Raw genomic sequence first — 144,179 nt, forward strand, 5'->3', positions numbered from 1 at the left:
CCAGCTTTAACCAAGCTGCCCAAGCTAAAACCAGGCTGGAAAAGGCTGGAAACCAGCCTGGAAGTGGCCAAAACCCCTCTAAAAGCAGACTGGTCAACCAGCTCAAACCATCCAACCAGCTTAGGCTGGTTTAAGCTGTTTTTTTTCAGTAGGGATACGTTAATAAAATACAATTTAACGGGTGATTTAATAAATAATATGAATAATACTCTGTATAATTACTGTTTTTACATTACTGTGAGGGTTAGGCTTCGGGTAGACATAATAAAACACAATTTCTCGTTAACTTCCGTTCCCTGCTGTATCCCTTCTTGTAACAACCGTATTAACAGCATCGTGAAGAGTCAATTTGTAAAAGAATCGATTCTTGTAAACTGCTCTTTGAATCAGAATCATATATTGGTCTCTATCCTTTACTGTAAACCAACACACACCTTTTATACTTTGTAGTGTAATACTAATGTAACTTAATATAAATGTAAGATGTTTTTGGTTTTAATTTAGCTAAAGCCTGTTCATAATCGCTAACAGTGAATATAAACAAGCTAATAAGTGGATGTTATTGAGTGTATTTCTGTATCTAATTGTTATTTGTACTCTTTAACATTGTTTGAGCAGCTTTTTAAGACAATTAAAACCTGTTTAACATCATCAACTTTTATTCCTCACTCTGTTTTGATATAAATGAAGCCAAAGAGTCGAATCAATCGAAATGAGTCGACTCCTAAAAATGCAGAATGTAATTTATATTGGGAGGCAAACCCGCATTAACAGTCTAGCTACACAACATAACGTATTTCTGAAGAAAAATCAAAGAATTCTCTTTAGTTTAGTGGTCTATAAACTACAATTAACTTGCCTTAAGCTGATGCTGAATTATATTTTCCTAGCATTGCTCTACTTAATAGTCTTGAACATAAATAAAGTATTTCTGTGATTCGGCCCTGGAGATGTGTCTAATAGTATGGTTTCTATGCTAATTATGCTAAACTCAATTGATGTTTATTGTCTTTTGCATCGAGGGAGAACTGCACATCTCAATTATTAACCAAACTCTCCTGCTTTCTTCCAATCCGACAAGTGAGTTCCCGTAAGCACAACCAGTGATTTTGAGTTCTGTTGATGGGAAAGCAGTGGATGGTCAGGCCGCTGCGTGTGTGCGGTCGACACAAAAGCTCCAGCCACGTCCCAATGACAGATTCTGACCAAAAATAAATAAATTGAGCCAAAATGGGTGAGAACTTTTGAGCAGAACAAAAACTAAAGCTGGGTTAAAACAAACAAATAGCTCAGTCAAATTTGTTAGCAAAATTAGAAAGTTGTATCCTAAATGTAAGGGTGTGATTTGCATGAAAATGTAATAAATTAATAGGAAACTGCTCATTTTTTAATCTCAAATTAGACTTCTAAATTGCCTGAACTATTTCTGAAAAAGTCTGACTAATGAATAAAACTGCAATGATGGTTTGAATTATGTGTTGGACACACACACACACACACACACACACACACACACACACACAATTTCAAGATGTAGTCTGAATTATAAGGGTGGAAATAGTCAATATTGTGAGATATAATGTCAGAGGGGTGGCATGGTGGTTCAGTGGCTATCACTGTGGCCTCACAGGAAGAAAGTCGCTGGTTCGAGTCCCAGCTGGGTCAGTTGGCATTTCTGTGTGGAGTTTGCATGTTCTCCCCGTGTTGGCGTGGGTTTCCTCTGGGTGCCCTGGTTTCCCCCACAGTCCAAACACATGCGCTATAGGGGAATTGCATCAACTAAATTGGCCTTAGTGTATGAGTGTGTGTGTGTGTAAATGAGTGTGTATGGGTGTTTCCCAGTACTGGGTTGCAGCTGGAAGGGCATCGGCTGCGTAAAACATTTGCTGGAATAGTTGGCAGTTCATTTCGCTGTAGCGAATAAGGAACTAAGCCGAAGGAAAATGAATGAATGAATAATTAATTCCGAGGGAAAAAGTAAACTGTGAAATATAATTTCAGAATTCAAAGAAACAAAATCGATTAGAGATTTAATTTTAGAAGTATGGAGGAAAAGTCAATATTGTGAGATATAATTTCATAATTCTGAGGGAAAAATGAATTCATTTATTCATTTTCTTTTCAGCTTAGTCCCCTTATTAATAAGGGGTTGCCACAGCGGAATGAACCGCAAACTTATCCAGCATATGTTTTAAGCAGCGGATGCCCTTCCAGCTGCAACCCATCACTGGGAAACATCCCTTCACACTCATACACTACGGACAATTTAGCTTACCCAATTCACCTGTACCATGTTTGGACTGTGGGAGAAACCAGAGCACCTGGAGGAAACCAACACCAACACAGTGAGAACATGCAAACTCCACACAGAAATGCCAACTGACCCAGCCGAGGCTCGAACCAGTGACTTTCTTGCTGTGAGGCGATCTTGCTACCCTCTGCGCTACCGTGACACACGGGAAAAAGTCAATATTGTGATAAATAATTATAGAATTTTAAGGAAAATGTCAATATTGTGAGATATGTCAGATTTATAAGAAAAATATCAATAATTTGAGATATAATGTCAAAATTATGAGAAAAAAAAAAATATTGAAAAATACAATTTCAGAATAAATTAAATTAGAAAAAAATAAATAAAAAAAGTCCAAATGTTGTTGTAAACTGGGAATATATATATATATATATATATATATATATATATATATATATATATATATATATATATATATATATAAACTGGGAATATATATATATATATAAAAACTGGGATATATATATATATATATATATATATATATATATATATATATATATATATATATATATATATATATATATATATATATATATATATATATATATATATATATAAACTGGGAATATATATATATATATATATATATATATATATATATATATATATATATATATATATATATATATATATATATATATATATATAAACTGGGAATATATATATATATATATAAACTGGGAATATATATATATATAAACTGGGAATATATATATAAACTGGGAATATATATATATATAAACTGGGAATATATATATATATATATATATATATATATATATATATATATATATATATATATATATATATATAAACTGGGAATATATATATATAAACTGGGAATATATATATATATATATATATATATATAAACTGGGAATATATATATATATATATATATATATATATATATAAACTGGGAATATATATATATATAAACTGGGAATATATATATATATAAACTGGGAATATATATATATAAACTGGAAATATATATATATATATATATATATATATATATATATATATATATATATATATATATATATATATATATATATATATATATATAAAGAAAAAAAGACAAAAATTTGAATTTGTAAATGCAGAATTCAGAAAAAAACATCAATATTGTCAGATATAATGTTAGAATTCAGAAGAAAAGGTCAATGATGTGAGATATAATTTCAGAAACCAAAGAAAAAAGTAATTATTAAAGTCTTTTTAAGAAAAAAAGTCCAAATTTAGTTCTGTGGAATTTCAGAATTCCAAGGAAAAAAGACAAAAATTTGGAATTGCAAACCCAGAATTCAGAGACAAAAGGTCAAAACTGAGATGAAACCGTAGAATTCAGAGATTTATTTATTTATTTTTTGTAATTGTAAACTGAAGAAATCCAATGACAAAAAGTCAGAACTGTGTCAATTGTTTTCCATGTTGTGCACAAGCTTTCCTACCAATCATTGCCCTGATGTCCTTTTCTCTTTAAAGAGTCATTAGTCACATGATTTTTCCTCTCAGGTGATTGGCTCAGAATGTTTTCTGGTCAAAGATGGAACTTTTGAAATCCATACCACTTCTCCAGGTATTACAGACCTCCTTGATTACACACATTACAACAGATTGAACACATTTTAGTGATTCATTCAATCACAGTGACACGACTAAACCTTCCTCAGACAGAGCCACGTACCCACAGTTTAATAGCTTTACTCAATGCGAATTTCAGTTTCTACACCAGCTTTTCCAGACCCATAACAGTCATCTGTCACTCATCAACCCAGAAAACGGCACCTAATGGCTTTCGCAAGTCAACATGGAGTAATTGTTTATAATCCGTCCGCCAGCCCTGTTCGGCTTCAGATCGAGAGCTGAGCTCATTTTGCTTACGGCGAATTTAAAACCAGCCTATAATGTGGAAAACGAAAAACACTGGTTTATTAACAGGTCTGAGAATGCCATTGACATCCATGCTGACGATGAGCTCATGTTTACACAGCGTCTGCTTGAAGATGAGTCCCAGAATGCGCACACACACATTTACAGTGCTAAGGGTTGTCTTTCGATCTGACAGCCATTAAACTGCAGACTGAAGCTCACAGACGATGAACCTGTGAGTTGATAATTGCAACACAGGCTCATTGTGGATATGTACCCCTGTGTACCTTTCTGGAGAGCGCGAATTATGTAGCCAGAGCTACATATGGCTGCATTTTGTCTTTAAAACGAAAGCTACAGGGCAGTATGATGCTTTTCGAGCTACCAGCTGACTGCTTACATCCGTGTGGATAGCTTACCCAATTCTACGGTGGCCGAGAAAGTTTAATGCGCTGCAGTTTAAGAAAGCACATGCAATTACAAAAAACACCAGCAAATAAAGAAATGATCTTCATCAATTTGACAGCACACGTGTTGCAGATTCTCACAACACAAACAACTGAAGAAACGCGCAGCAAATTGGTCACAACACAAACATTTCCGTTGTGTTGCGTGGATATTTGCAAGTGTTGTGACCACTTTGCTGCATGTTTCTTCAGTTGTTTGTGTTGTGAAAATCTGCAACACGTGTGCTGTCAAATTGATGAAGATCATTGCTTTATTTGCTGGTGTTTTTTGTAATTGCATGTGCTTTCTTAAATTGCAGCGCATTAAACTTTCTCGGCCACCGTACAATTCGTCTATAGTGCGTGTGTTTGGACTTGTGGGGGAAACCAGAGCACCCGTACTCCACACAGAAATGCCAACAGACCCAGCCAGGACTCGAACCAGTGTCCTTCTTGCTGTGAAGCCACAACCACTGAGCCATCATGGTGCCCCTAGTTTAGTTTGTCCACACAAACCAAAAAACTAATTTTTGACAAGAAAGAAACATAATCTGACTTGATTTAGCATTATACTAACCCTGCTGAAAAATCCAGCTGAAACCAACCTAGGCTGGTTGGCTGGCTTTAGCTGGTCGTCCAGCCTGGTTTTAGAGGGGTTTTGGCCATTTCCAGCCTGGTCTTAGTTGGTCAGGCTGGAAAATGACCAGTTAAATCCAGCTAAAACCAGCTTGACCAGCCTGGTTTAAGCTGGACACAACTGGTTTTGGCTGGGCTCCCAGTCTGGCTAGGCTGGTCAAGCTGGTTTTAGCTGGATTTAACTGGTCATTTTCCAGCCTGACCAGCTAAGACCAGGCTGGAAATGGCTGGAAACCAGCCTGGAAATGGCCAAAACCCCTCTAAAACCAGGCTGGACGACCAGCTAAAGCCAGCCAACCAGCCTAGGCTGGTTTAAGCTGTTTTTTTCAGTAGGGAACATCAAACTCTTTTGATTTCTGTGTGCTTCATGTGGTGTATTTAGGAATCTAGTAGTAGTCCAGTCACTTCTGAGGTTTTGTAACATTCAAAATGCTGCCTAAGAAGGTAGCCGCCTAGGTAGGGTCCCAAAGTAGCAGGCTAATGTGTTTTTAGAAGTCAGCTCTGCATTAAAAACAGACTGACTTTACATGAGTAAAACTGGTCTCCTTTAGCTTTTGGCCAATTTTGGCTGGCTGGTTTTCCATGACGAGAGCCACATAACCACTTTAAAACCATCAAAACAGACTAGTGATCCTGCTTTGAAAAGTTAAGAAAGCAAGAAAGCAAACTTTCCAAGCAGATTAACTGCAAATGCACCAACTCTATTAAATAAACAAAAACGACACTTCTTCTCATGACAAGAAGCTAACAGGCTAAGCTAACTGGCCAGGTAAGCTGTCATTATCTAAACAGAGATCGTGTTATTAAGATGTCAAGGGGTAGCCAGTTTAATGTGTGCGCAGCGTGATTGATTGCGTGAGTGCTTTACGTGATAATGGAAAAGTCACAAGTGATTATGTTTTCTTTGACGTGAAGCACTAGCTTGAATTTCAAGCCTCACACCACGCTAACCCAAACCCGCGGGTGCGAATAATCCCACAAGGCCGCCGAAAAACGTTCTGTTCTAAACCAGCTTTACTCTGTATTGATAAACGACCCGAGGTGACCGATGAAGTTTAGGTTTCTTCACAGCATATCAATCTTGCCACATGGCGTTCGCTGCCAGGCCCAAGGCTGACCAACAGTTGTACCATGTTTTGATTTCGTGTGAAGGAAATACGTGTGATCGCCAAGAACGAAAAGCCACAGTTTAATACACACATCTACGTTTACAGCAGATCAGAATCGAATATTGTATAAACAGTCGTGAATAATGAAGTGTGTGTGTTGAAAGATGGATTTCAGTAACGTCGATCGACATCCGAGAAGACAATTGCATTGGTGAAAGCAGCTCTTTGATAAGTGTATATGCTATTATTTCTGTGTCTTGCGTTCTAGTTTAATGTTAGATAAAGCTATATGGTCACTCTTTATATTAAGCTACAATTCATGCTATTAATATGAATTTTGCCTCAATAAACACTTAATTTACTGCGTATTATCAGTTATTGAGGTTATTAGCAAATTAGCAAATCCCTAATTATGAACTGAAATATCTAACACAGGCTCATTGTGAAAACGTACCCCCGTATACACCTCTGGACAGAGCGAATTATGTAGCCAGAGGTACGTATAGCTGCATTTTGTCTTTAAAACGAACGCTATGGGACGGCTTCTGTTTTTTTCGCACCACCACTGACCACTTCCATGTGAACGGTTTTTCAGCTATTACCAGATTGCCCAGTGGCTTGCCATGTGTGTCGGTGGACTTGAGACGCAGAGAGGAGTTGACCGCGACGATGGGGTTCAAATTAGGTGAAGAACAGTTCCAGAAAGCAGGTAAAACAAAAGGCAAAAAATAAAATAAAGTAAATAACAGGGTGAGAGCGTGGTACGATCTGAAAACGTGGCAAAAATCAGGCGGCTGAGAGGGCTTTCCTTTTTCTGGATTGCTTTTGAAAACCCTATCGGTTGGGTTTAGGGAAGGGGGTGTGCGAGGTCAGTCAGTCAGTAAGTCAGTCAGCAGGCGTGAATGGCACTAGCGAGAGAAATTTGAAATCTGAAGAAGCGAACACAGCCGCTTCTGGTGGATTTAAGCGGGAACAGCAGGCGTGAATGGCACTCGCGAGAGAAATCTGAGATCTGAAGGACCGTACACAGCGGCCTCTGGTGGATTTACGCGAGAACAGCAGGCGTGAATGGCAATCGCGAGAGAAATTTGAGATATGATGAAGCGTGCACAGCGGCCTCTGGTGGATTCGCGAAAACAAAAACTACTAAAAAAGTAGCTCCTGTGACGTATTTCACGCTGCCCAGAAATGCATACAGGGGTACGTATCAATAATGAGCCTGAGTTGGAAACATCATAACAACTATTTAGGACTTTCTTAGCAGCCATGAATGGGCGAGACTGATAAAATAAAGATAGAGAAATGTCAAAAATAAGATTACTCTGGAATATCTTTATGAAACGAAGTTTTTAAAGAGCTTTTGTCTTTCTAATAATAAAAATGATCAATTTTAAGCACGCAGATGTCTGACTGTACATCTAGCGCCCCCTTGAGAAATTTATTTTGTACTGCATGAACAATGCAACAACTCAAAATTTAGTGTATTTATATTTGCAGTTCCTATATCTCAGATCTGCTCGTGTTTTGGTGTAAAGTAAAATCACAGATTAGACTTCTATATTATAACGGTTATCAGGAAATAAAATATCCTGATTATGCACTGCACTGAAAAAAATGATTCAAAGATGATTCCTTGGATTTACTCATTTTTTTACGTTAAGTAGTTGTAAACAATTTATTTGGGCTGAATTTAAACAAACAAATTAAGTTGAACATTGCTCAATTTAATTTGTTTGTTTGAATTCAACACCAATAAATAGTTTGCAACAGGTTTGCATGCAACACTTTTTTCAGTGTGTATTTCTTTTATTGTGTGCAGAAATACCTTAATTGCAGGAGGAAAAAAATCACTTTATCAATAAGATAAACAGCATGCATATAGAAAAGAGGGTGAATTTTATTTATGCCAATTTCAACTTCAGCTCACATAAATACACAAAACCTAAACTTGTCCAACTTCTCAAGAAGAAGAAGTATGTGTCTGCGTACATATTCACATCACACACCACTTTTATTAAATCCGCTGTCTTATTAAACATCTGTTTATGGTAGACAGCATGCATAAAACATAAAAAAAAGGGGGAATTTTGTTTTTGCCTGATGTGATTCAGCTATGCATTACATATTCATGCAGATTTAACCGGCTCTCATATTTTCAGTTTAGTTCTTATTTTAATATATCATATTGAAGATGTCTTATATACTTATTTTTCAGCCTATTCTCACTTTGAAGTTAGCAAAACTTGAATCTGTAAAAGAAACTAGCGCTCATGGTTTAGTGCTTAGGAAATCTAGATGTTATTTCATGTTTGCTAGCTATCTTTAGTAAAACACAATCTTAAATAATGTCTTTGGTTATTATTTATATATTTTTTCACACAAGCATGTAACCAATTCTTTGGAGAAAACTAAATTGTTTTTAATTCATATTGTTCAAACAAAATGTGTATGTTTTTATGAAGTATGAGCATGAACATGATTACGTATGTCCCAAATACAATCATCATTTGTTGAAATATGATATATCAGTGCTTAAGTATTAAAAATTATTTTTATTATTAGGTTTATTCATTCATTTAATCATTTTCCTTTGGCTTTTCCACAGCGGAATGAACCGCCAACTTATCCAGCATATGTTTTACACAGCGGATGCCCTTTCAGCTGCAACCCAGTACTGGGAAACACCCACATACTCTCACATTCACACACACACACACTATTTAGTTTCTCCAATTCACTTATAGTGCATGTCTTTGGACCAAGACCAACTGGTCCAACCGGGACTCGAACCAGCGACCTTCTTGCTGTGAGGCGATATTGGTTAGGTTTATGTTTCAAGTAATTATTACAACCAATATATTGTTGATTATATGATGAATTCATGTTTAAATATAACATTTAAATGAAAACTAACATTTTAATTCGGGTCAATATGCGTTCTCGTATTGATATATTATCATGTCAGGATATTGATTATGATCAGTGACGGTTGTGCTTTGTGAAGACAATATATCAATTCGCATCAGCGTTTACTATGAAATATTTGATTTTACGAGGCGAACAAATTCTTTCTTGTTTTTTTTTCCAGTATAAATATTCAGTTTTAATTCAAGATGAATTGACATGAGATATTAGGTCTAATTTTCTGCAATCAAAAAGTAATCAGAATTGATCTTATGGTTAAATGTGTGCCAGAAAAAAATGAACTCAAGTTTAGTCCAATTACAAGCAATTATATTTGTCTTGTTTTAATCATAAACTCACTCAACGTTTTAATTATTTGTCATAAAACAGGACTTAATCTCTCACGTCATTTAGCATCTAAAGTAAATGTATCATGATTTAAGAATGTTTTGATGTTTGTACTGGAAAACAAGAGCAAAAATATCATTTACTGTAGTTAATTTGATCCGACAGCGTTAACTACGCTTTTCCAGAAATCTACCAAGACAAATGATTTTATAAACAGGTGCGAGACACCACACGGTAATTATACACTAGATAATGGGGAATTAAGGCTGAGGCGATTAATCAATATTCTCTTACGCTGACAGCGGCAGTATGTAAAACTACTCTAGACTCCACATCATATTTCAAGCAGGAGTTCAAACCGCATTCCCGTTATGCCCCGTTTGACAGCTGCATTGTTGGGTCTGTGTGCATGCGATGTGTAATTGAGAATTTGCAGGAATCGTTCCTCTCAGAGCTCACATGTGGATGGCGTGCGGAGCTGCACTGTGTCACACTGCAAAAATGCCTTCTTATTTGGTCTTTTATGTCTAGGCATTGCTAAATCACAACGTGTTTACATGAAAAGCTCAATTAATAAGTCTAAAATTGGTGGAAATTAAGGCATGATTACAACATGAAGAAGTGTCTGCCAGTGGGGGTATGAAAATACACATCAGAGATTATTATTCTGACCCTATTCGCATGTATTTTCTTGTTTTCAGCATCAATTGGTTTGACTTGCAGGTTTTTGGCAATCACTTAGAAAGCCATCTTGCAAAACCCTAGCAACCAAGCTAATCCTTAACAACCATCTAGCAAGTTTTTGGATACTCGCACCCTAGTAACTGTTTAAAACTCTTCTAGCTCTACCGGGAACAGACAAAGTAGCAACCATAGCAATCATCTAGCAATACCCTAGCAACCACCTAGCTAATCCTTAACAACCATCTAGCAAGTTTTTGGATACTCGCACCCTAGCAACTACCTAAAACTCTTCTAGCTGTACCTGGAACTGGAACCTGGAATAGCAACCATAGTGATCCTCTAGCAATACCTTAGCAACCACCTAACTAATTCGTAACCATCTAGCCAGTTCTTAGAAACTACCTAGAGCACCCAAACAACTGTCTAAAACTCTTCTAGCTATACCTGGAACAGCCAAATTAGCAACCATAGCGATTATCTAGCAATACCCTAGCAACCACCTAGCTAAATCATAACAACCATTTAGCAAGTTCTTGGATCCTACATAGAGCACCCTAGCAACTGTCTAAATCTATTTTAGCTATATCTGAAATACCCAAAATAGCAACCATAGCAATCATCTAACAATACCCTAGCAACCACCTAGCTAATCCTTACCAACAATCTAGCAAATTCTTGGAAACTACCTAGAGCACCCTAGCAACGGTTTAAAACTGTTTCAGCTATACCTGGAACAGCCAAAGTTGCAACCATAGTGATTATCTAGCAATACCCTAGCAACCACCTAGCTAATTCTTAACAACCATCTTGCAAGTTCTTGGATACTCGCACCCTAGCAACTGTCTAAAACCCTTTTAGCTATATCTGGAACACCCAAAATAGCAACCATAGTGATCATCTAGCACTATCCTAGCAACCACCTAGCTACTTCTCAACAACCATCTAACAAGTTCTTGGATACTACCTAAAGCACCCTAGCAACTGTCTAAATCTCTTTTAGCTATATCTGGAACAGCCAAAATAGCAACCATAATGATCATCTAGCAATACCCTAGCAACCACCTAGCTAAACCATAACAACCATTTAGCAAGTTCTTGGATACTACCTAGAGCATCCTAGCAATTGTCTAAAACTCTTTTAGCTATATCTGGAACTGCCAAAATAGCAACTACAGTGATCATCTAGCAATACCCTAGCAACCACCTAGCTAATCCTCAACAATCGTCTAGCAAGTTCTTGAAAACTACCTAGTGCACCCTAGCAACTGCCTAAAAATTCTCAAGTTATTCCTGAACCACCAAACAACTTCAGCAACTATAGCGAGCATCTATTTCAACAGAACTATCTAGTTCTCCTTAGAAACAACCTAGAAGACCCTAGCAACTATCTAGAAATGGTCTTTCTTTCATCATTTTTACACTGAGGTACATTTGAGGAGCAAAATGAAAAAAGATGCTAAGGTAATAGGGATGGCTCGTTACCGTATTTTTAGATTTGGTACGACACCATTATGTAATATCTCGGTATTGCTACTAAACCAATACCATAAGAGACAAATAACCAGCCTTAAACGTTATAAAAATAATACTGATAAATTATTTTTTCCCCAAATATTAATACCCGTGCATCAATATCTAACATATCCTTATCATATCTAACATATAGACTCTATTGTGAAGAAAGCCCAGCAGAGACTGTACTTCCTTCGTCAGCTGAGGAAGTTCAACCTGCCACAGGAGCTGCTCGTACAGTTCTACTCAGCTGTCATCCAATCCATCCTCTGCACTTCAATCACCGTCTGGTTCGGCTCAGCTGCCAAAACCGACCTCCGTAGACTACAGCGAATAGTCCGGACTGCTGAACGAATCACTGGCACAACCCTTCCTACACTTCAAGAACTGTACTCTTCCAGAGTGAGTAAAAGGGCTCGCAAAATCACTCTGGACGCCTCACACCCAGCACACTACCTGTTCGAACTGTTACCGTCTGGTCGGCGCTTCAGAGCACCAAGCACAAAAACAGCCAGACACAGGAAAAGTTTCTTTCCTCAGGCTGTCTACCTTATGAACAGTTAAATATTCCCCTACTGTGCAATAAATATGTGCAATACTTTCTCATACGCACTTGTACACAGCACCTTATATCAATATACAATGCAATACTCTCTACATTCGCACTTGTACACAGCACCTTATAACCTGTATATTTATAACAATCTGTACATACAACTCAACATCCAGGTTTCTTCACTAACCGCATCTGTTTAATGTTCATCATTTTTTATTATTATTTTTTTTAATTTTTTTGTTTTGTTATTATTTTGTGTTGTCACTTGTCACTTTATGTACACTGGAAGCTTCTGTAGCCAAAACAAATTCCTTGTGTGTGTGAAGCACACTTGGCAATAAAACTGATTCTGATTCTGATTCTGATCCCATACAATACACTGTACAGAAGGCGCTCAGGGAACAATGTTTCTTTATTAGTTTGGAGTGTGCCCAATCATCATGTAGCAGTGCATATATAGGGTATATGCGGGAGTATGCAGAAGGACTTTTAGTTTGTCAGTAACCTGGGTCAAGCGCTTCCAGTGAACTGTATGCTATTTAAGGTCTGTTTTCTTTAAAAGTCAGCGATCTCCACTGGCTGAGTGATATCCGATATAAAGTCTCAGCATGTACAAGACGCACTGCATTAAATTATATTTTCCCCCACCATGTCTTTATTATATGAGTGTTTATTTTACCCCAGTATATTCAATGGAGTTTCTGTGCTAGCCTGCTAATGCTGACGGGTGCGTGCGTGTAATCGGCTTTTCATCTCGTTTTACGCTTCAGTGACTAAATGAATGCCAAAGTCTCTTTAACTGATTGTATTTTAATTACATTACAACATCCATGCTGTAAAAGGAATCCTATAAAATGGGAAAAAGTCGCATTAACCGTTTACCAGAAGTTTATCAGTATGGGAAGAAACACTAGCTCTGCATATACCCTATTGATTGATTCGAAGGTTGCATAAAAACGGCAAAAGACTTTAAGTAAAAGGACAGGAATGCAGCCAAATTTAAAATCAATTCAAAGTGTTTTCAAGCCAAAATTACATTTAAAAAAGCATAATTCTCTTAAACAGATTTTTTGAGAGCAAGGGCGCCCCCTGGTGGTTAGGCAGAACTATTCATATAGGGAGGATCAGCTCTGTGTAGATTTTACTGCCAAAATATGCGAGAAATATGAGAAAATATATGATAGTGAGATAGAATATTAAATTACTGGAGATTTCTGGGAAAAACAGGAGGGTTGACAGGTTTGATGCAAAGTGAACCTCATCTGCAAACAGAAAAATAACTTCTGAAGGCCTCTACATCAGGGGAAACACAGACGTCTTTCGAATCCTTGTCCAAGCGCTTAAAATGTGGCATTCAGGTTTCTGGCGAACAGCAGCGCAACCTCAAAAAAGTCCCGCTTTTCCACTAAAGACATGTTGCAGCATTCAGACCTGAGGTAATCATGCAGAGAACAGAAGCCAGACTGCGGATTCGGCCTGTTGTATCTGCATACGCTGCTCCTGGACTCAAAACGAACATGACTCGGCATTCATTATCCACACAAGCTGTGGCTCAGTGGGATTTATGTCGGTCCAGGTTGCTGGTTTTATGTTGTGTAAATCAGCCGCTATAGTAAAGGTCGTCTGGATGGTCCAATTTGGGGTTTCCATTACAGTAGCCTTCATTGTCAAAGGTGGCCGATGGCGCAACCAGCTGACGTAAACCATGCTTTGTTTGCAACTAGACAGTAGCTGCGTTTCCATCCATTTTTATGCACATTTTGGAATATCGCATTAAAAAACCTGAATGAAAACGCCAAGATGCGCATACATTTCTAAAATGAAAACTGAGTTTTGAAAACTGAGCAGGATAAACTTTCTGTCTGTCTGAAAAAATTTGCATAAACTACGATGAAAACGCATTTACCGAATAAATTCCAACATGAGCTTCAAAAAACTCATATGAATTCACTTCAACAGATCATGTGATAACAAATTCCCTAACAAATTCTAGCTATACCTGAAACACACAAAAAAGCAACCATATCGATCATCTAGCAATACCCTAGCAACCACCGAGCTAATCCTTAACAACCATCTAGCATGTTCTTGGATACTACCTAGAGCACCCTAGCAATAAAAATGATCTAGTTATACCTGGAACATCGAAAGTTGCAACCCTAGTGATTATCTATAGCAATACCATAGCAACCATTTACTTTACAACCTAGAAGACCCTAGCAACTATCTAGAAATCTTCTTTTCAACAAGCTGACGCAAACCATGCTTTGTTTGCAACTAGACAGTAGCTGCGTTTCCATCCACCTATTTTTACGTGCATTTTGGATTATCGCATTAAAAAAAAACCTGAATGGAAACGCCAAGATGCGCATACATTTTGAAAATGCGCATAAAACAAAATTATGCACACAACTGAGTACGATAAACTTTTTATCTGATAAGGAAAAATGTGCATAAACTACAATAGAAACGCATTTACCCAATAAATTCCAGCATGCGCATCAAAAAAGTCATGTGATTCACTTCAACAGATCATGTGATAACAGAAATTCTAGCTATACCGGAAACACACAAAATAGCAACCATAGCGATCATCTAGCAATACCCTAGCAACCACCTAGCTAATCCTTAACAACCATCTAGCATGTTCTTGGATACTACCTAGAGCAGTGTTTCGCAACCCTGTTCCTGAAGGCACACCAACAGTCCACATTTTCAACCTCTCCCTAATCAAACACACCTGAATCAACTCATCATAACATCAGAAGAGACTCCAACACCTGAAGTTAATGAGTCAGAAAAGGGAGACATCCAAAATATGCACTGTTGGTGTGCCTCCAGGAACAGGATTGGGAAACACTGACCTAGAGCACCCAATAAAAATGATCTACTTATACCTGGAACACCCAAAGTAGCAACCATAGTGATCATCTATAGCAATACCATAGCAACCATTTAGTTTACAACCTAGGAGACCCTAGCAACTAGGCAGTAGCTACATTTCCATGCACTTTGATGTGCATTCTGCAATATTGCACAAAAAAACCCTGGAAGAAAATGCCAAGATGCACGTCAATTTTGAAAATGCGCATGAAACTGTGTAGGATAAACGTTTTATCCGATAATAAAAAACGTGCATAAATTATGATGGAAATTTACCGAATAAATTCCAGCATGCACATCAGTCATGTGATTTTACTTCGACAGATCATGTGATCACAAAAATAGTGGAAAGTGAGAGGTGTGTTTGGGTGACGACCATCCCCCTAAACATTAGACGTCTGACGGACATGCATATCATATCTATTATTGCATCTGTCAGTGTAATAGATTTCGTTTGGACGTGTCTTGCACAGTGGGATCCTTGATGGAAAACATCAGCGGAGCACACAAATCTTCCAAGAAGTGCGAGCGGAGATGATTCTAAAAGGATATGACACATGGACTATTTTGCGTAACATTGCATCTCGTCTGTGTTCAAAGATGCAAGTAAGATATTATATTTATTGTATTTTGATATTTGGCTCCTTGTGTATGGATGTTTCCCAGTACTGGATTGCAGCTGGAAGGGCATCCGTAAAACATATGCTTAAATAGTTGGTGGGTTATTCCACTGTGGCGACCCCTGATGAATAAAGGGACTATGGAAAATGAATGAATGAATATTTGGCACCAGCTTATCAGGAAGTGAGAGTTTTGTTCTCTTGGACTTGTTGGATGGAAATGGTGCTTAATTCACAAATGTTTTATGCGACATACCAGTTTTGCGCATTAATTTAATTGGCATGTTTGGATGGAAACATGGCTAGTGTCACGACTATTGGGACGTCAATGCAACAACGGTGTGAACAACAGAATGTTTTTCACTTATGTTATTGGTGTGCAGATGTCAACGTTGTCAAATTGATCTCCATTCATGCGAAGGTATGATAATTAGATATTTGGAGATATTCAATAATTCAAAATATCATGATATGCAAATGCTGGAAAACTTAATAGGCTGTTTATTGATTTATTTTGCAAAAAGGTTTACACTTTCACATGTTCATTTGGCTTTAAGTCATTTTGGTCGTTAACTCTACACAGTTGTTCTTAGATGGTTGCTAGATGCTAAAATCAGGTTCTGCCTATAGTGGTTGCTAGTGTGTTATAGATGGTTCTCAGTAATTGTTAGAAAATTTCAAGATTATTTCTAGGATGTTGTAGTTGGGTGCTAGGGAATTGTTTGATGGTTAGGGTCTTCCAAGCAAAAGATATTGGGCCCTATCATACACTCGGCGCAATAAGGCGACAGACGTGTTTCCACGACATGTTGCTATTTTCAGACCAATGCAACCCTAATTTTCCCGTTTTCTGCCATGTTGTTTAAATAGCAAATACATTGGACTCATGGGTGTTTCGGTCTAGAAAAGAGGTGTGTTAAGGTGCATTGTTAGAACGTTGCTATTTTGAGGAACTAAAATAGACAGTGCAGTAGATCAGCTGAAAGCAGATCTAAAGTCCAGAGCAGAGCACGTTAGTTGTGCGCCTATTGCTTAAAACACACAGGATGTACAGAAATACACAAATATCTTTACAAATGAAAAAAGAATGAAAGGATTAAAACATTAAAAAAATTATGACTTTCTACATGAATATAAAAACCACTGCCTTTATGACTTCATCATCTTGGGGGGGCTTTTTTTTAGTTTATTCATGACAATTTGGTATAATGGTATTATTATTAGTAGTATTATTTATTATCTGCATTTTTATATTTGTTTTATAAAAAATTAAAAACAAGCTTAGATTTGTCCACCTGTCAGGTTTTGGACCATATGGAGCATGGCATGTGTGTTTGGATATAACCCAGTTTTTTGACCACACTTCATTATTATTGTTTATTTATTCCTTTGCTGGAAATTAGAACTGAATTTAGAAATAGTTTTGAAACAAATCTCTGCGCTTAACTAACGAAGATAATTATGTAGGCCCATCAATGTCTGTGCTAAGCCTACAACACTGTTTCCTTATCCATGAAAGAGAAAAAGTGAAAGTAAAGGCAGATTGGAGGAGGCTCATTCTTTATCTTCAAGCTGTAGATGCTCTGTTTAACTGTTTTCTCGCTAGTGAAGCGTTCAGTTTTTATAACTACAAAGTCCGCCATGTAAATAGCAAATGCGCCATGGTGTGACGCAACTGACTCTTAAAGGGAATGGGAGATGAGACTCTGATTGGTTTATTCTCAAAACACACCCGAACTCATTAAGAGAATAAGCTCAACCCTGTTAGACCATGCGCAGAGCGTATTTTTCCATCCTTAAAATAGCAAAAGTGGATTCGGACACACGCTTAATGCTTTTGCGCCTTTAGAATTCGCACCTAGATCGTTAAAAGAGATGGGCACTAAATGGGCAAAATAATCTTGTTTTTGATTTGAAATAAACTACTAGTCACTTCGTTTTGACGTGTCATTTCTGAAAACAAGACTTTATTTTACTTGTCACGAAAATGCTTCTTGATTTTAGAATTTGTAGATATTTGGACTAGAAACAAGACAAAAACTCCAAGTAAAGAAATCATTTTTTTGCAGTGTAGAAAGCAAGAAATTGTAGTTTCTAGTAAAATGTACTCAAGTAATCTTTACAGCTTTGGAAATTCCTTTTTTTACAGTGTAGGAGGTCTGTAGAAGCTCAAGCCGTGGACATCCAGTGAATGCAGATGTGGCAAACCCAGACGCCTCTTTCTCGGGTTTGGCATGACGGATAAATCTATTTCCCTGGCTGGGAAAGGGGCTTCCAGCTGAACCAGCTCCTACACAAACACAACCTTGCCCACTGGCTGATTTTATTTAGCTATTGGTCAAGAGTACTTAATAATATTTAAAGAGACAGAAAGACATCGTTCGCCAAAACAGAAAAAAACCCTAGTTTATTTCCCCATCCATAGAGAATGAGTGAAATGCAAGGAAACAGACTCTATTGGATGCGTTCAGATGATTACGACAAACTAAAGAAGGACTCAAATTACGTCCGGTTAACATAGATGGTCATCTAATGGTTAAAAAAAGAAACTTTAGTTACCGGCAATGACAGGATTAAATAGCCAGAACGCCAATATATGCATAATATCTTTCAGGACTGTATTTTGTTGACATTATAGCCTCAAATAACTGACCTATTTGAGACTGTAATTTAAATGAATTCACTTTCCTTGCATCACACGTTGGCGATATTATAATGTAACCCTACAGGGGGAAAACTGATAATGTAAGTTTTATGTAATGTAAGTACCTGCGGATCATTTTTGATAGTAAGTTACGTTTCAAGCTACATACTGATCAATTAATCTCAAAAGATAGGCTCAGATTGGGGTTTTACTTCAGAAATAGATCCTTATTTTCTTTTAGTGCATGAAAATATTTGGTATCTGGTACCTTCTTACTACTTTTGGGCTATGGTGATCTGTTGTATATGAAAGCCTCAGGCCATTATTTAAAAAAAAACTTGACTGTTTTTTATAGTGCTTTATGTATCCAGCATGATATCACGAAGAAACGTGACCATTTCATGTTTGGTCAGTTTAGTGGCTAATTTGTACAAACTCATACAATATACGCTAAATATCTCGTCAAATATTTCCCCTTTTACAGAGAACATGATCAGAATATCAAAAGTAAATTAAAAACATGAACGTCATTTAAATGCGATTACATACAGAGCATATTAATAGCATCTCCCTGACGAGCGACAAAATATAAACAACGTTAAATTTCATAAGAGTGGACTATAGATCGGGATTCAGTAAACAGTTCCTCGTAATTCTACCATCCATATCAAACAATCTGATGCATGACAAGGGCCCGCAAAACCAACAGGGGGCGATAATGATAGCTTTATGCACAAGTAAATTGCATGCAAATCAATGCAAATGTGAGAACAGTGGTGGATTACTGTCCCGCAGGCAAACGACAATAAATGCAAACTTTGCCACATTTGCGTCATCCGCATTTGGTGTGAACCCTGCTGTGTTGGCCAATCAGAAAGGAGAAAACAGCACACATGCTGACGTCATGAGGTGAAAACTCCGACTGTAGTTTCCACACGACCACACTGTACCCGGAGTTTCTGAAAATCTGGAGATTTCAGAAAGTTTCGGTTTCAGTCACCTGACACTGCGTTTTTGTGCGGACAAACAGCCAAACTGCGTAGATAAAAGGTACGGTATTGAAAATAGAGGAACAACATTATCCAGAAACGCAGCCCTGAACATTATAAGCAACATTTTGTTAGCATTCCCATTCATCCTAATGTCTGTTGTTGTGTCACTGGTGAGGCATCTGTGTAATTGCACAACAACCGCTTTTGGACCACACATACACGCTGAGGCTAACGGGAACATGCTAACCAGCCAAAACCCTGACCAGATGACAGTCTGGGGTAAATCATCATCTGCACTCCTCTGCTTTGTCCAATTGAGTTGTGTCATCTGCTAGCAAAGCGCTAGATACACAAGTAAATTAACTCAAACAAATGAAAGGAGTCAAAATGTGGTTTTCCACAGGACTCAGCGATTAGCATTTACTGTAAACTGACTCGTACCGGTTGGTATTCAGGACAGATTTTGTCCACCTTGTCATTTACTAGTGCTGCTTATAAAGTAAAGCTTAGTAGACTGCAAAAAATATGGAAAGTTGCTAATGAAAAATGCAATTTTGGTTATTCTACTTGAATTACTACAGCATGAATACATGTTCATGCTTAATACAATGCATTACTTGCATTGATTTGCACATTTACTTGCAGTTTCTCATTGTTTTTATCATCAGTGTATCAAACGTTAATCAACAATCTGCTACATGCAAACATTATTAAACTATAAATGCTACTAATTTTATAAAGCGTTGAAGCTCTTACTGCAATATTTTTGTATGTTAGCAAAAAAAAAACTTCAAAAAAGATCTAAGCCATTGTTTTTTCATGCAATTACTGTTACCAAGTTTTGGTGACTGGCCCTTTAAATTCAAATGAGATTGCACTCGTTTCAAAAAGGCAGAGGGGTGGCTACAAATGCCTGTGTGTCAGCATAGTGGCAGATTTAAAACACAATTAACTTTATCTCTGTGTAAAACCGAAAATATGTATTGAAGTGGCTACAAAAAAGTAATAAATGGAGACTACATTGTACATGTGTGCTTCTAAAACTCCACAGTTATCATCCTCTTAGTCTCTGACATTGGGCCCTATCATACACCCAGCACCATAAGGTGCAAGATGTGTATGGCACGATTTGTTGCTATTTTCAGACCAGCGCAACTCTAATTTTCACGTTTTGTGCCACGTTGTTTAAATAGCAAATCCGTTTGCACCACTTTGTGGACTCATGGGTGTGCTGGTCTGAAAAGGTGTGTTAAAGGAGTGGTCCACTACGATATCATATGTTAAACTTTAATTGATGTGTAATGTAGCTGAGTGAACATTAACAACATCTCTGAATGTGAGACGCTCAAAGTTCAAAGCAAAAGGAGACATTGGCTTTTACAGAGTTGGCTTAGCAAAGCCTACAGCGAACGAAGTTTGGGGACTACAAAAAAATATCTGGGCTAGCGAGATCACAAATGCTTCAGGTTATGCGCATTCACCATGTGCAGTGAAGGGGTGTGGCCAGAGGCGCTGTTATAGCAGAGAAAGCTAAAATGGCGTCCCGCTGCTATTTCCACAGACCTCATTCTGTTTCTGTATTTTGGCTTCTAAAGGACACGACGCAGAGAGAAGTGCTTACAGTTTAATTTAGTTATGTTTCAGAGAATTATATAACATATATAGCTCTAGCATTTGACAAAGGACAGCTTTCAGAATCTCTCCCAGTTCAGTGCTGGATTCGGCTGAAAACTCCTCAAAGGAGCAGCTCCAACGAGCAGAAGCTGTGGATTATGAGCCACAACCTGTAAGTGTTTTTATTTGTTAAAATTGATCTATTACATGCACAGTTTCTAGCATTAACGGTATGTTGTAGCGAGGACGTAAACAAGGATGTAAACAACGGGAAATGCTGTTTGGCACTGCTAACAATTTAGCTACAAGTTCATATTTATTCGTCAAATCGCTGTAAACACCCACAATCCTCAGCGGCGCTGCAGTGTCTCTCTATGCGGACGCCTATGTGGGTCCAAATCCTTACACATTGCTTAATACACACCGGATGTTCAGCAATACACAAATATCTTTTCATATGAAAAAAATAATTAAAGGATTAAAACATTACAAAAATAATTATTTTCTACATAAATATAAAAACCACTGCCTCCATGCCTTCTTCATGTCAGGAGGCCTCTTTTCAGTTTATTCATTTGTATAATGTTATTATTAGTTATTAGTATAATGCAGTATTATTTATTATATGCATATTAATATTTGTTTTAATAAAAATAAGTTTAGATTTGTCCACCTTTTGGGTTTTGGAGACGTCTGCATCACCATATGGGGTATAAGAACGAGATCATAGATCATCATCATAGTTAATTTATTTGTTTGCTTAAAATTAGAACTGAATTTAGAAATAGTTTTGAAACAAATCTTTGTGCTTAACAAAAAAAATAATATGTAGGCTAATGGATGTGTTCAGTGGAGAGAGTGTCCACCGTTTCCTTATCCACGAAAGTAAAGGAGTAAAGTAAAAGAGTAAAGTAAAGAGAAAGTAAAGAGGCTGAATGGAGGAGTCTCGTTCTTTATCCTCGCACTGCAGATGCTCTGCATAACTGTTTTCTCACTAGTGAAGTGTTCAGTTTTTACACTTACAAAGTCCACCATGTAAATAGAAAATGCGCCAACTGACACTTAAAGGGAATGGGAGACGAGACTCTGATTGGTTTAATGCACGTTATGCTCAACACACCCATAACTCATTAAGAGAATAAGCTCAACCCTGTTAGACCATGTACTGGGGTGCAGAGCGTATTTTTCCGTCCTTAAAATAGCAAAAGTAGATTCAGACACGCCCTTAATGCTTTTGCGCCCTGCGCTTTAGACTTTGTGCCTAGATCGTTAAAGTAGAGCCCTTTATCTTCACTCTAAAAACTCTAATAGTGGACGGCTGCTTCTCACTCAGGGCTGTTTATGCTAATGTGGAAATATGGTCACTAGTGGGCGGGGCTTTCCCCCTCTGATGACATGTACAAAGGGAGAATGTCCACCAAAATGTTTCTGCAGACTGTTTTCATCAAGTCTGATTATAAAAAAATAGATTTTATTCATTTATGCGGATAGAAGCTGCTTATATTCACACACTGCTGACACACAACTGTGTTTAAATCCCTTATAACAGTGATATTTGCATCTCTTTTGGTCCTTTTTAATGCTAAGCTAAGCTAGCCATTGTTTTCATACCTTCTGGAGAAACAATCAACCTGTTTGTCTTCACATGACTTCATTGTTTGTCCTCTTGAAAACACATTTTAATTAGAATCAAGCGCAAAAAGCGTCTGCACGCACACAAATATGCAATGTGCCTTTCTTCATGTGGCATGCATTGACACTGACAATTGGGACTCCATAAAAGCAGCAGATTGGTAGTCCTTTAAACATTTTAATGAAGCTAAATCCCTAAAAAAATAATAAATTACGGCCATGGTGACAAATAAGAGCAGAGTTTTATGCGGACGTTTCAAACACCGCAACAATCGGCCCCCGAGCGACTTTATATTGAGGCTGAATCTGTCAAGCGGACATCTGGAGCGACAGTGAGCTTGTTTTTGAAGTGCGCTCTTAAAAACCGTAAAAGAAGCGATGTCAAGGAACAAAGCATTTCTGTGGTTTGTTGGGTTTCTCCGTCAACAAGAACGAACCGTCTGAGCAGATGAGTGACATACTAGTGCCATTAACAGGAAGTGCTGAAGAGTCATTACTTCATAAGTCCATCTGTGAGACGCCACGTTTACAATACAGGCCTCGCTTTCTGTCGCGGTGGAAAGAAAAATCACTCAAAGTGAGCTCTAATATCTCTGTTGTTTCTTCTATAGGCAGGTTAAAAGGAGACTTGATTTGTTTCTCCTCATTTAAAATCATCAGGAGAGTTTTGCTTCGGATTGATTTGTGTTTAAGGACAGAGTTGAAGTCAGAATTATTAGCTCCACTGTTTATTTTTTCTCAATTTCTGTTTAACGGAGAGCAGATTTCTTCAACACATTTCTAATCATAATAGTTTTAATAACTCATCTCTAATAACTGATTTATTTTATCTCTACCATGATGACAGCACATAATATTAGACTAGATATTCTTTAAGACACTAGTATTCAGCTTAAAGTGACATTTAAAGGCTTAACTAGGTTAATTAGGGTAAAGTTAGGGTAATTAGAAAAGTCATTTTATAACAGTGGTTTGCTCTGGAGACAATCCAAAACTAATATTGCTTAAGGTAGCTAATAATATTGACCTTAAAATGGATTTAAAAAAAATTAAAATCTGCTTTTATTCTAGCTGAAATAAACCAAATAAGACTTTCTCCAGAAGAAATAATATTATAGGAAATACTGTGAAAATTTCCTGAATCTGTTAAACACCATTTGAAAAAAAATAAAGTCAAATTAACAGGAAGCGAATCATTTTGACTTCTGTATAGAGATATACACATACTATTTATGTCCAAAGATGCCTTAGAGTTTTGTATATATCTGTTGTATGTATAGTCTTTGAATTAACATTATATCAATTATTTAATATAGAAAATGTATTGCAGTTATTAATAAATAATATTTTGTATTAAATGTAATTTACTTTCTATTTTTTTGTTCATTGTATTACCTTATTTATGTCATTTACACATTAATGCATGTGGAATAATATTTAAGAGTTTTTAAGTTTACAATCGCATTTTCAAGTTTATTTTATTTTAATTTGGAGTGATTACTTATAGACACTTGAATTTGACTGGAATTTAATAATTTCCTTACTTTGTATGAAATTTTCTCTCTATTTTCACAATGACTCATGTTTTCCATTTAAATTGATTTACATTTCATCAAATGCAAATGTATTTTTACAATGATTCCATATTCCTATAAGTGCTTTTATATGGACAATTACTTTCCATATTAGCTTGATTCATTCACATATTCACAATTCATTTTACACAATTTCTTCATGTTGCCTTAACACAAATCGATTATCAATCATTCATTTTCTTTTTTAGCTTAGTCTCTTTATTAATCAGGGGTTGCCACAGCAGAATGAACTACCAACCATCCAGCATATGTTTAACGCAGCGGATGCCCTTCCAGCTGCAACTGCATCACTGGGAAACATCCATTAACACTCATTCACACACATACACTACGGACAATTTAGCTAACTCAATTCCCCTATTAGCGCATGTGTTTGGACTGTGGGGGAAACCGGAGTACCAGGAGGAAACCCTGGTAATGCCAACTGGCAACTGGCCCAGTCAGGGCTTGAACCAGTGACCCTCTTGCTGTAAGGCAACAGTGCTAACCACAGAGCCACCATTCCGCCGTTATATTTTTAATAATTATTTAATAATAATAATCATTTGTTTTTGCACACTACTGGTCTTGTTTTTAAATAGCCATTACTTATTTATTTTTAATAGCAATCATTTAGTTATTTTATACAAATTATTTACATCTAATTTGTTTTTTGTCTAATACAACACACACACTATGCCTGTGAATGACCTCTTATAGCTATTTTTATGCATGAAACTGCAATACATTCATTCATTCATTCATTTTATTTTTGGCTTAGTCTCTTTATTAATGTGGGGTCGCCACAGCGGAATGAACCGCCAACTTATCCAGCACATGTTTCACGCAGCGGATGCCTTTCCAGCTGCAACCCATCTCTGGGAAACATCCACTCATTCACACTCATACACTACGAACAATTTAGCCTTCCCAATTCACCTGTACCACATGTCTTTGGACTTGTGGGGGACACCGGAGCACCCGGAGGAAACCCACGCGAACGCAGGGAGAACATGCAAACTCCACACAGAAACGCCAACTGACCCAGCCGAGGCTCGAACCAGCGACCTTCTTGCTGTGAGGCGACAGCACTACCTACTGCGCCACTGCGTCGCCTGCAATACATTGTTGTTCATTTATTTATTTTTTTAACTTGCGATATCAAAGAAATTGTTGCATGGCTAAAAAATCCATGCATTGCTTAGATTAGCGCATTACCACTAGTCCCTGAATCCCATTATAAATCTAAAAACTGCTAGTAATGTGAAGTTGTTTTGATGCCAGCTGCTATTAACCAAAGACATGCACTGTTATACCACACACACACACACACACACACACACATACAGTCCCACCCAAAACAAGTTTGCACGCACGCACAATAGTATATTTCTTGAGTTTCCACAGCAACGTTTTTCTACTAAGAATGCCGAGCATTAATTCTAAGCTTTAAAGTATTAGCTTCTCTGAATATGCTTATTAAATGCACTCCATATAATCCAGAGAAATCATATGGGTAATCCTGGGCGGTTTGCTTTTGACCACAAGGGGGAGTGCTGCTTTCTCATTGGTCAGAATCTGAAACTGCACTGATGACAATGCTGTGTGTGTTCAGTCTATTCGGGCTTCAGATGTGCATATATGCACTTTTATATCAGTAGATATAATCTGCTTGATTTGTCTCCTAAATCTCTTAAGAGTGCATAAAAACAGACACAAATCAATAGGTTCAAATTGCCTCCTGAAAAATAGAGCTATAAAATCTGTCTGTGGAAGATTGAACTCGCATAATTGCATTTTAATGATAAATGTTGCAGGAAAAATTGAGATATCTGCCTTATCAAGCTTGAAAAATCAGAGAATACTGTTGAAATTTCTTCATAATACTCTGAGTAAACATGTAAGAAGGAATAGATTCAAGTCTCCCTATTTAACCTGCAATTGAGATCCTAGACATCATTTAGAAATGCATCCTAAAAATCAAACTGATGAACAAAAGTTGTTTTATGGAGCTAAATCACATCATAATCTGCTGTAAAAACCAAACACGGATTCAAATGTATTGATAATATAATGTTTGCAGCACAAAACATGCTTTTTTAATTTAAAGGACATCATAATTTATCATCAAACCCCAAACTAATGCAAATGCATTGATAATATTGTGTTTGCACAAACCAAAAACATGTTTTTTTGGTGCAAAACTGCTGTTATAACCTTGTTTTATGAAGGTAAATTATATCATGCTCTATTATAAAAACAAATGTTATTAAAATGCATTGATTAATGCTTTAAAACATGCTTTATAGTGCTAAATTGCATCCCAATCAGTTAAAATCCAGCTGTTACTTCATTGCATTGCATTATATAAAATTTGCACCCAAAAACTTGTTAGAAAACCAAAAACACATTATTTTATGGAGGTAAAGTATATCCCAATCTATTATTAAAACCAAAACTAATTAAAATGCAATCATTTTGTTTTTGTACAAAAAAAAAACATGTTTTATCCTGCCAAATTGCATCCCAACCTTTAAAGACATGTTTTATGGAGATAAATTACAGCATAATCTATTATAAACTCCCTAAAGTACATTGATAATATAATGTTTGTATCACAAAACATGTTTTATTGTGCCAAATTGCATTCCAGCCTGTTAAAAAACAAAAACTGTTCCTTCAAATGAATGGATTCAAATGAAAACAGTTGTATTCTTCTAGATTACTTTCTAATTTGTTATAAAAACCAAATACTGATTAAATTGCAAAGCTTAATATAAAGTCTGCACCACAAAACAATTATATTGTTTCAATTATATTGTTTGTATTCATTTATTCAAAAAAAGTTTAATCATTATCTATTATAAAACCAAAAAACTGATTCAAATGCATTGGTAACACAATGTTAACACCACAAAACACGTTTTATCCTGCCAAATTGCATCCCAACCTGTTAAAAACATGCTTTCATGGAGGTAAATTACATTATAATCTATTATAAAAACAAAAAAACTGAATCAAATGCATTGGTAATACAATGTTTGTACCCAAAAAAAGCATTGTACCACGTGTTTTATGGTGCCAAACTGCATCCCTACCTGAAAAAAACATGTTTTGTAACAGGTTGGGATGCAGTTTGGTACTATCAGACATGTTTTTTGGTACAAACATACTATCAATTCATCTGAATTAGTTTGTGGTTTTTATAATAGATTATGATATAATTTACCTCCAGAACATTCCACTACAACCATTACATTATCAATGCATTCAAATCAGTTTTGGTTTTGATAACAGATAATAATACACTTCACCTGCATAAACCAGCTGTTACTTCAAATGCACTGCATTATATACACTCAAAAATGACTTGCTGCTTGTTCAGACTACTTATTTAGAATGAGCTGAAGTTTTTTAGACAACTTAATTGTTTTATGTTCGAGTCACTTAAATTTGTAAAAACAATTAAGATAACTTAATCAATTTGTGTTAGGACAACATGAAGGAATTGTGTGAAACCCAGCATTTTTACATGCTTTTACATGAACCCTGCATTTTTTAATGTTTGCACCCAAAAAACTGATTTATAGTGGTAGATTGCTTTTTTAATTTAGAAAGCCAAAAACGGATTCAAATGCAATGCTTAATATAAAGTCTGCACCACAAAACATGCTTTAATAGAGGTAAAGTCCATCATAGTCTATTATAAAAACCAAAAACAGATTCAAATGCAATGCTTAATATAAAGTCTGCACCGCAAAACATGCTTTAATAGAGGTAAAGTCCATCATAGTCTATTATAAAAACCAAAAACAGATTCAAATGCAATGCTTAATATAAAGTCTGCACCGCAAAACATGCTTTAATAGAAGTAAAGTCCATCATAATCTATTATAAAAACCAAAAACTGATTCAAATGCAATGCTTAATATAAAGTCTGCACCGCAAAACATGCTTTTATTGAGGTAAATTAGATCATAATCTATTATAAAAACCAAAAACTGATTAAAATGCATTGATAATACAATGTTTGTACCCAATAAAAGCATTGTACCACGTGTTTTATGGTGCCAAACTGCATCTCTACCTGTAAAAAACATGTTTTGTAACAGGTTGGGATGCAGTTTGGTACTATCAGACATGTTTTTTGGTACAAACATACTATCAACTCATCTGAATTAGTGAATTTTTTTTATAATAGATTATGATATAATTTACCTCCAGAACATTCTACTACAAACATTACATTATCAATGCATTCGAATCAATTTTTGGTTTTGATAACAGATAATAATACACTTCACCTGCATAAACCAGCTGTTACTTCAAATGCACTGCATTATATACACTCAAAAATGACTTGCTGCTTGTTCAAACTACTTATTTAGAATGAGCTGAAGTTTTTTAGACAACTTTATTGTTTTATGTTCGAGTCACTTAAATTTGTAAAAACAATTAAGTTAACTTAATCAATTTGTGTTAGGACAACATGAAGGAATTGTGTGAAACCCAGCATTTTTACATGCTTTTACATGAACCCTGCATTTTTTTAATGTCTGCACCCAAAAAACTGATTTATAGTGGTAGATTGCTTTTTTAATTTAGAAAGCCAAAAACGGATTCAAATGCAATGCTTAATATAAAGTCTGCACCACAAAACATGCTTTAATAGAAGAAAAGTCCATCATAATCTATTATAAAAACCAAAAACTGATTCAAATGCTTTGATTATATGCTCAAAAAATGATTGTGTTGCTTGTTCAAGCTACTAATTTAAAATGAGCTGAAACAACACAATTATTGAGTTTATTAGACAACTTAATTGTTTTATGTTCAAATCACTTCAATTTGTACAAACAATTAAGTTAACCTAATCAATTTGTGTTGGGATAACATAAAGGATAATCTGATATATGGTGGTAGATTACTTTCTAATTTAGAAACCCAAAAAGTGATTCAAATGCAAAGCTTAATATTAAGTCTGCACCACAAAACGTGCTTTTATTGAGGTAAATTAGATCATAATCTATTATAAAAACCAAAAACTGATTCAAATGCATTGATAATACAATGTTTGTACCCAAAAAAAGCATTGTACCACGTGTTTTATGGTGCCAAACTGCATCCCTACCTGTAAAAAACATGTTTGTAACAGGTTGGGATGCAGTTTGGTACTATCAGACATGTTTTTTGGTACAAACATACTATCAATTCATCTGAATTAGTTTGTGGTTTTTATAATAGATTATGATATAATTTACCTCCAGAACATTCCACTACAAACATTACATTATCAATGCATTCGAATCAATTTTTGGTTTTGATAACAGATAATAATACACTTTACCTGCATAAAACCAGCTGTTACTTCAAATGCACTGCATTATATACACTCAAAAATGACTTGCTGCTTGTTCAAACTACTTATTTATAATGAGCTGACGTTTTTTAGACAACTTAATTGTTTTATGTTCAAGTCACTTAAATTTGTAAAAACAATTAAGTTAACTTAATCAATTTATGTTAGGACAACATGAAGGAATTGTGTGAAACCCAGCATTTTTACATGCTTTTACATGAACCCTGCATTTTTTAATGTTTGCACCCAAAAAACTGATTTATGGTGGTTGATTGCTTTTTTAATTTAGAAAGCTAAAAATTGATTCAAATGCAATGCTTAATATAAAGTCTGCACCGCAAAACATGCTTTAATAGAAGTAAAGTCCATCATAATCTATTATAAAAACCAAAAACTGATTCAAATGCTTTGATTATATGCTCAAAAACGATTGTGTTGCTTGTTCAAGCTACTAATTTAAAATGAGCTGAAACAACACAATTCTTGAGTTTTTTAGACAACGTAATTGTTTTATGTTCAAATCACTTCAATTTGTACAAACAATTAAGTTAACCTAATCGATTTGTGTTGGGATAACATAAAGGATAATCTGATATATGGTGGTAGATTACTTTCTAATTTAGAAACCCAATTTAGAAGCTTAATATTAAGTCTGCACCACAAAACGTGCTTTTATTAAGGTAAATTAGATCATAATCTATTATAAAAACCAAAAACTGATTAAAATGCATTGATAATACGCTTCAAAAATGATTTCGCTGCTTCTTCAAACTACTTATTTAAATTAAATGAGCTGAAACAACACAATTCTTGAGATGTTTTTGGGACAACTTAAGAATTCACTCAAATTTGCGAAGATAACTTTATCAATTTGTGTTGAGATGAATGAAGTGTGTCGAACCCAGAATTTTTACAGCGCAGTTACACCAAAACATCACTTGCTTGTTTTTATGCTGCTAAATAGCATCCTAATCCTTTAGAAAACCAGCTCTCTTCAAACGCATTGCTCAATGCATTGTATTCTCCCCCCGAGTGTGCAAAAAAACCCTCTCTCTCTCTCTCTCTCTCTCGTCCCTCCTTCATGAAATATCAACCATGAGACATGTATGCATGGAATGATCACTTTGTTGCGTGATTGTGCAATAGACTTACAGCCAATTTCATTATGAAAAGGGAGGGTTGAGCCTCGATGCCTTTCATTTGCGGTCTGTGCAGCCGGAGCACGTGTTTCATGCGCTGTAAAGAGGAAAAAAAAGCTCTCATCTGCGAGCGTAAAGCCGAAGGGGCGTGGATAGAGGCTTGGGTTACCTGCCCTAGACTTTCACCTGCGGAGAAATGGAAAGAATTCAACACAGCAGCAGCAGCGGCAGTCGATGAGAACATAAAACCGTCGGCATTCCAACACATAAAGAGCGAGGGAAAAAAGAGAGAGAAAGAGGAGGAGGAAGTCGACAGGTTCACCTGAAAACATTGGACTCGCTCCTCCTTCAAAACCCAGTGTTTGTAAGCATAGATCTGCTTTTTGGATGGCAGGACGAGACGGTGAAGCATCCTGACTATGGCTCTCGGGTTTCTGACTGCAGCGGGAATCAGAAAGACACGTCGGAGAGACAGAAAGAGCGTGTTTACCTGCGCAGGTGGAATGATGTGAGCTGGATTTCTGCACTGATCGGACATCATGGTCAGACCCCTACGCTTGTGGATCTTTAACGTGCTGCTGTGTTTCGGCATCATTTATTCCAGACTCGGGTGAGTGGGTGATGTATGCTATACTACTTGCTACTTGCTATACACTTTTATACACATATACACTTATTTAACAACACACTTTATATGCCAATTTGCACATAACAGCTGCACATATAACGTTGTATATAGTAATAAACATGTACATACACTTGTCAATCTGTATATTTGCACTCACTACTTACTTCTATTTTAAAAAAATATATTTATTATCTGTTTTTTGTCCTGTCTCTGTAATCCTGTTGCACTGTAGAAGCTCTGTCACGAAAACAAATTCCTCGTATGTGTGAACATACCTGGCAATAAAGCTCTTTCTGATTCTGATTCTGATTCTGATTCTATATTTTAAGCATGTATTTTTAGATATAGAGTTGAGGGCAAAATGATTAGTGCGATATTAATTTCAAATATTTCTCAAGTGATATTTAGTGGAGTTTTTCACAGTATTTCTGATAATATTTTTTCTTCTGGAGAAAGTCTTATTTGTTTTATTTCGACTGGAATAAAAGCAGTTTTTAATTTTTTAAAACACATTTAAAGTCAATATTATTATAAGACTTGCCTAATTACCCTAACTTTAACCTAATTAAGCCTTTAAATGTCACTTTAAGCTAAATACTAGTGTCTTGAAGAATATCTAGTCTAATATTATGTGCTGTCATCATGGCAAAGATAAAATAAATCAGTTATTAGAGATGAGTTATTAAAACTATTATGATTAGAAATGTGTTGAAAAAATCTTTCTACTTTAAATTAAGGAAATATAAAAGAATTAAAATTTAATAGCTAATAATTGTGACTTCAACTTAATATGGAAGTTTGTGCAGTTGACTCATAGCCTCACATTTTTATGTATCTCTTAAAAATTACGCTTTATTTAATGTTTAACAGTGCAAATATTTCATGCAATCTTTCAATTTATTTGAGATGTATACATGCATATTAAAATTGTAGAAAATTGTAGAAATTGTCAATCTCCTACTGTTATGTTACCTGTTTTCCACCTATCAGGGAATATTAACAGGAGGTTTTGGCAATGTTTTCTCACAGTTATGAGCAAACGTTGTGTTTTAGTAAAGTAAGTTGAATAATAATTCAGAATTATGTGGCCTTTGATGGTGTTCTCAAAATTTGAGCACAAGAATGCTGTTTCTGCATTAAAAATGTTATTAATACATAGTTTGTTGCTCTAATGTTTACGGCAAATGTTTCCATAATGTTTGCAAAATTATAACATTTTAAGTAGGTTAAATGGTTTTCAATCTTCAAAACAATAAAAACTTTAATACGTCTTCATTTTTTCATATGTGTTCTGCAAAAATATCATATTTTTAATCATGATTTTCATAAGACATTGTAAAAACTCTTTTTTATTATAATAAACTACATTTATAACGAGTCATTTGATGACATTTGAAAGGAAAAAGAAATTAACTATCATGTTTTAGGGGCGGCATTGTGGCTTAGTGGTTAGCACTGTCGCCTCACAGCAAGAAGTTCGCTGGTTCCAGTCTCGGCTGGGCCAGTTGGCATTTCTGTGTGGAGTTTGCATGTTCTCCCTGTGTTCTTGTGGGTTTTCTCCGAGTGCTCCGGTTTCCCCCACAGTCCAAACACATGTGCTATCGGGGAATTGAATAAATGAAAATGTCTGTTGTGTATGTGTGTGAATGTGAGTGTGTATAGGTGTTTCCCAGTACTGGGTTGCATATGGAAGGGCATGCGCTGTGTAAAACACATGCTGAATAAGTTGGCAGTTCATTCTGCTGTGGCGACCCCTGATGAATAAAGCAACCAAGCCGATGGAAAAGTGAATGAATGAATGTCATGTTTTACTGGTAAAGCTGCTTATTTTACCAATTTGTCAGCAATAATTGTTTAATCATGTAAAACATTGATGTATTTTTTTATTTACAGTTTGATGAATTATTATTTCATCTATCTTTAAAAGTATGGGTCAGAATGAATATGTTGTTTATTTAGACATAAATACGATACGCCAAATGATGATGGTGACATTATTTCACCAATATTTGATGTTTTTTAAACAACACATACTTTGCTTGTACTGTACTTAATATGCTTTTAAAATATAGCATAGTATAGTAAAATATAGGACATTTTATTTAATGTAAACACCAAAAATATGTCATTTTCAACACAATCTTACGACAATTCGTAACTTTTTGATTTAGTGGCTAATTCGTATGAATTCGTACGATCTAATTCGTACAATTTAGTACGATTTGCTCATCCGCCAATGACGTTTGGGTTTAGGGGTGGGGTTAGGTGCCACGCCTTTTAAAATCGTACAATTTCGTACGACTGAACTCGTACGAATTCGTACGAATTAGCCACTAAACTGTCAAAACGTAAAATACTTACGTTTTCTCATGAGATCAGGCTGGTCATTTTAAACTTTCAAAATGTTTGAAAAACTGGAAAACATTCAGTAATAGCAAAAAAGTTAAATATAAAATATTTTTAGGACATATTTGTTTTTTAATTTAAATATCTGCAATCTGAAGTGATCACTCCAAAACTTAGCCCAAATATATATTTTAATAAGCCCTAATATGTCTTGTTTGTTGAATAAAATCAATTTTGTTGCATTATCCTCCACTTGTATTATCCTCCACTTACTTTCTATTATCTGTTGCATTTATTTTTCATGCATGTGTCAAAGTATGTACTCAGAGCTCTGCGCATTACACCTGCTCACTGATCCCAGCACAGCAGTTGTAGATTGTTTAGAGCGGCGAATTTGATCTTTTCAGTTTTTCTTAGTAAACTAGTTTACAGGAAGATCCATGCTATGTGATTTACTCTTTCTCTAGCGTTCACCTCTCTATACCCTCACTCGGTAATAACAGCATGCCGAGTTGTATTTCCACATTCCTTTACCCTTCAGTTTTGCAAGACCTCACCTGAATTCTTTAGGGATTTGTTCGTATTGCAAGAGAGGGTCGCCTGTCATCTTGTCTATTCATGATTTACTTGTTATAGTTAACTCTTTCTCGTTCATCGCTTGTTTTTACGCTGTACACATTGCTTACTCTCAACCATTCAAAAATAGGTTAACTATATCATATCTCGATCTGCATTTGCCTTTCTGCATGCACAAACAGATTGAGGATCATATTTTTTTATCCGTCTTTTGAAGTGGAAATCCATTCATGCCGCTGTTATTTACCCAAAACAGGTGATTATTTTCAGCTTACGAGGACTTATAAACTCTAAAACCACCACATGAGTCACTTCGGTCTGATTTTCAGGCTTTTCGCGAGCACGTTTGTCATGAAGATTAATCAGGAGATGCCTCACAAGACCTCATATGACTGAAAGCATGCATCGAGATGTTCAGATAATGTGGGGTCTCGTCAGGTCAAACCTGTTTTGTCACCCCTGAGGCTTGAGATCTGTCACTATACCCCCTTCGCTCTCTTTCTCCATGATGACATACAGCACATGCAGGTACAAGCACTGCATTTCACTCAGCGCATTAATAAAGCTGGCCTACAGATTTATGGGTTACGTTTTGGAGAGCAGCGTACGTTAACTTGTTTTTATCTTCTAAAAGGTTCCTTAATGGTTCAGTTTAGAAACTGAAAACAAAAGCTTTTAAGGCTATTTAGTAGGTACCAAGAAGTCTAGTGAAACACTAGATCTAGTGAAACCTGGTATTTATGTTTCGTCAAGTCAAAGATTCAAATAGAACACTTTTAGGTTTCTACTGTTGCTATGGCAACATCGGTGGCAATGCCATGGTGATGTACAAATCTTTACAAATCTTTTGACATCATATTTGAACAGTTTTAGGGTGGTTATACAGCAATCAGTCCAACCCAGGCTCATTCTGAAAACGTACCCCTATATACATTTCTGGAGAGCGCCAAATCCGTCCCAGGAGGTATATTATTTTGCAGTTTTTGCAAATCCACTAGAGGCCGCTGTGTATGTTTTTTGAGATCTCAAATTTGTCTTGCGAGTGCCATTCTTGCCTGCTTTCTCGCGTAAATCTACCAGAGACCGCTGTCCACTGACTGACTGACTGATCAACCAATCGATAACCCCACACACCCCCTTCCCTAAACCCAACCAATAGTGTTTTAAAAAAGTAGATTGACCAGCACTCACCCACTTCCCTAAACTAGCGTGAAAAGGAACGGCGCCAACGCCCGTAGCATTCCTTTTAAAGACGAAATGCAGCCACGCGTACTTCTGGCTACATAATTCGGGATCTCCAGAAATGTAAACAGGGATACGTTATCAGAATGAGCCTGTGTTGAATTAATTAAAGATCATATTTACAACAGGCAGTGCATTTAGAGAAATAAGTTATTTATTACACTGGCAAAAATATCCATAAGTTAGCAGTTTTCTGTATTTTTTGATTCATGTTTTTATTTTTTCTCTTGTTTATTTTTGCTTTTTAATTGAATTATGGAAGATCTTGATCTTTATTCCAATAACTTTTATCCTCGAAAACTTTGAAAAAGTTCCTTTTTTTTTTTTTTTTTTTTACATTTTTAATAGTTTAAAGTGCTATATTGTCTGGGTTGGTGATGTATATTAAGCTACAAAAACCTTGTAATAAACTGCCAGTACATTTTCTGTTATTTTACAGACTTATTTTATACATTAATTTTCTTTCAGCTTAGTCCCTTTATTCATCAGGGGTTGCTACAGCGGAATGAACCGCCAACTTATCCAGCACATGTTTTGCACAGCGGATGCCCTTCCAGCCACAACCAATGAAAACTGTTCATTAACAGATATATTTTACACAATATTTTATACTATCTTCAGACAGAAATAAGGCCTGTAGCCTACTCATACAAACATGTAAAAAAAATCTTATCATTAAAGACATTTTAAGCTTCGATGATTAAGCAATAATAATAAAAATACTTAGCAAGTGTATTTTCGATTAATTTTCCCTTCGCTAAATAGGCTAAAACATAATAGGAATATTAGCTACTGGCCAGGATACTGACAAAACATTCATACTGTAGTTACTTATGATATTAATATCGATGTAAACACGTATACATCATTTGGAAGTGTTTTAAATTTAGTTTTTACAGTCTGAGGGGCTTTATATCATTTATTTTTGCGCAGGACAAGCCGATTTTCGCGCTGAAAGCGAGTTCCCTTAGAAAACGGCTTCATTAAAATGCAGCCCGCAGATTCACAAGTTAACAATATTTATGCCTGCAGTGACGCTGTTCTTACATTAAGTAGCTATTGCTCAATTCAAAACCCACTACATAAGTCACTTCATTCTGATTTTCGGGCTTTGCGAGCGAGTATTGTCATGATGTCAAAGATATCATTCATGCGATCTTCTGAAAGAAAATAATGCCTGTAGTCTACATATACAAAATAATATACATATAATATAATATATATATATATATATATATATATATATATATATATATATATATATATATATATATATATATATATATATATATATATATATATATATATACACACTTCTACAAACTTTTGGAATTACGTTAAACTACGTTTGTACAGTCTGAGGGGCGCGCTACAATACATTTATTTTTGCGCGGGACGAGTCTCAACGGATTTTCGCGCCGAAAATGAGTTACCCTCAACGGCTTGATTAAAATGCTGTCCACATAAACAAGAGTTAACAAAGCAAGTACTTTCTTTCAATTATATTAATGCAGGACGGCTACAACTACATTAAACTCTTAAATAACCCTGTCATCGCATTAGGGATTCTCGGTTACCTCTCCTGCGGGCATGGACGCGGTGTCAGTGTGGCCCCTAGTGGCCCCTTTATCCAAAAGTGGGCGGATGGTGGTGTGATGGTGCCGTCCTCTGCCCAATGGCAGCCCGGAGTCTCCGGAGAGGAGAGAGCCACTTCTGTTTCCATCCTCAAATCCCCCCCAAAAAAACATCAGCCCGGTCCGACGGAACGAAGCGCGCGATGACACAGCGCGTCCGGGAGTTTTTACGCGCAGCCTAGAAAAAAGCTCCGTTCCCGCGCACCACGGACGCGCAACTGGAACTAAACGCGTTTCTTTCTCTCAGTCCGTCAGAAAAAGCGTCGGATCGCTCCATATGTCACCATGATCCTCTTCTCGTCGCGCAGTGTGCTGCTGTCTGTCTATTATCCGCAGATCTTCCTCATCCTCACCAGCGGGAGTTACCTGTAAGTGTTTCAATCTGTTTTAAAATCTGTTTAAAGTTTGGACAAAGTTGACTACACGTTTAATTCTCACGATGGATCTGTGGGCTTTAAATGAAACGTGTAGACGCGAGCTTATGAATGGATTTTCTGTACAAAAGTCGCATTTAAAAGCCTGTTTTGAAATTGATAGTCGGACAGGTGATGGACAAACCATCCAACAAGTGTTTAGCATGCATGGGAATTCCTTCATAGTGTTTAAAACATCGTACATCTATCAGATAGTCTCCAACGGATGGGATTTCTATCATAACTCAATGGAAACTAATTTTTTGAGGGATTTATTTGATTTGCATTATTGGAATCGTGGACACTGTGGGATTTGTGTTGTAAATTATCATAAATCTTTAGCAATTTGTGCATTTTACAAGTTTATGTTTGAAACAAACTTCAAAAACATTGATATTATGATCTTTTAGGATTGCTTAATAATTGTGACAGAAATGCCAATTTATTTATTTATTTGATGGAAAGTCTAAAGCTCGAATCTAGAAATAAAATAGTTTTGATTTTCTTGATATATATTGGTCACTACATCATTACCAGACCTTCATCATAGCTGTCAAACTGTAGTTCATTAGAGTTTTCATCACTTTTAAAAATGCTAGTTATAATAAAGAGCGAGTTGTCCAAACGCTTGAAAGATCGGATGTATTAATCAAACATTAACGTTTAGCATTGATCCAGGGAGATTTCTGCATCTGGAGGGTTTTTCTGAATGAACTCCTGACGCACTGAGTAAATATGGTGGTTAATATTTGATTCAGCCAAGCTTAATGAATGATGCCATGATGGTATTAATGAAACACTTTCTGTAGGGACACCTAATGGAACAATCAGTTCAGTTTGTATTTTGCTTGATTATAATTGTCTCATTAAAAAGATGTATATATAAGAAATGCTCAGTCGTGTTAACACAACGTTGGGTCAAATTTTTATACTCGACTGTAGGGTTTGTGCATATTTGACCTATTGTTAGGTTACAACAAGCCAGCAAGTTTTGTGCATTGATCTACTGTAAAGAATAGTTGTTTAGTCAGGTGACCTGGAAATATGTCATGTGGTTACATCCGGTTTGAATTAAATAAAAATTTAATACCCATTACTCAAGTCATTTTTAGTTCAGAATATGTAAAAATACATTCCTAATGTAACAAAGTGAAGATTGCAAAGTGTTACGATGTAGGAGAGGGTGAATGTAAGTGTTCACGGTTGAAGCTGAATGGAGAAGAATTTCATTTGGCCACTGAGTGGCAGAGAAGTTCAGTAAGAGTCATATATAAAGTGTATCTGCGTTCTCTTATGAGTTACTCTGCTTTTATAGACAGACGGTTTCTCATTTCACCTGCTCTAAACACCAGTGTTACATGCTTTGGATTCCAAATCCAATAATACTACTGAAAGAGTATGGAAAGTTATATCAGTATCAATCATTTCTATGTAGACACTAAGTTGAAAGAGCTCATCCTCCACTTGTTCCAAACCTGTTTGACTTTCTTTCTTCTGGTATGGATGTCAATAGCTGCTTTTTTACAACGTTCTTCAGAACATGTTGTTTTTTCTTTAACAGAAGAAAGAAATTCATAAAAGATTGGAAACACTTGAGTGAAAGTACACTGAAAAAAGTGTTGCATGCAAAACTGTTGCTAACAATTTATTTGTGTTGAATTTAAACAAACAAATTAATTGAGCCATGTTCAACTTAATTTGTTTGTTTAAATTCAGCCCAAATAAATTGTTTACAACCACTTAACGTAAAAAAATTGAGTAAATCCAAGGAATCATCTTTGGATAATTACTTTCAGTGTATTGTTAATTTTAATTCGTTACTTCAAACAAGCAACTTCAACATTGCTCAGAAAAAGTTATTGTAACTGATTTAACTGATTTAATGTGCATTGATTGCTATAGCGGTGCAACAGAAGCCGTCACATTATCCATTGATAATACTAGAGATTTTCAGTATAATGTACAATAATGGACAAAATGATCAGAAACATCATGAAACAGCAAAAGCATGCATGCATCTAGTCAACAACCTGGATCAAATCTATGACAACTTACCCTGGCTTTGCTTTTCTTTGTGTCAAAAATATGAATTAAATGCACATTGCAAACGGTTGATCAGACATCTCTGCATCTGAAGAAGATAAAACACTTTATTTTAAGGGACAATTCTCGCTAGTAACAAGACTTTTACTCCATAAACTACGAACTTACTGCTGATTAATAGGTATTACAGTTGTAGTTAGGTATTGGGTTTAGGGATGTAGAATAAAATCATGCTTTATAAATGCTAATAAACAGCAGATATCTTATCAATAGGCAGGTAATAAGACAGTAGTTAATAGTGGGAATTAGTAATTCAAGTCTTTCCTATACATTATGTACGGTTGTGGTTAGGTATTGGGTTTAGGGATGTAGAATAAAATCATGCTTTATAAATGCTAATAAACAGCCAATATCTTATTAAAAGGCAGGTACTAACACAGTAGTAATTAAAGTCTTTCCTATTCATTATGAAATTTACACAAATGCCACAATATACACAATAAAGACCATGTTGTTAAAAGTAACTTGAACATTTAGTTTATCTTTGCATCTTATTCAAGTAAAACACACTTGACGGGCAGTCTAAACGCTGTCAAATAATAATTCCTAATAATTTCTTCCAAAAACCCTGTTGTGTCTCTCGGTTAAATGACCTCCAGACCAAGGTTTTTCAAGGTCTGAGTTTAGCAGCTGGAGACCCCGAACTCAATCTTTAAAATAGATGTGGCTTCTTGTTGCCGTTTAAGTGGGTACGTCTATGTATAGCATTGGAGCGACACCATTGTTTGCTTTTACATTTTAAACCATCTCTATTCGGCACATTGCAAATTTGATACATTTTGTGGAATTAATGGCTTTTAAAGAGAGGTTTAAAAAGGAAGTGCGTGGTCTGTGCTTTTTTTCTCTCGCTAATATTTATACGAATGCTTGAGTTTTTTTAGGAAGTCAGAGGGTACAAATGCATCTCAAAGGGTGAATCTACAGTACTTCATCTCAATGCTTTTCAAATACACTCTTGTCTAATTTAAACAAGCTTTATGTGGAAAATTTGGTTAAACTTTGATATTTTGTAAAGTGGTTTATTACCAGTGTGAAGTTTTACATTTGATCCCTTTATATCTATCTATATATTCCTTAATCAAGCATATACTGTGAGTTATTAAACCTTATTATCTGGAAAAATATGTTTTAATTATGTTTGCTTCTCAAGTAAATATACCTTGATTTATTCATTCATTTTCCTTCAGCTTAATCCCTTTATTTATCAGGGGTCGCCACAGTGGAATGAATCGCCAACTTATCCATCATATGTTTTACGCAGCAGATGCCCTTCCAGCTGCAACCCAGTACTGGGAAACACCCATTCACACACACACACACACACACACTTATACACTACGGACAATTTAGTTCATCAATTCCCCTATAGCGCATGTGTTTGGACTGTGGGGGAAACCGGAGCTCCCGGAGGAAACCCACGCCAACTCGAGGAGAACATCCGGTGGCGCTGCTCTGCTGGCGACCCGGGATCTAGCATGTGCTTCAGCTGTTCTGATACTGATTTTAATCAAATTTTTAAGTTATAGTATATTTTAGATGATAATCTGTACCTTAATTCGTGAAGGAATCTAACAATGGCAATACAGAAATTAGCTCAGAGACTGTTGCTCACTTGGTTCTTAATATTAGTCTGGTTCTTAATATTATCAGAACTGCTACGAGACTAATAGGATCTGAAACTTCCCATTTTAAGATCTTTCATCTTCTGGTAAAAGATACAGAACCTTGCGCTGGAAGCGGAGCAGACTTAAGAACTCTTTTATCCCAGTGTCAATCAGACTGTTGAACATCGAAAGTGTGCTTGTGTTTCTTCCTGTATGTAATTCTTTTGCATGTTTGCTTATTATATCATTTTAGTGTGTCAGAACTTGAACCATAAACCATTTCATTTTATGGTTGTCATGGTGTTGCTATGGTATTTGGCATGTTTTGTTGCTCATTATGTGGTTGTCAAGGTGTTGCTACGGTATTTGGCATGTTTTGTTGCTCATTATGTGGTTGCCAATGTGTTTCTATGGTATTTGGCATGTTTTGCTGCTCATTATGGGGTTGTCAAGGTGTTGCTTTGGTATTTTAAATGCTTTGTCGCTCATTTTATGGTTGTCAAGGTGTTGCTATGGTATTTGGCATGTTTTGTTGCTCATTATGTGGTTGTCAAGGTGTTGCTATGGTATTTTAATTGACTTGTTACTCATTATGTGGTTGTCATGGTGTTGCTATGGTATTTGGCATGTTTTGTTGCTCATTATGTGGTTGTCAAGGTGTTGCTATAATATTTTAAATATTTTGTAGCTTATAATGTGGTTGTCCTTTATATTCTTGTTATGTAGTTGCCAGGTTTTTCCTCTGATATTGTGAATATTTTATTATTATTGTTAAAGTTTTTCCAGATTTTTTTGAAAAATGTTATGAGTTTTCGTTTAAAATAAGAATAAAAATCTGCAGTACTCTGTAAAAGTCTTACTGCCTTAAATGATTTAGTTGAATCGAATGAAATTTTCTAGTCATCTCAACTTAGATTACAAGTTAAACTGACTAGAAATATTAAGTTAAACCGTATATAACTAACTATAAACATAGTTGAAACCTGATTAACTTAATATCTGTTTTGTCATTTCATTTTTTGGAAAAGATTAAAATCTTTTTAATGTTTCTTTTCCTTTTTAATTTAAAGTTTTTTCTTATTTGTAAGCATAAACTTATTTAATTGTTATATATTAATTTTAAAAGACAATAAAAAGATGAAATGACAAAAGATCATAACAACAGATGTTTTTTATGTTACTTTAACCCATTTTAATCAGTTAATTCGATTTCAACTAAATATTTTTAGTTAAATTTTCAAAATTTTACTTATTTTTATTTTGTCAGTGTGACTGATGTTGAGTTGAGATGACTAGAAAAGTTCATTTGAGCCAACTAAAGTATTTTAGATATGTTTTACAGTGAATGTTGAATATATACATATAGAATAGGCAGATATTATATGTACAAATAATATAGATTATATATTTGTACTCAGGGTGGCATGGTGGCTCAGTGGTTAGCACTGTAGCCTCACAGCAAAAAGGTTTCTGGTTCGAGTCCTGACTGGGCCAGTTGGCATTTCTGTGTGGAGTTTGCATGTTCTCCCCGTATTGTTTTGGGTTTCCTCCGGGTGCTCCGGTTTCCCCACAGTCCAAACACATGCGCTATAGGGGAATTGGATGATCTAAATTAGCCATAGTGTATGAGTGTGTGTGTATGTGAATGTATGGGTGTTTCCCAGTACTGGATTGCAGCTGGAAGGGCATTCGCTGTGTAAAACATATGCTGGATAAGTTAGTGGTTTATTTCTCTGTGGCGACCCCTGATGAATAAAGGAACTAAGCCGAAGGAAACGTTTTCCAAAATTCAGACACAGTATCGTCTAATAAAATATATTCCAGCGAATTTCCAAAACAACACTTGTAACCTGACATCCTAAAACCACCCACCATCATAGCAGCATAACTATTTCATCACAGATAATAAAAAAACGACTTCTTTAGTGAAAAATATCAGTCCCATTAGTATGAAAAATGCTTTGCTATTACCAAACACACATAGTCTTAATAAATTGCAGTTTTAGACATATAAATAGGCCCATAAAAGTCACTTTTGCTCTTTTTGTGAATGCGTAGAGATGTACAGTCTGAGGTTTGAGAGTTTTCTGGTGCCAGTTCATCCATGTTGGTAGTTTAGAGTTTGTTTTAGCAGGATTTGTTTTAAGTAGAATGGACTGGGTGATAGCTGGAGCCAAGCGCACAGGGAACATTTATTTTCTTGTGTTTAAAAGTAGAGTGCATTTACTCATCCTGTGGATTATTTATTCGCTCATTTACCAGGAAATCCTACTCATGTTTGAAATCTTCCTCGTGAGACAGAACTGATTTATTTTGTCATATTTTATATGGACCACAATTAAACTTACATTCGGGGCTATTTAAGTGTAGGGTCGCTTGGCTATTTTCAGATGGGAAAATACTGTGTGGTGTTACTTGATGGAGGATAAAACCTCTTGCATTACCTGTGTGGTCAGAAAACATGAGGACTAGTTAAAAAGCCATTAAACATGCAGCTAGCAGGTTGAAATGTGTATTTTATTTCAGTAATACTGAAGTCATCATAGACCCATGTTTTTTTTTTCGATTTCAGACATGTAGTAGCCCTTATAGCAGTGTTTCCCAACCCTGTTCCTGGAGGCACACCAACAGTACATATTTTGGATGTCTCCCTTTTCTGACCCATTAACTTCAGGTGTTGGAGTCTCTTCTGATGTTATGATGAGTTGATTCAGGTGTGTTTGATTAGGGTGAGGTTGAAAATGTGGACTGTTGGTGTGCCTTCAGGAACAGGGTTGGGAAACACTGCCTTATAGAAATCTGATGCAATGCAATATATGCATATTACATAACTGACACAAGTTTGGATTTCACATATGTAACAATGTCATATATGAAACATATATTTGAAAATATAGCAAAAATAGCTTATATATATATACATATATATTAAAGCATTAAAATTATGTACATATACGTTTAAATATATAAGCTATAATTTAATGTTTTTATATATGTTTAAAAAGGGCATCATGGTGGCGCAGTGGGTAGCACAATCGCCTCACAGCAAGATGGTCACTGGTTCGAGCCTCGGCCGGCTCAGTTGGCATTTCTGTGTGGATTTTGCATGTTCAAGTGGGTTTCCTCCGGGTGCTCCGGTTTCCCCCATAAGTCCAATGACATGCAATTCAGGTGAATTGGGTAAGCTAAAATTGTCTGTAGTGTACACACTCATGTGTGTATGGATGTTTCCCAGTGATGGGTTGCAGCTGGAAGGGCATCTGCATTGTAAAACATATGACCCCAGATTAATAAAGGGATTAAGCTGAAAAGAAAATGAATGAATATGTTTAAAAATATTAGCTATAATTTTATATATGCATTCACACACACACACACACACACACACATATATATATATATATATATATATATATATATATATATATATATATATATATATATTGACGTTATACCCCAATGTCGTGGGGACGTTACATTTTGTTTGGAAATGATAATTGGGTTGACATTAGAACCCAATGGCCGACATCAATGTCCAACCTAAAATCAACCAAATATCAATATCTAATGATGTTACAGCTTGACGTTGGATTCAGACATTCAGACATTGGATTTTGGTTTCTATACCTGATGAATAAATGTCAGTATTTGATGCTAATATGACGTTGGTTTGGGCGACGCAGTGGCGCAGTAGGTAGTGCTGTCACCTCACAGCAAGAAGGTCACTGGTTCAAGCCTCAGCTGGGTCAGTTGGCGTTACTGTATAGAGTTTGCATGTTCTCCCTGCGTTTGCGTGGGTTTCCTCCGGGTGCTCCGGTTTCCCCCACAGTCCAAAGACATGCGATGCAGGTGAATTGGCTAGGCTAAATGATCCGTAGTGTATGTGTGTATGGATGTTTCCCAGAGATTGGTTGCAGCTGGAAGGGCATCCGCTGTGTAAAACATATGCTGGATAAGTTGGCGGTTTATTCCGCTGTGGCGACCCCAGATTAATAAAGGGACTAAGCCGAAAGGAAATGAATGAATGACGTTGGTTTAAGATGTTGGATTTTGGTCACTTTTCAATACAACCTAAAATCAACGTCTTTTAATGTTGTTATTGGACGTCAAAATAATGTTGTCCTTAGTCGCTGGCTAGACATTCAATTTTTGTCACCTTTTGTCACGACCTAAATCTAATATTAACAGCTTATGATGTTGTGTGCCTGCTGGATTATATGTGCATATCTGTAATTCCAGTGGTTGAAAAAATATATATGTAAGTGTCAATATTTTGAAATATATGTTGCGTGTGACATATTTTAAATGTGTAAAATCCAAATATGTAGTTGTATGTGATATACAGTGTGTAATTTGCTTATATTTCCATGTATCAGATATCTATATGGAGTCAGACTTGGCGAAGTTCTCATAAACGCATATTTCTCATATGAATAATCTGAGAAAAAGAAAACTCTTACTGATGTCCTGGTGGATTAAAGGAAGTTATTAAATCTCACTGTGTGACTTTCCTTTCCCATCATTGCTTTGCGCTTTACATCACAATAACCTGCTCTGAAGGATATGATCTATATTGAACTTGTTTAACCAAAGACATCACTTGTTTAACCAGAAACAACGTCAGTCGGTGCTTTATGACTGGATGAGCAGGACAGCCGTAATAAGAGGTTTTAAATGAAAGCCAAATAAATAAGAAGAAAAAAAAGGGTGGAGCGTTTCATTTGTTTCAAGAGCAGCATGTTCTGCAGCCCACAATCTGATTTATGGAGCTATGAGAAAAAAAAAACATTAGTAGATGAAACTATGTGATGACTATATCATACGAGTGGTTTCGCCAACCCTGTAGTCTCGCCATTCAAAAAAAAACATGGGAATAAATACATTGCCCTTTGCCACTGGGTTGTTGTGCAGTGGCTAAGGTGTTTTTAATGTTTTGTAGTCTGTTATGTGGTCGCTAAGGTGTTTTTAATGTTTTGTAGTCTGTCATGTGGTTGCTAAGGTGTTTTTAATGTTTTGTAGTTTGTTATGTGGTTGCTAAGGTGTTTTTAATGTTTTGTAGTCTGTTATGTGGTTGCTAAGGTGTTTTTAATGTTTTGTAGTCTGTTATGTGGTTGCTAAGGTGTTTTTAATGTTTTGTAGTTTGTTATGTGGTTGCTAAGGTGTTTTAATGTTTTGTAGTCTGTTATGTGGTTGCTAAGGTGTTTTTAATGTTTTGTAGTCTGTTATGTGGTTGCTAAGGTGTTTTTAATGTTTTGTAGTCTGTTATGTGGTTGCTAAGGTGTTTTTAATGTTTTGTAGTTTGTTATGTGGTTGCTAAGGTGTTTTTAATGTTTTGTAGTCTGTTATGTGGTTTTTAATGTTTTGTAGTCTGTTATGTGGTTGCTAAGGTGTTTTTAATGTTTTGTAGTCTGTTATGTGGTTGCTAAGGTGTTTTAAATGTTTTGTAGTCTGTTATGTGGTTGCTAAGGTGTTTTTAATGTTTTGTAGTCTGTTATGTGGTTGCTAAGGTGTTTTTAATGTTTTGTAGTCTGTTATGTGGTTGCTAAGGTGTTTTTAATGTTTTGTAGTTTGTCATGTGGTTGCTAAGGTGTTTTTAATGTTTTGTAGTCTGTTATGTGGTTGCTAAGGTGTTTTTAATGTTTTGTAGTCTGTTATGTGGTTGCTAAGGTGTTTTTAATGTTTTGTAGTTTGTCATGTGGTTGCTAAGGTGTTTTTAATGTTTTGTAGTTTGTTATGTGGTTGCTAAGGTGTTTTTAATGTTTTGTAGTCTGTTATGTGGTTGCTAAGGTGTTTTAAATGTTTTGTAGTCTGTTATGTGGTTGCTAAGGTGTTTTAAATGTTTTGTAGTCTGTTATGTGGTTGCTAAGGTGTTTTTAATGTTTTGTAGTCTGTTATGTGGTTGCTAAGGTGTTTTTAATGTTTTGTAGTCTGTTATGTGGTTGCTAAGGTGTTTTTAATGTTTTGTAGTCTGTTGTGCAGTGGCTAAGGTGTTTTAAATGTTTTGTAGTCTGTTATGTGGTTGCTAAGGTGTTTTTAATGTTTTGTAGTCTGTTATGTGGTTGCTAAGGTGTTTTTAATGTTTTGTAGTCTGTTATGTGGTTGCTAAGGTGTTTTTAATGTTTTGTAGTTTTTTATGTGGTTGCTAAGGTGTTTTTAATGTTTTGTAGTCTGTTATGTGGTTTCTAAGGTGTTTTTAATGTTTTGTAGTTTGTTATGTGGTTGCTAAGGTGTTTTTAATGTTTTGTAGTCTGTTATGTGGTTGCTAAGGTGTTTTTAATGTTTTGTAGTCTGTTATGTGGTTGCTAAGGTGTTTTAATGTTTTGTAGTTTGTTATGTGGTTGCTAAGGTGTTTTTAATGTTTTGTAGTCTGTTATGTGGTTGCTAAGGTGTTTTTAATGTTTTGTAGTTTGTTATGTGGTTGCTAAGGTGTTTTAAATGTTTTGAATGCTATCATGTGGTTGCCATGGTGTTGCTTTGCAGTTACTAAGTTGTCCTGAATATTTTAGTGCTAATTATACGGTTGCCAGGGTGATACTATGCCGTTTCTAGGGTATTTTCAATTTGAAAAGATAATTAGTGCTCACCAAGTTGTGCTGCTTTACAGGTGCTGAAGTATTTTTAATATTTTGTTTTTGGTTGCCATGGAATTTAGAACTTTTTGTTGCTCATTTTGTGGTTGCCAGGGTGTTGCTATGACATTTTGTGAAGTTTATTTATAAACTAATTTGGAGAGGAGCACGTGATTATGATTGAACACGGCTGGTCCCGCATTAACTAATGTTTCACCAGCATGGACCACGCCACACTTTGAGCTGGACTTCATTGTAGGGATGAAGGGGATGGTAGGAGAACAGTGGAATGAAGGGGAAGGGAAGTAAGAGGATAAACAGTGAGCAGGTAGGCAGGTTGGTCGGGCGTCCTATGAGGATGCCCAGAGACTCAGAGTGGGGGTACCGTCTATGTGAAATGTTTGTACAGTGATTGGACCCCCGATTCAACCTAGGAGTGAAGAGAGGATTGTGAATGGGAAGCGAGGAAATATAGGCATGGAGGGTGGGTTCGAAAGAACAAGAAGAACAGTGCTAGAAGGCTGGTCTGCCTTAAATAAGGTTTAGGAAGTAGGTGATTGGTTAAGGAGACAAAGTGAGGCGTGGTTCCACCGCCGAACCTTTGGTAACAAGTTAACTCCATATGATTCACCAATCAGATGATTCCTAACTCACTATAAATAACCAGTTTCTTACTACAGCCATCTTCGCCTTGAAGAATCCCCCCATCCACCCCTACTCCTCCACCTTTCCCTCTATAGGGTGGCACGGTGACCCATTGGTTAACACTATTGCCTGTTCAAATCCTTAACAGGCCAGCTGTCGTTATGTACATGAGCCCATACTCCCCTCTCACCCTGAAAACGGGAGGAAGCCCCGGGTTTGAGGATCTTATGAGCTCAGGGCTCTCTCCCAGGACAGCAAGCCAAACTCGCTTTATAATCAATCATCAGCTTATTTATATGGTTGCCAATGTGTTGCTATGGTATTTGGAACATTATGTATCTGGTTATGTGGTTGCAAGTGGGTTGCTATAGTATTTGGAATTTTTGTTGCTCATTATGTGGTTGCCAGGGTGTGGCTATAGTAATTTGAACATTTTATAGCAGTATATGTCATTGTGTTGCTATGGTATTTGGAATGTTATGTATCTGGTTATGTGGTTGCCAGGGGGTTGCTATAGTAGTTGAAATGTTTTGTTGCTCACTATGTAGTTGCCAGGGAGTGGCTATATTTTGAACTTTTTATAGCAGTTTATGTGGTTGCCATTGTGTTGCTATGGTATACAGAATGTTCCTTATCTGGTTATGTGGTTGCCAGGGTGTGGCTACTGTATTTGGAAGCAGTTTTTGCAGTTGCCATTGTGTTGCTATGGTACTTGGAATGTTATGTGTTGGAATGTCTTGTGATATGGTTGCCAGGGTGTTTCTATAGTATTTGTGATGACTTGTTGCTCATTGTGTGGTTTTCAGGGTGTTACTATGGTATTTTGAATGGTTTGTTGCTCATTATGTGGTTGCCGAGGTGTTTCTATGGGTATAAGAAAAGTTTTGTTGCTAATTATATGGCTACCAAGATGTTGTTATGATATTTGGAAAGTCTTGTTGCTTATTTTGTGGTTTCCAGGGTGTTGCTATGGTATTTTAAACATTTTATAGCAGTCTATGTGATTGTTATTGTGTTGCTATGGTATTTGGAATGTTATGTATCTTGTTATGTGGTTGCCAGGGTGTTGCTATGGTATTTGGAATGTTTTGTATCTACTGTAGATATACGGTTGCCAGGGTGTTGCTATGGTATTTTGAATGTTCTGTTCAGTATACAGTATACTGCTCAGTATACAGTTGTGATTGTGATACTACAGTATTTGGAATGTTATGTATGAATGTTATGCCAAGGTGTTGCTATGGTATTAGAAATGTTTTTGTTGCTAGTTTTATGGTTGCCAGGGTGTTGTTATGGTATTTGGAATGTTTTGTATCTACTGTAGATATGTGGTTGCCAGGGTGTTGATATGGTATTTTGAATGTTCTGTTCAGTATACAGTATACTGCTCAGTATACAGTTGTTATACTACAGTATTTTGAATGTTATGTATGAATGTTATGCCAAGGTGTTGCTATGGTATTAGAAATGTTTTTGTTGCTAGTTTTATGGTTGCCAGGGTGTTGTTATGGTATTTGGAAAATTTTGTTGCTCATTATGTGGTGGCTTGTGTGTTGCTATGGTATTTTAAATTTTTGTTGCTCATTATGGGGTTGCTAGGTTGTTGAGATGGTATTTTGAATTTGTATCTTATAATGAGTTAATGTGGTAACTTTCATAATTTCGTTATGTAGCCAGGTTTTTGCTTATATTATGAACATTTGATTTCTATTTAGCTTGTTTTGTGGTTGCCAGTGTGTTGTTATGGTATTCTAAAACATTATAGCTCATTATCTGGTTGGCAGGGAGATGCTATATTTGAAATGTGCTAAAATGTTATGTGAATTCTATAAGCATGTTTATAATACATTTTAATCTCAATTTGTCCGCCACTTACAAGCATTTTGCATTGCATTAAGAAGGATACATGTGATGCTGGCTAGAGTATGAATGTACTTTTTAAACATCTCTATATGATTGCTAGGTTTAGAACAGAGCTATGGTTTTGGCAGTGAAACTTCATAGTGTTCACCTAATGGCCAAACGCACGGTTTTGGATGGCTTTGCATTGTGCCGCCATATTAACGTGTGGTCAAGTGTTAGTTTGTGTTCGCTGAAGGGTTTAAATAAACATACACTTTTAGCTGCTCGCGACTCGAATATATGCAGAAACAGGAGATGTTTCTTAAACACAGGGGTCCCTCGACTACATCACACATGTGGTTTTGTATTTAAGAGTAATTCTTAAGCCATTGTGGACATGGAAACACAACCAGTAAAGAATCAAACCAGCCATATCCGATTTCCAATGAACATTCCCCGTCTTTGTTTCACGCTGTTTGATCTATTTTGACGGGGAATACATAAGTCTATCTTTTGCTGACACACAATTTACTTGTTGCAACTTGCCCCTCTTGCGGTGGATCCTCGCTGACGTCATTCTTTAAAGTTGGCATGAGTCTTGTTGAGTTTTTTTACAGCCCTCGTCTCTGACATGTTTGAAAGGCACATATCTGAACGGGTTCAATGCTCGTAAATATTGAAGCCCGCTTGTTTAGCCGCCTGGGTTTCTGCAAACACACACACAGAGTGCCGAAAATACTCAGTGTGCATATTAAGAGCGCTGTCGAGGGCTGTATCAACACGAAAAGCTGTATGATGACAGAGATGTGTGCGTTTGGAACATGACCCACTTTGTGTGGTCACAGTTGCATGAAAATATGAGATGAATTTTAAAAAAATGGGCATAAAAATCTGATCTTTATAACCAGTAACACATTGTTCTCTTCTGCTCTGTATAAAGCACTAAGTTCTGTTCCTTTGTGTGCTGTTGTTTACTTCAGTGGTTGTGTTCTGTTCTATTCTCCTTTATTATATTCAGTTGTTCTGTTGTTTTATTTTGCTCTTTTCTATCATGGTTAACTCTATAAAACTGTTTAGTGGTTGTGTTTTATTCTTTCATTTGCAGTATTCTGTTTTATTCTGTTGTATTGTACCATATTCAGTTCTATTATAATACGTTCAGTGGTTGTGTTCTATTCTATTTAATTCTGTCATTTACAATGCTAGACCCCTATCGTACACCTGGTGCAATAAGGTGCAAAGCGTGTATGGTGCGATTTGTTGCTATTTTCTGACCAGTGCAACAGTAATTTTTACGTTTTGCACCACATTGTTTAAATAGCCAATCCATTTGCGCCACTTTGTGGACTCATGGTGTGCTGGTCTGAAAGGGAGGTGTGTTAAGGCGCATTGTTGGCACGTTACTATTTTGAAGAAGTGAAATAGACCACGCCATTGACCAACTAAATGCTGGTCTAAATTCCAGTGCAGAGCATGTTAGTTATGCAGGCTTACACATGGCTTTATACACGCAGGATGTACAGCAATACACAAATATCTTTACATATGAAAACAATTAAAGGATTAAAACGTTACAAAAATGATTATTATCTACATGCCTCCATGCCTTCTTCATCTCGGGGGCTTTTGTCAGTTTATTCATGACAATCTGCATCTGTATGTTATCATTATTAGCAGTATTAGTTAATATATGCATATTTATATTGGTTTTTAATAAAAACTACTTTAGATTTGTCCACCTGTGGGGTTTTAGAGACGTCTGCATCCCCATATGAGGCATAAGAACCGGACGTTTGTTTGGATATAAGTTTTTTGACCACACTTCATTATTATTGTTTATTTATTTGTTTCCTGGAAATTAGAACTGAATTTAGAAATAGTTTTGAAACAAAGCTTTGCGTTTAACAAATATGTGGGCCAATAGATGTCTTCAGTGGAGTGAGTTTCCACCGTTTCCTTATCCACGAAAGTAAAGGAGTAAAGTAAAGGAGTTAAGTAAAGAGAAAGTAAAGAGGCTGAATGGAGGAGGCTCGTTCTTTATCCTCGCGCTGCAGATGCTCTGTCTTCTCGTTAGTGAAGCGTTCAGTTTTACACTTACATATAGCAATTGCACCATGGCATAACCCAACTGACTCTTAAAGGGAATGTGAGATGAGACTCTGATTGGTTTAAACACACCCATAACTCAGTAAGAGAATAAGCACAACGTTGTTAGACCATGCACCGTGGCACAGAGCGTATCTTTCTGTCCTTAAAATAGCAAAATTGTGTCGCCGCCAATAGCCTAGTGGTAAAGTGCGCCGACATATAGCACTGAGGTGCTTACAGCGACCTGAGTTTGATTCCCGGCATGAGGTCCTTTGCCAATCCTTCCCCCCTCTGACTGCTTCCAATGTATTCCTGTCTCAACTTCACTGTCCTGTCTAATAAAGGTAAAAAAAACTTAAAATATAATAAAATAAAATAGCAAAACTGGATTCAGACATGCCCTTAATGCTTTTGCTCCATGAGCTTTAGACTTTGTGCCTACACCATTAAAATAGAGCCCCTAGTGTTATATTTTCTTCAGTTCTATTGTATCATATTTAGTTCTATTATAACGTGTTCAGTGGTTATGTTCGATTCTATACACTGCAGATCTCGATAGTCAATTCCGATTTTGTGACTGTATCAGTTTGTTTTTTTTGATGACCCGCTTACATCATCTTTTTAAAGTATCCGATTGTTTGCATTTACACTGCACACGGCAAAAGGCCCAACAAGCAGGAAAAAAAGAGCAGGCGCTGACTGACAGCTGATAATAAAGAGCGCTCTTTTCTCCATTCCTGTATTTAATCTGTTCACAGGGTTTCATTGTTTTATTTTCTTTTTTACAAGTTGTTTGCTATAGTTTATGACAGAAAAGTTCTCATTTAGTCATATTCTTTTAATTGAGGCTTTTTTTTTAACAAGTAGGGATTTTAATGTCATGTCCATATGTTATGCCCATTTTGTATGCAATAGTTTTATATTAGTTTATATTGTTTACATGGTGGAAGTTGTGCTCGCGCTCTCTCGTTAACATGCTTAAATACTTGACAAGATAAAAGTTTTTTTTTTTTCTAGTATATGAGATTTAAGGTTTGGGACTCTGCTAAAGTCTGTTGTGAAATGAAAGCATCAGAGTTGAAGTCTTTCTCTACAGTTTTTAATGACGTGCGACTCGCATTGAAAGGTGAAAATCCGATCTACCTGTTTACACTGCAGACACGAGGGCACGGATCCGATTCATATCAGAATCTGACTTGAGTAAATCAGAATCCATGTGATTTTTTTACTCCTTACACGCACATTGGACCATATCCGATCTGTGCCTCATAGGAGGAAAAAATCGGAATTGGGTTACTTGAACCATGCAGTCTAAATGCAGCCATACAGTGCTAGTGTTTTATTTTATTCAGTTCAATTGTATCATATTCATTTCTATTATAACATGTTCAGCGGTGGCGTTCAATTCTATTCTTTACATTGCTAGTGTTCTGTTTTTTCAGTTCTATTCTACTTTATCATCTACAGAGTTTGTGTTCTATTACTGTATATCATATTCATGTCTATTATAAAATCATCAGTGGTTGTGTTCTACTTTATTCAGATTCAGTTCCATTTTAACATGTTCAGTGGTTGTGTTTTGTTTAGTGAGGTTTTATAAACAAATTTCAAGAGGATCATGTGCTATGATTGACCACGGCTGGTCTCGTATCATCAATCACTAACCAACCAATCAGACGTATTCAAATGCATATAAATAGTCCGCCTTCCTTACCTTTGTCATCCTTGTTTTTTCAACAAAACCCCCCTTCCACTCTGACTTATCCTAATCCAATAACAGAGGAGTTCTCGAGACCTACCTGAGCTCAGACTCCCCTCTCTCCCTCCCTTCCAAACGGAGGGAGCCCTGGGCTTGTGGATCCTTAGAGCTCAGGGCTCTCTCCCAGGACAGCATGCCGAATTGGCTTTTACTTATTTAAGCATTAGCTAAGTGTGAACTCTTGAAATTCTATTTGGTTGTACCAATGGTTGTGCTGTTCTATTCGATCATGTTAAGTCCTGATATTCTGTCATGTTTAGTATTTGTTTTGTTTTATTCTACTCTATTATGTTTAGTTCCACTCTGTCCTGTTCAGTGGTGATATCACCCCTGGCTTGCATGATTTAGGACTCGTGGAGCTGCGCAGCGATGGATTAGCTCTTCAGTTTGGACTTTCAGCAGTGAAAATTAAACCGAACTGAACCTCAACTCTGAAAACTGCACTGACACAGCTTCAATTTACTAGAACTTCTACGTTAAGCTGCTTTGACACAACCTACATTGTAAAAGTGCTAAAGAAATAAAGATGAATTCAAATGAATTGAATATTCTGTTTGATGTACCTGTTTGATCATTTAGTCGTGTTTTGTTCATATTCTACTCATGCTTTATCATATTTAGTGATGGTATTCTATTCTATTTTGTCATGTTTAGTGTTACAGTTCTCTGATGTCCTGTTTTATTCCGTCATGTTTAGGGATGTGATTCTGTAATTCTATTCTGTGACGCTCTGTTTTATTGGTAAAGTCTAGATCGCATATGCGGCCGGCCGGAAGTGCAATATGCACATTAATAAAGCAACATTTTTTAATGACACTGTATAACAATAATTAATATTTTTACAGTACTGTGGCGGTTGGGTTTAGCGTTGGGGTGGGAGTAGGTGTTAAAAATACAAATTATTGGGTAATTTAATAGATAACTTAAATAATACTCTGTACAACAACTGTTTTTACCTTACTGTGATGGCTGGCTTTAGGGTTGGGGTGGGGGTAAAATACAATAAATGGGAAATTTAATAAACAATAGAAATAATTCTCATTAACTTCCAGCCGCAAACCTATCCGATCTAGCAACAACCTGTTTTATTCTCTCCTGCTTACTTGTGGCGTTCCATTCTATTATGTCCTGTTGAATTCTATCAGGTTCCGTGTTCTATTCAACTCTTTCATGTATTGTGGTGGCATTCTGTTTTCATCCTACTCTATTCTAATTAACTGCTGTCATGGTTAGTGGTGGTGTTCTGTTTGCGTAATATTCCTTATACTCTGTTCTGTTTAATTCTTTTAAATTCTGTTTTATGGTTATTGGTTGTCATTTTAAGTTCTATTCAGCTCTGTAAACTTTTGTGATTTACATTTATTCATTTTTGTTCTTTCACTGTATGTTCAGTCATGTTGTGTTGGATTGTTCACATCTATACCAATTTGTTTATACTGTTATTTTAGTTTTTGACCTATTCTGATGTGCAATTTTGCAACCCAGGCTCATTCTGAAAATGTACCCCTATATACATTTCTGGAGAGCGCCAAACACATCCCAGGAGCTACGTTTTTTGCAGTTAATGTTTTTGCGAATCCACCAGAGGCCACTGTGTATGCTTTTTCAGATCTCAAATTTCTCTTGCGAGTTCCATTCATGCTTGCTGTTCTTGTGTATATCCACCAGAGGCCGCTGACTTAGTAATCGGCTGACCCACCCTCCTCCTTCTCTAAACCCAACCAATAGTTTTCAAAAGCACCGATTGACCAGCGCTCACCCCTTCCCTAAACTCAACCGACAGTTTTAAAAAGCAATCCAGAAATAGAAAAACCATCACCTGATTTTTACCACATTTTCATATTTTACCACATTCTCACTCTGTTATTTACTTGTTTATTTTATTTTTTGGCTTCTGTTTCTGTAACTGTTCTTCACCAGACTTAAACCCCATCATCGTGGTCATCTCCTCTCTGCATCTCAAGTCTGCTGAAGTACATGGTGAGCTACTGGACAAACTGGTTACAGTGGGAAAGCAGTCCATACGGAGGTAGGCGGTCAGCTGTTAACCGTGAAAAGGAACAGCATCATACCGCCTCGTAGCGTTCATTTTAAAGACGAAATGCAGCCGTACGTACTTCTGGCTACATAATTCGCGATCTCCAGAAATGTATATAGGGGTACGTTTTCTAAAATGAGCCCTTTTATTTTAGTCCTGTTACCTCTATAGAGTTCGAGCTTGGTCTATTTTATTGTACTGTATATTACAGAAAGGCCTGGCCTTTTGGCTTACGTTCAATTCTGTTATATTTTATTCAGTTTTACTTTTATGTTCATTCATGCTGTTGTGGTCTTATTAACTGTTGTATTCATCTTTGGTCATGTTTTTATTTTGTTTTTGTCTTGTTTTTCTCGATAGTTTATCTTGTTCTATTCTATATTACAGAACTGGCTTGTGGTTATGTTCAATTCTATTCTGTTTTATTTAATTATACTTCTGTGTCATCTTAATTTATGCTGTTGTGGTCTAATAAACAATTTTTATTCATATTTGTTTATGTTTTTCTTTTTTACTCTGTTTTTGTCCAGGCCTAAGCAAAATAATCTTGATTTTCCTTTTGATATAAGATTATTTTCCTTACCCCATTGGCAGATTATTTTGCTTGTTTTAGGGAAAACTCACTTAATTTTGATTTATCATTTCTTAAAACAAGACAATAGGTTTTGCTTGTCTAGAAAATGCTTTTTCATTAAAAAATGTTTAGATGTTTAGACTAGAAACAAGACAAAAAAAATCTAAGTTCAAGAGTTCACACTTAGATATTGCTTGACGCTATTAGCAGGTTTGACATGCTGTCCCTGGAGAGAACCCTGAGTTAGGAGATAATTGAACCCAGGGCTCCAGCCTGGTCAATAAGCAAGTAAGGGTGCTCGAGATCAGGTAGGTCTCTAGAGCTCCCCCTGGAAAAGGAGGAGATGGCTCGGAAGAGGGATTCTTCTAAAATGAAGATAAAGCTGCGGTCACACCAGAGGTTAGCTGCGGTCACACCAGAGTTTGTGTGCGAAATTCTGTCGTGCGGCGCTGTGAAAATGGGCGGGATTAAACAAGATGATCAAAAATTTTTAAAAAGCCAGTGATTGCTCCATATTTTACATTTCTGTCCAGAGAGGTCATGTTTTGATCCTCAATTGGTCTCACGCACTCAAGTGATGCGATTTCACAGGTCAGAGTTCACCAAGCTTGAACTTTGCACCACAGCAACATGCGAAACTTGACGCATGACCTTGCGTTTCCGGTCTGACGCATTCGCGTGCGTATGAATGGAAGTCTATGGGAGGAAAAGCCCAGTGTGACCGCAGCTTAATGCAGTAGGGTGAAATCAGCCTATTTATTGTAGGCTTGGATTAATCTGATTGGATTGTTACTGATTACAGATGAGGGACCAGCTACGATCAATCATATCATGTGCTCCTCTTGAAATTAGTTTGTAAAACTTCACTAAAACTTTTTTGCAGTGTAGTTTTAACTTGTTGTGAATCTCTAATTTTATTTCAGCTAGTTTTTCAGTGACTGTTGTTACTTGTATTTTTTTTATTGTGAATTGTTTTATTTAATTTCACTTAACGAGAATGTTTTTTAACCAATTATTTTAGTCTTAATTTTCATTAACTAAAATAACCTTGGTTTGCATGTCTTCTGTCCTAGGGCTCTTTCCTCAGTGGTGGCTCTTGGTGCGAATATAATCTGCAATAAGATCCCGGGTCTTGCCCCCCGTCAGCGCGCCATCTGCCAGAGCCGGCCGGACGCCATCATCGTGATCGGAGAAGGAGCGCAGCTGGGCATCAACGAATGCCAGTACCAGTTCAGATACGGCCGCTGGAACTGCTCGGCGTTGGGCGAACGCACCGTCTTCGGCCAGGAGCTGCGAGTAGGTCAGTGCTTGCTTTGTGTTTGGGAATCTGGATTATTGATCGATGGACATCATTAGCATTTCTGTTAGTCTCAGTGGCAGCCGCTTTAACCTCTGGTTGTTCAGGTGGACTTGTAATGATGTCAGTCTATGAAAAACACACAAAAAAGTTTTTATTTATTTATCTAGTATTCTAGTTCAAATTTCTAACCATTCATATATTAAAGTCTTAGAGAAACAGAAATGAGAAAACAGTGGGTGTGGCTTTTTCTACTGCGAGCTGATTGGATGTAGTAAAGTAGGCATTTCTTTCAGAAAGATGGTAAAAGGGTTTGGGGAGAGTTATTACAACCTAACAGACTCCTCCTCCTCACTGTTTCTGTTTGTTGGCAAAACTGACAGCTGGAGGGGCGTGGTTAAGTATGTTAGCCACGCCAAATTCCTAAGTAACTAACTGAAAAAAAAAACAGGAAGTGCGTTTTCATATTTTAAATAAAGATTACAAGAGAAAACAATAGTTTTTTTTTCTTAATGACATGCACAGATGAATTGTTCACCACAAAACTAGCAATGTGAGCTACCAAAATCATATGGTTAGTTTTGATTTCACTAATCCAGATAAATCTAAAAACACTCCACACGATTTCAATTCATTTGAAAAAAAAAGTCATCCACACTAAAATGACTGAAACCACTTTCGTTCATGTACTGCGCATGTGCACAGACGTAAGATGCGTTTATCTGCATCATATCTGCCTGTTGTTTATTTACTTTCCATGAAACATCACAGCAAAATGTCACAACTGTCTGCCGCTGAACTATAACTCCCAGTAAACATTCCATTGAAGAGAGTTACAGTAATATGGAGCATGTAGAAACTGACATTAAACTTTAATAAAGCTGTCAAAACGACAGCATCCAAAACATCTGCTTTACAATGCTGTCCACAATGTTAGCTGAATCGATCACATGGCTAAAACGCATAATCGTTTTCCAAAGCCTTTGTTTTCCAACACAGGCTCATTGTGGATACGTACCCCTGTCTACATTTCTGGAGAGCGCGAATTATGTTGCCAGAGGTACGTCTGGTTACATTTCATCTTTAAAATAAACATTACGGGATGGTATTCTGTTCATGCGGCTCGCCACATACGTCGTTGAACTTGAGACGTGGAGCAGAGTTGACCGCGACGACGAGGTTCCATAAACCAGGAAACAACAAAAACAAACAAATAAATACATAAAAATAAACAACAGGCTGAAAATGTTGTGAAATCACGTGACGGCTGTTCTTTTTCTAGATTGCTTTTGAAAACACTATCGGTTGGGATAAGGGAAGGGGGTCGGTGGGTCGGTCAGTCAATCAATCGACAGCAAGCTGGCCTGGTCAGCTGAAATGTATACTGCGCCCTCTGGTGGATTTACACGAGAAGAGGACGTATGAGAGGAAATTGTGGTCTTCAAAAAACATACACAGCGGCCTCTGGCGGATTTGCAAAAACAAAAACTGTGAGAAGACATAGCTTCGGTTATGTATTTCCCTGCCCCCAGTAATGTAGACCTGGGTACGTATCCACAATGAGCCTAGGTTGCCATTTTCACAGACCACACTACAACACAAAAACAGCATTTTCACAATTATCAACTTTGGACAGCGTTTTCAAAAAGATACGCTTTTGTTTCCTAAAACTAACATCTCAGTGTGGACGGAAGGTTAAAACGAAGAGAAAAATATGTATTTATAAACAAAAACGTATTAGTGTGGACATGACCAAAGACAAATGTTTCTGAAGAATGTAAATAAAAATGAAATTACTGTATATATGGATTGTAAATCCTCCAGATTGAAACCACTTAATTGTTGAAAAAACATTTAATATAAATTAATGTTATTGTTTTCTCCTAAAATTTATTTAGAAATTATTTATTGTTTTTTATTTGGATGGTTAGTATTTGGATGTCAATTTAAAATGTTCTTTCCTGGAAAACAAGAAGAAATACTGACAAATAAAATTTTATTGTGCATTGTAAAACCATTAAAATTATTTTAATAAAATGTAAATTTTTTAACCATTAAAATGTTTAAACCAAAAATGTAAACCATTTATGACTCATTAATCAGTTTATTTCATTAAACTTTTATTTCACATGAAACTAACCTGCAAAAAACTTACCTGCACTAAATAATCCTAAAAATAAGCTTAATTATCTTCAGTCAAAACACATTTTCTTTCATTTTGGCTAAATATAATGACATCTTTAGTGCTTTAATTGATGTACATTTGGTTGTTGAGCTCTTTTGGGAAGACGATTCAGTTTTGTTCGAGATGGTTCAGTACTGTGACTGTGATTTCTGCACAAACGCATCTAGAAACAGTGTGTTGAAGATAAGCGTCTGGGATAAATGCTGCTTTGATTACAGTCTTCTACCTTTAACAAAAGCTCTGAACTCTTTTCAAAAGTGGTGTTATGAAAGAAGGCAAACCCTGGACACACACACACATGCACACACTTGACCATCAGAGGCTTGCGAAAGCATGTTTGTGTTGGTGTGATTAATATAGTGCTGATGAAGTCAAACTCAATTCACCTCCATTCATTTGATTACACATTGACTGAACACACACATACACTGAGCTACAGAGATAATATCAGCATTTCCGCATTATATAGTATGTGGGTGAAAGATGAACATCAAAACATTAAAAAAATGTAACACAGGTTTATTTTTTCCTCCATTTATTAGTTGTTTTTGACCCAATTTATTTGAAGAAGCATTAGACTTGCCATATTTGTTTCTAAAATGCTTACTAAAGCAATTACTACTAAAGTAAACTAAAATGGTTGCTAGAAGGGATGCATCTGTGGCCAAAAGTCAACAAGAAATATCTATATTATTTATTAAATTACCCATTAATTGCATTTTATTAAAGTCTACCTTTATCCCAATCCTAAACCCAACCATTCCAATAATGTAAAAGCAGTATTTACGCTGCGAATTACTCTTATTATTGATTAAATTACCCATTAATTGTATTTTATTAATGTCTACCCCTAAACCCAACCATCAAAGTAATGTAAAAACAGTAATTACACCAAGTATTATTCATATTATCTATTAAATTACCCATTAATTGTATTTTATTAATGTCTACCCCTACCACAACCCTCACAGTAATGTAAAAAACAGCAATTATGCAGAGTATTATTCATATTATTTATTAAATTACCCCTTAATTGTATTTTATTAAGATCTACCCCTAAACCCAACCATCACAGTAATTACACCAAGTATTATTCATATTATCTATTAAATTACCCATTAATTGTATTTTATTGATGTCTACCCCTACCACAACCCTCACAGTAATGTAAAAACAGTAGAGTATTATTCATATTATTTAATAAATTACCCATTAATTGTATTTTATTAACATCTACCCCTATCCCAACCCTCACAATAATGTAAAAACAGTAGAGTATTATTCATATTATTTATTAAATTACCCATTAATTGTATTTTATTAACATCTACCCCTACACCATCACAACAAAAACGTAAAGTAATTATTGTTGTACGCAGTGCTTAATTTCTAAATTGCGAGGTCCCGGAACAGATTGGGGTAACGGATCCGGCATGTTCCCAGAGGAGGAAGAGATGTCGGAAAAAAGTGAAGAGCGGGGAGGGGGGTGTCGCGGACGAAAGTGAAGAGGGGGGGGGGGGGGGCTGGGGTGGGGGATGGGGTGTCGCAGACGAAAGTGAAGAGCGAGGAGGGGGGTGTCGCGGACGAAAGTGAAGAGCAGGGAGGGGGGTGTCGCGGACGAAAGTGAAGAGCGAGGAGGGGGGTGTCGCGGACGAAAGTGAAGAGCAGGGAGGGGGGTGTCGCGGACGAAAGTGAAGAGCGAGGAGGGGGGTGTCGCAGACGAAAGTGAAGAGCGGGGAGGGAGGTGTCGCAGACGAAAGTGAAGAGCGGGGAGGGGGCTGTCGCGGACGAAAGTGAAGAGCAGGGAGGGGGGTGTCGCGGACGAAAGTGAAGAGCGAGGAGGGGGGTGTCGCAGACGAAAGTAAAGAGCGGGGAGGGGGGTGTCCCAGACGAAAGTGAAGAGCAAGGAGGGGGGTGTCACAGACGAAAGCGAAGAGCGGGGAGGGGGCTGTCGCAGACGAAAGTGAAGAGCGGGGAGGGGGCTGTCACAGATGAAAATGAAGAGCGGGGAGGGGGCTGTCACAGACGAAAATGAAGAGTGGGGAGGGGGGTGTCGCAGACGAAAGTGAAGAGCGGGGAGGGGGCTGTCACAGATGAAAGTGAAGAGCGGGGAGGGGGGTGTCGCAGACGAAAGTGAAGAGCGGGGAGGGAGGTGTCGCAGACGAAAGTGAAGAGCAAGGAGGGGGGTGTCACAGACGAAAGCGAAGAGCGGGGAGGGGGCTGTCGCAGACGAAAGTGAAGAGCGGGGAGGGGGCTGTCACAGAGGAAAATGAAGAGCGGGGAGGGGGGTGTCACAGATGAAAGTGAAGAGCGGGGAGGGGGCTGTCACAGATGAAAATGAAGAGCGGGGAGGGGGCTGTCACAGAGGAAAATGAAGAGCGGGGAGGGGGGTGTCACAGATGAAAGTGAAGAGCGGGGAGGGGGGTGTCACAGACGAAAGCGAAGAGCGGGGAGGGGGCTGTCACAGATGAAAATGAAGAGCGGGGAGGGGGCTGTCACAGAGGAAAATGAAGAGCGGGGAGGGGGGTGTCACAGATGAAAGTGAAGAGCGGGGAGGGGGCTGTCACAGATGAAAGTGAAGAGCGGGGAGGGGGGTGTCGCGGACGAAAGTGAAGAGCGGGGAGGGGGGTGTCGCAGACGAAAGTGAAGAGCGGGGAGGGGGGTGTCGCGGATGAAAGTGAAGAGGAGGGGGATCGGTAAAATGAGGTGCCGGATCAGATTTTAGAAGTGCCGGATCAGTGTTCCGGCACAAATAAAGCCCTGGTTGTACACAAATTGTATTGGTGTAATAATATAAAGAATTCTCTTTAACCTCCACCTGCAGATTTAATCTCCCATCCTTCTAGACTAACAGTAAAAATAACTTGAGTTTATACAAGCTAAACACAAGACTTTTTCTTAAAACTCAATTTAAAGGAAAAACAAGTGTCTGACCTAATTTATGTTTCTGTTTTCATCAAGAACAAGAGTGCTATTTTGTAGATCCCTACTCTACTCTGCGATTGGTGGAATGTTTGTACAGCATCATGGGTAATGTAGTTCTTTGGCGTAAATTCTGCTAGCAACGAGGTGCTTTAAAAATAAGTTGAATTAATGTGAATAGATATAAAGTAAATATACAAAAACTGAAGCTTACAACAGGCCTGTCTTTAAGTAAAAAAACAACCTTTTGACTATTAGTGCTCTTGTGTACTTTGAGTTGTGTCTGTATGTGGCAGAGTTTATCGCTTGTTTTACAGTCTAGCAGTGGAAATTATGCATCTGATCATTTAGTAATGAACAAACACACGATTCATTCATACATTTCCCTTCAGCTTAGTCCCTTATTTATCAGGGGTCGTCACAGCGGAATGAACTGCCAACTATTCTAGCATATGTTTTACACAGTGGATGTCCTTCCAGCCGCAACCCAGTACTGGGAAACGCCCATACACACTCATTCACACACACACTCAAACACTATGGCCAATTTAGTTCATCAGTTCAACTATGGCACATGTGTTTGGACTGTGGGGGAAACCGAAGCACCCGGAGGAAACTCCACCACCATGCTAAGTAACACACAATTTAAGTTGAGCATTAGAAAATAAGAGTAAAACCGAATGCATTGACGATCACATACTGAGCAATAGTTCTGTCTCTGTTGTATTCATGCAGTGGAAATGAGCTTCAAGTGAGCAAACATTTACATTTTCATGGCCTTTGTGTGCATCTGCATTCCTGAGTGTGTTGCTGTGCTCTTTTTTTACACCGTCATTTCTCCATTTCCCCTTATTTGCAAGTGTTTTGTCGCTGTTAAACTGCGGTCAGACTCCAACTCTGTAAAGCTCCTTCGCTTTGAAATCGTACACTTCTGTGGTGAATCTTTGAACTGAAGGCCTTGTTTACTGTCGTGCAGAATACAGAGCAAAGGAATTCTCCTTTATAAACTGCCTTTATTAGATTTTGCACTGTGTTCTGTTATGCATGTCGAAAAACGCTCAATTGTGTTGTTTTTGTTTTCCCAAACCCAAATCCAATAGATTTTATTTTGCAACATGGTGTCAATTATGTGCAGAATTCATGTTATCCCTAATGAAAAACATGTTTTTAAGACAATATATTCTCTAAATGTGATGTAAATCAGCGTTTCTCACTGATTTTAAGTCCTGTTCTCTGTTTATTCTCTCTTATACCTCAACATGTGCTTTTGCTGTACAGTTGAAACATACAGATTGATGTAGACTTTCCTCTTGTTCACTGCAGATGATGTTGATGTTGGTCTTAATTTTAAATGTATTTTTATTTTTTGGCTAATGTAAAAGCTGAACTTCACAATAAATGTAAAAGTTAGAAACATGATTATCATGAATGAACCAATATATTCAACACAGGCTCACTGTAAAAACGTACCCCTGTGTACATTTCTGGACAGTGCGAATTATGTAGCCAGAGCTACAGTATGTATGGCTGCATTTAGTCTTTAAAAAGAATGCTACGGGGTCGTATGACGCCACCGACGGCTACCAGCTAACCGCTTACCTCCGTACAGACGGCTTTTACGCTGTTACAAGTTTGCCCAGTAGTTCGCCATGTACGTCATGTTTGACACAGAGAGGAGTTGACTGTGACAACAGGGTTCGACAGTCTGGTGAAGAATGGTTCCAGAAAGCAGGTAAAACAAGAACAGAAAGCAAAAAAAAAAAAAAAAAAACAATATATATATATATATATATATATATATATATATAGAAATAATCGCATGATAACGTGGTAAGATCTGAAAACATGGTCAAATTCAGGCGAGGGCATTCCTTATTCTGGATTGTCTTTAAAAATACTGTCGGGTTGGGTTTAAGAAAGGGGGTGGGTGGGGGTATCGGGAGGACAGTCAGTCAGTCAGTAGAGCAGGCACGAAAGGCACTCGCAAAGGAAATCTGATATCTGAAAAAGCATACACAGAGGCCTCTGGTGGATTCGCAAAAACAAAAACGTTGCTCCTGTGACGTGTTTCGCACTGTCCAGAAATTTATACAGGGGTACATATCCATAATAAGCCTGGGTTGAGAATATATATATATATATACATTTGAAGTCAGAAGTATTCGCCCCCCTTTGATTTTTTTTTTTTCTTTTTTAAACATTCCGCCCATGATGTTTAACAGAGCAAGAAAATATTCACAGTATGTCTGATAATATTTTTTCTTATGTCTTATTTGTTTTATTTCGGCTAGAATAAAAGCAGTTTTAATTTTTTTTATGAACCATTTTAAGGTCAATATTATTCGCTCCTTTAAGCAATTTTTTTTTTCGATAGTCTACAGAACAAACCATCATCATACAATGACGTGCCTAATTACCTTAACCTGCCTAATTTTCCTAATTAACCTAGTTAAGCCTGTAAATGTCCCTTTAAGCTGTATAGAAGTGTCTTGAAGAATATCTAGTCTAATATTATTAACTGTCATCATGACAAAGAGAAAATAAATCAGTGATTAGAGGTGAGTTATTAACACTATTATGATTAGAAATGTGTTGAAGAAATCTGCTCCCTATTAAACAGAAATTCTCACTTCAACTGTATATATGTGTGTATATAAATATATATAAATTAAAATGGTCGTGCCCAACTGAGCCTGGTTTCTCAAGTTTTTTTTTTTTCTTCACTTTCGCCAATTGGTGAAGTTTTTTTTTCACTCTCCGCTGTCGCCTCTAGCTTGCATGGTTCGGGATCTATAGAGCTCCGCATCGTTGGATTTGCTCTTCAGTGTTTGGACTCTCAGTAGTGATTATTAAACCACACTGAACTGAGCTCAACTGAACTGAACTTAAACACTATAAACTGAACTACACTGTTCCTATTTACTGTGACCTTTTATGTGAAGCTGCTTTGACACAATCTACATTGTAAATGCGCTTTACAAATAAAGCTGAATTGAATTGAAAAAAAAAAAAAAAAAAATATATATATATATATATATATATATATATATATATATATATGTGTGTGTGTGTGTGTGTGTGTGTGTGTGTGTGTGTGTGTGTGTGTGTGTGTGTGTGTGTGTGTGTGTATATATACAATATAAACGTAAAGTATTATTTTATTCATGGAAAAAATCTGGAAAAGAAAAATAGATATTTTAGAAAATTTTGAAAATATATGATTTAATTTTTTTCATTTTATTTAATAAAAATTCATATTTATGTTCTCAGATTTATTTACTTTATATTTTAAGATGTACATTGTCTAGTTTGAATGTACATCGATAACATTTTTCCCATTTTCTTTAGACCAAAATTAACAAAACTGAGCTTTAGTGAAACATAAAAGATATATAATAATAATAAATAAAAATATATAAGATTCACTCACTAACTATCCTTCAGCTTAGTCCCTGATCATCAGGGGTTGCTACAGCGGAATGAACCACCAATTAAACAATAACACAATTATAAACTGTTAGTCAACATTGTAGTAACCAAAATCCATGTATTTTCCTTCAGCTTAGTCCCTTATTTATCAGAAGTCACCACAGCAGAATGAACTGCCAACTATTCCAGCATATGTTTTACGCAGCGGAGGCCCTTGCAGGGAAACTGGAACACCGAGAGGAAACCCACACCAACACGGGGAGAACATGCAAACTCCACACAGAAATGCCAAGAGGGACTCGAACCAGCGACCTTCTTGCTATGAGGCAACAGTGCTAACCACTGAGACACCGTGCCGCCCCAACCAAAATCCAACAAAAAGTAAAAAAAGGCATGTTATTCTGCCTATCTGTGTCGCTCTCAAAGACGTAGTTCATCCAAAAACAAAATATTTCACTTCTACCTTTATAGTTCTTCAATTCTGTGCACTTGCAATTTACAATGAAGTGCAAAATCCTGCATGAAGTCTTTCAGTAAATAATGATAAAATCAATGTTTCAGTCAATTCCAGGAATATCTCGATGCATTCAGAACGACCGTACGGACGTCCAGGGTTTTTTTATTTCTCATTGTAAATCCTCCAGATTGAAACCACTGAATTGTTGGTGCTCGTAAGGAGCCGATCTGGAGATGATGATCAACTGACCGCAGAGTTAATTCTCTTTCTCTCTCTCTCCACGGCGTGCATTAATAGCTGGTTATTGAGGATTTCTGAGTCCCTGAAGACTGGATTGGAGGAAGGATTGGGTTTCAGGATCCTCGATTTCAGAGGCTCTGGAAGTCAGTATGTGCTCTCAGATCTACAGACAGACACCAGCTCTGATCCAAAACATCGACAGGGATATGAGGAGTCAGCTTGCAGATGTAGAGGACATTATGCCATTTATAATGCACTGTGCAACTATCTTAGCACTGTCGCCTCACAGCAAGAATGTCGCTGTTTCGAGTCCCGGCTTGGCCAGTTATCGTTTGTGTGGAGTTTGCATGTTCTCCCTGTGTTGGCGTGGGTTTCCTCCGGATACTCCGGTTTCCCCCACAGTCCAAACACATGCGCTATAGGGGAATTGTTGAACTAAATTGATTGTGTGTGTGTGTGTATGTGTGTGAATGATTGTGTCTGGGTGTTTCCCAGTACTGGGTTGCGGCTGGAAGGGCATCCGTTGTATAAAACATATGCTGGAATTGTTGGCGGTTCATTCCGCTGTAGAACCTCTGAAATAGAGACTAAGCTAAAGAAAAATGAATAAACTAATGAATTTTTTACATTTATAAAATGTTTATATACTTTTACGTTTATATGTTTTAATGTTTATGTTTTTAACTCATTTATGAAATTTTATTTGCTTATATACTATATCTAATTTTCATTTCATTTTCTTTTCGGCTTGGTCTCTTTATTAATCAGTGGCCGCCACAGCGGAATGAACCGCCCATCTAATTTTATTTATTATTATTATTATATAATTAAATATAGCAAAAAAAATGTATATATCTGAATATCTTAAGTAGAATATTGAATTTAATATTTAATATTGAATTTAAGTAGGGGTATCAAAATTAATAATTTCTTCGGTGCACCGTGATGCAGACGTGGCCAATTCAGTATCGTTCAGTAATAATCATAACCGGTTATTATGTACTCACATCATTTATCTCATGCGCTATGTCGCCGTAGCTTACTATGGTGATGGAGGCGAGCTCCAACTACTTAAAAAGCAGAAACTGTGCACAATTTGACTGCGTGTGTGTTTGCTGGACAGTCTTTCACTCACACTTACAGCAGAAGCCCCTATTTCACTGCGATTGAGAGAATGAAAGTAAACTCCATTTCTCTCTCTCTCTCTCTCTGTCTCTCTCACTGTGGCTCATTTTACCTGCTGGCGTGACTTTTCCTCTCCTCTCGGCTGTTACAGCGATACTTCTGGATAGAGGTCTGCATTCACTGTACGGAGGGACCTGACCAGATTTCTTGCGGCACGGGAATAAATTTCCGAATCAAGTGCGGGAGCGGTCGGTAACTCTAGTGTCATTTGAACGGGAGCGGGCGGTCTAACAGTATCGCTCATGTGCGTTCGATCGTTCGTGCGTGTGTGAATGTGAGAGAGCGTGATGCTGTGTGTCTATGTGTGTGTGTGTTTATACAGACAGGTTGTTATAGCCCACCCCCAAATATAAAACTGTATGCAAAGCATCATCAATGCACCGTGATGCACCGAGATATCGAATTGAAACGAATCGATGGCAAGATAATCGTAACCGAACTGAACCGTGAGATCAGTGTAGGTTCACACCTCTAAATTTAAGACTTCTAAGCTTTTAATCAATTTAGAATCTTCTAAATATATTCAGATGTTTTGCTAACAACATAAGTCGCAAATATTGGCGAACAATAAAAATGTCTGCAAATTTAGCCTGAATTGGATCATATACTAATCAATTTCTGTCTAAAGAGGCCAAATTAACCCATTATTCCCCTTATTTGCTAATTAGAGTTCATTTAAAACATTGCCTGAATATTAGACTACAGAAAATGCTATAGGTGTGGACGCTCTGTGTGTGTTTCTGTAATGAAGACTGGTTATGAATCAGTCCTCGTTTTCAGAAAGAAGTTTGGGTTTAGGGGTAGAGTTGGGGGAAGAAGACGGAATGTAAAGTATAAAAATAATATGGGAAGTCCCCATAAAACACAAAAATCCAATGTGTGTGTTTTAGTGAGCAGAAGGCTGTGCTGATTCAGCAGACTCTCCTGTGTATCTGGATGGAAACAGGAAGTGAGGTCGTCTGTCAGTATCAGATCATCTCAAGCTTCTGATTGGCCGCAGTGGACAGCCTTTCACCCTTATCATGGACACTTTGAATATAAAGAGCTTCTCGTTTTCATGCGTGCTGAGATGCGTGTGTGATTACGGTCTCTTTGATCACAGATCTTTAAGATCATTCGAATGTTCCTCTTCTGCACAATAGAGCTTTATGAGGCTTATCTGGATGCAGTGGTGATTAAAGACCTGCTTTATATACAGCAGGAATGATCTAGAAATGAGCCCTTCAAGCAGATCATTGGTGAACTTGTTCGGACTGTTCATTTATTGCATTCGTTCAGTAAATCTGCTCTGTTTAGGTTCATGGTTTGCTTTGTGTTTGCATTTGTGCTGCAGTTTGTTTATAACTACACAATCACACACTCAGCATTTCATTAATGACATTTATGTATGTATTATCTAAAGCACAGAAGCCAGTTCCCGGAGGGCCGCAGCTCTGCACAGTTTAGTTCCAACCCTAATTAAACACACCTGATCAAACTAATTGAGTCCTTCAGGCTTGTTTGATACCTACAGATAGGTGTGTTGAAGCAGGGTTGGCACTAAACTCTGCAGGGCTCTGGGCGTCCAGGAACTGACTTTGACACCCTTGATCTAAAGTAATCTTTTTTGTAGCTTAGGTCAGTATCATGATAATACTGTATACCATTATAAAAGCTCCTGCAGTTAATCGCAAAGTGAAAATCTGATACCGGCAGAAGCCGAAGCAATATCTTGATTGCTTTATTAATCAATGGAGTTTACATTGAGTTTGCATTGTAGCACTGTGTTGTCTAAACCAAACGGCAACCTCCCGCTCTCCCTCGGGAAGCCAATACGGAAGTAGCTGAAACTACAATTCATCAAAATTCCGCTAGTCCTGGCTCCATTTGGAGCAAATTTCTATTGAGCCCACTGTTAAAATAGCCAATTTTACAACAGAAATAAAGGTGTTTACAGCCTGGTACAAAGAACGATTTTGGTTCATATAGCTATTATTACCTTTCATGACAACTGTGAGGGGGGTGAATTTTTTAAAACTCATTCGTTTCCTTTATATTAGGTTATATTAAGTTTGCATAATTAAGGGCGTGGCCACTTGAGTGACAGCTAGGTCTCGCTGGTCGCCGTCACTTCACCTCAGCTGAATCCGGCAGATTAGCCACTGATCTCGGCATATTCATCGTATTTTTGTGTTGTTTTATGTGGCTTTACACAGTCAGCTGCCTTTTGAAATTATTTCTTACAATTATCAGATGGCCGATGCAGTGGCGCAGTAGGTAGTGCTGTCACCTCACAGCAAGAAGGTCGCTGGTTGGAGCCTCGGCTGAGTCAGTTGGCATTTCTGTGTGGAGTTTGCATGTTCGCGTGGGTTTCCTCCGGGTGCTCCGGTTTACCCCACAGTCCAAGGACATGCGGTACAGGTGAATTGGGAAGGCTAAATTGTTCGGAGTGCATGGGTGTGAATGAGTGTGTGTGGATGTTTCCCAGAGATGGGTTGCGGTTGGAAGGGCATCCGCTGCATAAAAATGTGCTGGCGGTTCATTCCGCTGTGGCGACCCCGGATTAATTAAGAGACTAAGCCAAAATGAATGAATAAATTATTACAACTTAATTGTGCTCAAAAACCATTCACGTGTCCTCCATTTCCCAAGTGAGTGAAATTATATACTTATACACCATCTCTATAAATGTATTTGTTTTATTTAAGATCATTTAAATCTTTCTTTAGAGCTGTGATGCACTCCAGAATCTGACAGATTGATTAGCTGTAGGCTCTAGAACAGTCATCTGAAGCATTGTCATACAGTGTTATGCTGGAGTTCATCAATAGTCCTGCATTTACTAACACAGAGTATATCTGAAGTGTTTGGATGTAATTTGCGCTTTCCTCCTGTAGAAAAACATCATAAGAACAATGTTTAGTGGCTCAGTGTATTACAGCAGTGTTTTTTAAAAGTCTAAACACTTTATTGATATAGTGTACAGCCAAGCACATGTGGTCAGAACACAAACGAGTCGCAGGTAATGAAGTATTAAGCGTTTCTCCCATAGGAAAGCCCGTCTAAACAAAATGCCAGCAGGCGTCTGTAGCTCCGCCTCTTTGCCCTTGTTTGGTAACCCCCGGTTGATGCAATGACACGCAAACAAAATGGCGATGGTTGACCACGCCTACTAGTAGTTTCATTTGGGTTCTTCAGAAACCTATGGGTGACGTCACAGATATTACGTCCATATCGTTGACAGTCTATGGTCTAAACTCGTTTGCTGGCTGTAGATTTATCAAAACTCTCCTTGATGTTCTCGCTGACCTCAGATGATTTCCGTAGAATATTCTGCATCCTCAAAGTCCCCTAAACGTCCTTCAAGTGCACTCGAGACTGTTCTGCAGCAGCACGAATGAAGCATTGAGAGCTGCCCAGGCCATCGTAGGGTTCAGCGGGATTGTTTGTTCTCTCTGAGGTTGTAAATCTCCTCAGCCGTGTCAAACGTGATTTGTTTAGTGGTTTGCTCTCATCCATCTGAGCCAAAGCGCGCAGCCGTCCATCCGCCCGCCTTCTTTACGTAAGGTCACCAGATATATATATGTAAAACCAGGGTAAACAGAGAGCGAGTGTTGCTCTTCCACAAGCGATCTTGGATTCTGTCGCAGACACTTGCCACTAAACTCTATTAGACATCTGTTTTAATATTCCTCTGCTGTTCCCGTCCAAGTTCTTTGAGGGTTTTCTGGTCTGTCCAGTTTTCCACTGGCAGGGTTCGAGGCTATCCCAGGGTGCTTCTAGCTGGACCGGAGTCAGACTTTGGGTCTGGCCGAATCTGATGTGCTTTATTCACTTTGGCGTTTGTGAGTATATGGCGCTCTCGTACTGTTAACCCGATGTGGACGGCGGCCTGATTGGGAGCCGCCTGCTCGATGGATAGGAAAGATTGTGGGGCCGGGGGACGCTGTATTTAAGGAAAATGTTGGAAATTGGATTTGGGAAGTTTTCTTTTGTGAGCTTGTAATTTTTGGGGTTTTTTTCTTGAAAAGGGCAAAGCAGTGTTTTCTTTTTTACAAGATGAAATTGAGCACAAAATCATGTTTGAAGCTGTACTCCTTGGACAAAAACGTGTATATTATTTTATTTAATACACTATTATTGTTTATTTCAAATATATTATTGTTGTATATTATGTTTGTGCATTATAGTTATTTCAATCCAAATATTTGAATACATTTTTGGGTGTTTGTATATGTACGTTTTTGTATATTTTGTATATTTAACCATTTATTGACTGACAAGGGGTGGCACGGTGGCTCAGTGGTTAGCACTGTCGTATTAAAGCAATAAGGTCGCTGGTTCGAGTCCCGGCTGGGCCAGGTGGCATTTCTGTGTGGAGTTTGCATGTTCTCCCCGTCTTGGTGTGGGTTTCCTCCGGGTGCTCCGGTTTCCCCCACAGTCCAAACACATGCGCTAGGGAGAACTAAATTGGCCGTAGTGTGTTAAAGTGCAAGTGTATGGGTGTTTTCCAGTACTGGGTTGCAGCTTGAAGGGCATCTGCTTCATATAACATATGCTCGAATAGTTGGCGATTCATTCCGCTGTGGCGACCCCGATAAATAAGGGACTAAGCTGAAGGAAAATGAATGAATGACAAAGCTGAGTTGACTTTTACTTTTAGACTTAATATTAATATTTATATAAATATATATTTATAAATATTCATTCATTTTCTTTTCAGCTTAGTAACTTTATTAATCAGAGGCTGCCACAGTGGAATGAACTACCAACTTATCCAGCATATGTTCTATGCAGTGAATGCCCTTCCAGCTGCAACCCATCACTGGGAAACATCCATACACACTCATTCACACACATATACTATGGACAATTTAGCTTTCCCAATTCACCTGTACCGCATGTGTTTGGACTGGGGGGGGGAACCGGACCATGCGCTAACATGGGAGAACATGCAAACTCCACACAGAAATGCCAACTGACCTAGCCGAGGCTCGAACCAGTGACCTTCTTGCTGTGAGGCGATCGTGCTACTCACTGCGCCACCGTGACAAATTCAGCTTTGTCACCTGATATGCTTTGTTGTTTCATCTACATTTTTTCCAATGCATCATGTTAAACTAAGAAAATGTGCATTCTGCAGATATTTACTGAAGTATGTTATAAAATATATGAGATTTTTATTTACACTCTTGATTATAACCTAGGTTGTTTTGGCTGGTTGCTAGCATGTTGCTCTACAATTGCTAAGTGTAGATGCTTTTTAGCACTGTTATGTTATGTTGCTAGAGTGTTGCTATGTCGTTATGTATATCTGCGAAAAAAATTGTACAAAAGGGGGGGGGGGTGCTAATCTGTTGCTTTGCTGTTTTACTATGTGTTTCTAGCTAAATGTATTTAGGCTAAAAAATAGTAAAAAATGTGGTTGCCAATGTGTTAATTTGCTGTATTAACATGTATTTCCTAGCTAAATGTATTTAGACTAAAATGCTTTAGTAAAAAATGTGGTTGCTAAACTTGCTAATATGTTGCTATAGTGTTTTAAGGTGTATGCACTATGGTATGCTGTATTTGAAGTGTTCTAAATGTTTTGTAGCACAGTGTAGTTGCTAGGATGTTGTGGCTGGTTGCTAGGGTGTTGCTATACAGTATTTGAATTGTTCTAAATGTTTTGTAGCACAGTGTAGTTGCTAGGATGTTGTGGCTGGTTGCTAGGGTGTTGCTATGCAATTTTTGAAGTGTTCTAAATGTTTTGTAGCACAGTGTAGTAGCTAGGATGTTCTGGCTGGTTGCTAGGGTGTTGCTATGCTGCTTTTGAAGTGTTCTAAATGTTTTGTAGCACAGTGTAGTTGCTAGGATGTTCTGGCTGGTTGCTAGAGTGTTGCTATACCATTTCTAAAGTGTTCTAAATGTTTTGGAGCATAGTGTAGTAGCTAGGATGTTCTGGCTGGTTGCTAGGGTGTTGCTATGCCATTTCTGACGTGTTCTAAATGTTTTGGAGCACAGCGTAGTTGCTAGGATGTTCTGGCTGGTTGCTAGGGTGTTGCTATACTGTATTTGAAGTGTTCTAAATGTTTTGTAGCACAGTGTAGTAGCTAGGATGTTCTGGCTGGTTGCTAGGGTGTTGCTATGCTGCTTTTGAAGTGTTCTAAATGTTTTGTAGCACAGTGTAGTTGCTAGGATGTTCTGGCTGGTTGCTAGAGTGTTGCTATACCATTTCTAAATTGTTCTAAATGTTTTGGAGCATAGTGTAGTAGCTAGGATGTTGTGGCTGGTTGCTAGGGTGTTGCTATGCCATTTCTGACGTGTTCTAAATGTTTTGGAGCACAGCGTAGTTGCTAGGATGTTCTGGCTGGTTGCTAGGGTGTTGCTATACTGTATTTGAAGTGTTCTAAATATTTTGTAGCATAGTGTAGCAGCTAGGATGTTGTGGCTGGTTGCTAGGGTGTTGCTATGCAGGTTTTGAAGTGTTCTAAATGTTTTGTAGCATAGTGTAGTAGCCAGGATGTTCTGGCTGGTTGCTAGAGTGTTGCTATACCATTTCTGAAGTGTTCTAAATGTTTTGGAGCATAGTGTAGTAGCTAGGATGTTCTGGCTGGTTGCTAGGGTGTTGCTATGCCGTTTCTGAAGTGTTCTAAATGTTTTGTAGCACAGTGTAGTTGCTAGGATGTTCTGGCTGGTTTCTAGGGTGTTGCTATACTGTATTTAAAGTGTTCTAAATATTTTGTAGGATAGAGTAGTAGCTAGGATGTTCTGGCTGGTTGCTAGGGTGTTGCTATGCCATTTTTGAAGTGTTCTAATTGTTTTGTAGCATAGTGTAGTAGCCAGGATGTTCTTGCTGGTTGCTAGGGTGTTGCTATACTGTATTTGAAGTGTTCTAAGTGTTTTGTAGCACGGTGCAGTAGCTAGGATGTTCTGGCTAGTTGCTAGGGTGTTACTATACCATTTTTGAAGTGTTCTAAATGTTTTGGAGCACAGTGTAGTAGCTAGGATGTTCTGGCTGGTTGCTAGGGTGTTGCTATGCTGTTTTTGAAGTGTTCTAAATGTTTTGGAGCACAGTGTAGTAGCTAGGATGTTCTGGCTGGTTGCTAGGGTGTTGCTATGCTGTTTTTGAAGTGTTCTAAATGTTTTGTAGCACAGTGTAGTAGCTAGGATGTTCTGGCTGGTTGCTAGGGTGTTGCTATACCATTTCTAAAGTGTTCTAAATGTTTTGGAGCATAGTGTAGTAGCTAGGATGTTCTGGCTGGTTGCTAGGGTGTTGCTATGCCATTTCTGACGTGTTCTAAATGTTTTGGAGCACAGCGTAGTTGCTAGGATGTTCTGGCTGGTTGCTAGGGTGTTGCTATACTGTATTTGAAGTGTTCTAAATATTTTGTAGCATAGTGTAGCAGCTAGGATGTTGTGGCTGGTTGCTAGGATGTTGCTATGCCATTTTCGAAGTGTTCTAAATGTTTTGGAGCAGAGTGTAGTAGCTAGGATGTTCTGGCTGGTTGCTAGGGTGTTGCTATGCTGTTTTTGAAGTGTTCTAAATGTTTTGTAGCACAGTGTAGTAGCTAGGATGTTCTGGCTGGTTGCTAGGGTGTTGCTATACCATTTTCGAAGTGTTCTAAATGTTTTGGAGCAGAGTGTAGTAGCCAGAATATTCTGGCTGGTTGCTAGGGTGTTGCTATGCCGTTTCTGAAGTGTTCTAAATGTTTTGGAGCACAGTGTAGTTGCTAGGATGTTCTGGCTGGTTGCTAGGTTGTTGCTATACTGTATTTAAAGTGTTCTAAATATTTTGTAGCATAGTGTAGTAGCTAGGATGTTCTGGCTGGTTGCTAGGGTGTTGCTATGCTGTTTCTGAAGTGTTCTAAATGTTTTGTAGCACAGTTTAGTAGCTAGGATGTTCTGGCTGGTTGCTAGGCTGTTTTTAAGCTGTTATAATTCGATTTTGCTAGTGGTTTGAATGTCCAAAATGATTCAATAAAAATGCCAGATTATATTTAGCTGTAGCTGTTTTAAGTCTTTTAGTGCAATCTTAAAGTGCTGGATTTACTACAGAATTTCACATCTAATTCAGTGTTCTGCTTGACATTTATTTGTATTTAACTGTAAATGTCACGAGGAATTTCTGAATGAAAATAATTTTTACACTATCTTTGCTAGTGTCCACTTTTCTGTTGCTCTGAGGTGATCAAAGGTATTTATTTTCCTGTGGGGTTTCAGCTGATATACTGTAAATATCCTATATTAGCTTCATATTACATAATGCTCCAGATGTGTGTGTGTGCGTGTGAACCTGCAGCGGCGGAGTGGACCTCGTGTGTTTCATGTGGTGGGTTTGTAGGTGCTCTGGCAGGATGTTTCAGCACTTTGGACAGCACCTTGGCTTTTCTTTCTCACACTCTGAGAATCCTCCAGCTCAACATCTGCGGCCGCTGTTCACCAGCTGTTCTCGCTTCACCTAAGGTGTACAGAAACACTGCATGAGAAGCTGCGTCACACACTCCCCAACAGAATTCAGTAATAATCATAAATGCTCATTTGAGTCCGTTCTCAATTTTAGTAAATATACTAAATATTTTCTTCAAATTGAAGCATTTTAATGCTTTTACCACGGTGGTGTTAGGTTCTTAGGATGTTGCTACTACACTATAAAAAAATATTGAGGTTTTAAATTTTTTAATTCTTGCTGCTTTAAAGGTGCAGTATGTAAGTTTGACACCCAGGGGTTGAACTAGGTATTGCACTCCTGGATCAAAACAAACGCAAGAGCAGGTTGCCAGATTGAAGACAGGAGTGAGTGATTTAAACCGAGTTCTAAATAAAAGCAATGGCTCCCGATAGAAGGAATATTCTCCATATTAAAAAGAGTTTTTGTCCTAAGCAACACCTCGAGTTGATATATTAGAAAAACGGCTTCTATTTCTCACAGGTGAACAACTGAAAACTATGACAATCACCTCAGGTACACCTCATGTGCTTTATTCAGTGTTGAATGCTAATAATGTGAGTCTGAATGCCATTTTACATCACATTTATTGCCGTACTACTGAAAGCAGCAGCAGATAGTTCAACTCAGATCTGGACAATAAAATAAACTATTTGAAGTTGATCTTAACTAAACACATATCAGTGATTTAACATCTACATTTAATAATGTTAAAGAGGTTTAATATGTATTAAATAGATTATAAATCTTACCATTTTGTGAGTGAGTGCATATTCTGTGCTTCTAAATGGCTGTGTTTAAATTTCTGTCGTGTTTCGTCTGGTGCAAACAGCCAAATTACTTATCACAGCATATCTCGTTACGAAGCGTGTTGTTAGGACACGCGGTTACAATGTAACCTGCTCACCTAATGTTTACATTCGTAATATTTATATAATTTGCTAATTAATAACCTCAAGTGAAACTCTGAATCTGCATCTCATTTCGGAGTCTGCTACTGTCCACTGGAGGACGTATTTCAGTCCCAGACACATGCTTTCATAGTGTTCATGACTGAATGAATGAATAATGCTGTTTTCCAACAAGGCAACCCAGGGTGCTGAAATTTACGTTCAGGCACGGAAAACCCATTTTCAAAGCAGAATATCTGACTTCAGCATTGTTTTTCAGATAAACAAGAATGTTCACTGAGCATGTTTCTGAATATCTGCAAACATATGATGGTATTTTTATGCTTTAGTAGAGTCAAAAACTTCCATACAGCACCTTTACATTTTTAAGTAGAATCAAATTAACCTTTCTAGTCATCTCAACTTCCGTCAATCAAACTGACTAAAAATATTAAGTTAAACTTCTAATAACTTAGTTGAACTAAAAAAAAATTATTAAAACCTGATAAACTTATTAGAATAAGTAAAAGCAACATATCAACATATTGCTGCTCTTTTTTACAGTGTATAGGCTGTTGTTGAGGAGCTGGTTTGTTTTTCAAAGGTTTTCTAACTGGTTGCTAGGACATTACCATGCAGTTGCTAAGGTGTTCAAAGTTGTTTAGAACTATATTTTGTGGTTGCTAGGGTGTCGACATACAGTTGCTAAGGTGTTCAAAGTTGTTTAGAACTATATTTTGTGGTTGCAAGGGTGTCGACATACAGTTGCTAAGGTGTTCTAATTAGTTTCTCAAATATTGTGCAAATTGAGTCTTCAGTTGTTTTCTAGCATAATGGAATGTTGCTGCTTTAGTGTTGCTATGCAGTTGCTAAAATAAAGTTGGGTTTTGTTGAAAAAAGCAATGTGGTTGCTACAGTGTTAAGGCTGGTTGATAGGGTGTGGCTGTGCAGTTGCTAATGTGTTCCACTTTCCATTTAACGTTCTATTGTTTGCAACGTAGGCTCGTTCTGAAAACGTAGCTCTATATCTGTTTCTGGAGATCGTGAATTATGTAGCCAGAAGTACGTATCACTGCATTTCATTTTTAAAACAAACGCTACGGGGTGGTATGACACCGTTCCTTTTCGCGCTACCAGCTGACCACTTACCTCCGTATGGAGGCTTTCCGGCTGCTACCAGTTTGTCCAGTAGCTCATCATGTACGTTGGTGGACTTGAGACACAGCGAGGAGATGACTATAATGATGGGGTTCGAGTCTGGTGAAGAACGGTTTCCAGAAAACGAGTAAGACAAAAACAGAAGCCGAAAAATTAAATAAACAAGTAAATAACAGGGTGAGAATGTGATAAAATTTAAATTAGGGCTTTTCTTTTTTTGAATTGCTTTTTCAATTCGTCGGTTGGGTTTAGGGAAGTGGGTGGGCGGGTTAATCTGTGCTTCTAAAATTCTATTGGTTTGGTTTAGGGAAGGGGGAGGGTGGGTCAGTTGATCAGTCAGTCAGTCAGTCACTCAGTCAGTCGACAGTGTCCTCTGGTGGATATACGAGAGAACAACAGGCGTGACTGGCACTCGCGAGAGAAATTTGAGATCTGAAAAAGCGTACACAGCAGCCTCTGGTGGATTTGCGAAAACAAAAACTGCAAAAAAAAACAGCTCTTGGGACTTATTTGAAGCTCTCCAGAAACGTATATAGAGGTACGTTTTCAGAATGAGGCTGGGTTGATGGTTTGGTTGCTGGCCTGATGCTATGCAGAGTTTTACAACTTCTTGAGTTCTCTTGAGTTGTGCTGAGCAGATATCACAGCCTGTTCCCTCTTCCCCCCAGGCAGCAGGGAGGCGGCATTCACCTACGCCATCACCGCCGCTGGGGTCGCCCACGCCGTGACGGCCGCATGCAGCCAGGGCAACATGAGCCACTGCGGCTGCGACAGGGAGAAACAGGGCTACTACAACCAGGAGGAGGGCTGGAAATGGGGCGGATGTTCTGCCGACATTAAATATGGCATTGAGTTCTCGCGGAAGTTTGTGGATGCTCGGGAGATTAAAAAAAATGCCAGACGGCTGATGAACCTTCACAACAATGAAGCCGGGAGAAAGGTGAGGCTCTTTACTCTTTTTTTCTCAGTTTTATTTTCATATATATGTAAAACAATTCATATTGTACAAACATTAACAGACTTTTTTCCCACTTTACCAAAGAAAAAAAGCTCAATATCAGAGAGTTTTAAAAAATGACTATGGATGCACTGAAATTAAAATCCTTGGCCAAAATGGAAAAAGAGGAAACCAAGGCTGAAAACCGAAACACCGAAATAAATTATGTCAATTATTAGGCCCAATCCCAATTCTATTTCTGTACCCCTACCCCTTGGCCCTTGAAACAGAGTGTGAGGGGGAAGGGCTTCAAAATTTACCCCTAAGAACTGGGACAGCACTACAGCACCTGCACACGTCATCATATGTATCGCGATCTCTTGCTTCATATGAGATCAGACGATCACGACTGCTGTAGTTATTCCAGTTGTGTTGTTTTTTGTTGGTTATTTATTTTCAGGAAATCACTGAAGGCATATATCATCTTAGTACCATTGCATTTATGGCTATAACCGTGTACTAACCGTACTAAAATCAAGTCATTGCAATTGCAAAAATCAATATTAAAATGTCAAAGTATAAATCAATTACAAATATTGTAATTGAAAATATTTATTTATAGAACATTACAACAATGGGTTATCACTTCTGGGGATGGAGACAATAAATGCATCCATAATATACACTGATATAGTCAGTGAAATGAACTTGAAAATGAAAAAATGCAACAAATCCTCGTTTGGGCTCGAACTACAAAAGCAAATTAAAAACAATTTTAGTATTAGTTTTGCTGAAGTTGCACACTAGTTTGATCATCTATAAATATTTCATTTGATTTTCTTTCGGCTTAGTCCCTTTATTCATCAGGGGTCGCCACAGCGGAATGAACCACCAACTATTCCAGCATATGTTTTTACACAGCATTTGTTTTGGGGGAAACCGGAGCACCCGTAGATAACCCACACGGGGAGAACATGCAAATTCCACACAGAAATGGCAACTGGCCCAGATGGGACTCAAACCAATCTTACTGTGAGGCGACAGTGCTAAGCACTGAGGCTGTATGAATATCATTATAACTATATTGTATAAATATTATTATTATAACTATAGGCCTACATCATGATGATCAAAAACATGTTTCAGCCGTGTTGTTTCAGTGATAAAAATTTTTCGGCCGAAAACCGAAAATGCACTTTTGGGCCATTTTTGACCGAAGTTTTTCGGTGGCTGAATATTCAGTGCATCCCTAAAAATTATAATAATAATAAAAAACTTGAAGCTTGCAACTAAGAAATGGAAGATATAGAGGCTCTTTTCTGACATTAAAAGCATAGTTCACTCAAAAATGAACTTTTCCTGTTAATTAACTCACCCACAGCTCATCAGGGATTTAAGTGTCTTTTTTCTTCAGTATAGTATTAAAGAAGATTTTGAGCTGAATCCGTAGTCCTTGGTGATTCATATTACAGCAGTGAATGGTGACATTTAGAAAATAAACACATACAAATGAGTCCAAATCAATAGCCATGGCTCCTGATGACACACTGAGGTCTTGTGAAGCAAAATAATTGGTCTGTGTACAAATTTGAACCATATTTACAGTATTATTAGCTTTACTAGCTCCACAGCCTGGTCAAGCAGTTCTCTGCAGGTGTGAATGTACTCATCAAAAGCAACAGGAATATAATCGAACTACATTCACATTTGCGGCAAGAACTGTTTGACCAGGCTGTGGATTAAAGCTAATAATATTGTAAACGATGTTCAATTTCTTCATTTCGCTTCACAAGACCCATGGCTATTGATTTGGACTGACTTGCACAGGTTTGTTTTTAATCTAAAAAGCCTGTCACCATTCACTGCTATTATATGATTCACCAAGCTCAAAATCTTCTTTAACGTCTCCTGAAGAATGTTCTACCTACATCTTGGATGGCTTGTGGGTGAGTAAATAAAAAATTTTGGGTGAACTATCCCTTTAAGTATCACTGTCTCTGCAAGATTCCCAAAGCATTCATCCAAATGTTTTGTTTGACTGCAAGGTTGGGAAAACGGTCCAGACAATGACTCTTAATCTGTTTAGACTTCAGAAGCTTTGCTGAAAACTTTGAAGCTCGCAAGAGTTTTTTTAGCCAACGTTGAGTTCAAGAAATAAATAAAAATCTTCGGGGAAAAGCTCCTATGCCATCATTTGTTATTTTTCAAGAGCATTTTAGTTTGACAGTTTACCAACAATGGCTGTGGTTGTCTGCAGAAACATTTTCCTTTTTGTTTGACTGCACATTTGGGAAAAAACTTCCAGAAAATGCTGCTTAATCTGCTTTAGATGCTTTCAAACATTTGAAGCGCCTATGTTTAGTTAAAGAAACAAAGAAGATTTATTTTAAAAAGTCTTATTCATTAATTCATGTTTTAAAGACAAATGCACATAGAGAATTTCTTCGTATTAGGATCCATGCAGACATTTTGTGTGGTTTCCAATACGTTTCAATCAAATGTAAGTGGAATACATTCAACAAAGGCTTATTGTAAATACAGACCCCTGTCTACATTTTTGGAGAGCGCGAATTATGTAGCCAGATGTACGTCTGTAAGGTTAGGCATTTCTTTTTTAAAATGACTACAGGCTGCCGACGGCTTCTTCTCCTTTAAGCGCTACCAGCTGACCGCTTACCTCCATGTGGACAGCTTTTCCAGTGTTACTAGTTACTACTGGCCTGGTCTGCTGAAGTGTGTATTGCCCCCTATGGTAGATTTACACAAGAAGAGGACAGTTAAGAGAAATTTGAGATCTTCAAAAGACGTACACAGTGGCCTCTGGCAGATTCGCAAATACAAAATCTGCATTTCGCTGTCCTCAGAAATTTAGACCTGGGTACGTATCCGCAATGAGCCTGGGTTGCGTACATTTGTTCTTTATTTTTAAACACTGGTCAATAGTGATTCGAAGAGGGAAAAATGATACGTTTTAACAAGCATTAACCAAATAAGGGTCATAGTTGTTTTGTAGAAACTTTAGTTTTTTTGGACTGCACAGTTAGAAATATCTTCCAAACAATACTGCTTAATCTGCTTTAGATATTATAGGCTTTAAACATTGAAGCATGGAAGCACATTCTGTCCTATATTTAGCTTAATTCTGAAGTTTTATCCATTAATTCTTGTTGAAACGCATTAAGATCTATAAGCTCCATGCAGACAACTGGTGTGGTTCATCTTAACATTCTCAAAAACGTTCACTTAGAAGTAGGGGGCATAAATTCTTATTTCTTATTTAAAACAATGTGCAATGTTGACTTAACTTAAAAAACTTAAAGAAACAACTAAAACAATTCAAGGAAAAGTTCTTCTACTTTCCCCAGAGCATTTTAATGGGACAGATCCCAACATTTATTGTGGTTGTCTTGCAGAAATATTCATTTTTGTCTGACGGGAACATTTCGTTTTGCGCAGTTTGGAACATCTTTTAGACAATGCTGCTTAATCTGTTTTAGATGTTGGGGATTTAAGTCGTTGAAGCTTGGAAGCGCAACAAAGAAATCTGAATTATTTTCAAACTGTTATTTCACATTAATTCATGCTGGAAAAAAAATGCATTCAGAGCAGTTTTGCAATTGGCTTGAGCTGACATTTGGTGTAGTTCATCTTTGCAGTTTTCCAATACAGTCTGGCTAAGAGTAGGTAGTCTAAGTTTGTGTTTTGTATGTAAAACGTTGGTGAACATAGATTTAAAGAAGCAGATAACATGTCTAAAATGTATGAGTGTATTAATTTGACAACTATTGCCACTAGTTGGCTTGCAAAAACATTTACTTTGTTGAATTGCTTGCGGCAAGATTAGCACTGTTGCCTCACAGCAAGAAAGTCGCTCGTTTGAGTCCCGGCTGGGTCAGTTGGCATTTCTGAGTGGAGTTTGCATGTTCTCCCAGTGTTGGCATGGGTTTCCACCGGGTGCTTCGGTTTACCCCACAGTACAAACACATGTGCACTGTAGAAGAATAAATTAAATTGGCCATAGTGTATGAGTGCGTGTATGAATGAGTGTGTACGGGTGTTTCCCAGTACTGGGTTGCAGCTGGAAGGGCATCCGCTGTGTAAAGCATATACTGGATAAGTTGGCGGTTCATTCCGCTGTGGCGACCCCTGATGAATAAAGGGACTGAGCCAAAGGAAAACGTAAGAATGAACGAATGAACTGCATGGTTCAGAAATATTTTAGATTTCCTTTTAAATCATCCAAAAATTATGAATGAAGACCATTTTTTCCGAAATGTTCTAATCAATTAATTGGTGTTGAAAAACAAATGTGGGTTAGATTAAGGGTCAGTTACATGTAATTATGCATAACTTGTAACTCCTTTAGTAAGTGCATGGATCATGTTATACTACATCACTTTAAATTAAAGTCTTACCAAAATATATTTTGAGTATTTTAGAAATTGACAAATGTATTTGTTAAGGTTTGTCTTTACAACTTTATTTTAAGGTGACGTACAGTGTAACTATTGATTTAACTACTGAGTAATATGAATTATTACTGTTGATATTTACTATATGGGGCGGCACGGTGGCTCAGTGCTTAGCACTGCTGCCTCACAGCAAGAAGGTCGCTTGTTCAAGCTCAGCTGGGTCAGTTGGCATTTCTGTGTGGAGTTTGCATGTTCTCCCTGTGTTGGCGTGGGTTTCCTCCGGGTGCTACAGTTTTCCCCACAGTCCAAAAACATGCACTATATATTAATATCATATATTATATATGGGCAACACAGGTATAGGTGTTTCCCAGTGATGGGTTGCCGCTGGAAAGACTGGGTAAAACATATGCTGGATAAATTGGCGGTTCATTCCGCTGTGGCGACGCTAGATTGATAGAGGGACTAAGCCGAAAGGAAAATGAATGAATGAATAATAAATATGAACATGTGCTATAGGTGAATTGAATAAACTAAAGTGAATATGTGTGAATGTGAGTGTGTGTATGGGGGTTTCCCAGTACTGGGTTGCAGCTGGAAGGGCATTCGCTGTGTAAAACATATGCTGGAATTGTTGGAGGTTCATTCTGCTGTGGCGACCCCTGATAAATAAAGTGACTAAGCCGAAGGAAATGAATGAATGAATTCACTATATGGTTGGAGATAAAATGTGGGTTAGGTTTAAGGTTACTTACTTGTAATTATGCTTAATTTATTGTAATTACTATAGCAAGTGCATAGATCATGTTATACTACATCACCTTAAGTGTTACACAAATATATTTTGAGTATTTCAGAAATTGGTTGGACAGATGTATTTGTTGAGGTTTGTCTTTACAATTCTCCCACATAGTTTCCTAAAGTATAGTTCATTTAGTTGTATCTGAAATAAGTGCCTCAGGTGGCACATCATGGATCCATCCGCACCCGAACCAGTCAGCCGTTTTCAGCAACTTGTTTCGCTTCAGCCAATTACTGCGTGTTTTCTCAGTTCGCGCCTTGATCCCGGTTCAAGCTTGGTTTGGCTGCTCGCCGCTCTGGCCATGTTTGTTTGTTTGATAGCTGTTAGTCATCCAAGAACACAAAACAACATGCACTGCAACAGCAGAACCGCATGCACTCTGGTGACAAATGGATCTAATTAATAACACAGGGCTTTATGGTGTGAGCGAGCCTGAGCCGAGCCGGGATTGAGCCCCAAGTCGGCGGTTGCCAGTTGGAGCCCGTCCAATCCCATCGCGGGCCGCTGCATGGAATCATCAAGTCTAAAGCCTGTAACAGGATATTATTGCGAGTCTTTCTGCAGCACTGAAAACACAACCCTCGCTCCATTGAGTCAGGCTTTTTTTCTGCCCTTTTATAGAGGACCCACAATGGCAATCGTGGAGCCATAGCATCATAGGGTGAGGGACGTACCATACGACTCTGGATGGGGGGAAGATGGAAGTTGCCTCTCTGGAATTTCAATTGCTATCATACGTGTATGTGGTCGGAGGGAATCGGGGCCAAAACTGGTCCACATTAGCGCTGTGGATGTAAGCGTATCCAGGCAAATGTAAACAGCGCTGCAGGCCTTCGGACGGCTTGTGAAGTAACACATCGTTCATTTTGAGACTCCGTTGCCTGCGGGCACACGCTGGCTCGACGGATGTTGAATCAAGCTTAGTCAGAAGCGTATTTCTCTGCACTGATGTATTGGAGACACGTGGAACTGATTTCTATTTTAGATTGTCAACATCTTTACAAGGGAGCAATTTGTTAATTGGCTACGTAATGCCTGAATAATTAAGTTTACATTTTGTAGAAATGCAGCTTTGGCAGAATTAACGAAACATTCCATTCGTTACTAGAAGTTCCTCGTGAGCTGAAAGTCATATTGCAATAACATATCTAAATATATAGTTGGTTCGTTTTTAGCAAAATTCAATCAGTGGCCAATTAGGAACCATTTTTTTTATTTAAAATGGAAAACTGGCAGACTTCATATGAGTCATGGGGAACGGCGAGGAAGTACAAAACTTCACTGTAGACTTTTGGGAATGTCTTGCCAGAACAATCCTCCTGACCTCTTTTGTTATTGCGCAGAGCCTGTTGAAATCGAGATCTCCCAATTGACTTTAACTGTCAATAACCTCGCGTGGGTCAAGATGGTTTTGTGGGATTGATCAATTAGTTTACATGTGTTTTCCAGGGAAATGATAATTGCTTTTGGTGAGGAGTCATGCCAGACAGAGAGAGAAGGGTCTGGAAAAACTCTTTCAGCGTTTGGTAGAGAAACATCTCTTTTTCTTTGCAACTCGCTGTACGTACGGATACATCTGCAAAGCAGGTTTCTTCATGGCTTCTGCAATGCATTAAATCGCTCAATAATCCACTTCTAACGTGGAGTATGGTGGCGTTGGGTTATAGGAGATTTATATTTATTTTTGCTGCTCATAGATGTGGTGTGCAGGAAGGTAGAGGGAATTATAGAGTAGAGGACGGCTGTAGGTTTGATGGGTAACTGGCAGAGGAGCTGGTACGGATCAGCAGCGATCTGTCTGAAGGCTCCGACAGTATTAATGTAGCACATCAGCTATGCCAGCATATGGTTTTTCCACTGCATGTACATCGCTTGTCTTCCAAACAGCCCAGTGCAAACTATAAAAAGGCTGATTTCCGAAAGCTGTTAGCGTGTGCTGTTTTGGTCTCTAGCGTGTTCAGAATAGCACGCTTTCAAACGTTTTCTAATGTTTGGAGAATTTGCACAGTGTGTCGCTTTTCTATTTGCTTGGACCATGACATGACAGATATTGCATCCCACAATGCAATGTGGTCAACTTGACCTTACTTTTGCAGTGTCATGATTAAACCGTATCTAATTATAATTTAAGCTGTGATTTTCAACGTCTCATATTTCACTCCAAGTCCAAAATTATTCACACCCCTGGCAAAATCCGACTTTGAGATTTTGTTCAGATGTAAATAAAAGCTGAGAAATATATTTCTTCCACAATGATGCCTCTTGTACATCGTCTTACTGTCTTTTGGGAGAAGCCTGTGTCATTTCCAGTCCAAAAAAAATTAGCTGGTTGAATAAAAGTAACTTTAAGTCAGAATTTGCCAGGGGTATGAATAAACTCAGGCTTGACTGTATATGTATAGTGTGTTTTTCATAGGCTCAGTGATTAGTCCTGTCGCCTTACAGCAAGAAGGTTGCTGGTTCAAGTCCCGGCTGGGCCAGTTACCATTTCTGTGTGGAGTTTGCATGTTCTCCTCGTGTTGGCGTGCACAGTCCAAACACATGCGCTATAGGTGAATTGAATAAACTAAATTGGTGTATAAGTGTGTGTGTGAATGTGAGAGTTTATGAGTGTTTCCCAGTACTGGGTTGCAGCTGGCTGTGTAAAACATATGCTGCATAAGTTGGTGGTTCATTCCACTGTGGTGACCACTGATGAATAAAGTGACTAAGCCGAAGGAAAATGAATGAATGTTTTTCATAATGGACTACAACCAACAGCATAAAATCTTTGTTGAAATTGGTCCACATAATATTTGAGAATAGTTTAATTATTCTGCTTGAATTGAAAATCATTTTTGAAGGCATGATCTGAACATTCACTTGGAGATTAAGGAGGAGATTAAAATTGGCTAATTATGTATGGCCAGTTATAGCATTGAAATCAATGTCCTCGGCATGATCCAAGGAATCTATCAGGATCAGTCTCATGACAAGTAGCAAAATTATTAGATTAGATTAGATTCAACTTTATTGTCATTACACATGTACAGGTACAAGGCAACGAAATGCAGTTTCGGTCTAACCAGCAGTGCAATAGCAGCAAGTGCAGGATACAGATATAAGATATAAAGTGCAGTTATAGAAAAATTATGGTAATATTTACAGATGGATGTACTATGAATTATACAGTATTATTATTATTACATATTATTATTATTATTATGTATTAGTATTATTACTGTAGTATTATACAGTATTTTCAAAATATTTTTCATAAGATGGTGCTGTGCCAAAACTAAGCAGACAACCTCAGGTCATCAGGTTAGGGCTGTGCAATTAATCGAAGTTCGATTTAGATTTTGGCTTCTATGAAAAAAACATTAATCAAGATAAAATGATTGCATCATATACCGCCTCCTTTACAGTTGTACACATTTGTTGCTCTGCAGAGCTGTTTCACGTCAAAATGAGTCAAGCATGTACTGTAATGTAACGTTTGCACATAATTTATTGACGTACATTTGAATCCTTTGTGTTTTTAAAAGCGTAAAAGAGATCGCATACTGTTGTGTGTGCGCGCTCAGCCTCAGAGACGAGCAGAGCACACACATCTATAGTCATCTTAATGTGAGTGCTTTAATGGTCAAATACATGCAAATTTGTGTCAAAACGTGGTCTTTAGTGATTATTCATATTAACCCTCATTTATGTAATAAACAAACGAGTTGAGAATCAAAAGACATGTGAAAGTGAAACAAAAAGCAGAACCGTACTGCTCTTAAAGTGACAGCACGCAATATTACTGCTGCAGACTGTTTTATCATTAATCAAACAACAGAAGGAGAAAATCCCTCACTGCTCTTGACTGAAGGACTTTTGTAACTACAATTAAAGTTTTTTCTTACAGTGAAGATGCTTAAAGCACAGTTTGTTTCATATTTTTATTCTATTGTATTTATTTCCCTCTCCTTATTTACAGGGAGGAAAATAACTGTGCATATATATATATATACAGTTGAAGTCAGAATTATTAGCAGCCCTTTATATTTTTCCCCAAATTTCTGTTTAACGGAAAAAAAAAATTTAAACACATTTCTAATCATAATAGTTTTAATAACTCATCTCTAATATCTGATTTCTTTTATCTTTGTTATGATGACAGTAAATAATATTTGACTACATATTCAAGTCACAAGCATTCAGCTTAAAGGGACATTTAAAGGCTTAATTAGGGTAATTAGGCAAGTCATTGTATAACAGTAGTTTCTTCTGCAGAAAATCAAAAATATATATTGCTTAAGGGGGTTAATAATATTGACCTTAAAATAGGTATAAAAATATTCAAACCTGCTTTTATTTTATCAGAAATACAACAAATAAGACTTTCTCCAGAAGAAAAAATATTCTAGGAAATACTGCAAAAAATCCTTGCTCTGTTAAACATCATTTGGGAAATATTTATAAAAAACAAACAAAAAATTATAATCACAGGAGAGCGAATAATTTTGACTTCAACAGTTTATCGTTTTGAATAATCGTGATTACAATTATGACCAAAATAATCGTGATTTAAGCAGCCCTACATCAGGACATATTTACAACCTATGGGAGCATTTACGGTTACAATCATGACAGACTGTATATCATTTGAAAGCTTAAAATGTTTAGTTTCCATAAATGGTGATTGATTTTTGTTACTCTTCAGAGTTACTCTTCAGAGTCGTAAAGCATTACTTTGCTACAGCAATTCACATGTAAACATTTTGTTTAGATGTTTATCAGAGGCTAAATTTAAATAAAATACCACCAAACGGTCCATACTACTACTGTTACTTTAGAATTGTATGTCTATTTTACAAATATTTTCAACAGTAGGCGGCACGGTGGCTCAGTGGTTAGCACTGTTGCCTCACAGCAAGGTCGCTGGCAAAATTGGCCATAGTGTATGAGTCTGTGTGTGAATGTGGGAGTGTATGGGTGTTTCCCAGTACTGGGTTGCAGCTGGAAGGGCATCCGCTGCATAAAACATATGCTGGAATAGTTGGCGGTTCATTCTGCTGTGGCAACCTCTGAAATAGAGACTAAGCCGAAGGAAAATGAATGAATGATTCTCAAAAGTATGACAAAATAGTTCTTATTCGTCAAAACGTAGGGGGCGCCCTTGTATGGTCACCAATGGGAACTGAATGTCTTCTAGTGGTCATGCTTGGTACTGCAGCCAAACTAAATCTTATTTTAAAAAACATTCATTTTTGTAAAACACATAAAAGTAGATCAAAATAAAATCGAAATTTCTCGTTTCTTCGCTATTAATAACTGATATGCTGTTGTGATTTTTTCCCCGCAGGTTCTGGAAGAGAGAATGAAGCTGGAATGTAAATGTCACGGCGTTTCAGGCTCCTGCACCACCAAAACATGCTGGACCACATTACCGAAGTTCCGCGAAATTGGCTACGTCTTAAAGGACAAATACAACAAAGCGGTTCAAGTAGAGGTGGTTCGTGCCTCCCGCCTGCGCCAGCCGACCTTCCTCAAGGTGAAGAGGACGCGTCACCAAAAGCCCTTAGAAACAGACTTGGTGTACATCGAGCGTTCGCCCAATTACTGCGAAGAGGACGCCAAAACTGGCAGCGTGGGGACGCAGGGGAGACTCTGCAACCGGACGTCGCCACATACAGACGGCTGCGACCTCATGTGCTGCGGCCGAGGATACAACACACATCAATACACAAAAGTGTGGCAATGCAACTGTAAATTCCAGTGGTGCTGTTTTGTGAAATGCAACACCTGCAGCGAGAGGACGGAGGTGTTTACTTGCAAATGAATAATGCACGGGAAGCCAGTTTTTTTATTTTTTTTGCACAGCAGAATGTATATTTGCTTTAACCCAGAGTTAAAATACTAAACTCTATCAGTAGGTACAAGCCCAGAGGTTCGTGCACTGACTCGCGCTAAAGGACTGCAGGATATCAGTGCATGCTGGGATTTGTAGTGTGCTGGTTTCTCCATAGGAAGGGATAACGCCGCACAAAGGAACTCGTTGAGTTGTGTTTAAGGAGCTCAGTGCAAATCGAGGATGTATTAAATAAAAGGCCAACTGGAACCTGGTAGAGTATGTTAGTTATCCAGTCACACTGGATCTGTCTGTTTGAACACTGAAAATAAATTATTATTATATATTATATGTTATAGTCTCCTAAGGAACCGAAGTGCTAACGGGTAGAAATGTGTTATTTTGTACTAAGTGGAAACAAAGACTTTTGTAGAAACTCGTGACTGAAGATGTCTTATAGAGGGAGTGGAAAAGCCCCATGTTTTTATTTTTTTGTTTGTTTGTTTTGTTTTGCGCCAGAAACGTTTAACGCCTAATGATTGATTTCCGAAACCACTGTCATATTTTATTTGATTTAATCGGCTGATGCATGTTAACATGGGTTCATCTTTGCTGTAATCTAGCCGTAGTTCTCAGTAAGGTATGCGGTAGACATTTGGGCTACTTTTCCTCTTTTTTTTTTCAGCGTAGCTAAACAAGTGTCTTCGATTTAAAGATCCTTCCTCAGTTCATGAAATGTGGAACGAGTGTATTTCTGGATATGTTACAGAGTGCTGCACTGATATTTTTTCTATTCAGATACGATGCAATTAAAAGTAAAATAAATATCAAGTTGACTGATATTTGGCATGTTATTGCTGGAAAGAAATATATTCTGGGTTCTGAAACGCTGTTCAGAATTAAAATTATGTTAATATTTACAAATACGAAAAAAGTTGAATGTATTACAGTGTAAGATATAACAAAACAAACTTTACATTTTGTAAAATATTACAAATAAATAAAATATAACATTACAAATGTTCAAAACATACTAGAATGTTACAGTTTTATATTTGTATTTAATATGTAACATCAAACATAACTGTTAATATTTGAAATATATAATTGAGCATAATTACAATATATATTGTCATATATACATGTTTTGATTAAACATTACAAAATATAACTATAATAATTAAATAATATTTATTTTTACTGTTTAATCAGCTAAATATACATGTAAATATGATTAATAATATTGATTATTTAATATTATGCATTTTTTTAATTTATAATTTGATATAGTATAAAAATAAATGGGCATCACGGTGGCACAGTGGGTAGCACAAACGCCTCACAGCAAGAAGGTCGCTGGTTTGAGCCTCGGCTGGGCCAGTTGGCATTTCTGTGTGGAGTTTGCATGTTTTCCCAGTGTTCGCGTGGGTTTCCTCCGGGTGCTTCTGTTTCCCCCACAGTACAAACACATGCACTACAGGAGAATTGAATAAATTAAATTGGCCGTAGTGTATGAGTGCGTGTGTGAATGAGTGTGTACGGGTGTTTCCCAGTACTGGGTTGCAGCTGGAAGGGCATCCAGTCCAAACACATGCGCTACAGGTGAATTGTGTAAGCTAAAATTGTCCGTAGTGTATGTGTGAATGAGTGTGTATGGATGTTTCACAGTGATGGAAGGGCATCCGCTGCGTAAAACATATGCTGGAATAGATTGGCGGTTCATTCCGCTGTGGTGACCCCAGATTAATAAAAGCCGAAAAGAAAATGAATTAATAAAAATAAATACAAAACATACTTTTAATATTTATCTTTATTATGTTATATTGTTATCAGTTTTCAAATTAATATCAGTATTTTCAGATCACCAAATATGTTTGTTTTATCTTCTATTTTAAAAGCTGACAAATATATTTTTTTCTGTCATAACAATTCACGATTACATAAATATTTCCATTTTATTTGTGCATTTAGCACTATTTAATTTCCCCTGCAGGCAGGCTGCATGTAAATGAATGGTTTTCAATGCAAAAGTCCATTTACGACAGATTTAATCTTACATTTGGACCCAAACATTGGTGTTTTTGAGCTTATATGACATCAGTACAAATCATTTCAGCATCTCAGAAGCCTGAAAAACCATTAAACACACATCGCCTCTCGACATAATGAACGTTAAACTCAAAAAGAATCGACTTGTGGCCATTTCCCCATTATAAATGACAAGACGAATGGCTTTTCTGCTTGTTTCCTGGCCGTGCCACGGACGCCTTTCCAATTCCATGTGTTGGATATTCGCTGTGTTTTCTTGTGTTTGAGGAAACTGTGCAGTTCCAGTCCCTCTTAATCTTAATAGGGCATGAGGAGGAAACATACATCATTAGATACCTCACAGTTAAATCAAGCCCTTTACATTCTGGAGGAAAACACGTGTTTATAATATCTTGTGGTCGTTCGCCTGATTGTGGCATGTGTGGAGTTATCTTTGGAATTAAAGAGAGAGAAAAAACAGAGGCTTTAGGTTGATTTGGTCTTCAACTACTGCGGTAGATATTGTACTCTTTTTATTAGAATGTTTCGGTTGTGTTTCATTCAAAAAAAGGCTTTCTCAGAGGTCTATCCAGTGATTGCTAAGGAAAAATACAATTGTATAGAGATTAAAGTTATAAAATGAATGTGCAGAGCAGAGCAGCTCAGCTATATATATATATATATATATATATATATATATATATATATATGTATATTAGGGTTGGGCTGGTTGACTAATTTGGCATTGTACGATGTCTAATGTGAAACATTGCGATGAACGATGGCATGATTGTCGTAGGTGGCGGTGAATTATTTATTTATGAATAATGAATGAATTAATAACGAATGAATTATTTGTAGCCTACCGCTTCAACTGACCCGCATGGTCTTTGTTTTACCCATAACCAAATCATAAATAAATAAAGAGAAGTTACACGAAAATGACCACCTGTCAATCACTTTTTCTGCAGGACTTATGAATAGGCAGAGTGATCTGTGTTGTTATAATGGCGTCGACAAAATTGGTGGGTAAGAAAGATGCACAACCAACAGGAACCAGCCAACAGTATCTGAGGATTTCGCTAAAGTTACTAAGTACAAGCGTGAAAGCGAAAGATTGAAGCAGTGTACTGATGCTGTGACACGTTACCTGATAGATTCAAAAGACCGAATAGTCGTTAGATAGAGACAAGATTAAATAAATATCACATTTAACTACTTTAGTGAGACGCCATCCAGCTGTAAATATATATATATAGGTTGATAAACTGTCCGATGTGCACTGCTCTCTGAGGTTTTGTGCTCAAAGCACCCACTGACTGCTGGAGCTCAGATGAGCGCATATGCTTGAGCGCATGACAGAGTGTGTGTGTGTGTGGTCACGTAATGTGCGCTTTCAGCGGTATAGTGTGGACGGAGATATTTTCATAAATGCTAGGTGAAACGCCAGTGTGGTCATGGATCGTTTTTGTTCTAAAATGGCATTTTAAAAATAAGACGTATTAGTCTGAACGGGGCCTAAGTAGGTATTTTTTGCGAGGGTTGCTGCTGCGACAGGGGCGGGGCAGAGGATCGCAATGCCGGCTTAGCATCATGATGTCTATCGGCCATTGGCGATGGATGATGGCATATTCTATCGACCCAACTTTAATAAATAAATAAATAAATAAATATATATATATATATATATATATATATATATATATATATATATATATATATAATACATCTGTTTCTATATAAAAAATATTGTTAGAATAAAATATTATCAAAATGTTGTATATTTAATTTATTACATTTTTTTAAAATGACTTTATATAAAAAATAAAATATATATATATTTATATATAATAAATTGTATATATCTATATATATTATATTGTTCATTCATTAATTTTCTTTTCGGCTTAGTCCCTTTATTAATCAGGGGTCGCCACAGCAGAATGAACTGCCTATATTATATTGTATATAATGTAACATATTTATAAGATATATCAAAGACAAATAATTTCTGGGTTCAAAAAACTCAACTATATAATTATTATTATTATTATTGCTTTAAAAATAAAGTAATAATAATAATATTATTAAAATAATAATTATAATATTGGTTATCCTAAAAATATATTACAATAATGTGTTTAACAAATAAAATAAATTATGATATTGTTTTTTTATATTAGATTTGTCTGTCTGTCTCTAACTCTAAATTTTGATATATATTTTTTATAATGTCCTACTGCTATTATGTATATTATTTTTATTATAATTATATTATTTATTTTTTTGTAAAATAATTTAATACATTCTCATAAGAGGATACAAAAACATGTTCATAATACAGTATAATTTTATATATTTCTCTTGGTATTATATATATATATATATATATATATATATATTTTTTTTTTTTAATAGGTTTAATGCAAAGTACAATACTGTACAAAACATTGTGTTTCTTTTTTAAAACTCTACACTACTTTAGATAACTAAAATCCACAGAATATGATCTTGAAATCCTCCAAAAATGTAAAATCTAAATCCAGGTGTATGTGCAAATTTACAGTAAGACATATGTTTAATTTCCCAATCATGCACACAATGCGACGCAGTATTTTGTACTTATCTGTTTTTTTTTTTTTTCGGGTGTCTGTGGAGGGAAACCCATGAGTTTGTCATGCCCTCAGTGAAAGGCATTACAGACGGGCAGCAAAGCAGAAGTAAGATGTGTTTTGTTAGTCGTCTGAAGCCCTGGGGCCCGGAACCATGTAAGCTCCATCACTATACCCCGGATTGCCCAAAATAAATCCACCTGTTTCTGGCAAACATTTTGTCATTAAAAAATATGAGAGAGGAAAACAGAGTGCGGTGTGTGTGCTCTCCTCTAAAGCGCCTTTTGTTCGGGTGTCAAGATCGTTTGTTCAGTGCGAGCTGAAAAAATACCAGCGGCCTTTATTCACACAGAAACGGCCCATCAGGAACTCACACAGCTTTCGAGATCACTGCTCGTTCTGTTGGCCAGAACCGAGACTGCTGTCTAATTTTGGTGGAGTTTACAGCTTACGATCGAGTCTCAGCTTACATAGAAATGTCCATCACAGTTCTGACAATCTGACAAGTTTATAACTGGGAATTCTGACTTAATTTTGGAATCCTATGTTTAAATCGCAATTATGAGACCTGATTTCTGACTTTATACAGGTATCTTGCAATGCCACCTATATCAGAAAAACAAAAACAAAAAGTCAGAATTGGGATATGTAAACTCAGAATTCCAAAGATATCACAATTGCAATATAAATCTATAATATGACTTTAAAATTCTACATTTATGTTGCAACTCTGAGCTCTTAGGAATTCTGAGTAAACATATCGGAGTTCTGACCTTGTTTCAGAATTCTGATTTTATAACTTGAAATTTTGACTTGATTTAGGAATTCTACATTTATATCGCAATTCCGACTTTTCATTTGCAGAATTCTGATTTTATAACCCGATATTCTGACTTGATTTTGAAATTGTGCATTTGTATCTTTGCAATTCTGAGTTTACATATCATCATTTTGACAATTTTTTTCTGAATCTTTTGTTTACATCTCAAAAATCAGACACTTTTTTTTTGAATTCTCAGTTGATATATCACAATTCGGATATTTATTTTAGTTTCTAACTTGAAATTCTGACTTGATTTAGAAATTCTATTTACGTCACAATTATGATGACTTTTTTGGAATTCTGAGCTTACATCTTGCAATTCCAAAATAAAAATTTTCTGAATTGATTTTATAACCTGAAATTCTGATGTGATTCTGGAATTCTTTGTATAAATTGCAATTTTGACTTTTTTGGGAGGAATTCTGATTTTAGAAATGGGAATTTTGATGTAACTTTGGAATTTTATAATTTGGAATTTTTTAAATTTGCGTTTATATTTGCAATTCCAATTTTTTCTCAGAATTCTTAATTTATAATGAAATTCTATGTTTATATTGCAATTCTGAGCTCTTTGGAATTCTGAGTTTATATATCCGAATTCTAACCTTTTTTCAGAATTCTGATTTTATAACCTGGAATTTTGACTTGATTTAGGAAGTCTACGTTTATATTGCACTTTTTGGAATTGCGACTTTTCTGGCAGGAATTCTGATTTTATGACTCAGAATTTTAAGAATTTTTTGATTTTAGAATTCTGTTTTCATCGCAATTCCAAAACAATTTTCAGAATTCTGATTTTATAACATGATTTCATTATGAAATTCTAAATTTGCATCGCAACTCTGACCTCTTTGAAATTCTGAGTGAAATTCTTTGAAATTCTGAGTCTCGCAATTCTGCCATTATTTGAGTTCCTAACTCGGAATCCTGAGTTTCTAACTAGAAATTCTGACTTGATTCCATGTTTATATCACAATTATCATGATTTTTTTGTAATTCTGAGTTCACATCTTGCAATTCTTACGTTTTTTTTTTATTTATAACCCAGAATTTTGACATTTTTTTCTGAATTTATTGTAAATGGCTCACAAATTTGACTTATTTTTCTGAATTCCCAGCTAATATATCACAATTCTGACATTTATATGAGTTTATAAGTCGGATTTCTGTCTTGATTTTGGAATTCTATGTTTATATCACAATTATGAAGATTTTTTTGGAATTCTGACTACATTTTCCAATTCCGACTTTATTTAAAGTTATTTATTTATAACTTGGTATTCTGACTTGTTTTTACATCTCATAATTATAACTGTTTTTTTTTCAGAATTCTCAGTTGATATATCAAACATTTATTTCAGTTTCTTGGAATTTCAGAACTTGGAATTCTGAGTATTTAACTGGGAATTCTGACTTGATTTTGGAATTCTATGTTCATATCACAATTATGATGACGTTTTTGGAATTCTTAGTTTATCTTGCAAATATAACTGTTTTTTTTTTTTTTTCAGAGTTCTCAGTTGATATATCACAACTCTGACATGTATTTCAGTTTCTAACTTGGAATTCTGAGAATTTAACTGGGAATTCTGACTTGATTTTGGAATTCTGTTTATATCACAATTATGACGTTTTTGGAATTCTGACTCTACATTTTCCAATTCGGACTTTCTTCAAAGTTATTGATTTATAACTTGGTATTCTGACTTGATTTTAGTATTCTACATTTATATTGGAATTCAAACTTTTGCTTCTAAATCTGTAATATAAGTAGAGAACCGGTTTTACTTTATGCTATGAATTCAATGCACTTGTTTCACAAACACACAGGTCAGAAATCAACTGAAGTCTCCAACCAAAAGTATTACAGCAATGCATAAATTCACATGTTAAAGTCCATCATTTCTGTCAAAATGATCTAATCTAATACAGATCTGGTTCAGCCTAAAATGTCCTGTGGTGTGATTTGCTGAATAACTGCTGTCATATTTATCATTCATGTATGTCTGAGTTCACATTCCAAGATTTGCCCTTTTAAATGTGATTTGTCATTAACGCTGAACAAAAAGTGCATTTAAAGCATTCGGCGATTCATTCAAGGTGATGTCTGGGTAAAGCTCAGTGATTTAGATGCAGATGCAGATTTTCCGATTGGAATACTGACTTTTCTTTTTAATTAAATTAGTTTTGATTGCCTTAGTAATCTTGTTTTATTCTGTAATAGAAATAATTTTTTATTTAAAGCTTCATTTGCTGTTTGTAGCAGGTTGTGTAACTCATAAATCATCAGACAGGCGTGTGAATGTACACTGGTGTTTAACCTCACCCGTGTTTCCCAAAGCAGGAGGCGCTTAGCATTGTGGGTGATTTTCAACCAAGACCAACGGGGTTGAGACACAAATCTCTGACTAGCAATCCGTTAGCGTGGGGATGAGCTTATGGATAGATAGCGTGCAGCTGTGAGTGGGAGAGACGTGACAGTCGTAAAGAATAAATTATCTTTCACCAAAAACCAAGCGAAGGAATGGAAGGAGGGTGGAGGGCGAAGACAAAAGAATAGCGGGATGTTTTCTGAGATCTTCCACAGAAGACAGAAAACATCGCCATCAGTTAAGGAAACATCAGTAATGATATCGTGTTTGGTAAAGTCTAATTCTGGTGAACTACTGTTAGCCAAGCTCCTGAATCTGAATGTCATTTCTGGCAGATTGTAACATGACTTTAGTGCGAAAACACAAATGTTTTATGAGTGTTAGTCTTGTTTTTTTCACCGGGGAGTGAAAGATAGCAGACCACCCCAGCTTCAGACATGAGGACTATCACTCCGACAACATGTCAGAAGACATTTTTAAGATGTTTGAAAAAAAAATATATATATATTCTATGCATTTTTCCTGTGTACAGTGTAAACATTTTAGAAACATTACATAGAAAATGTTGACAAATATTACAGGTTTTGCATATAAATAGGTTTTTATATTCATAAATGTACTATATATATATATATATACATACACATTTTCTAAATATATTTTCTTAAAAATTTCTAAAATCTATTTTATTACTTTTTTATTAAAATATATCATATTATTAACATTGTTTATATATACAGTATGCTTACATTTAAATTCATAACTAGCTATTATTGTTATTATATTAATAAATTCCTAATCAGTATCATAATCTCATAAACATTTCTAAAATATAAGAAAACTTTAAATTCAAATATATTTTTACATATTATAATTGTTTATATATGCTAACATATGAATTCATGACCAGTCATTATAAATATAATATTATTATAAACTTGTACAAAATATTTTTCTCAAATCTATTATTTTATTATTAACATTGTTTTATATATATATATGTGTGTGTGTGTGTGTGTGTGTGTGTGTGTGTGTGTGTATATGGTAACACTTTACAATAAGGTTCATTGGTTAATGCATTTACTAACATGAACTAATCATGAATAACACTAGTACAGCATTTATTAATCATAATTGAACATTTACTACTGCATTATTAACATCAAAGTCTATGCTTGTTAACATGAACTAACAATGAACAACTGTATTTTTATTAACTAACGTTAACTAACATAAACAAATCCTGTAGTACATGTATTGTTCATTGTTTGTTCATGTTAGTAAATGCATTAATTAACATTAACTAATGAACCTTATTGTAAAGTATGACCATATATATATATATATATATATATATATATATATATATATATATATGTGTGTGTGTGTGTATATATATATATATATATATATATATATATATATATGTGTGTGTGTGTGTGTGTGTGTGTGTGTGTGTGTGTGTATATATATAAATATATATATATATATATATATATATATATATATACATATACTTACATTTAAATTCTTGACCTGCCATTATTATTAATATTATTAATAATAATACATTTGTAATCAGTTTCAAAATCCTATAAATATTTCTAAAATCTAAGAAAATTTTTAATGCAAATATATTTTTATATATTATGATTGTTTACATTTATTTTATGACCAGTCATTATATTATTATTAATATTAAATCTGTTATTATTACAAACTCTTAAATATTTCTAAAATCATGGAACCGTTTCTATTAAATTCTTATATTACAAAATATTTAATATTTCTAAAATCTATAATTTTATTATTCACATTGTTCATTCATTTTCTTTTTTGGCTTAGTCCCTTAATTAATCTGGGGTCGCCACAGCGGAATGAACCGCCAACTTATCTAGCATATGTTTTACAGTGGATGCCCTTTCAGCTGCAACCCAGTACTGGGAAACAACATTGTTTATATATGCTTAAATTTAAATTCATGACCAGCCATTATTACTATTAATAATAATAATACATTAGTAAACAGTCCCAAAATCACATAAATATTTTTAAAATCTAAGAAAATTGTAATACAAATATATTTTTTATATATGATTGTTAAATATGCTAACATATACATTTGTGACCGGTCATTAAAAATATTAATATTATTATTATTATTTATTTATTATTATTGAAATCTTTCTACAATCATGGACAAATTGTATTAAAATATTATACTTAATGATTAAAATAGTTTATATATATGTCACCATATATATTAAATTCATGACCAGCCATTATTATTATTATTATTAATATTACATTTGTAATACGTTTTGAAATGTCTACATTTGTTATTAATATTGTTTATAAATTTGCTTACATATAAATACATGACTTATTATTATTAATTTATAGACAGATGTGTGATCATGACTGAGTGTTACTGCAATTCAGTATTAGATTTCCAAACATCAGTGATGTTTTATTTTTCGTCATGATGCTTAATGATGGTCCAGCTCTCTCCACTCAGATATTGGCATGAGATGTCTGGAACAGCGCAGTTCATATTTGCCTCACTCTTCGTGTCACACAACATTACGAGTGAATTGGAAACATTAAGTCAAAGTAGTTACAACACAATGAGAATTTGAGCTGCTGAGCTGTTTAAAACCTTTCAGCACTTACTAATGGATATTCAATATTCCTGCATCTGCATCCAAATCACCTCCAATGAACCGCTGAATGCTTTAAATGCACTTCTTGTTCAGCATTAATGACAGATCACATTTAAAAGGGCAAATCTTCCATGTAATGTGAACTCAAACCTGCAGGAATGATAAATATGACAGCAGTTATTCAGCAAGTCACACTTTCAGGCTGAACCAGATCTGTGTGCTCACTATATGATCATTTATACTGAAGTGATGTACATATAAAGCATATAAATGTATGTATTGTAATGTAAACTACCACATTTATCCAATACAATCAATAATTAGTGGTAAGTTCCTAAACATGCATTAAACACTCAACGCTTAAACGCTGAAATAAAAAGCGTTAAAAACACTAAAAATAAAGTAAAAATTATTAAATTAATATAAAAACAGTTTAAACAAAATATTTAAGCTTGTAATATTATTATTATTATATTTTTGTTATTATTTATGCTATTGTCGCTACTACTCAAAATTCTATCAGTAAATGTTTATAATGATGATAATAATAATAATAATAATAATAACTGTAACTGTATTATTATAACATGTAATATTTTCATTATTACAATATAATAATAATAATAAATGCAATTAATCATGACATAATACATAATAATATACAAAACAAACAATTATTTGTAGTTGGTATTATTGTTGGTATTATTAGGATAATAATAATATAATAATAATAATAATTTTAACTGTATTATTATAACATATAATATTTTCATTATTACAACATTATTATAATAATAATAAATGCAATTAATCATGACATAATACAAAATAATACACAAAACAAACAATTATTTGTAGTTGGTATTTTGTTGGTATTAATATCAGTATAATAATAATGATAATAATAATAATAATAACTGTAACTGTATTATTATTACATATAATTTTTCATTATTACAACAGTATTATAATAATAATAATAATAATAAATGCAATTAATCATGACATAATACATAATAATATACAAAACAAACAATTATTTGTAGTTGGTATTTTGTTGGTATTAATATCAGTATAATAATAATGATACTAATAATAATAACTGTAACTGTATTATTATAACATATAATATTTTATTATTACAATATTATAATAATAATAAATGCTATTAATCATGACATAATACATAATAATATACAAAACAAACAATTATTTGTAGTTGGTATCTTTGTTGGTATTATTATTAGGATAATAATAATAATAATAATAATAATAATAATAATAATAATAATAATGATAATAATAACTGAAAAAAGTGTTGCATGCAAAACTGTTGCAAACTATTTATTTGTGTTGAATTTAAACAAACAAATTAAATTTAAGAATGTTCAACTTAATTTGTTTGTTTAAATTCATCCCAAATCAATTGTTTACAACCACTTAACATAAAAAAATTGAGTAAATCCAAGGAATCATCTTGGAATAATTTTTTTCAGTGTGTAACTGTATTATTATAACATATAATATTTTCATTATTACAATATTAAAATAATAATGATAAATGCAATTAATCATGACATAATACATAATAATACACAAAACAAACAATTATTTGTAGTTGGTATTTTTGTTGGTATTATTATTAGTATAATAATAATAATAATAATAATAATAATAATAATAATAATAATGAAAATAATGTAAAAAAAATCAAATACATGATTGTGCTGTAATTAACTTAATTTATTATCTCCAACTTAATAGTAAAAACAGCTCCTGCATTATATTTTGGGTGTGTGTGTGGGCACTTATGTGTGTGTGTGTGATGCCGTGTATAAATATGTGTGTATGTCTGCGTGAGAGTGACTGTATATATGTGTGTGTGTGTGGGGGGCACTTGAGTCTGTGAGAGACCTATGTGTCTGTGTGTGTGTGTGTGTGTGTATGACAGTATGTATGTGTGTGTGATGGTTTGCATAAATATGTGTGTACTGTATATATATATATATATATTTTATATATAGCAGTGTGTGTGTGTGTGTGTGTGTGTGTGTGTGTGTGTGTGTGTGTGTGTGTGTGTGTGTGTGTGTGTGTGTAAGAGAGCGAGATGGTGTATGTATATTTGAGTGTGTGTGTGTGACCTGTATATGTGTGTGGAGAAACTTCTGTGTTTGACGTGTGTGTGTGCGTGTGTGTCTGTGTGTGTTTGGGCACAAGTGTGTGTGTGTGTCATCTGAATGACAAAAAGGATGTCATGCCAAGTACAGAAGTTTTTACTTTCCGATAATAATCCTTTAAATGCCTTGTACACTTTAAAACTAAAACCCCAGTGAAGTCTTCTCTTTCCAGCATCATTTCCGTACGTATAAACTCAAGACACGCGAGTTGACTAGGTGGTTAAAGGGAGGCCGCCAAAACACCGTTCATCACGTAAGACCCCTAAATCCAAATCATCTTTACTGCAGCGCACGTCGAGGACGCTTAATAATTCTTATAAAATCCGATTACATCGTCTCTTCCTGGTGGAGAACAGCATTTTTGCGCAAACAGCTCCAGCAGATAATAACCGTGAGCGTCCATTAGGGCTGTGAGAAGCGGGAGATTTACGGCAGCCGCGGCCCCGGCGAGAGCGTTTAATAACGGCGCTTTAATAAGTGTCTGTTCTGCACAATAACAGTGGTGCGTAAATAACGTCAGATCAGCAGATACGCCGCTGGAGGAGAGAGATGAGGCTGTGTTTGGCCGCGCTGTGTGTTTATGTTGGCTCTGGGGAAACTGAAGGAGGGTTAATGGGTGAGGAGCGACGCCCTGCACCGCACACAGAGACACACACACACACACACCAGCGGACGACACACCGATGCCGCTGCGCGCTTTCACTATTAACTCAGTTATTAATTATTAACTCAGCGTGCAGTCAGTAATGCTTTCTGTTGTCTTCATCTGCTTTTTCTGTTCATTTTTATCCAAAAAAATAACTCTTAAAAGGAAAAGTTTACCCAAAAAATAAAGGTTTACTCAATATTTACTCATTCTTAAGTGGTTACAAACCTTTATGTGTTTCTTTCTTCTGTTGAAAAGTAAAGAAGATATTTTTAAGAATGATGAAAACCGGTAACCATTGACTTTCATTCACTTAAAACCCTTGCTGTTTGATCAAACTACTTATTTTAAAATGAAACAACACAAATCTTGAGGGGTTTTTGGGGGGAGGGGGGTGCTTAATTGTTTTATGTTCAAATGATTTACATTTGTAAAAAATATATATGGAATCCAGCATTTTTTACAGTGTTGTAGGAAACTAAGATACTACTGATGTTAATGGTTACCAGTTTTTAACATTCATTCATTTTATTTTTTAGCTTAGTTGCTTTATTAATCTAGGGTCGCCACAGCGGAATGAACCGCCAACTTATCCAGCATATGTTTTACACAGCGGAAGCTCTTCCAGCTGCAGCCCAGTACTGGGAAACCAGTTTTCAACATTCTTCAAAATATCTTCTTTTGTGCTTAATAGAAAAAAGAAATTCATAAAGGTGTGCAACAAATATGAGACCGAATTATTATTTTTGCTGTGAACTGTCCCTTTTAATATATCTTTTCTATTATTATATGCATTAACTGTATATATAATTTTTTTAACTGTAAAATCGTTCATTATTATTTTCCTTTATTTTTTAATTAGTTCACAGTTTTATATATAACTTATGAATATATATTTATTTTGATTATTGTTTTGTTTTTTTATTATTGTTTTGTTTTTTTATTATTGTTTTTGTTTGTAAAATATTTTCATCATTATCTACTTTTATCAGCTTTTTTTTTTATTACAATTTTATAATTGTTTGTAATGAAATAAGTTTATTGATTCATCTTTTATCTTAGTTTTCCTATCCTGTAAGAATTATGCAAAATATAAATAAAAGTTTTTTTTAAATAAAAAGAATTTTAAGAAATTTTAAGAAATGTAAGGTAAATATTACATATATATATATATATATATATATATATATATATATATATATATATATATATATATATATATATATATATAATATTTATATATTATATATTTTTTATATTTAATATTCATTCATTCAATAATTTTCTTTCAGCTTAGTCCCTTTATTAATCTGGGGTTGCCACAGCAGAATGAACCGCCAACTCATCCAGCATATGTTTTACGCAGATGCCCTTCCAGCTGCAACCCATCCCTGGGAAACATCCACACTCATTCACACATACACTACGGACAATTTAGCCTACCCTATTCACCAGTACCACATGTCTTTGGACTTGTGGGGGACACCAGAGCACCTGGAGGAAACCCACGCGAACGCAGGGAGAACATGCAAACTCCACACAGAAATGCCAACAGACCTCAAACCAGCAACCTTCTTGCTGTGAGGCGATTGTGCTACCCACTGCGTCACCGTGATGCCCTATATTTAATATTATATTATTATTGTATATATATATATATATCTTTTAAAATATATTTTTTATATTTATTTATTTTTCTTTTGTCTAAAACATTTTAATCTAACTAATATTGATTTTTATATTCAGGCAATACTGTAAAGAATGAACAAACATACTAATTTCAATCATAGAAAAGTAGTTTTCATTACTATAATTTATTATAATTATACTATTATTGTATTTCTAATATTATAGTATATTATTATATTATTAATTAGTTTTATAATTAGTTACAATTATTTTTATCCACACTTTTTGGTTGTGCATTTGTGTTCTTATAAGTGGATGACCCATTGGGCTAACACTGAAGTCTATGAATTCATATGTAAATCAAGCTTTACTATATTTGCTGCAGTAAAAGTAATATAATATAAAATAAATAATATTTAGCCTGAGATTAAGTTTAATAATAGAAGTGAAAAACGACTCGTAAGTGATTCATTACATAGTAGACTCTCTAAATCATGAGTTGAATCATCAGACTGAATCACTCACTCTGTGAATGAATCATTTGTAACGATGATTCTCATTTCAGCAAGAATCACAATAATCCTTTCCAATGCAAACCCTTCCCTGTCAGAGTCCAAAAAATGAATCAGAATGGCATTCTCTCTCTCTAACTGCACACGCAAACATGTCTTTGTAGAGAAATCTGTTTGTCGTCTGACCACCGGCTTCTGATTTGCAATGTTTGTGAAGCTGTTTGCACACAAATAGTTACCATGGGTTTACGAAGCAATAATTCATAGAGACTGTTGTTTGACTTAAAGGCGCTTTGTTTGTCCAAATAACAGGGCGCCATTTGAAACGCAGACCGTCGTGTTCAAACATCTCCTCATTAATGTCACGGTTGATGGGTTTGTGTGTTCTTTCTGTATGTTATGTGTCATGCCTTGTGTGTTGTCGTGTGCGAGGGTGTGTTATTTGTTTACCTTTGGTGTGGACGGCGTGCTTTCTATCAGCTGACTCGTCAGCTGACTTGATCATCCTCCAGCTGATCCTTGTTTGCTGACTATATATTTCAGCCTGTGGTATCTGCTGGTTATCAGTCCGTTGTTTGTCCTTGTCTATTGTTCCCCAGATTCCTTCGATGTTCGTGAAAGATTCGTGGTTTCCTCTGATATCCTTTGAGACATTTTTTCCCTTTGTTCTTCATTAAAAAACTTGCATTTGGATCCTGTCTAAGAATCGTGACAGAACGGACTGATCGAACATGGATCCAGCAAGTATCTCCGGCCTGGCTGAGTTTGTTTCGCAAGCCACCACACGCATGGACAGGCAAGATGAACAGATGACCACCACCAGTCGCGCTATCCAAGCGTTGGTCACACAGGTGTCTGAACTCACCACACAGCTGCAGCATCTTCATACTGCTGGTATCCAACAGCCTGTTGCAGCAAACATCAGTCCACCTGTTGTGTCCGCATCTGATCAAGCTGCTCGATCTTCCGAGCCTCGCCTCCCACCTCCGGCCTTCTACTCCGGAGAACCGGAGTTGTGTCGTGCCTTTTTAGCGAAGTGCTCGCTGTACTTCTCCTTGCAGCCTTCCTCATTTTCCACGGAGGAGTCAAAAGTGGCGTTCGTCATCACGCTTCTCACCGGGAGAGCAGCGCTATGGGGAACCGCTGTGTGGGAGAAGAAACTGCCATGTTGTTCTTCGTTTAAAGCCTTTTCAGAGGAACTCAAGAAGGTTTTCGATCGAGCCGTGGCGGGCAGAGAGGCGGCCCGAATGCTCACGGAGTTGCAACAGGGGCAGCGGAGTGTTGCTGATTACTCCATTGAGTTCCGCACCCTGGCGGCGGAGAGTGAGTGGAACGCTCAGGCGCAATGGGACGTCTTTCTTCACGGGTTGGCGGATCGCATAAAGGACGAGATCTTTGCTTTGGATCTTCCTAAAACCCTGGATGGGCTTATTGATCTAGCCATTCGCGTGGACTCTCGTCTTCAGCTCCGGGAGAGACACACGCGACACACATACGCTCTGGAGAATTCTCCTCTTCCGGCTGCCACTGTATTTCCGGGGTTGGTGGACACGCCCCTCTCGGAACCTGAACCCATGCAGATGGGCCGCTCTAGGCTGTCGCTGGAGGAGAAACGCAGACGCCGCAGCGAGGGCCTGTGTATGTATTGCGCTGGTGCGGGTCACATCGCGGCGCATTGTCCCGTAAAAGCCAGAGCCCGTCAGTAGGTAAGAGGTTACTGACGGGTGGGGTATCTTTGGACAAATCCTCTCTTGCAGCCACACTTTTGAAGGTTAAGTTGGAGTGGTCATCTGGGAATTTTATGACTAAAGCACTTATTGACTCTGGTGCGGAGGGAAATTTTATTGACTCTGATTTAGTTCAAAGACTTGGACTTCCTGTGATTTCTCTCTCCCAACCCATATCTGTTCATGCTCTCAATGGTTTCTCTCTTCCTTCCATTACTCATTCCACTTGTCCTATAAGATTGATCACCTCTGGTAACCACTCTGAAGTTATTCATTTTTTTTTAACAGAAGCTCCTGTCACTCCAGTGGTCCTTGGGCACCCATGGTTGGTAATGCACAATCCACATATTAATTGGAGGCAGGAATCAATAATCTCTTGGAGTGAGAGCTGTCATGCTACGTGTCTGTTGTCTGCCTGTTCTTCTGTGTCTCGTTCTGTTTTTCAGGAAGAACACATGGATCTGTCAAACGTGCCCAGTGAGTACCTCGACCTGAAGAGAGTGTTCAGTAAGTCTCGAGCTGCTTCTCTTCCTCCACATCGTCCCTATGACTGTGCTATAGAGTTATTGCCAGGTACGTCTCCGCCTAAAGGCAAACTTTATTCGCTCTCCGCTCCAGAGAGGGAGGCCATGGAGAAATATATTTCTGATTCTCTAGCAGCTAAGATCATCCGTCCTTCTTCATCACCAGCAGGGGCGGGATTTTTTTTTGTGAAAAAGAAAGATGGCTCCCTCCGTCCTTGTATAGACTACCGAGGGCTGAACGCTATCACGGTGAAGAATACATATCCTTTGCCGCTGATGTCTTCTGCCTTTGAACGTCTGCAGGGGGCGTCCTTTTTTACAAAATTAGATCTCCGCAACGCTTACCATTTGGTCCGTATTCGAGAGGGCGATGAATGGAAGACTGCTTTTAATACCCCCAGGGGGCACTTTGAGTATTGCGTCCTTCCTTTCGGTCTGTCCAACGCCCCTGCAGTCTTCCAAGCACTCGTGAATGATGTGTTGAGAGATATGCTAGATCAGTTCATTTATGTTTACCTGGATGACATACTGATATTTTCCCATTCTCTCCAGGAACATATTCAACACGTCAGGCGAGTGCTTCAGAGGCTGCTAGAGAATGGGCTTTATGTCAAGGCGGAGAAATGCGTATTTCATGCACAGTCTGTTCCGTTTCTGGGACATATTGTGTCGGTCGAGGGGATGCGCATGGATCCAGAGAAAGTTCAGGCTGTGGTAAATTGGCCAACCCCAGACTCCCGCAAGGCCCTGCAGAGGTTTCTGGGTTTTGCCAATTTTTACCGGCGTTTTATTCGCAACTTCAGCCAGCTCGCCGCACCTCTGACTGCCTTAACCTCCACCAAGACTCCGTTCAGGTGGTCCAATGCAGCACAAGTTGCGTTCGACCGACTGAAAAGCTGCTTTGTTTCAGCCCCCATTCTCATTGCCCCTGATCCATCACGGCAGTTCGTGGTGGAGGTTGACGCATCAGAGGTGGGGGTCGGTGCTATCCTGTCCCAGCGCTCTTCCTCGGACGGCAAGATGCATCCCTGCGCGTATTTTTCACATCGTCTAAACAATGCAGAACGAAATTATGATATTGGTAATAGAGAGCTGTTGGCTGTCAAGCTTGCGTTGGAAGAGTGGCGTCATTGGCTAGAGGGTTCGGGGGTTCCCTTTATCGTTTGGACCGATCATAAAAATCTGGAGTATATCCAATCCGCCAAAAGATTGAACTCTAGGCAGGCAAGGTGGGCATTATTTTTCGGACGTTTCGATTTTTCCATCTCGTACCGACCAGGTTCTAAGAATGTTAAGCCTGACGCACTGTCTCGAATTTTTGATCACTCCGAGCATGCATCACCTCCTGAATCCATCGTGCCACGCAGACTTTTTATCTCTGCTGTCACCTGGGAGATCGAGTCGAGGGTCCGCATGGCCTTAGAAGGGGTAACGCCTCCGTCTGGATGCCCACCGAGTCATTTATTTGTGCCAGAGGAATTACGGTCTGATGTCATCCGTTGGGGTCACTCTTCCAAGTTGGCCTGTCATCCGGGGGTGAGTCGCACCTTGTCTCTAATTAAACAACGATTCTGGTGGCCAGTTATGGCTCGTGACATAAGGGATTTTGTGTTGGCTTGCTCAGTTTGCGCTGTTTCTAAGACTTCCAATCGTCCTCCCGCTGGACTCCTTCAGCCGCTGTCAGTGCCGTCGAGACCCTGGTCCCATATTGCGTTAGATTTCGTCACGGGTCTTCCCCCCTCCAACGGGAATACGGTGATTTTGACCGTAGTGGACCGGTTTTCGAAAGCCACTCACTTCATCCCTCTGCCCAAATTACCATCAGCCAGAGAGACAGCGGCTGCTGTCATTGATCATGTCTTTCGTATCCATGGCCTCCCGACAGATGTGGTTTCTGACAGGGGGCCTCAGTTCATCTCTAAATTTTGGAGAGAGTTTTGTCATTTACTGGGGGCGACTGTTAGTCTTTCTTCTGGTTTCCACCCTCAGAGTAACGGTCAGACAGAGAGAGCCAACCAGGATCTTGAACGTATGTTACGATGTTTAGTGTCTCAGAATCCATCCTCCTGGAGCCAGCAGCTCTCATGGGTGGAGTACGCACATAACTCTTTACCAGTGTCTGCCACGGGCCTCTCTCCATTTGAAGGTAGTCTAGGGTACCAGCCACCTGCATTTCCCAGTCTGGAATCTGAAGTCGCGGTTCCCTCCGCCCACGCTTTTGTCCAGAGGTGTCAACGCACTTGGAACAGGGCCAGACAGACCCTCCTTCAAGTGGGTTCGCGCACCAAGGCTAAAGCCGATCGCCACCGGTCTAAGCCTCCCGTTTACGTTGTCGGTCAAAAAGTGTGGCTTTCATCTAGAAATATCCCTCTCCGCACCGTATGTAATAAACTTGCACCCAAATTCATTGGCCCGTTTTCTGTCATCAAGATCATTAGTCCGGTGGCAGTCCGCCTCAAACTTCCTCCAGCGTACAGGAGAATTCATCCCGTATTTCATGTTTCTAAATTGAAGCCCGTTTTTCATACGGCCATAAATCCGCCTACTCCGGTTCCCCCCCCGCCGCGTCTCGTAGATGGGGAGACGGCTTATTCGGTTAAGCGCATTCTGGACTCTAGACGGAGGGGACGAGGATTCCAGTACTTGGTGGACTGGGAAGGTTACGGTCCAGAGGAGAGGAGTTGGGTTCCTGCAAGGGACATATTGGATCATTCTCTCATCGATGATTACAATCGCCAGGTAAGCTCTTCTGGGAGCGCCAGGAGGCGCTCCTAGGAGAGGGGGTACTGTCACGGTTGATGGGTTTGTGTGTTCTTTCTGTATGTTATGTGTCATGCCTTGTGTGTTGTCGTGTGCGAGGGTGTGTTATTTGTTTACCTTTGGTGTGGACGGCGTGCTTTCTATCAGCTGACTCGTCAGCTGACTTGATCATCCTCCAGCTGATCCTTGTTTGCTGACTATATATTTCAGCCTGTGGTATCTGCTGGTTATCAGTCCGTTGTTTGTCCTTGTCTATTGTTCCCCAGATTCCTTCGATGTTCGTGAAAGATTCGTGGTTTCCTCTGATATCCTTTGAGACATTTTTTCCCTTTGTTCTTCATTAAAAAACTTGCATTTGGATCCTGTCTAAGAATCGTGACAATTAAGTAGAAAACACACGCGTGGAGACTCATTCACAGCGCAGAATCATCGCAATGTCATTGATAAAAGATCAATGTGCGGCGCAGATGAGACCACAAAACCCCATCCTTCATACAGCGCATGCCCAGATATTTGGAAAATATGTGCATTTTCAACATCTCGGTTTGCACAGCACGCGAGCTCTTGTTGAGACAAAGAAAAATGATTTGGCATATGAGAAGGAACGTCATTTAAAGCAGTGGATTTGTTACAGATGGAGGGCTGACTGGAAAGATTTTGATGTCAAAAATGTGCATTAGTGGGACTTTTTCACCTGTTTTATTATTCAACAGGTGAAAATGATGGCTCTGCTCAACTAAATAATGATTGGGTGGATTATTCTGAGCACAAGCACATCAAAATAAAGCTTTTATTGGTAGTTGTGCCTTGTTTTCCAGTACAAATCTAACCATTATTACTGTAGAGCAAGACATTTATTTCAGAAACATTCATTCATTCATTTTCCTTCAGCTTAGTCCCTTAATTCATCAGGGGTCGCCACAGCAGAATGAACCGCCAACTTATCCAGCATATGGTTTACACAGCGGATGACCTTCCAGCTGCAACCCTGTCCTGGGAAACATTCATACACACTCGAATTCACACACACACATACAGTACGGCCAATTTAGTTCATAAATTCCCCTATAGCGCATGTGTTTGGACTGTGGGGGAAACCGGAGTACCCAGAGGAAACCCACACCAATATGGGAGAATATGCAAACTCCACACAGAAATGCCAACTGAGCCAGCCGGGACTCAAACCAGCGACCATCTAGCTGTGAGGCGACAGTGAGTACCACTGAGCCATCTTGTTGCCATTTCAGGCACAAAATTGAAACATTTATCAAAATTTACAATAAATTTACAATAAAAAATGTGGCAGTGATGCAAAAAAATGTATTTAATTTAATAACATTTTGTAGTATTTTTAATAAAATTGTATGTAATTTTTGTATTGTTGTATAATTATATATTTATTATGTACTGTTTTGTATGAATGATTTTATATAAAATACATTTAAATTAATATATTTATTTTATTTCAGGTTTTTTCCCACCCTTAAAATGAACAAAAGTATAAATATTATTTTAATATTATTTTAATAAAACTAATTTGAATTATTTATATGTTTAGTTTATTTATTTACCTATAAAAATACATAATAAAGCAAATAAACTTTGTTGCAATTAATTTGCATACATATATTCGGCCTGCACGATATTGGAATAGTCTGACATTACAATATTTTGTTTTGTTGCGATATATATTGCAATATAAATATGATTATCTCTATTTGGGAAGATTTCATTCATTTAGATTGGGATGGGATGATCAAGACTGTTTCTACACAGTGCATCTGCATAAATAATGATAAATTACAAGCAAAAATAAATGAATAAGCAGTACTTTGTTTTTTGGGTAGTCTAACAGTATTCAAGTATTGAAATGTAACAATCAAATGTAAAATAACAAGGTCATCATTGTATAAATAATAATAAAACAGTAATATCTTTATCTTTTAATCTTTTCCACATAATCTAATCCTGCGATGTGACTATTGCAGATACACACATTGCAATATCGATGCTTAAACGATATATTGTTCAGCCCTATATATATATATATATATATATATATATATATATATATATATATATATATATATATATATATATATATTGGTAGTTGTGCCTTGTTTTCCAGTACAAATCTAACCATTACTGTAGAGCAAGACATTTATTTCAGAAAAATTCATTCCTTAATTTTCCTTCGGCTTAGTCCCTTAATTCATCAGGGGTCACCACAGCCACAGCAGAATGAACTGCCAACTTATCCAGCATATGTATAATATATCCAGAAAATATATATATATTTAGTTATGTATATCCAGTACTGTGTTTGTATTTATGATTAATTTATGAAGCACCATTGTCCTGCGAGACATGACATTTCGTTCCTCTGTATGTCCACACATGTAGCAGAATGACAATAAAGCTCGACTTGACTTTATATTTTGTAGCGATATATTATTGTAGCGTAAAAAATATGTTTTTATGTAGATTTTTATTAAAGGCACAAGAACAGAAACTATTTTTAAAAATTAAGAAATGCTTAAAACAATATTATTTTTACATTATATATATATTTATATACATATATATTAACTACTGTTGTTATTATTATTACATTATATCTTTAGAAGAATGTTTATATGTTTGATATAAAAAACAACATATATATATATTAACTACTGTTGTTATTTTTATTATTACAGTATATCTTTAGAAGAATGTTTATATGTTTGATATAAAAAACAACATATATATATATATTAACTACTGTTGTTATTATTATTATTACAGTATATCTTTAAAAGAATGTTTATATGTTTGATATAAAAAACAACATATATACATATTAACTATTGTTGTTATTTTTATTATTACAGTATATCTTTAGAAGAATGTTTATATGTTTGATATAAAAAACAACATATATATATATATATATATTAACTACTGTTGTTATTATTATTATTACAGTATATCTTTAAAAGAATGTTTATATGTTTGATATAAAAAACAACATATATACATATTAACTACTGTTGATATTTTTATTATTACAGTATATCTTTAGAAGAATGTTTATATGTTTGATATAAAAAACAACATATATATATATATATATTAACTACTGTTGTTATTATTATTATTACAGTATATCTTTAAAAGAATGTTTATATGTTTGATATAAAAAACAACATATATACATATTAACTACTGTTGATATTTTTATTATTACAGTATATCTTTAGAAGAATGTTTATATGTTTGATATAAAAAACAACATATATACATATTAACTACTGTTGTTATTATTATTACAGTATATCTTTAGAAGAATGTTTATATGTTTGATATAAAAAACAACATATATACATATTAACTACTGTTGTTATTATTATTACAGTATATCTTTAGAAGAATGTTTATATGTTTGATATAAAAAACAACATATACATATTAACTACTGTTGTTATTATTATTACAGTATATCTTTAGAAGAATGTTTATATGTTTGATATAAAAAACAACATATATACATATTAACTACTGTTGTTATTATTATTACAGTATATCTTTAGAAGAATGTTTATATGTTTGATATAAAAAAAACAAGTCAAAAATACTGAGCGAGAACATATAAGACTCTGGGATTTGATCAAAAAAGAACAAAACCAAAACTACCCAGAAGATCACTGGTTAGTTTAGGTGAAACACTGTCATAAAACTAAAATAATCTCCTTTAATTGCCTTTGATAGATCCTGATCTTTCAGCAGGAATCAGACGTGTCCTGTCATTTGGCCCGCACGTTGATAAAAAACTGAGCAAATGTCTAATTATAATTATCTTTTCTGATTCTCTGGTCCAAAGTAAACTCCAAGCCTGATATTTTGGTGCTTTATAGAGTTTCATTGTCATAAAATCCATGAATAGATGAATGCATTAAGGGAAGACACACACTGGGTCCCCGCAGCAGCTGTAAAATACATTTGAAGCCAAAGCAGCTGCTCGCCACATTTCAGCAGCCTATGGTGTAGTACACGCTTTCATGCTGTATTTTATTGTGAAAATTCACTCATAATTTACTCACCCTTATGTCGCTCTAAACTGAAGAAGATATTTTGAAGAATGTTGGCAGCCATTCTTTCATGATTTTTGTTTCCCATTGACTTCCACTGTATGGACAAAAACAACATTTTGAAGACAGAATAACAGGTTTGTTACCACTTGAGGATTAAATGATTGCTTTTAGTGGAATATTATCATATATATGTATGTACTGTATATGCTACATCTTGCTCTTCAGTGTTTGGTCTATAGATTTGACTGTTCCAATATGTCGAGCGTTACGTATATTGACCCATAAAACAGATGCTATTAAATCATCTATACAGCTTTATGAAAAAAATAAATAAATAAGTGACCATTTGACATTTTCCATTTTTATTTTACTGGATTTATTAGGTATGACTTTGAATAAAAAGCTTATATTTGTTTTATTCTACAAAGGTTTAAGAGATTATTTCTTCCTATAAAAGCATTGTTTTATTGATCATAAAACGATATTTAGTTAGACAAACAAATATTTTTATTTGTTAATTAAAATCAAGGATATTCCAGCAAAAAAATTGATTTAGTAACTTTTCTGAATTCAAAACAGTGGTGTTATTTTGTCTGAAGATACTAAACCATGAAGAATACTAAAACCATTGCACATCTTTTTTTATTCTTTAGAAAAATCCCAATACTTTATGTGAAATATGGAAGATATTTTATGAGACATTTATAGAACAAAACAAATATTAATATAAACTTATACCTAAATCCCGTAAATACACAGAAATCCAGTTTACATAGTAGTATATATCTCTATTGTCAAACAATACGTAAAATACTCCAGTAAAAAGAAATAAATTGAAATTAATAGAAGTATATATATATATATATATATATATATATATATATATATATATATATATATATATATATATATATATATATAAAATGCATGCATATGCTACAACTTGCTATTCAGTTTCCATATATACTGTATATCTATCTATATTGTCAAAAAATAAGTTACAAACTATATTAAAAAGGAATCAAAAGAAATTAATAGAAGTTAATGTACTATTCGTTCTTCATTCATGTTTCTATGTAATAAAAAGTCACCATGTTTTGACAAAGGTGAGTAAACTACGTTATAATTTTAATTTTGGAATCTACCATCTCTTTTAGTGTACACAAAAATAAAGAAACCCTGAATTTATCGTTATAATTTTGTACTATTTTCATACAATAATGCATTTTGATCATCCCATTGTGTACAATAGCGAAAACGACGTAATGTTTTGGTATGGTCATATTCAGTTATGATTATGAATTACGTTAATCATTTAAGACGGATATTTATATATTTATTAATAAGTCCACATATCTGATGAAGTTAAGTGGTTTATGTTGATCATGTAACATTTCTATCGTAATATTGTTGTTGTGTATTAAATGTTTAGCCGTTTTCAACTTACCTCAGACTCTCTGACCGTTAAAACTGAAGCATCCCGCTGAAATTCAAATTCGTTCCTGTTAACAGTAAAGCCCCGCCCACTGTGATTTGATTGGCTATCTCAAAAAGTAAAATAATTATTTCTTCATGAATTTATTAAAAAAATAGCAGACTATACGACTTTAAAATATGAAAAATAACTTAAACTATATATTAAAAAAAAAAATGAATTAAAAATGTTTTTTTTTTTTTACAAGTGCTTGTCCAACCAAGAAAACGTCAAAGATGGTGTGCACAACAAAACATATAAATGTACAAATCTCGTAAAAACTGATGTGAAGATTGTAGTTAAAATAAAACCTATGAATTAGCATTAGCATGACAGGAATGGGCCATTTTGCAACCCGCAAATGTCATCGTGCAAATTTAAAAGGTTGAAATGAACTCAGAAAAAATAGATTAAGACAAAATTGTTTCAAAATAAAAGCGTGAAAGTGTTTTAATGAAGTTTATTGTCAAGAAGAACCACAAAATGCCATACTGAAGAAATAGACTTATGTAAACATAATGGAGACCCATTTTGGGCTAGTCTTGAGGTGAAAAGTAATTGTTTAGAGTTGAGGTCAGTTTTCTGACAAATTATCAGAATTATTTTCAGCATTAGCATGATAAAGAGCTCGCCATTTTGTTGGCCAAAAATGTCAACAAACTGATTTAAAAGGTCATAATAAAACCTAAATAATTTGATTCATAAAGAAAATTATTTGAAAACTATTATTAGATTATTATAATCATTATTATTAACTATTATAAGTATATTTTCTTAATGAAAGACAAATGCTGTGGAAAAAAATGAAGAGAGATTTTTACTTGTAAAATCTCTAATTATAAATTTACTCGATTTATTAGGGATTTGTTTGATCCTAAAAAAGAAACTGAGAATTGTCAAGTGGTCTGTTATTTTTTCCATAGCTTTACATCCACTCAAAAACTCAAAGCTCATCTCAAACTAGCCCTGGGGTGGTTGAATATCATTAAGTGTTTGGTTTTGAACTGATTTCAGGTCAGTTTTTTGACACGCTATCAGAATGGAGTCCTGGAGCACTGTTTCTTTCTTAATCTGATCCAGGATGAGTAAATTAGCGACATCTGTCAGACGGTGGTAAATGTGAGGCTATGTTAGCATCTGACAGATACATCAAGCCAGAAACACACACACACACACACACACACACACTGAAGCCACAACGAGACATGAGGAAAACCCAGCGAGCATCTGTTCTGATGACAGCGACATGAAAAGAGCAGAAAAAGACATGAAGCACATCAGGGCTCAACAGTAGGTTTGTGAAAGAGTTTTGAGGTTTGCTGACAGATCTTTCACTCGCCCTCATAATAATCTGTTGCTCATAATGCATGTATGGTTTTTATGCCATGCAAATGTTAGCATGTGATTTTCTTTCTTTTTACTGGTTTTGCACCAAATGCAAATCATTTTCCCATTTCACATTTTCCAGCAGAAGTGTTTATGCATTTAGAGCTGTTGCCGTGTCATTAAGGCAATTATTTTATTTTTATTCATTTACTTGGACATTTTATAAAACATCTAACTTAATATAAAAGCTGAATTTAAGGATATATTTCTAGCTGAAATGTAGTTGTAAACCTTTATTTCAGAAAATATCAACTTTTATGTACATTTTTTGAATTCACATTTTTTTAATTGGAATATATATATATATATAATTATGATTTACATTTTTTTTAAATAAAAATAATCTATAAAAAGATTAAAACAATCTATTAATAATTGCTTTTATGCTAAATTTAATATAAAATATTTTCATCATCAATGAATGTCAAAGCTAAATTTTGCTGAAATATATTTTTTGTAATGTAAATGTTAATGTTATTTACTTAAATGTTCATATGAATAATAAAATCTTATAATAATCCAAAAAAGACATGTAAAATGAAATCAAATTGTTTGCATATATATATATATATATATATATATATATATATATATATATATATATTAGTGCTGTCAAAAGATTAATCGCGATTCGCGAATAATTGCATCCAAATAAAAGCTTGTATTTACTATTTACATAGTATATATATATATATATATATATATATATATATATATATATATATATGTATACTGTGCTGTACTGTGATATACAGTGAGTACACACATAGTACACACAAGATATGGCTGCATATGGACTGGTGGGAGGCATGCGTGGTCGCAGGCCATGTGATGATATACAGCCATATTGCACTGCTACGAGTGTGATGTTGCATTTATATAACAGTTTGACGGCATAATCGTGTGTATAAAGAAAATAATCAACACGGAGAGTTTAAAAACCCTTCTGTAAGAGGAACTATTTGCTTCCGCCATTCATTCACATCTGCAGCTGACGTCAGAACAGCAGAAACGGTTGCTCATTCACTAACGTCACTGTAGAGCTAGTGTTTGAGTGATTCTCTAGTATAATGTCTAAAGTGATGACAGAACAGGTGATTTTGCTTTAAGGTTATAAGGCTGCTGAACAACATGAAATGCCATCAGTCTACAGAGATTCCCCAGTGTTTCTCTGTTGCAATTAGGAGATCACAATAATTTACCCTGAAAAAGCCAAAGCAAAGCAAACACTAGCAGATTATATGGTTTAAGTACAGCACAACAACATACAAAAGAGAGATATCAACTTAGAGTGTCACTTACCTGATTTAAAATGATTTGTGTAAGGCAGTTTTCCAGGAAGTTTTCTGGGAGACAGAACAAAATGGGAGATGGGTCGGAAAAACAGGAGACTCCAGGGAAAAGCGGGAGTGCTGGCAGGTATGGTGTGAATGTAAGAGTGTATGGGTGATTCCCAGTGTTGAGTTGCTGCTAGATGCTGGATAAGTTAGCAGTTAATTCCGCTGTGGCGACCCCTGATTAATCAAGACACTAAGCTGAAAAGAAAATGAATGAATGAATGAAAATATACAGTAAACTGTACATATAGTTTTCAAAGTTCAAACACATATTTTCTCTGGTGATTTATTGATGATGGCAGAGAATTTAAAAATCAGCTGTGTGTGTGTGTGTCCAGGTGTGAGATGAGCCTGTGAACCCGAACACGACATGCAGACCACAACTCAGAGCAGATGCCAAACATCAGTCAGCCGAGCAGAAGCCAAACCTGCGGCATGAGCAGAGCAGAAGTGCTGAGTTTCTCCATAGAAACCAATCTGTTTCTGCTCAGAAACAAGCGCACCAATATCTGCTGCGGCGCTGATATGCGGCCCAATTACAGGTTTGTGTGCTGGAATATTAGAAAGGTTGTTGAGCACCGGGGCGCTGAGTGACATAAATCTACAAGATTACAGGCTTGGTGCCAGAGTGAAGTGAGCCAGTATGACCACCAGCTTTATTCAGATCTCCGGGCATTCGAGATACAGATTACACGTCTCCCAGTGTTGGGTTTATATTGCACAAGTGAGTCAAGAGGCTGTTAAAAACTCTTGTAGATTTTAAGCATTGCTTATTTTCTGTCGCACTAATAAGGGCTGTAATTGATGGAAATCTGCAGAATTAACTTAGTTACTAGAGTTAAGCTTAGTTACTTAGTTAAGCTTAGTTACTAGAGAACGCTGTCTGAAATTATGTACTGTTATGGTTCTTCAAGGAATGTTGACAGAACGTTCTCAAAATGTTGCCATTTTTTATTTTTGTGTTTTTCAAATAAGTCTATGAAGTTTTTAAAGATAATAAAGCGTGTTTGGCATGCTGTCCCGGGAAAGAGCCCTGAGCTCATAAGATCCTCGAGCTCAGGGCTCCCTCCCATTTACAGGGCGAGAGCGGTGTTTCAGCTCAGGTAGGTCTCGAGAACTCCCCTGCAATTTTATGGCTTATGACGAATAAGGGATTGCTACAGAGAGATATACTGCTGATTAAGAGCTTGTCTGTGGTGCTAATTTGGTTTGATCAATTCATCTATGTCTCAAGTTTTTAGACTGTGGGAGGAAACCGGAGAACCCGGGGGAAACCCACGCGAGCACGGGGAGAACGTGTAAACTCCGCACAGAAACGTCGACGGGCCTGTTAGAGACTTGGACCAGTGATGTTCTTACTGTGAGGCAACAGTGCTAACCACTGGGCTGCCGGGCCGCCCTTTCAAAGAAAAGAAAGGAGGAGTAGGGGTTGAATGGGGGATTCTTCAAGCCGAAGATGATTGAGGTGAGGAATTCTGGTTATTTATAATGAGTTAGGAATCATCTGATTGGTGAATCATGCTAATGCGGGACCAGCAGTGGTCAATCATAAGCACGTCATCCTCTCGAAATTAGTTTATACATAAACTTCACTTAGTCAAGCAAAGCTGAGGTAGATTGTGTTGTTTTACGAATGGGTTATATACACAGAAGTGTTGTTCAGCCACTGAAATCTTCCAGCAAAGACTAATGTGACTATTTTCAATTTCATAAGGGACCTTTTACAGCGTCAACTGTTAGTTTAACAACAAAAGATCTGTAAACAGCGCTATTCTGCCTAGCCTGCTTTACTGAGCTGAAGTTGTTTTTATATTCACATTGGTTCATTTTTGAGCCTGTAATGCGCCCTTTATATTGTTTACCATTCTACTTTGAATATTCGCTCTAAAATAGCATGTAAGTATGGCTTAGTAACAAGTGTAATTCCTGCACGCCGCCGGCCAAACACTAATGTTAAGCATACAGTAGTCGCTTTAGGACAAAGCGTGAGAAAGTGAGACCAGCGATCTTTGCATGCATGAAATATTGCACATTATGACAAGTTTTGCTTGCTACACAACTAAAAACGTGCTAAATATCATACAGTTTTTCGTAAAATATTGCAGTATTTGAAAGTACTGTAAAGTTTTCTAACTGGCGAATGACATGATCTAGTGGGTTGTCTACTGTCATTTTTAAGGTGCGCTCTCGTGTGTCAGGAGGCGTGGCTTTAGACGGCAGGGGAGGGACTGTGTTTGAATGATGTTATGCTAAACAGTTTGCATTTAGGCAGATCACCTACTACACCTTTAAATTAAATGGGCTCTATGAGTCTTAAAGCCAACGATAAACTTCCGGTAAAAGCCTTATATGACTATTTTCAATTTCACAAGGTTGTTTTTACAGCATCGATGTTGTAATGTAATTACACAACCCAGGCTCATTCTGAAAATGTACCTCCACGGACGTTTCTGGAGACCGCGAAATACGTCCCGGCGGCAGGTTTTTCTGCAGTTTTTGTTTTCGCGAATCCGCCAGAGGTCGCCGTGTACGCTTTTCGAGATCTCAAATTTCCCTCGCGAGTGCCATTCACGCCTGCTGTTCTCGTGTAAACCCACCAGAGGCCGCTGTTGACTCACTTTTGGACAGACTTTCTGACTGACTAAGCAAACGATCGGCTGACCCACCCTCCCCCTTCCCTAAACCCAACCAAATTTATCGATTGACCTGCCCAGGCACTTCCCTAAACCCAACCAGCACGTTTCAAAAGCAATCCAAAAAAATAAAAGCCCTCGTCTGACTTTTTTTTTTTACCTAATCCTTACCCTGCTATTCACCTGTTTGTTTTATATTTTGGATCCTGTTTTTGTCTTACCTGCTTTCTGGAACCGATCTTCACCGGACTCGAACCCCCGTCTTCGGGGTCAACTCCTTTCTGCATCTCAAATCCACCGACGGACCCAGCGCGCTAACGAGACAAACTGGTTGCAGCCGGAATGCCGTCCATTCGGAGGTAAGCGGTCAGCTGGTAAACGCGAAAAGGAACGGCGTCACACCGCCCCGTAGCATTCGTTTCAGGAAATTAAATGCAGCCATATGTACCTCCGCCTACGTAATTCGCTGCCTCCAGAAGCGTTCGCAGGGCTACGTTTTCACAATGAGCCTGTGTTGTAATTACAATACATTCAGTTTAATAGACTTAAGCATTCATTTAGTTGTTCAAGCGTAAAACGAGATGAAAGACTGTCATAACCACCAGCGCCATCAGTAGCAACAGGCTAGCACAGAAATTCCATTGAAAACACTGGGGTAAAGCAAACTCTCATATTTTAGAGACATGGCAGGGGGATATGGAATTTAATGCAGGGCTTCTTGTCCGATCTGAGACCCACTTCATATCGTATATCTAACAGGCAGTGAAGATCGCTGATTTTTAAAGAAATCAGATCTTAAACCTGACAATTTTGTTATGGAAAGTTCACCCTTGGGCTTCCTATCTGAAAATTAAAAGTCTGTGTGCATATAGCCCATTAAATCACGAAACAAATTAAGCTTGTGCCACTGTAGATGAGGTCAAATAAAATATTAATGATGCTGTTATAAAATTGATGACATTTATTATGGCTTCATGACAATCATGTTTATTCCAGATTTATGACAAGTTTTGTTGTCATGGTGATGTCAAGTTGTCATAACAAACAGTGTCATCTTTGCATTTAAAATGACCTAGCTTAGCAAATGCCACTTAATAACAGTTGTTATAAGCATGCATAATATCCCATTCACATATATGTGTCATATCATGATTATAAAGGTTTCATGGCTTATAAACACCCCTTCAAGTAAAGTGTTTCCCACAATTCTTCTTCTTTACAGTAATGCGATCTAAATGTGAAAGCACAGTCACTAATGCCATCACTTTACACTGCATTCATACTGTAAATCTTTCCCAAACGGCTCATTGATCGCAGACGCTTGTCGTTTCCCATAAATCCGGCTACAGCTCCTCTTCCACAGGTCACGACAGCCAACCTCGTCTCCACGGCCAAGCAGCTAATCATCGGGAATGTTCCTTCAGCCCGTCGGCCGGTGCCAATCCCAGTCAATGAGCAGGAATGCCGTCCGGAGCATTCCAATGGAAATCAGGCCCGAGGTGACGGTTTCAGGGAAGTGACCCGGCGAACAATAGCTCTCCGGCAGCGTCAATGCGGCTCCGGAATGCTAAGCTGGCATCGCACGGTCACGCTCCCCCATTTGGGCTCTAAAAAGAGAGAGTCCATCCATCTCGCCAACAATCGCCGCCGGTTCGAGGTAAAGCCATCTTGACACTCTGATGCCCGTGAGAAGCATCTCTGACTCGGTGGATAATGAATGAATAAAAAAACCCTTTCTTTTCATTAAAAGTGAATTAAATGATTTCTTTATAACATAATTGATAGATATTATACAATACGAAGAAGTCATTGCATTCACTTTTAATGAAAATGAATAATTACTTTCTATTATGTCATTTTTGTCAACGTTGTTATGCGTATAACATTAATTAATTCATTGATTTTCATTAGGAATGAACCGCCAATTATTCCAGTATATGATTTACACAGCGGATGCCCTTCCAGCTGCATTACTGGAAGACATCCATACACACTCATTCACACACACACACTCATAAACTATGGTCAATTTAGTTAATCAATTCCCCTATAGCGCATGTGTTCAGACTGTGGGAGAAACCGGAGCACCCAGAGGAAACCCACGCCAACATGGGGAGAACATGCAAACTCTACAGAGAAATGTCAACTGACCCACTCGGGACTCAAACTAGTGACCTTCTTGCCCTGGGATGACAGTGCTAACCACTGAGCCACCGTACCACCATGCATGTAACAGAGTTGACAAAAAATACATAATAGAAAGAAATTATGTTTTGATTAAAGAAGACTCAATTTGCGCTGAAGAGATGTTTTAGTCAACTAAATTGATGAAATAAACATTTATTGTTATTGAAATAACATTAAATTGTATGTTTCTTTTTAAACATATGTATTTAAGGTGCATTTTTCAATTTCATACTAAAACACTAAAACCGAATAAAAATAATAATGAAAACTTATTAATAAAAAAAGTTAAAATTCCAACAAAATGCAGATTTTTACTGAAATTGCAATAAAAGTAAAAATAAAAGTAAGTTATGTTGTTTGCAAATCACTTTTTTTTTACTTTAATTGAAAGGAAAATTATTTCTTCATATTTATCAACTCTATAGTTGAGCAATAATTCCAATAGGCTCATTCTGATTATGTACCCCTATACACATTTCTGGAGAGCGCCAAATACGTCCCAGGAACTACTTTTTTTTTTGCAGTTTTTGATTTCACAAATCCACCAGAGGCCGCTGTGTACGCTTCTTGAGATCTCAAATTTCTCTCACGAGTGCCTTTCCCGCCTGCTGTTCTTGCGTAAATCCACCAGAGGCTGCTGTGTACACTTCTTGAGATCTCAAATTTCTCTCACGAGTGCCTTTCCTGCCTGCTGTTCTTGCGTAAATCCACCAGAGGCTGCTGTGTACACTTCTTGAGATCTCAAATTTCTCTCACGAGTGCCTTTCCCGCCTGCTGTTCTTGCGTAAATCCACTAGAGGCCACTGTGTATGCTTCTTGAGATCTCAAATTTCTCTCACGAGTGCCATTCACGCCTGCTGTTCTTGCGTAAATCCACTAGAGGCCACTGTGTACGCTTCTTGAGATCTCAAATTTTTCTCACGAGTGCCTTTCCTGCCTGCTGCTCTTGCATAAATCCACCAGAGGCTGCTGTGTATGCTTCTTGAGATCTCAAATTTCTCTCACGAGTGACATTCACGCCTGCTGTTCTTGCGTAAATCCACCAGAGGCCGCTGTGTACGCTTCTTCAGATCTCAAATGTCTCTCACAAGTGCCATGCACGCCTGCTGCTCTTGCATAAATCCACCAGAGGCCGCTGTCGGCTGACTGACTGACCGATTGATTGACCCAACCTCCTCCTTCTCTAAACCCAACCAATGGTGTTTTCAAAAGCAATCCAGAAAAAGAAAAGCAGTTTCAGATTTTACGTCACAAATCCACTGAAGTACACAGCAAGCTACTGGACAAACTGGTAACAGCAGAAAGCCGTCCATACTGAGGTAAGCGGTCAGCTGGTAAGTGGTCGTACCACCCCATATCGTTCGTTTTAAAGACGAAATGTACCCATACGCACCTCTGGCTATATAATTTGCGATCTCCATAAATGTATACAGGGGTACGTTTTCAACGGTGCTACGTTTGCAACACAGTTGGCAAAGAATACATAATACAAAGAAATAATTTTCCATTTATTAAAAGTTAAAAGGAAGTGATGTCATTTGCAAACTATTTTTTTATTTTTACTGAAAAAGGAAAGTAATTTCTTTATATTTGTCAACTCTTACTTTTGTAACATAGTTGAGTATTAATACGTATGATAAAGACATACTGTTCTTCTCATTAAAAGTGAATGAAATTATTTCGTTTACATGAACTGAGTACATTTACATGGACACCAATAATTCAATTTTAATACAATTAAGACAATACTCTAATTAAGACTTTACCATGTAAACAGTGATTGTTGATTAATTTAATTCGATTAAGGTCATAATTGAAGTACAGATATATCGAATTAAGATGCAGATTTTAGTCGCATTATTGAAGTGCAGGACATGTAAACACCCTAATCAAACTATCACCGTTATGTAGGACTTTTCACTGTGTTTTGTGACAGGATAGTCTACACACATGGTACACTACACACATGGACACTATTATCTACACCTACCGAGTCAGTGAAGATCACAGACACCTGGATCGTGAAATGTGGAGGGTTTCTTCTCCCATTCAGCGTGCGGTATGAAACTCCATTAAAACTACACTCCTCCAGCAATTCATAGCTGCATCCAATATCACGTTTGTCACGGGGGGCATGCATGAAATGTTCCTGAATGAACTGCAGTTAATTTTGACAAATTAAAAATAAAATTACATAAAACTCCGGAGGAAACGTGGATATCGTGGTGACGTTAATGACGTTAATCGAATTATGTGTTATAACATGTAAAACGGGATCATGAAAGGAACATTCGAAAAGCAACTCATGTAAACGTCTTAATCTTATTATTGTCTTAATTATATTAAGGCAAATAATTCAATTACTGATGTCAATGTAAACGTAATCATTGATGAATAATATGTTATACAAAGAAATACTTTTCCATTCATTAAAAGTACAAAGGAAGTGATCACGTTATACTTTTAATGAAAGGAAAATGATTTCTTTATATTTGTCTAGTATTTGTATCATCCCAGCAGGCACACAATGTCATAAGACATTAATATTAGGTTATATTTAGGTCAGGTGACCAAAATACAATGTCTAGCCAAGGACAACGTTAGTTTGATGTCCAATAACGAAGTCAAATGACGTTAATATTTGGTTGATTTTAGGTTGTGTTGAAAAGTGACCATCTAACATCGAGCAAACATCTTAAGCCAACATCATATTTACGTCAAACATTTACTCGTCAGGTATGGCAACCAAAATCCTACGTCTGACAGACATCATAGTGGTATCGTCCACACAATGTCAAGCTGTAACTTCATTAGACGTTGATATTTAGTTGATTTTAGGTTGGACAACGGTGATTGATGTCAGCCTGACGTTGGGTTCTGACGTCAGCTGGATGTTCACTTCCAAACAAAACGCAATGTCCCAAAGTCAATCTAACATCATGTTGACGTCCTGTGCCTGATGGGATAGTTGATGACTTTAGCATTTGACCAAAAACCTCACATTTAGGAGTAAGTGGCAATTATGAAATAAGAATTAAAATACTATTAAACAGTATTCTTGACACTCTGATGCCCGTGAGAAGCATCTCTGACTCGGTGGACAAAAGCTAAAAGGAAAAAAAAAACACACACACACACACCATCATCCGGAGATCCAGACTCGCAGCCAACTCTCATTACTCAGCTTTGTCGACCAGGATGCAAAGACAAGTCTATCAGCAACTTTCAATTCACTTCATTGGCCATTCTGGGCTTTCTTTCAGGGCCGGAGAGAAAGACAGACTCCCGCTGAACTGTTTAAATGAAAAGCACAAAGAAGATGCTCCTCATCCCAGGCTGAAAAGGGGTTTTGGTCATGCGTGTCATTCTTAGCTCAAGGTGTATTTACTTGAAGCGCAGAATTACTTAGACTTTGACACTGGGGGAAAAAAAGATCATTTAATTGAAAGGGAAATCAAGTCTATTTCTGAATCTACTGGTAGATTTTTTTGTCATGTGTGGCTGTTTAAATAACTGGAGATATATTCAAAAGGTTACGATAAAAAAAAAACTGTTTAATAAAATGAATTCATTCTAGTATTATTGAGTACATGTCCTTTGTCATTTGTCATATCTGGTACGTTTGTAACCAACACAGGCTCAGTGTTGATATGTACCCCTGTATACATTTCTGGAGATCGCGAATTATGTAGCCAGAGGTTAGTATGGCTGCATTTCGTCTTTAAAACAAATGCAACCCAGGCTCATTCTGAAAACGTAGTCCCGTGGACGTTTCTGGAGACTGCGAAATACGTAGCCGGGGGTACGTACGGCTGCATTTCATTTTTTTAAGTGAACGCTGCGGGGCGGTGTGACGCCGTTCCTTTCGGCGCTTGCCAGCCGGCCGCTCGCCTCCGTGTGGAGGGCTTTCCCTCTGCAACCAGTTTGTCCGGTTAGCTCTTTGTGTACTTTGGCGGGCTCGAGGCGCAGAGCGGGGTTGACCATGATGATGACGACCGGGTTCGAGTCCGGGGAAGAGCGGTTCCAGAAATCAGGTAAGAAAACAAAATCCAAAAAATGAAGCGAACAAGTTCATTACAGGGTGAGAATGTGGTCAAAATCCGAAAACGTGGTAAAAATCAGACGAGGGCTTTTCTTTTTCTGGCAGCTTTTGTGAATCGTCGTTGGTTGGGTTTAGGGACGGAGGAGGGTGGGTCAGCCGATTGGCCGGTCGCACGGTCAATCATCCTGTCATCCAGGCAGACAGGCGGAAGGTCGTTCGACAGCGGCCTCTAGCGGGTTTACGCGAGAAAAAAGCGTGCACAGCGGCCTCTCGCAGATTCCAGAAAACAAAAACTGCAAAAATACGTACCTCCCGGGACGTATTTTGCGGTCTCCAGAAACGTCCACGGGACTACGTTCTCAGAATGAGCCTGGGTTGAACAAATGCTATGGGGAGGTTTGACACCGTTCTTTTAACGATACCAGCTGACCGCTTACCTCCGTGTGGATGGCTTTTCCGCTGTTACCAGTTTGCCCAGCGGCTCGCCATGTATGTCAGCAGACTTGAGACACAGAGAGGAGTTGATCACGGTTACAGGATTCAAGTCTGGTGAAGAACAGTTCCAGCAAGCAGGTAAGACAAAAACAAAAAACAAAAAAACTAAATAAACAAGTAAATAACAGGGTGAGAATGTGGTAAAATCTGAACACGTGGTAAAAAAAAATCAAGCGGCCGCGAGGGCTCTACTTTTTCTTGATTGCTTTTTAAAACTCTGTCAGTTGGGTTTAGGGAAGTGGGTGGCTGGGGGAATCGGTCAGTCGGTCGGTCAGTCAGTCGTCCAACAGCGGCATCTGGCGGATTTACACGAGAACAGCAGGCACGAAAGGTACTTGAGAGAGAAATTTGAGATCTGAAAAAGCATACACAACGGCCCCTGGTGGATTCGCGAAAACAAAAACTGTAAAAAATGGTACCTCCTGGAATGTATCTGGCGCTCTCCAGAAATGTATATAGGGTTTTGAGCCCTGGTTGTATATTGCAGCCATTTGCTAAAATCATTTAAGTTCATTGTTTTCCTCAGTAATGTACACACAGCAGCACATACTGACAGAAAAACACAGAATTGTAGACATTTTTGCAGATTTATTAAAAAAGAACAACTGAAATATCACACGGTCCTAAGTATTCAGACCCTTTGCTGTGACACTCATCTTTAACTCAGGTGCTGTCCATTTTTTCTGATCGTCCTTGAGATGCTTCTACACCTTCATTTGAGTCCAGCTGTGTTTGATTATACTGGTTAGACTTGATCAGGAAAGCCACACCCCTGTCTATATGAGAGCTTACAGCTCACAATGCATGTCAGAGCAAATGAAAATCATGAGGTCAAAGGAACTGCTTTAAGAGCTCAGAGACAGAATTATGGCAAGGCACAGATCTGGCCAAGGTTACAGAAACATTTCTGCTGCACTTAAGCAAAGTCTCTTTAAGGCAAGTCATTTTGCTCGACAGCCATCTCCTAAACTGTTTACCAAACTTACTTACATTACATATTTGGAATCACCAATTAAATTCAACAAAAACTGTCTCATAAGTTTAGTTTCTAAGCATCCGAATTAAACAAAATCGGCATATTTCCAGGGTGCCTGAGCTAATGTGCATGCACACTCTAAAGCAATGAGATCACAACACCAACCTCATTTATGACCGTTCTACACCTCTGGATAATGCTCTGCCTGATTGTGCTGGTCTTCTAAAGTTATCCACAACTTGGTCTTGAAGGTAAATCTCCTCCAGAAATGACAGCGACTCTTTGTTTACTAGTTTGTGGGGCGTTTGAGTAGTTGCTGTCATGTGATGTGCATTTGACATGACAGATGTACCTCATTCGTTGTATGCTCATTTCATACAGATTGCAAAACCAAAAAAACTTTTGTTATCAAGTGCACTTGGTTGATTTAAAAGCCCAGATTTCAAGCTTTATTTGGATATATTTCTTATGCCTGTAAAGCAAGTATTGTTGAGATTCCAGTGTGTTTGATGACCACCGAACTATCATGAAAGCACACGTCTGGTTCGAGCTTCTCCCCCAGAGAAACGTCAGTCTATAGCAATTGAGGATTGGCTCGTGTACTAGTAAGTGGAGCTTCATTCGCCATATTGACCGTTACACTTTTCCCCATTCAAAACTATATGAGTGACACGGCTTGTGTATTCTATAGTCATTGAATTAAGGTTCCTAAGAGCACAGTGGCCTCAATAATGCTTAAATGGAGGACGTTTGGGATGACCAGAACCTTTCCTAGAGCTGGCCGTCCAGCCAAACTGAGCTACCAGGGGAGAAGACCCTTGGCGAGAGAGGTCAAGAAGACCCAAAGATTACTGAGGCTGAGCTCCAGAGATGCAGTCGGGAGACTGGATAAAGTTGTGGAATATCAACCATCACTGCAGCCCTCCACTAGTCGGGGCTTGAGTGGGCCAGAGTGGGATATTAGTTTAGTAGTTTAATTAGTTTAACGGATAGTAAACTGTTTCAGATGACATTTTGTTTCTCAAGGAAAAGTATCGTCACTTAAGAATGCTTAGATATTTGTACTGTAAAACAAAAGGAAATAACTTTGAAGTTTAAGTTTATAAGAGAAAACATGTCTAAAAATGTCCTTGGAGCAAACCTCTTAAACACCAATGATTCCTCAAGTGTTTTGGAGCTGTTTTGCTAGTGATGATTTATTTTACCTTGTGTGAAAATGTTAGGATGTTAAAAAAAGTCAGCAGGTTATAGGTGTGTGTGTGTGTGTGTGTGCGCGCTCTTGGCTCTTGTAGTTTGACTCTGATTGAATCACCTCATAAGTGAAATACCAAACCAGACGCAAACGTCGACCGCAAACCAACACTGCGGTCCAAATGTTTTTCCAGCATGGCATGTATTTATCCGAAACATATTGGGATTAGAAAAAAGAGGGATTTTTCATTTCCATGACACTGGTACGAGGGCAAAGGAGGCGAGTGGAGCGGGAACACGAGTGCTCTGAGACCGCTTTACACTCCGTCACAGTACAGGCCGTCACTCGCTCAAATCCCCCTGGAAGAACAGAGAGTGACGGATCTGCAGGTGCCAGAGACAAACATCAACACCCCGCATGGAAAGCTGATATATAAGGGGACTTAAGCCAAATTATGCTAAATATATATATATATATATATATATATATATATATATATATATATATATATATATATATATATATATATATATATATATATATATATATAGGTTATGTATTTGCATATATACATGTTTGTAATTTTAATTGATGTTAATATGCACATATATGATGTATTATTATTATTGACTCATTTTCCTTCAGCTTAGTTTCTATTTCAGAGGTCCCCACAGCGGAATGAACCACCAACAGCTAATGTTTTATGCAGCAGATGCCCTTCCAGCTGCAACCCAGTACAGGGAAACACCCATACACACTCATTCACACACTATGTCCAATTTAGGTTATTTATTTCACCTTTAGCGCATGTCTTTGTACTGTATTTATATGTATGATTATATATATATATATGATATAAAGAGGGCAGCCAGATGGCATATAATACAATATAAAGTGGCCCTATATATATATATATATATATATATAGGGCCACTTTATATCGTAGTATATGCCATCTGGCTGCCTCAATAAGATTAAATACAATTAATTACATCAAAATATACAAAAAAAAAAAACTATCCAGATCATCTTTTGCCTATATATTTAAATTTATATATAATTTGTATCATATATATATAGAAATAAACATTTTTACAAATATATACATGCATACATTGATGTGTTTATATACACGTAATACGTATAAACAGTACACACATATTTTGATAACACTTTAATTTTGGATGCTGTTTAACAGAACAAGGACATTTTTCACAGTGTTTCCTATTATATTCCTATTATAATTTAAGAGGCATGGGTTTACTCACTTTTAAGTAAAGTCAACTAATCACTTTAAAAGCAATGGGTTTATTCACTTTTCTTTTTAGGTAAAGCAAACGAATCGCTTTTTACAGTGCGAAACCCAAGTGACCATGTTTGCGCATGCATTTCTGAGAGAGTATCCTTTAAAAGGGACCTATACGCTTATTTCACGCGGCCGCCATTTTAAAGAACCAAAGCGAGGCTGTGGTGGGAAGAAACGCGGAAGTATAGGACCAGCACTGTAAACATTGCAGTGAAATGCTGTGGACTACAAACCTCCAGCTGTTGCCGAGATTTCAAAATACAGATATGGTGTAAACATCACTTTAATATCAGTCAGTACGTTTAATTTAAACAATTAAAAGCAATTTAGCATCAAACAACATCACAAGCTCTGTAAGAGTAATATGCTCAAGTGTCCTCCTAGGCTTCAGTTCATGGCAGCAGGTAAACAGAGGGGACGCTTCCCTGCTTCAGCCTATGTAACTTGGTGAGCGATAAACACTGCAGTCCTCTGTAGCACACCCTCGTGTTGTCCCGGTACTGAAGTTTTAAAACAGTCTAATTCCCGCTAAGTTAAAATTGAAGCGCCGCTGAGCGCGGATGACTCGACTGATCTTCACGGCTGCTTCGCGATCCAGTCTCCATGTATCTTGTGTTTGCACTCAGTTTACCGCTCTTCACCCAGTGCAAACACAGATACACGGAGACGCGAGCGCGAAACAGCCATAAGGATCAGTAGAGTCATCAAGCAGATCGCTCGGCTGTGTTTGTGCTCAGTAAACAGCGGAGGGTGAACTGATGACCTTCTCGGCCAATCACAAGCATATCTGTTGAGCACGTGAACACAATGGCCAATCAGCGCTGTTTTAAGAAAGCCTTCAACAGTGCTTTAAATGTTAACGAGAAATTGACACATTTTCTTTTAATTCAGTAACGTGACAAGTCTAATATAGTGAAAGAATCAGTTCATTAACTCCAGTTTGATAAATGGCATCTAAAACGTATGTTTGGGAAAGAAAACGTTAGCTAACTAGTGCTATTTCCCTTAACTTAGCTGAAAATGAGCTCTGATATCTCTGATATAAATTAGCTCTTTATATTTTCACCATTCATTCAGAACGGACCTTCGGGTCACTCAGAAGGCGGTGAAATGATAAATTTGTGTCTCTTTCTATTCGCTGATAAGATATACAGCCAAGTACACAACGTACAAATGTAACTCCCAACGATACTTCCAGGTTTCTTCCCACCGCAGCCTCGATTTCGCTTTTAAAAATGGCAGCCGCGTGAAATCAGTCTATTGTGCAAAAATCACTGTTATAAGGTGTTTAAACACAGTTGTGTGGCAGCAGTGTGTGAATATAAGCAGCTTCTAATGGCACAAATGCATTCATTTATTTCTTTATAATCAAAGTCATTGTTTTTGAATCTGCCATTATGATGACACACAGGCATTTGTAGCTCCACCCTTTTTTAAAAAGTCTCATTTGCATTTAAAGCGACAGTCACCAAAACGCCGCAATTAGGATCAAAGCCTGAAAGGGTCAGATTCAGAGAGTTATAAACATTATTTGTGTGGTGTTTTGAGCTCAAACTTCACACACACACACTCTAGAGACACCAGAGACTTATTTTAAATCTTGTAAAAAGGGGCATAATAGGTCTCCTTTAACCCAAATACACACTCATCATATAAAAAGCCAGAAAATCCTCCTCTAAAAGCTCTAAAAGCATTCATCGCTGTACTGTAGGTGCCCAGTTTCACCAATGATGAGGTTATTTGAGAAACGCTGGAGGTGCCAGTTGTGCACATCTGCAAGAGAAACTGGGCCAGGAATATGATCATGTCGTGCAATGACAATCCTATCTGTTGAACAACACTTTTCGCTTAAAGAGCAGCTCTGCGGGCAGAGGGAAAACAAATCTTGAACGTATTACTGTATTTACTTTCTTTGGCTGAACCCGGTGGGCTCGGGGAGCGGTGGCTTTTGCGGACGGGTGTTTATTGTTTGGGCTTTGTTGTTTTTGGGTCTTAATTAATGCTATGTTGACGACCTCTGTCACATACAGCAGCGAGCAACGATGGAATCTCACGCAATGTGAAGGCCGGAGCGCAGACATCGACCGCAGCGAGAGGAAGGCAGACGCGAAAGAGAAAATATACAAAGCGCAGTGGATTCTGACATCTTTCTTGACATGCAAACATGTGCAGCTGATTGTGCTTGGATTTATTATGATCTAATATCAGAGTAGAGTGCTGTATATTCAAAATATAACATCTGAACATCCTCTGATATATATATATATATATATATATATATATATATATATATATATATATATATATATGTACATACAATCACTGGCCACTTTATTAGGTACACCTTACTAGTATTAGTACCCTAGTGCCTTCAGAACTGCTTTAATCCTTCATGTCAGAGATTCAACAAGATACTGGAAATATTCCTCAGAGATTTTGCTCCATATTGACATGATAGCATCACGCAGTTGCTGCAGATTTGTCTGCTGCACATCCATGATGTCAATCTCCCGTTCCACCACATCCCAAAGGTGCTCTATTGGATTGAGCTCTGGTGACTGTGGAGGCCATTTGAGTACAGTGAACTCCTTGTCATGTTCAGGAAACCAGTCTGAGATGATTCAGGCTTTATGACATGGTGTGTTATCCTGCTGGAAGTAGCCATCAGAAGATGGAGGCACTGTGGTCATAAAGGGATGGACATGGTCAGCAACAATACTCAGGTAGGCTGTGGTGTTGACACGATGCTCAATTAGTACTAATGGGCCCAAATGGGTACTAAACGTTATGGAAATGTTTCTTCTAAAATATCTCTGAAATCTGAGCTTATCTGTGGTCCAGGTGCTGTATTTTGAGGCCTGCAGAAGGAGAAAGCTGAAGGCTCTGCACCACCCAAACCACAGTCCCGTAAGCCGTGGAGTCGCTTTTATGGAGTAAAAGCTGCACCGCATGGATTATCCGTCCTCGGGTGGCTAGTGGGCCCTCAGCGAAGGCCCCTGAAGGGATTTCCTGACCCCAGTTCAAAAATAAGGCGCTTTAACGACGTGTGAGTCAACGTCTCCTAAAAAGAAACACCACGCTTGGATGAGAAAACCGCAGGGGTCCAGACCCACATCTCACATGTTACGGACACACTTTCCTCCAGGAACGTTCGCTTGAAGCGATCAGGTTTTTAAAGGCACAATATTTTCATTAAAATACCCACTAGCACATTGTTATATACAGTTGAAGTCAAAATTATTTGCTCTCCTGTGAAATGTTTTTAAATATTTCCCAAATGATGTTTAACAGATTCAGGATTTTTTCACAGTATTCTCTATAATGTTTTTTCTTCTGGACAAAGTCTTATTTGTTTTATTTCAGCTAGAATAAAAGCAGCTTTTATTTTTTTGTGATAAGATCAATATTATTAGCCCCTTAAAAGCAATTTTTTGCTTGCACAATCTGAAATAAATAAAGCGATCCAAAGTCAGCTTCTTCCGATGTGAGTCCCTTGAGCAAGGCACCGACCCCCCACCTGGCTGCCCACTGCTCCGGGTGTGTTAATGGTATTTGTGTGTTTGCACTTGGACAGGTTAAATGCACAGCACAAACTTTGAATATAAGTCACCATAATTGGCCACATGTCATGACTTTCACTTTCACTGCAGGAGTCTTGGAGAAGACTACAACTCCCATGATTCCACATTCAGTCGCGCCCTCATGAAACTATGCCTTTGTTTGTTCTGAATTCGCACCCTCTAGTGGTTAAAATTACTTACTGTGCCCTTAATAATGTACTTAAACATACAAACTGATTGGTTTATAACTTTTTTCTGGCAAGTTTTCTTTCTACTAGAATAAAAAAGTTAATTCAGGTAATTAAAAACATTGTAACATTCTCATGATGTTTGATAAATGTTCAAATAGAACGTTTACCCACACGGAAAGAACCTATATAAACAGACATGTTTTAATATACGTTTTGATATAAGTTTTTAACATATGTGACGTATATAAAATTTATATATATACATATAATAAAGGAAAACGGCTAATTTTATATACGTCACATATGTTAAAAACTTATATTAAAACCTATATTAAAATGTGTATGTTTATATAGGTTCTTTCCGTGTGGGTATTTAATGTTTTATTCATTATTCATTCATTCATTTTCCTTTGGCTTAGTCTTTTATTTATGAGGGGTCGCCACAGTGGAATGAACCACCAACTATTCCGGCATATGTTATACACAGCGGATGCCCTTCCAGCTGCAACCCAGTACTGGGAAACAATAAACATAATTGTCAATAAAGATCATTATCTTTGATAAAATAAAATATTAATGTATTTTTGCCAAAGACAACACGTGTCTTATTGAGTTCTCTCAAGATTACTTTTTAAATCATAATCAATACAAGTCTAATTTATACATGTTTATGCAGAGATGATAACTATATATTTCTAAAATGTCCAATCTGTTTCAACCCCAGCAAAATGCTGTTGCTGTGCAAGTGTAAATGCCTTCTAACACATAGTTCATTCATTCATTCATTTTCCTCCAGGTTAGTCCCTGATTATCAGGGGTTTCCACAGTGAAATGAACCGCCAACTATTCCAGCATATGTTTTACACAGCGGATGCCCTTCCAGCTGCAACCCAGTACTGGTAAACACCCATAAACATTCAACGCCCCTATAGCGCATGCGTTTGGACTGTGAGGGAAACCGGAGCACCTGGAGGAAACCCACGGCAGCACGGGGAAAACATGCAAACTCCATACAGAAATGCCAATTGGCCTAGCCAGGACTCGAACCAGCGACCTTCTTGCTCTGAGGCCGCAGTGTTAACCACGTGCAACCGTGCCGCCCACACATAATACAGTTCTCGATTTAATCTGATTGATTTCTATTACATCTCCTATATGAGGATCAGGCCAATCGGTCCTGAATCTTGTTTAGAGTCCAGCTTGACTTGTGTTTGGCCTACAGACTCTATATGCATCAAGCAGCAAGTGTGTGTGTGTGTGTGTGTGTGTGTGTGTGTGTGTGTGTGTGTGTTTGTGGCTCTGTTGCCCCAGACAGGGCAGGGGCCTTGGGGTCAGAAACACAGGCTTCATTTAGGAAGTGGTTCATGACCAGCCTGGAAACTATTAACAGGGCTGGTCTCAATGCCACGACAGTGTTAGACCAATTCAACTACCTCCAGACAGGCTCCGCAGCACATTTATGCACTGATTTCTGGGTCAAATCTGAAGAATTGTGCCTTTTTTCATAATGCATTCAAACAGCGCATTCAGAGTCTGTAGGCTTAGACCCATTGTATTATCTATTGCATATAACAGGCGTAATTTAACATTGTATAGCCATGTTCATGTGAATACAGGCATGTGAAAATGATCGTTTTACATGTGTGTATCTTAAAAACATATGTATATCTTGCACAACACTGTCTCAAACTACTAAAAATGACGTTTCGTTACGTCGAGTGAAGTTTTTGCTGTCAAAACACTGGAACAGTGATTGATGTAGTAGTTAATATGCCATCTAAAATAGTAAATAAACAGAAAACACACACAAATCACAAGAGACAACCTTTCACAATACACTTTGATTATCATTTTTATGGAGAGTGAAACCTGCAGAAAACAATAAATACACATATATGCAAAAAAAAAAAAAAAAAAAAAAAAAAAAAAATCCACAAATTCCTGCATAAATAAAACAATAAATAAATAAATAAATAAATAAATAAATAAATAAATAAATAAATAAATAAATAAAACAATAAATAAATAAATAAATAAATAAAACAAAATAAATAAATAAATAAATAAATAAATAAATAAAACAATAAATAAATAAATAAATAAAACAATAAATAAATAAATAAATAAATAAATAAAACAATAAATAAATAAATAAATAAATAAAACAATAAATCAATAAATCAATAAATAAATAAAACAATAAATAAATAAATAAATAAATAAATAAATAAATAAATAAATAAATAAAACAATAAATAAATAAATAAATAAATAAATAAATAAATAAATAAATAAATAAATAAATAAATAAATAAATATATTGCATAAGAAAACTGCTAAATTGAAAGTAGATTATGTCCCTCCTTTTAAACGTTAATTAATTTTTGAATGTAATTCCGTATTTACTTTTAATCAGCTCAACATGCTAATGAGAGGGTGTCAGAAGCCAGTCAAAAAAATCGAATGCAAATTTTTTTCTAAGATCAACCAATCATGGCATTTTGACCGCCTTCTTCTGATTGACAGACACCCTCTCATCAGCATGTTGAGCTGAGGAAAAGTAAATACAGAAATATGTTCAAAAATGATTAGCGTTTGAATGGGGGACACTTGAGTACTAGTAGTAGAATGTAAATAATATTTTAATACTATTATGTATTATGTAATTAATATTATTAATAAAAATCTACTTTAGCATTTTCTTATTTCCCCAACATTCGTGTAAGTTATTTATCTATTTACCTGTTCGCACTATTAATTATTTAGATAATTATTTATGCAGGAATTTGTGGATTTTAATTTATATTTATTTGCGTATTTATTTACTTATTTGTTTTTTATTTATTCAGGAATTTTTGGATTTATTCACTCATTTATTTATTAATTTGCGTATTTATGTATTTATTGTTTTTTGCAGGTTTCGTCCTCCATAACATGATGTTAATGTTTATTATATATTTTAAGATCGTCGTACATTATTGTTGTAAATAGCAGATTGGAGCTGAACAATTATGAATTTTTAAATTTATTTTTTTATTGAAATTACAAAATCTAAATACAACAAAATGCCATTCAGCTTTACATGTTGTGTATCACACATGGAAGGCTCAGCACAAAATAATATACAAAAAATACAATAAATCTAAATGACAAAAATGATCCAAACTAAAGTAAAATTAAGAGTGAAAATAAATAAACATATAAAGGAAATCAATATAAGACAGATATCGGCTATGGCAAGTTATATGATCCAAAATTAAATTTAAATTAAACATTTTTAAAGCAATTTTTATTTTCATTTTAGTCAGGGCATCTGAAAAGATTTTAAATTATTTTATAAAGACACTGTGTAGTGGAGGGGTTTTAAATTACATTTGATCGTTCCTAAAAATTACTTGTTTGTCGAATTGCCTGGTCAACGGCAGCCAATCGCGTCGTAACATATTTTGACGAACACAGTTAACATCCAATCAAGTTTTAGAATCGATTGTCCTGCCATTATTGAGGCGGGATTATCCCGCGCACGTGTCACGTGACATTATATAATAGGAGCGCTGATGCGGTTAGTTATTGTGACCAGGTTGTGACTCTCGAACTCAGTTAATAATAACAACATAACCCTAACCCTAATCTTTAATAATCATCACAAGGTATGTTGAAAATGACTTACTGTATTGACATGTATTGTGTCACATAAAATCGCTGAATTAATGGGTCATTCACGGAAAAACTATAACATAACAGTTTGTAAACATTAGCATACCTCAAGTTACACTTACCTCAGGAAAGCTATTTAGTCTCAGCTAGCAAGTAAAACATATCTATATACATCTATTTTGTACATTCATAATATTTGCTTTACTTGTTATTGATGTCTTATGTATGACAGGTTTTATGATAGCCACCAGTTTCAGTGTTTGTATTTCAACTTACTATATTATTTAAAATATATAATGTTTACCTATGTATCCATGTACAATATGTATATCCATTTTTAAATTGATAAACATATTTCATGGGGTGACACAGTGGCTTAGTGGTTAGCACTGTGGCCTCACAGCAAGAAGGTTACTGGTTCGGGTCCCGGCTGGGTCAGTTGGCATTTCTGTGTGGAGTTTGCATGTTCTCCTTGAGTTGGTGTGGGTTCCTCTGGATGCTCCGGTTTCCCCCACAGTCCAAACACATGTGCTATAGGGGAATTGAATAAGCTAAATTGGCTGCAGTGTGTGTGTGTGTGTGTGTGTGTGTGTTTGTTTGTGTGTGTGTGAGAATGAGTGTGAATGGGTGTTTCCCAGGACTGGGTTTCAGCTGGAAGGGCATCTGCTGTGTAATAGTTGGCGGTTCATTCTGCTGTGGCTAAGCCAAAGTAAAATGAATGAAAGAATGAATTAAAATGTTTTTTTTAATTAAAACAGACATTTTTGTCCTACTACAAATATCTAAATCTAAAAAAGGTTTAAAAATCTATTATGTAAAGTTTTATTTTCGAGTGAAATTATCCAAGATATGTGAGTTTATACTTCAAGTATCTGCTGGTGTAGTCATAATCCTTTTTTATTTTTATTTTTTAATATTTAAACTTTTCTTCTTGATATATTGTTTTTATTAATATCCAAATCATTATTTTCTTAATATCCAAATAATATTTGCTTCTCAGGTGAATGGCTTGTATTATGGTTCGATGTTTGTACTGAAAAAGTGACATCAAGAGATAATATAAATATGAATGTTAAAAAATGACCAATTTTTCACAATGAGCTGGATGATTATATGTACACTACCTGCCAATGTCTTGTTGCCTATCCAAGTTTTAGAATAATAAAACTTGACTTCTAGTTGATCATTTGGTATCAGAAGTGGCTTATATGAAAGGAAAAGACCTCTAGATTACACTTATTTTACCAAAATAAAAATGATCATGCCTTGATTATTAATGATTTCATTAGGACAGTAAGGTCTGACTCTGCTTAGACTAAAGTCTGCTCACTGAACCTTCAATAATGTCCAGTATAGAATATGTGCTCATGCTGCAGTGGAAACAGAATGAATATTGTGTCTGACTCCATCATGAGCTTGGAGGACTGCATCCATACATCTCTGACATGACTCAAATCACTGATTAATAAAGTCATCTGGAATGGCAAAGAAAGCCTTCTTGCAGGACTCCCAGAGTTCATCAAGACTCTTTGTGTTCATCTTCAACGCCTCCTCTTTCATCGTACCCCAGACATGCTCAATAATGTTTATGTCTGGTGACTGGGCTGGCTAATCCTGGAGCACCTTGACCTTCTTTGCTTTCAGGAGCTTTGATGTGGAGGCTGAAGTATGAGAAGGAGCGCTATCCTGCTGGAGAATTCACCCTCTCCTGTGGTTTGTAATGTAATGGGCAGCACAAATGTCTTGATACCTCAGGCTGTTGATGTTGATCATCCACTCTGCAGATCTCTTGCACGACCCCATACTGAATGTAACCCCAAACCATGATTTTTCCTTCACCAAACTTGACTGATTTCTATGAAAATCTTGGGTCCATGCTGGTTCCAGTAGGTCTTCTGCAGTATTTGTGATGATTGGGATGCAGATCAACTGATGAATTCCACCTTCTGCCACTTTTCCAAATGATCGACTAGAAGTCAAGTTATTATTTGCTGCTCTTACAAGTGGGATCCACGGCAAGACTTTTGTCAGGCAGTGTACATCTTGTGATGACAAAATCATCATCAAAAACAAACAGATTAGCTTCAATGCTCCTGTATTAGATGTAAGGCATAAGACATGTAAATATAAAAAAATCAAATCACAAATGTTTTAAAAATAAACTTTATTTTTATAATGAATGAGTGAATTTGGTGTAAAACATGATTTTGACATGTTCTTGTTATTTTTCAGCAGGCGTATTTTGGCCGATAAATTGGCAGCATCATCCAGTGTGGCCCTGAAAATACGTCAAAGTGTAAGTCAGCACTGCTCTTCACTTTTTCCTCCATGCAGCTTGTGACACTACAGGGTTTGGGGTTTCCAGAGAGGAAAAAAAAGGTCAGGCCTTACACATGCTCACCGCACACATATCAGGAAAAAGCGTTACTGTGTGGCCGAGGGGTTAAAAAAAGATTTGGGGGGAGCGAGAGAGAGAGGAACTTCCCTGAGCATCGGCCACTGCGGTGAACTTTACGATACGGAGAGAAAAAAACTGGGGTGTCAGACATAAGAGTTATGGAAACCAAACGACAGCTGTTAATATTAGCAGCAGAGATGAAAGGTCTGCAAAATAAACATGACAGACGCACAAACGTAACAACTAGGGTCAGAAATGTACTTTTCTTTTTAAGGAACTGATATTTTAACGTTTTTTTTAACGTCCATTATGGCAGTTTTTAGTAATTGTCCTTTTAATTGTATCTACTGTAATCTGAAATTGGTCACTGCATTATTAAGCAAATTTAAAGGCATCTTATTGGCCATTGCGGTCTAAAGCAAATCTAAAAGCCTTTAATTGGTTGTTGCATACATAAGCATTTGTAAACACGACTCTAAATGTTTTTGATTGGTCGTTGTATTCGTAAAGCATTGGCTCTGATTGGTTGTTATATTCATTAGTATTTGAAAACACGACTCCGAATGTTTTTGGTTGGTCGTTGTATTTGTAAAGCATTGCCTCTGATTGGTTGTTATATTCATAAGTATTTGAAAACACGACTAATGGTTTTGGTTGTGTCATTGTATTCGTAAATCATTGTCTCTGATTGGTTGTTCCATTCAAAAGCATTTGAAAACACGACTTGTTTTTGATTGGTCGTTGTATTCGTAAATCAATGCCTCTGATTGGTTGTTCCATTCAAAAGCATTTGAAAACACGACTCTGAATGTTTATGATTGGTCATTGTATTCGTAAATCATTATCTCTGATTGGTTGTTACGTTCATTGTATTCGTAAAACAATGTCTCTGGTCTTTGCATTATAAGCATATTTAAACATGACTACATGTTTTTGATTGGTCGTTGTATTCGTAAAAGCAATGTCTCTGATTGGTTGTTTTATACATAAGCATTTGTAAACACGACTAATGTTTTGATTGGTCATTGTATCCGTAAAGCAATGTATCTGATTGGTTGGTACATTCATAAGCTTTGAAAACACGACTCTGAATGTTTTTGGTTGGTCATTGTATTCGTAAAGCAATACCTCTGGTCGTTGCATTCATAGGCATATTTAAACATGACTTTACATGTTTTTGATTGGTCGTTGTATTCATAAAGCATTTTCTCTAATTGGTTGTTATATTCATAAGCATTTGAAAACACAACTAATGGTTTTGGTTGGTCATTGTATTCGTAAATCATTGTCTCTGATTGGTTGTTACATTCATAAGCATTTTTAAACACGACTCTAAATGTTTTTAATTGGCTGTTGTATTCTTAAATCAATGCCTCTGATTAGTTGTTACATTCATAAGCATTTTTAAACACGACTCTAAATGTTTTTAATTGGCTGTTGTATTCTTAAATCAATGCCTCTGATTGGTTGTTACATTCATAAGCATTTTTAAACACGACTCTAAATGTTTTTAATTGGCTGTTGTATTCTTAAATCAATGCCTCTGATTGGTTGTTACATTCATAAGCATTTTTAAACACGACTCTAAATGTTTTTAATTGGCTGTTGTATTCTTAAATCAATGCCTCTGATTGGTTGTTACATTCATAAGCATTTTTAAACACGACTCTAAATGTTTTTAATTGGCTGTTGTATTCTTAAATCAATGCCTCTGATTAGTTGTTACATTCATAAGCATTTTTAAACACGACT

General features: G+C 36.8%; 1 protein-coding gene across 1 annotated transcript; it reads left to right on the forward strand.

Annotated features, from left to right (window-relative positions):
* Positions 1-37,314: 37,314 nt before the first annotated feature.
* On the forward strand, positions 37,315-91,887 carry wnt7bb (wingless-type MMTV integration site family, member 7Bb). Its single transcript, XM_056451962.1, is given in 7 exon segments — positions 37,315-37,371; positions 37,374-37,454; positions 37,456-37,533; positions 37,535-37,641; positions 57,982-58,208; positions 79,750-80,021; positions 90,562-91,887. Coding segments are annotated over 7 exon segments (1,299 nt in total). The 3' UTR covers positions 91,039-91,887.
* Positions 91,888-144,179: the final 52,292 nt, after the last annotated feature.

The sequence above is a fragment of the Danio aesculapii genome, chromosome 25, assembly GCF_903798145.1.
Source record: "Danio aesculapii chromosome 25, fDanAes4.1, whole genome shotgun sequence".
Taxonomy (NCBI): Eukaryota; Metazoa; Chordata; class Actinopteri; order Cypriniformes; family Danionidae; genus Danio; species Danio aesculapii.